This window comes from Carassius carassius, chromosome 26 (genome assembly GCF_963082965.1).
Source record: "Carassius carassius chromosome 26, fCarCar2.1, whole genome shotgun sequence".
Lineage (NCBI taxonomy): Eukaryota > Metazoa > Chordata > Actinopteri > Cypriniformes > Cyprinidae > Carassius > Carassius carassius.
In genome coordinates this window covers 3270453-3403674 of record NC_081780.1, presented here as the reverse complement: position 1 = coordinate 3403674, position 133222 = coordinate 3270453, and the positions used below count along the sequence as shown (strand labels likewise).

Here is a 133222-nt window from a genome sequence, read left to right as displayed (position 1 = left end):
ATTGTAGCAAGGAAGCTGATTGGTTCTATACACTACTTTGGAATTTAGTCTCACAATAAACATCACTTGAATGAAGGACAAAAGGAAATGGCCAGGAAGAGACTGACATTCAAACTCTAAGACAAAAATCAGCAGTTGTTTTCTAAACAGCGCTCGGATCAAAGTGGACCTCTGATTAGTCACAGACATCAAGCTAGTCGATGTGAAACAGCAGAGGTTGATACAGAGGCTAGATGTTTCTCAGCCCAGCGCTGTGTTCCTGCTGTGTGCCCCCAGCCTTCCGCCACATAAAGGGCCCTCTGTGAGCCAGCTACAGCTTTAGATTCTAATTCTCCTGATTGGCTTAGTGCTTTATTGAATTCTACTGCAGAATCCCTGGACTGTGCTGACGGCAGCCACAAACCACTCCAATGCAGCTTCAAGAGAAGATTTCACATCATGACTTATGTGCTGTTTCTGCCAACTGAGGAAGAAGGCAGTGTTACTTTTGAAAGTCTTCACACTGACATGACACGTATACACTCTTTTCAGCTCTTTTGTTCTTTATTTTTTACTTTATTTATATAATTTGTAATTTGTATTTTATTTGTGTTATTTTTTATTAAGTCTATATATGAAATCCAATATATAAAATCAACTAAATAAATAATGTCTCCCTCAAGTCTCCCTCCACCCATCCTCAACACATTCTACAGGGGCACCATAGAGAGTCTGGTACGGGAACTGTAGTGCAGCAGACCGCAAGACCCTCCAGCGGAGAGTGAACACAGCTGCAAAGATCATCTGTGTCCCTCTCCCCTCCATCCTGGACATTTTCCTTACACGATGCTACAGCAAAGTCAACAGTATCGTGAAGGACCCCACCCATCCCTCCCACAGTCTCTTCCAGCTCTTGCGAACAGGAAGACAGTACCGGAGCGTCAGAGCTCAAATCACCCCACCCTCCTCTGAAACCCCACACAAACCCCCTACCTCCTGTAACATGGACCATCTCACCTCTCCAAAAAAAAAAAAACCCAACATTAACACTTTTTTTTTTGTGGGCTACACACAGGTGAGTGGGCCTGTACAAACCACCTATAGTAACACACTCTCCTCTATGCGCACTAGACACTTTTCACACACACTGCTTTGTGTACATAATCCCAAAAAATAAGTAATATGTGTATATTTACATGCTCATGCACTATAAATCACCTTGCACTGTTCCCCAGCCAGCTGCTTGACTTACGATGTTTCTCTTTGCACATGTACAGTATTATGTGAAGCATTCGTATAGTCTGTCCTTTTTTTAGTTTATGTATAGGCAAACCTTTATATATGAAAGATTTTTAGTCAAATCTGTCAGTAGGTTAGTTGTGTATAGGTACAGTATTAATGTGAAGCATTCGTATAGTTTGTACTTTTTTAGCTTAGGCATAGGTAAACATTTATATATTTTCATAATATATTTATAGTCAAAATCTATCAGTAGGTTAGTTGTGTATAGGTTTATACTGTTTTACTTCATTGTTGTATGTCTGTATTTATGTAGCACCGTGGTTCTGTGTGGCACAACATTACTTTCCACTGTATGTCCACACATGTAGCAGAATGACAATAAAGCTCATCTTGAACTTGATACAAAATAAAAATGCCGGTAAAAAAATAACAATAATAAAAGTATTATTTTTATCATTAGTGCTGTCAAATGATTAATCGTGATTAATCGCATACAAAATAAAAAATTTTTTTGCATAATATATGTGTGTGTTTTGTGTATTTATTATGTATATATAAATACACACACATACAGTTCATATTTTGAAAATATATACACATATATATACATAATAAATAAACAAAGTACACATACATATATTATGTAAACAAAAACTTTGGATGTGATTAATCATGATTAATTATTTGACAGCACTTATTGTTATTAAAAATATATACAAACGTAAAAATTTATAAGCAAAAATAAATTAATAATTTAATGTTAAATTATAGTTACAATAATCAGTACGGTATCTATTATTGTTCATAAACAAAAATCTCACATGCAGTTCAGAGTCATCTTCATCCCACATTATCTACTTGTCAATAACTTGCATAAAGGGGTCCATATCTTATTAAATATATTAAATGCATCTACTTAAGTCAGTTTTTCCGAAGCAAGAATCCAATACATTTCTTTGGTCCACTTAGAGGAGGATGTTCTCTAAATGCTTTTCCATGCTAAAGAAATAACATGCTTAGTCTGTCATAAACTGAAATCTATGAGCCTACAAATTCTTGCATTTGCAAATACTTCAGAGTAAATATGCAATAAACACAAATTAGCTAATACTCTCTTCATGACAGCTGTTTAAATGCAGTTTTTTTCCTTCTAAAGCACTAGTAATCACATTTACCAGTTTTTTCCATTACCTGCCCACATTCATTCCAGTTCATATCTCTGTATCGGGCTTTGTCAAAGACTACATAATCTTTTATTCTATTTAAACATTCCAGTCTTATCAGCAGGAAAAGGCATTACATGAACAAGATCAGCAAAGATGAGAAGGTGATGATCATATCCTCAGATCTTTATTTTGTAAACGGTTGTAGAATTCATGTTATGTTGGAAATGAAAAGGACACGTATACACTAGTCTGCACAACTTTTCTTCTCTCTGAGTGTGCCATAAACCAGCAAAAACTTCTTAATAGTCTCACTTCAAAAACTCATAAGACCAGAAAAAACTAGATGTTCTTCGCCAGTCCCACACTCCAAGAATAGATTTCCCATACCAAAATGGGCTGATCTGATTTTCCCATGATTCAGTGAAAATACTGCAGTATTTCTAACCGAGAGCAGTACATATTCTCCACTACATTACAGTCTCGCTCTCTGATTGCTCAAGAAAGTCAGCATTAATGGTGTGTGTTCTGGAGAGCTGATGAGAATGACCGTTTCAGACTCATCGAGCTCAAATAATCCATTCCCACACAGACTGCTTGAGTTTATCTTCACACATAGTCTAATAATAACTGATGCCCCCTGGAAAATCTCTGTCGACCTTCTCCACAAGGTCAAGCCAGAGGAGGTTCTTGACCCTTCCCAGCGGCCACTGATTCAGTGAGGAGCAGCAGAGACGTTCTTCCATTGTTAATAATATCATTACTTGGAAGTCTGTGAAAACAGGCCTGAAATGACCTACTCATACTGTATATGAGAGGGAGAGAGGGAAGGATAGTAAAAATGAGAGATGTCCCTGATCTTGAAACAGATCTTCCCAGGACTGCAATAGTCCAAAGGGAACAACTTCTCCCTCCGGTTCCAGACACAAGTTCCATATCAGGAAATATATCATTGCATCCTTAACAAAAACATAATGTAGGAAATGTTTTTTTTTTTTTACACAGAAACTGCTAGTTAATTTCACAAATAATTCACTTTGGTCAGGTTAGATGCCATTTTGAATTTAACATGGATGAAACATGCTGTGAGGGATAGATGGTCTTTTTCACAGTCTTTTCAAAGACATGCACTGTATAAAGGTTTTAAATAACCTTATTAGAATCTCTAATTAGAATATCTCTATCAATCAAGTGAGAGAAGTGATGAGTCAGGATATATATATATATATATATATATATAAAGCACTGAATGAGGTCAAGATTGAGTTTAATGTATAAACACATGTGCATCATTTAGCTGACAACCCTGTGGCAGATATTTGGGTAAACAACACAATATGCATGTCTGCATTATATTTCTGACACATCAGCATATTCAGTCTCATTCAGAATTTGTCAGTCAGACAACTCTTTGGAGGATAAGGGATAATGGTATGTTCATTTAGATTAGAATCTAATTTTGACTGCATATTCCACAATGACTGCAATCACATCATCAGTTTCACAGCCCTGCAAGGAATTCTGGGACGTGATTAAAGGGCAAGTTAGCTAGAGTCGTCAACGGCAATTTTTAGTAATTAGGAGCAAATTTGCAAAACTTATTCTGATTTTTCCCATGGCACGCTGAATAACATCACAATATCTGCTAAAGAAACCCACAGAGACGCTGATAGAGATGCTGGCAAATGTTGTATAATAAATACAGTGCGGCAGTCAAATCAATGTGAAACATTAGCAGCTCTTTCAGAGTCTTTTTTTTTTTTTGGAGCAAATCATGAAAGCAATAGTTAGAACTTCTTCACAGTGTTGACATACACTAATCTTGATGAAAAAGTACACAGATGCCATTCAGTTATGCAGTGACAACTCTGTAAAGACAAATGATAATCTAAATGTAGTTTAGACTGCAGAGATCCATCCCAGGTAACAAATTATAAAAACATTGTGGAAATATTGTTTTGAAATGTTTCTGAAATGCTGAAATATTCTTGTCTTATTCATATAACGCTATTTGAATGTTTATTTTTAATAGCTTATTCTAAGAATGTTAAAGTTCTAGTTCTACAACCCGAATTCCGGAAAAGTTGGGACGTTTTTTAAATTTTAATAAAATGAAAACTAAAAGACTTTCAAATCACATGAGCCAATATTTTATTCACAATAGAACATAGAAAACATAGCAAATGTTTAAACTGAGAAAGTTTACAATGTTATGCACAAAATGAGCTAATTTCAATTTTGATTTCTGCTACAGGTCTCAAAATAGTTGGGACGGGGCATGTTTACCATGGTGTAGCATCTCCTTTTCTTTTCAAAACAGTTTGAAGACGTCTGGGCATTGAGGCTATGAGTTGCTGGAGTTTTGCTGTTGGAATTTGGTCCCATTCTTGCCTTATATAGATTTCCAGCTGCTGAAGAGTTCGTGGTCGTCTTTGACGTATTTTTCGTTTAATGATGCGCCAAATGTTCTCTATAGGTGAAAGATCTGGACTGCAGGCAGGCCAGGTTAGCACCCGGACTCTTCTACGACGAAGCCATGCTGTTGTTATAGCTGCAGTATGTGGTTTTGTATTGTCCTGCTGAAATAAACAAGGCCTTCCCTGAAATAGACGTTGTTTGGAGGGAAGCATATGTTGCTCTAAAACCTTTATATACCTTTCAGCATTCACAGAGCCTTCCAAAACATGCAAGCTGCCCATACCGTATGCACTTATGCACCCCCATACCATCAGAAATGCTGGCTTTTGAACTGAACGCTGATAACATGCTGGAAGGTCTCCCTCCTCTTTAGCCCGGAGGACACGGCCTCCGTGATTTCCAACAAGAATGTCAAATTTGGACTCGTCTGACCATAAAACACTATTCCACTTTGAAATAGTCCATTTTAAATGAGCCTTGGCCCACAGGACACGACGGCGCTTCTGGACCATGTTCACATATGGCTTCCTTTTTGCATGATAGAGCTTTAGTTGGCATCTGCTGATGGCACGGCGGATTGTGTTTACCGACAGTGGTTTCTGAAAGTATTCCTGGGCCCATTTAGTAATGTCATTGACACAATCATGCCGATGAGTGATGCAGTGTCGTCTGAGAGCCCGAAGACCACGGGCATCCAATAAAGGTCTCCAGCCTTGTCCATTACGCACAGAGATTTCTCCAGTTTCTCTGAATCTTTTGATGATGTTATGCACTGTAGATGATGAGATTTGCAAAGCCTTTGCAATTTGACGTTGAGGAACATTGTTTTTAAAGTTTTCCACAATTTTTTTACGCAGTCTTTCACAGATTGGAGAGCCTCTGCCCATCTTTACTTCTGAGAGACTCTGCTTCTCTAAGACAAAGCTTTTATAGCTAATCATGTTACAGACCTGATATCAATTAACTTAATTAATCACTAGATGTTCTCCCAGCTGAATCTTTTCAAAACTGCTTGCTTTTTTAGCCATTTGTTGCCCCCGTGCCAACTTTTTTGAGACCTGTAGCAGGCATTAAATTTTAAATGAGCTAATTAAGATAAAAAGTGTAAAATTTCTCAGTTTAAACATTTGCTACGTTATCTATGTTCTATTTTGAATAAAATATTGGCTCATGTGATTTGAAATTCCTTTAGTTTTCATTTTATTAAAATTTAAAAAACGTCCCAACTTTTCCGGAATTCGGGTTGTAGTTAAAGTTCTAGTCATGATTAGAACATTATTTAAGGGTTACAAAAACATTTCTTAGAACATTAATCAAATACATACAACACCATAAGGACATTTTCGGAAAACATTCCAAGAAAGTGTTCTCTCAACATTATAAGAACATTATTTAACACATTGGTAGCATGTTTTAACATGTTGCTAGCATGATTTAGCAGGTTGCTAGCATGTTTCTAGCTTGATTTAGCACATTTCTTGCATGTTTTAGCATGCTGACATTAATTAATATGATTTAGTACGGTGCTAACATGTTGCTAGAATCATTAAGGACATTTCTAGCATGTTTTAACATGTTGATAGCATGATTTAAGATAGCATGTTTCTAATATGATTTAGCACATTTCTTGCAAGTTTTAACATGGAGCTGACATGATTTGTTTCTAGCATGTTTGAATATTGCTAGCATGACTGCTTGCATTTCCGACATTATTTACCCTATTGCTAACATTTAATATGTTGCTAAGATAATTTAGCATGCTGCTAGCATGATTTAGTACAGTGCTAACATGTTGCTAACATCATTTAACACATTGCTAGCATGTTTTAACTGGTTGATAACATGATTTAGTAACATGTTTCTAGCCAAATTTAGCACATTGTTTGCATGTTTTAAAGTGTTGCTAGTATGATTTTTTTCCCTAGCATGCTGCTAGCATGATTTAACGTATTGATAGCATGTTTCTAACATGATTTTGCACACTGCTAGCAAGTTTCTAAAATGATTTAGTGTTGTTTTAACATGTTTCTAGCATGATTTAGTATGATGCTAACATGTTGCTAGCATCATTTAGCACATTACTATGTTTTAACATGCTGATAGCATGATTTTGTATGTTGCTAGCATGTTTCTCGTATGATTTAGCACATTGCTTGTATATTTTAACGTGGTGATAGCGTGATTTATTCCTAACATGTTGCTAGCATGATTTAACACATTGCTAGTATATTTTGACATGTTTCTAGCATGATTTCGCACACTGATAGCACATTTCTAGCAAGATATAGCCTACTGTAGTACATTACTAACATGTTTTCGTTTAGCACATTACCGTTGTCTCCTAACACTTTCATAACTTTTAAAAATCGTTAGTGCAAGTTGTTAGAAAGTGCACTGTTAGCTGGGATCATGCAAATCACTCTGCAGAAGATTTCTGGGGAAAAAAAAAACACATTGATTTCATGCCAAAGGTCTTAAGGGTGTGTATGTTAACTCAAAAAGGCCTGTTTTAAAAGCATCAGCTTCTGATTGTGAAATTAGCGCTTGGCTGCCGATCAGTCGGATAATGATGTTGGGAAGCGCAATCTAAACTTCACAATGCACACACACACACACACACACACACAAACAAACCCAAGCAGCTCTTAACATGATACATATGAAGATAATTTGGTAAAGTCATAACATGGGGATGCTGTAATGTCTGTTGTCTTGGCTCTCGGAGGTGGAGTGTGAAGCAGATCAAACGGCGCTGCTCAGGGCCGCTCTGGATCAGATTGCATTTTGGTTGAGGCCCTTCATTCATTTGTGACATTTACAGCGGTTTCAGCCCCTCAGCGTCCCTAAAACAGGGCCCCTCGTCTTTCTGGAAAATCCCTGTGAGCATGTGTCTGGCTCCACTTGTGTGTTCCGCGCCGCTGGAGGAAACGGGCCAATTACGGAGGCAAGAACTATCATCGCGCACACACACACACCCATCCACCCACACACACACACACACACACACACACTCAAAGAAACACACACTCACGCCCTCCTGACTGTGCTGTATAACACTCTACATTTGAGATGCAGATGATGGGCCGTCCTGCTCGAGGCGGGGGGCGTGCATGGGGGCGTATCAGCAACCATCGTCAGATATCAAAGGGAGGTAAGACAGCTGAGACTGCAACTGTCTGCTTCTCGAAAGAAGATCCTCTATGCTTTTTAGTAAAATTCTAAAACCTATTTTGATTTTGGAATCTGGAGAGATATGTTTGTTGTTGTTGTTGTTGTTGTTTTAAACAACTAAGATTCTATGACAATTTTTCATTTAATGCTCGAATAAACTTTTATTTTTATGTTTTACATTTCTAGTTACAATTTTTAGTAATTTTGTATTTTTTATTAGTTTTATGTCTATATGGTCTTTATTAATTTTATTTCGGTTTTAGTTTATTTTAGAATGGCAAATTAAACTAAATGAAAGTGAGAAAAGTTAATAACATTTTTATGTCTTTTTTAAATTATTAATTAGTTTCAGTTTTAGTTATTTTAGTAGCTTACATCAAATTAGTTTAAATGAAAGGATATATGTTTCCTTGGCATCCGGAAAAATAAAATAAGTAAATGTTAATTTAGTTAAGTACCATTTTTTTTAAATAGTTTAAGGTTTTTGTTTAGACACAAAATTAAATAAGATGTGATGATATAACCAGGGGTGCACATACGTGGTCCACAGGTTCGCATGCGTGGCCAAAAAACTCATTTTTATTTTTAAAATATAATAGTATTATCACACTTTATTATTTGTTTATATATATATAAACTAACCAGGCTGAAAAACGTTATGTGCGCCCATGGATATAACAGAACGTGGTATACTTCCGCCCTCATGTGGCGGACTTTGTCAATTACACAGTAGAATTACTATTTTAAATTTTAAAAAAGACAGGATTTACATCTTATATTTAATTGAACGGGGTACACTGATTTTAATTTATTTATTTTTTCGTAATTTTATTTGATTAGTTATACACTGCGTTGTCACGGTAAACGTTTGAATTTTCTCAGCGCCTCGTCAGGATCACTCACACTGATCTTAATGCTGTCAATGAAAGAAGAAAACGTTAGACACGTTAGTTTTAGTGTCAGGGAAATACAAAACAAACCAATTTACATTACTGATTAGAGAGCTACAAGAGCAAGAAACCAGATTCACAGGACAAAGCAACATTTGCAACTCAAATCACTGAATTTTAAATGAATAGCGCCCTCACGTGGCGCTTTGTAAGCATTACAACATGCAGTGGTGCTCTTCACCACCGGGGGGGGGGGGGGGGGGCGACACATACAGACTTCCATTCCCTGAAGTGACGTCATATATCCGCAACACGTTGTTGACTCTTGAACCAGGAAGAGTCGCCGGTCATACAATTCTTCCAGTCCTACAAATCTCTATTATGCTTTCATTTGCACTGACGATTGTTCGGCAGTAAGTGTCCACGTGTGTATTCCGTCTGTTTGCTTTTGTTTTACATGCATAAAAAGGATAATGCTTCGTTTATAGCCGATATGTTTTTTGATGATGCTGTAGAGGACATGCACGTTATTTGCATGTGTGTTTAAGTCTGTTCATAAACACATCACCAAATGGAATTGTTCTACGTTGTATACACTTAACTCTGTGAAATCGTACGTTTTGTCTGTTATTTAACATGGTGACCTATAAATTAATATATAGATGTCATAGCGTGTGAATTGTCCCTTCTTAAGTCATTCATTTATTATATGTTATGATATGCTCTGTTTCATAGTGGGGAAACACAATACAACAGAGATAAACTGCTTCAAGGTCAGTGTATGTGTAAGCTGAGCTCTATTGTGTGCTGTTGACCTTTTCAGTGTGTGGATGAAAGTTTATTTTTCTCTCTCCATTGTGAAGGTCAGGGGATCGACACACCGCTGTCAGACACGGGACACCAGCAGGCAGCGGCAGCCGGACAGTACCTCAGAGATCTGCATTTCACCAATGTCTTCATCAGTAACCTGCAAAGAGCCGTCCAGGTGTGTGTGACTCAACTGAGTTTGTCTGAGTGAAGCACCCCTCAAATAAAATATAACTTCTCTTTCTCAAGACAGCGGAAATCATTTTAGGAAACAACCTTCATTCTTCTGCGTCTGAGATGATATTGGATCCTTTACTCCGAGAGAGGGTGAGCTCTCCAAGCAGTCCGTCTGCAGCTACTTAGACTGAGCATTAAATATAAAAGAATGGATAAAATTGTATGATTAGATGAATATAAGTAATTATGTAATGAATAAATATATTTGGCATTGACTATGAGAATTGCAGTTGTGTTGGTTTATATGCACACGTGTTTGGACAGGGTTTTGGGGTGGCAGAGGGAAGACCAAAGGAGCATCTGAAGAACATGGCGAACGCAGCGGGTCAGGCCTGCCGAGATTACACCCCTCCCGGCGGAGAGACGCTGGAACAGGTACAAATTGAGGATTCTCACAAGAATAAGAATAGATCCAGGTGGAAATTGAAGGAGCTTTCACACTGATATTAGTGCAGCTGAATGTTGTGAAAGGACTTTAATTACAAGTTTGGAATATATTTTATAATAATATTTTAATGTTTTGAGAGAAGTCTCTTTTTCTCACCAAGACTGCAGTTATTTAATTAAACATACAGTAAAAACAGTAATATTGCGAAATATTTTTTCTATTTGAAATAACTGTTTTTTTTATATATATATATATATATGATTTGAGATGTTATTTATTCCTGTGATGCGGAACAGAATTTTCAGCATCATTACTCCAGTCTTCAGTTTCCCATGATCCTTCAGAAATCATTCTAATATACTGATTCGCTGCTTTATTATTATTGGTAGTCAATTGTTAGCAATGATTTCTATTATTCACAATGCTGGTTTGCTGCTTAATATTTTTTAAAGAATTCTTTATTGAACAGAAAGTTCAGAATAACATCATTTATTTAAAATAGAAAACCTGTAACATTTATTAATGTTTTTTAACATTTAAGGTGCATCCTTGATGAATAAAATCATAATTTTAATTTTTTTATTTTATATATTTATTTCCATCATTGATAATAATAACAAACATTTCTTGAGCAGCAAATCAGCATGTTAGAATGATTCCTGAAGGATCGTGGGACACTGAAGATTGGAGTAATGATGCTGAAAATTCAGCTTTGCATCAAAGGAATAAATTAGATATTAAAGTTATTTTAAACTGTAGTATTATTTAAGCAAAAATTAGGTTTTTCAAAAACGAAAAAAATCTCGATCTCTAAAATATGAAGTCATTTTTTAAGTATTTTTTTTAAGACCTCAGTCCCCATTGGCTGATCAGATGAATGCTCACACAGAAGAAACTGTTTCTGTTCATCCAGGTAAAGACGCGCTTTAAGAAGTTCCTCAGATCCTTGTATCAGCGCATGTTAGAGGAGCACTGTTCAGGCGACCAGCGTTCTGCATCCACTTCTGGACCGTCAGAACCAGACCAGCCTGTGATTGCTGGTCTAGCTAACGATGGAGTCCAGAACGTTCCTGTCCACGCTCTGATCGTCAGTCACGGGGCGTTTATCCGTGTGTCTGTGCGCCACCTCGTGGAGGACCTGCAGTGCTGTTTGCCCGCAGGCCTGAAGATGAGCCAGGTGTTCTCCCCGTGCCCAAACACCGGCATCAGCAGGTTCATCATCACCCTCCACAGAGAGGAGAGCGGCCCGCGGGCTTCCCACATCCAGTGTGTCTTCATCAACCGGAAAGACCACCTGGATGAGGTCAAAAACTCTGCTTGACCGTGTTATGAGGTGTATCTGAGATCTGAGTTCATCTGGAATGGCCAGTGTTTGTATTTATGGCTCCTTCCAGTCTCAACGACTGAAGCACATGCAAGATTTTATTGTGTTAATTATTTACTTTCATGCTTTTGAAAGACGTATGACTGCATTATAGGGATAGTTCACTCAACAACAAAAAAAGACAATTCTGTCATTGTTAACTAACCTTCATGTTGTTACAAACTTGTATTTTTCTGTTGAGGATAAAATAAGATATTTTGAAGAAATTAAATGGTAGACATTGACTTCCAAAATATGGGGAAAAAATACTGTGGAAGTCAATGGCTACCAGAAAGAAACTCACACAGGTTTGGAACAACTTGAGGATGAGTAAATGATGTCTGATTTTTCATTTTTGGAAGAATCATCCCTTTAAGTGCAAAAAAACCCATATTTTTAAATATGTTTTTTTTTTCCCCTTTTTAAAAAAAAATCTTAAATCAAGATGCAGTCAGTTAATAAGGAAAATGAACCAAGATATGAAGTCTTGTTTTCTTGTCTTTTGATACTCAAATGGATCAAAATTATATATTATGTGAGTCTGATTAAAGCAAGAAAAAAAGGTGAAAAAATTTCCAGTTTGTTTTTCTCTTCACATATTGATCCATTTGAGAAGCAAAATGATTTAAGATACTAAGTCTGTTTTATTCTGAAAAATTGATTAAATTAAATGAGATTATGATTAAAACCGTTTGTCAGTGGAGTAAGAAAAATAAGATAATTTTTCTCTCTTTCTTTTTCTTGTTTTAATCATAAACTTGGTTAATGTTGAGAAGGACGATGACTTAAGAGAATGAAAATAGCTCAACAGTTTTTATCTGCAGAGATGTCGATCTCTTTTATTCATTCTGTCAGCTGACTGCATCACATCCGTTATATAAGCACTTTATACTCGCACTACCGTGGTTTTGGCCTCTAAAACACTGAAGTATTCAGGCGTACTGTACATCAATGTTCATGTGTATGTAATAAAGACATTCAGAGAAACATTAAGCCAAGAACGGTTTGATATTTATTTACATTTGTAAGCAGATTCTGATGTGTGATGAACGGTGAAATTGCTGTGCACAGAAAATGTGATGCTTCACCTTAAATATGTATTTATCATTTAAGGTTGCATATTTTGGTAATTGTTTTTCTTTGGAACACTTTTGTTTTGGGGTCAAACAGACTCCCCACTGACTCTCATTGACTTCCATGCAATTTGCCAGAAATCAATGCTCTGAAAAACACTAGAGAGTAGATATCAGAAAAACCCTTTTGTAGCTTTTCAAACCCTAAAATATGGGTATCACTTTATTTTAAAGTGTCCTTGTTAAACATTACATGTACTTACAATAAATGATGCATAATTTCAAGCAAGTAACTCTAAACCAAACTCTTATCCTATCCCTAACTGTATAAGTACATGTAGTTAATTAATATTACTCCGTACTTAAATCTATAATTACACTGTAATATGGACAGCATAATATAAAGTGTAACCAAAATATGAAATGCACAAGAGCATAAAGATTTAAGACTAAGGTTTTTTTTTTTGATTGAAATTGGGATTGAAGGAAAATTCACAGTTCCCTCATATATTTGAGTTTTGCAAAAAAAATCTGTCAAAGGTTGTTTTGGTTTAAACATTTTTGGATCTCAATTACTAGACTGATAGCATTGAAAAGAAGTGTGAGGAACCATTTTGGAATTTGAAAAAGACATTAAAAAGACAGAGGAAGTACAAACAGCAATAATGTTAGATTCTATTTCTACTTATAGCTACAGATATTTTCAAAGTTATCCCAAGAGAAGAACAGGTATTGTTTTGGTTTTAGGACAACTTTGAGTAAAGGTTTTGATCCACTTCAAATGTCCATTTTGAGATTGTGTTTGTGTGAGTTTCCATCTACTTCTGTTGTTTTGTCTGAGTGGCCCGTGGTCTCGTCCAGTAGATGGCGTTGTGCTCCTGACCTCTGGAGGAGAGAGAGGGGCCAACCTGCTGATGGAGAGAGGAACAGGACACGTCTCCGCTGCCGCCCACTCCAACAGGAAACAATCACCATCTTTGGTCCCTCATTTTCTCCGTGCCGACCGGCGAAGGAAACTCAGTGATCTTCTAAGGCTTGTCATTTTCCTGCCGGTAAGTGGGCGGCAGTTTGGTTGAGTTGGTCACGCAGGGGACCTGGACGTTCTGCAGTCCAAGCAGACGATAGACTAGTCTGTGGCCACACATTCTTCAACTCCCACAGATGCTCCTAAAATATCTGCTCAGACAAATCACACTTACATTTTCTTGCACACACATACCCATGCCAAAGGTGTTCATGCTGCCAAGAGTCACTCACTGTGGCCCATCAAAGCAGCTCCAGGTGTGTTATTGTTCAGTTTGTTGATACACATGCAGACCCGTGACATTGGTTCAAGACGGCTGTTGTTTCTATAGACAGGAACTCGCCACCGCTAAATAAAACCAGCATTTTATTTAGTTTCCAAGCTGTTTAGACACCCAAACAAAGTCATGTGCTCAATGTTTTGTTCTGCTGCTGTCCTGACTCCTGACCATTGGTTTACCGGTCTGTTTTTCCAATCTGGTGTTCATCTGGTCAGTCTGATTACCTAAAAATACCCATCAAACCAAACCAGTGCCAACCAGCTAAGAGGTCAGATTAGACCTGTTTTCAGATGGGTAACCCTAAAAGGTATTGATATTATTATTATTTATTATTTGTTATTTTAATAGTTTATCCCAGTCAAAAACTTGATTTTGTTATTTGTTATGCTTTTTGTATGGCATCAGTATATATTAAAATATTATTTCATTAGGTACACAAGTATTTTTCAAATTTTCCATTACAAGTATCCAAAAATTCTTGATGAAAGTAAGTAAAATAAAGATACATTTATTTGGGTATCAGCATTACTTGATATGATTTTTGTTTCCTGAAAAAATGTTAAAAAGTGAATTGAGTGAATGATTAAAACAAGAAAAGTATCTGTCAATGGTTTTAAGAAGAAAAAAAAACATTTTCTCTGTTTTTCTTGTTTTAATAATTAAATCAAATCATTTTGATCCATTTGAGAAGAAAAATCATTTAGTAAGTCTTATTTTCTGAAAAAAGTACCAAACTTAAGTTAAATTATGACTAACAAGAAAAACATATCTTTCAGTGGAGTAAGAAAATGAAACCAGATTATGTTCAATATTGTTTCTTGTTTTAATCATAAACTCACATAATTTTGATCAGTTTAAAACAGAAAATAATTAAGATATCATTTTCTGGAAAAAAAAAAGTCAACAATTATGTTTATGTAAATCCTGATTAAAACCAGAGAAAATTTCTATTAATGGAGAAAGAAAAATGAACAAGATTTTTTTTTTTTTTTTACATTTGTTTAAATCATAAACTTATTTTTGTCTTAAAAATACCAAAAATTAAGTTATTTTAGTAAAATGAATCCCGAACTTAATTCTGATTATTTTTCAGAAAACAAGACTTAATGTCTAAGCCAGTTTTCTTCTCCAGTAAATGTCTTAATTTGAGAACGCTTAGGTATTTGTACAGTAAAAATACTCACCTTGTGCTTTAAACACCAAAGTTCTATATTCAGTTCTCACTGGAAGTGTTTCACTCCACATCTGAGGAAACTGATGGTGAGCTTCTACAAATATGGGTTTTTGCCTGAAGAGGAAGTTGTAATTGCATTGTGGGTAAAACTCCCCTATCACCACCTCTGAAAGCAGAGCTTCTAGTTCAGAATGTGTGCTATTAATGCTGTATAGCCCACAGTGATAGTCGAGTCTCAGGGGGCTGTAGTTTGATGACACAGCAGCGCTCTCATGGGCCTTGTGAGATGAGCAGCCAATATGCTTCGCTTCGCACCTTCATTAATCACAGCACAACACTAATGGAGCATTAAGAAACCACATTGTGCTACTGCTAATTATATCAGAATCCAATTTTCGTTTGAATTCATAATGTTGCCAATGGTGAAAAGAAGAGTTTTATTTCCAGCACTGTGTGAGCGGTGTTTGTCTTGAAATATCAAAATAAGGAAGTAAGGTAACATCCTGTAAGTGTTGGAGTATGTGGTGGTGGTGAAGAGGTGTATTTATAGAGTGACTTTCGGAGAGCACATGCTAATGCTGATCTCTTCAACTCAACAGCTCATAATTATAGGTGTTTCATTTGTGGGTACTGATTGTACTTCCTGTGCTCTCTATAAAAGGCCCCGAGGGCTGGACTGGGCTTTTCGGATATCCGCTTTTTGAGGGCTGTGGAACGCTCCAGTGCTCCTGTAACCCAGGAATGGCACGAGGTCAGTGTTCTCCAGAACCAAACCACAGTGTAACCACACTGGATTGTGCTATGGACCTTGGTGGGGGCATTGTGGGTAGAGAAAGCTAGTGGTGCATTGTGTTCCGGAGTTTATTTTCCCTCGATGTCTTTAAACACTTTTGAAGAGCTTTTTATGCGGAACACGCACTGCCAGCAGCCAGTCCGCTAATTGCCCTGATGGGCTGTGGATTTATGCATGTGTGCAGGAGCGAGAGGATGTCAAACATTTTAAACAAGTGGATTTTGAATACAAATTAAAAAAAAAAAAATTCTTCTGTGAATATTCTACAGGTTTCTTAAAAAGTCTAAATTCACCCTTCCACAAAGCCTTAAAAAAGTTTTTTTAAATCAGAGTGGAAAATCGTAAATACTGGCATGGCATTACTTATCAGATGCATTGCCAAAAATGTATATCTGCCTCAGTATTTTTGTTTTGTCTCCTAATACAAGTTTCTTAAATCACAATGTATCTACTTGAGGTGCAATATCAACAAATTAAGTCTTGTTTTCTGAGAAATTGGACAAAAGTAAGCTTTGTAATTTTATGTGTAAAACAAGAAAATTATGTCAACATGGTATATGAAACTTATATTTCCCTATGAATGAAGTTGATTTTCTGAGCCAATAGGCAGATATTTTATTCTTTTTTGATTAATTTCACAGAAAACAAGACATATCTTTTGGTGTTTTTCCTATTAAGTAAATGTAAATGTAAATACATGGAAAGACCTTTTTTAATTAATTCATTCATTTGTTTAGTTATTGCTATCATTTATTTATGATCACGTAATGTTATTTCTATATTGGGATCAGAGCTATTCAAGCCTTCTTTTTTTTATGAATTAAAAAGTACTGAAAGAAGTAAAAGGTAATGGAGATCAGTTGAATTTTGTATTTTCCAACCTTAAATTGTTGCAAATAAACTTTTCTTTACTTGGTCTTATTGAGTCTTTTGTTTGTCGCTTTTCATTTGCTTTAAACTGAGAAGTCCCTCGTTTCATTCAGGAAGCTATTATCGAATCTTAACAGAAATACAAATGAAATGATGATGGTCACTGGATGCTCCCTTTTAGTTCTTAAGGTGGAATTTGATTGGAATTGCCCACAACAAATAATATATTTGAATTGAAAAAATAATAATGAAGATAATATTGTTCTGTATGAACTAAAAGGACAGTATCAGGAGATCTGTAATAGTAATTGCATTGTCGGATTCACACTGTACCCTGCGCTACAGATTGGTGCCAATAATCTCATTTTATTTATGGAATGTGTTTAAGCTTCCATTCTACCTTTATTTAATTAATTTAAGAAAAAAATAAGATGGAAATATACTCTTTTAGTAGACTTAAAAGCTATTTAGAACTAGTTTTTGAAACGTATTAATGGAATATTAATTTTTCAAACAGCTATGAAGTTTTGTATTCAGAGGAACTTTAGTATTTTTCGAATGTTTAATATTTCGAACTACTAGGATAATTTTTTTCTGTTTTTTTCTTCGTGAAGTGATCTGTGCAGACTCAATGCAAAAATGAGTGACAACGGACCGGTGCTGCAATGCAGTAAATTAATAGCGTTTCAACCGGACCGATGCTCTTAACCTTCACACCAGCAGAGGGCGACAGCAGCGATGAAAGGTACCCAAACCATTCCTGCTATCTATCTATCTATCTATCTATCTATCTATCTATCTATCTATCTATCTATCTATCTATCTATCTATCTATCTATCTATCTATCTATCTATCTATCTATCTATCTATCTATCTATCTATCTATCTAACATCTATATACATATATACTTTTAACATCATTTTTTTAATTGTATTTTTTTATGTAAATTTTTCTTTACATTTAATCCATTTTAATAAGACATAGTTGGACTTTATTATTAGTAGTAGTAATTTTAATGTATTTTAAAATAGCATAGTTGGACTTTTGGCCCACTGTCCTCTAGCAAGTCTAATTTTGGGGCATTTATATTAAAATGTTTGGCCACTTCTGCTTTAGAGTGTAACACAATCATCTCAAAATCAGAAACTCCCTTGCTAATGTTTAATGTTTGTGCTTTTGTTTTTCTGCTACAAATAACCTTGTTTCCTGGAGGAGGATGTGATTTATTATTTAATAAAAATTCACTCCTATATTCAAGTAATTGTGATATTATTAAAGAGAAATGGATATATTCATATTTTTTTATAAATATTAATTAAAAAATGTTTTTATAACAGCAGTTATGTGAACATATACCAATAAGTTAGTATACATTTAATGTTATAGGTTTTATGTAACTTTGATTAATTAGACATTAAATGTACTTTCTAATAGCAATGACCCTCTTCACTTTGACTTTGTAAAGAAAATCTTCTCTCAGGACTTATGAATAAGACTGCAGACAAATTCTGTCATTGATTTTTTTAGTAGCCCCAAAAGAAAAAAAAATCTTTGACTTTGAAAATAATTTCAAACACAATATAGACAAAGGAATGACTTTTATAAATATGAACTGATTCAACTGTTGCTTTTATAACACAGTCTGTTTCTCCATCATGGCTATAGCGAATATACTAGTGTACTTCACACTGAAAAATCTTCTAGAGAGAGAGCTGTTTCTTTACAGGAACATCGTGTCCCCTCTCTCTCTATTGGCTTTAAATATGATTAATGAATGCGTTCCAGTTACTGTCTCTGTAATGAGATATTTATTATGTAAATGATTGCTGCTGCAGTGCCTATATTGGCACAGGAACAAAATCAGTGTCATGGAGGAGTCACTGCATGTGTGTGTGTGTGTGTTTGTGTGTGTGTGCGTGCGTGTGTGTGTGTGTGCCCCAATCCACTCATCTGCTAACCAAAGCCCCAAACACTTGTGGTGCAGTTGCTTCCTCCATTGCTGAAATGATAGAATGGAAAGCAGTAGATACACCCACCTTACGGCTGCATTAGAGTTGGTAACACCATTCTTGCCTGTAGGGAGTGAGAATGTGTAAAGTGCTGCAAGGATGTCAAACAGAATGCCATTCATTCCAGGGCTGGGCAGCGGGAGCCAATGCTGGTGCTGGTGTAGAGTTCAAGGGAATGCTGGGAGATCACTTGGGTTGTGTCTTGCTGACTCAGCAGAAATCCTCCGCTGACGTCATTCTGCTTTCCCAAAAGTGCTAACTTTAGTGCAGCCCATCTCGGGGTTAGTTATTCTAGCAGGATCTGTGAACCGAGTGGCAGGAATTCTGGTTAAGATGATGGTAGTTGTGCTTTTTGTAGTAGATTCTTTATAAATGTATAACACAGAAGAGCATCTGACTAGATCAGAGTGCATATGAGGATGATCCATACTCAACGCCTGAGAAACAGTGACTCTTATAAAGAGTGTTAAGAGGTGAGATTTAATTTAATATGACTGTGCACTTTTCAGCACCCAGCATCAGGCTGTTCTCAAACAGAGAAAAAAAAGCACAAAAAGCTTAAACCCCCAGATTCAGAACTCAATCAGAAAAGGTAATTTGACCATTGTTTTAAAGGTGGACAGAAATTTGACCTGAGTCACTGTGCTAATAGTGTGCGCAGAGTTCTGCTCTCTGCAGGGGTCAGATGTTCTCTCTTGAGTTCTTGTCAGCTCATGAACACACTGTGCTTTTAGTGCTGTTCTTGCAGCTCAGCCTGGCACACAAAATCCCTGCCACAACAGGAACTTCACCACTCTGCATCGCTATAATGAAATATTATTACAACTTAAAATAAATATTTCTGTTTAAATATATTTAAAAATATATTTGAAATAAAAAAAAAAGTCATTTATTCCTGTTCTTCAGGAATACAATTTTTTCAGCATCATTAATCCAGTATTCAGTGTCACATGATCCTTCAGAAATCATTGTAATATGCTAATTAGCTACTCAAGGAATTTATATTTATTATTTATTTTGAAAACGTTAGTGCTGATTAATATTTTTTTTGGTGAAAACTGTAATAAATTTTTTAAGGATTAAATAAAACATACGTAAAATATTTAGTTTTATTATGAATTTTATTCTATATTCATTTTAATTACATAATCTTTAAGATTGATTGATTGATTGATTATAGCTGCCAATTTTATATAAGAAGTGAATTGTCAATTAATATTTACAAATATTTCCAGTCAACCATTTGTAATAGAATTCATTGTTTCACAGCCCAGTATTTTTTTTTTTTGTGCTTTTTAAGAAAAATAAAATGTGAACTGAAGGCTGTCGTGCCACTTTTCAGTGTTGAATTATTGATCAGCTGTGTCAGCAAGATCGCAGGGTCTGACTCATATCAATCTCTGCCAATTCCGGACACTTTTACACCTGGACTGCCAGCTTTATTTCCACCAAAGTGCCATCATTTAGATTGTTTTAGTGCTTGAGCAAACAGCTTGTTTTTAATGAACAGCTGGATAAATACATGTTAAAATAGAGCATATGCTGAAGGGTTTTCTTCAGGAGGATGTGGATGGGTGCTCTCCTGTATAGAATGCCATTTGTGTGCTGTGTTAAATGTTAAACGTCAACTGATGCTCCTGATGTCATGTGTGAGTAATTCTCTCCTGGATTTCAGCGGCTCTCCTCAGCTGTCATTTCTGTAGCGCCTAAACCCACGTTAATAAAAACCTAATTGGAAAGAGTCTGGATCCAGTTACGTGGTTTGTGACAACCCTGCCTCACACAAAGCCCAATGGAATGACGATATTTTTCAAAACTATGTTGCTGCTGCTAAATGTTCTGCCTCTAACTTAAAAGATCAGTTCTGAACATGTCATATATTCACAGATGCCATTAGAAGCTGTTTAATTTATTAATCAAAGCTTCTGCTTTTTCTCAGAGAGATGATTGAGTGAGTCACAGGCTGTTGAATCCTATCTCAGGTAAACTGAAGTGATGTGCAGCAGATGTTTGGGTGTGCCGTAATCTGTCTGAACTTGAGATGCAGAGACGGCTGAATGCTGAAATGTCTGCTTTGATCTGAGTTTCACTGCATTATCAGAATGGACGTGTGGAAATCGTGTGAATTAAGCCACGGGGTGGATTCACTGTTCTGTGCATCATCTTTAATGTGTGCAGCCGGATTTATAAAACAACATCATTAAAACGGTCCTACTTTTTTCATACACTATGTGTTAAAACATCCTTGCATGATGTCATAATGCTGCTTGTGTTGGTGCTCATTTGAGATGTGTTTGCTAATTAGACTGTCGCTGTTTAGCAGTATTTTAAAGACAGCTGATGACTACTCAGCTACAAATGTTCCAAGTCATGACTTTTAATTTTATTGCTACATGCTGCAGTTCTTTAGTAAACCTGAATGACAGCTGTCAATTGTTAATGTTAAGTGAAGTGTTCAATAAGGTCTAGTTTTTTATTTATATTGCCCCATTATATGATTGCACTCTAAAACAGTTTTAACGGTATGTTGAATTTTGCACTGCATTGCATTGTGCTTTATAGAGTTAATTATTTTTTTTCTCCATAATGTGATTTTAAAATCATTGCCTTAATGACAAACTGCTTTATATATATATATATATATATATATATATATATATATATATATATATATATATATATATATAGGCTATATATATATATTTGCCTATGATATAATATATCATCCAGTATATAAAGTATATCATATAGTACAGTACAGTATATACAGTATTACTTTTTTTTTCAATTAAAATGTAAAAAAAATATTCTATTTTAATTATAACAAAAGAATTGGGAAAAAAATTGTGAATTAAGTTTATTTATTTTTATTTTATTTTATTTTTATTTAATTGGAAAGTAAGTACAATTATCATAAGTATAAGATGGTATAGTATTTTTTATTGTATTTTTCCTGTTATATGTTAAGCAAGAATGAAATGTTTTGTGGGTGGCATACATCAGTCCTGAAATGAGTTAAAAATTTGATTTTTGCTCCATATTCCAGGGGAGCCAGGCAACTGCTAAAATAACGTGATAGGCGCTTTAACACGCTGCCCGCAACAGCGCCTCCCCAAGCGTCACTACAATCCGGCTTCACTGTACTCTCCGCGCACCTGGAGATCCGCGTAACGACGCGTAGCATCTGCTGACGTCTGGACATTGCGCGCGGTCCGAGCATTCTTGAAGGTGCATTTTGCTCAGCATCGCCGCCGCGAGATCCAGAGAGGCAGGCAGCCTCCCGGAAGAAAAATAGCTCAGTCTGCGCGATGCACGAGACGCAGAACGTAACGACCGGCACGCATCGTGGGAGCGCAGTATTGTGGAATCGGGTCGTTGTGTAAACTTTCCCGCACAAACTGCCTGGGATGTGACAGACAGGGGTGCCATTGCTCTCCGGTGACAAGTGGACTGTATTTACACCATCCTTCTAAATAAGGAAGCAGGGCTGTCAGACATATGACCACCGTCCCGATTTGGGCGCTGCTAGAGTGCCCATCGCATCCCATGATCGCGCGCAAGCTGTCCAATAAGGCTCAGCATGCGACCCCCATTGCGCACGTGGAGTGACAGCAGCGTCCCATCATCATCAGTCCGCCGCTCCAACTTTCTCTCTCTCTCTCTCTCTCTCTTTCTCTATCTCTCTCTATCCTCCCCCATCCCCTGATATATGATGTCATTCATGTAAGGATGAGAGTGGCTTCTGAGGTGAGATAGGGATTTTGGTGAGTGGCATTCTCCACGACCCAAAGCTTCGGAACTGCAAAACATGGTCATCACCACCTTCTCCACCTCAAGTCGTGTCTCCGCGCTCTCTTCCCGTTCTTCCGCCGCTCTCATCTCGGGCCACCGTCGCATGCCCGAAGTTCTGACCTGCCTCGCTAAATTAAGCCTGCAGCACCATGCCGAGGGAAGAAAAACTAGAAGAGTGGTATTTTTAGTGTCATTAATTTTGACCACGTGTCCCGAAGGTAAACCCGATGGCCATTGCGCAAAGGCTCCTCATCAGTATGTCCTGCGAGGCCAACGCGCAACACTGGCCAAGGACTGCCGTTCTGCTCTTGGGATTGCTCCTATTTGGGATTGTGTCCTCCAGTCCGCTTCCGAGTAGGACTAATAGGACAACTTTACTGGAGAAGCGATGGGAGAGCCTCTTCTCCCGCTCCGTGCTGGGGATCTCTGGAGAGAGACCAGAGGCGAACTGGGAGAATGACTATTTGCTGGGCATCAAAAGAGTGCGGAGGCTGTACTGCAATGTAGGCATCGGGTTTCATCTTCAGGTCCTCCCAGACGGCAAGATAAACGGTGTACATAATGAGAACCAGTACAGTGAGTTCACGGAATAATGCAGTACTTAATTGCGCAGAGCTCTTTATTCTTTAGAAGCGACACTCGTCTTTGGAGGCAAAGACAAATCTATTAAAACACACACACACACACACACACACACACACAGAGAGAGAGAGAGAGAGAGACATACACATACACAGTATCCCTTAGTGCTAAATATCTGCGCTGGGCTAAAACACGACATGAATGCTGAGACGGATATAGATGCCAGCTTATTTTTACACCGGCTCCTTGAGCGGCCCAGAAGCGCTTAGAGCATGCACGACTCTCCAAGTGTAAGGGATGTTCGTCTTTCGGCAATAATGTAGTAACCTAGTGGCGCGAGAGAGGCCGTTTGCGCATCCACAACTGGCACCTGCAGAGGTTCCACCCACCGCATGCCTTCTTGTTCTGAGTCCCGCGGAGTCGCTTCACTGTGTGTAACATTCTTGTTCTGTTTGAGCAGGTCTCACAGAGATCTCCACTGTGGCCAGAGGAGTGGTTAGCCTGTACGGTGTGAAAAGCAAGATGTTTGTCGCAATGAATAACAGAGGAAGGCTGTACGGAACGGTAGGTGTGCGCAACCGTGGGCTTTCTTCCTGCCTGCCACATGCAACGAGGCTTTGCATCCCCGAAAATCTACTGTGTGTGTGTTAAACAGGTGATGCTTTCTTTGTGCGTTTTCAATGCATTTGGCACGTGATGGGGTCGCGAGAGTAATATTAGTGTTTACGGCGTGTGCTGCATTCAATTATTCATGCTTTATTAATATAATTTGTTGCCACAGCTGCACGGCTTTTGGAAATTATTATTAAATGGTGCTTTAGATCCAGGCACAGCGCCAAAGCGATTCGCAAGCACGAGTAAAAGGTTTATAATAATTGCCTGCATTAATCTTATACTAACGCCTCATTCTTTTATATTAGCTGGTAGTTAGTTGTAGGTCATTAGGTATAGTCGCACATGCAGTGCATAGTTGCAGTTCTCATCTAGCTTTACACTTTATCTTATATACCGTGTTATATTGGGGGGAATCCTGGTAAATTGGGAAATGGCACAAATTAACCTGAATGTGTAATGTAATCTGTGCATAAATTTAAATATTTTGTAGATCAGCTTGTATTTACACATTGATTTGAACAGGTAATAAAAGTAGCAGTGATTTACATGTAATGTGTTAAATTTAAAGTGTGTCTGCAGGTTTGAAGGGTAAAAGATAAATTTGGCTGAAGTTTAGGTGTGACAAGCACAGTGCAAAACTGGTCCTTAGGGGCCCATGAGCGCATGACAAGTCTGTCCAAAAACTGCAGAGCGTTGCTAGAGCATCCTCTGGATGAGCAGAGATAAAGCAGACACCACAGGCTGGTCTTGCAGTCATCATTAAAGTGGTTGTTAATTAAAAGGCCTGTTTAGCTCAGGGATTATCAGGTTAATGGGTTTCTTGAACCAGGCTCAGCTGAAAGTTTCTTTGCAAATTTGTTCAGTATATTGTCTTTTATGGGAAATCAGGCTGAGAAACTGGTCTGTTCAAGAGGTTAGATCTATTTCACTTAAAGTCATTTGCAAAACAGTGCTGTTGTTTATGAGTTCACAGAAGCCTCATTTATTTGCTCAAATGTTTGAATCATTGAAATAGAAAAGCACTAAAAGTAATGAAAGGCAGTGCATTGTGCATTGCAGGGTTATCTCACTAAAACTAAAACTCTATTACCTAACTAACTCTATTTTCTAACTTAAACTAAAACCACACACACACACACACACACACACACACACACACACACACACACACACACACACACACACACACACACACACACATTTGTTACTTTAAATAAAATAAACGTTTTTATTTCAGCAGTTGCCAAAGCAAATTTTCTAATTTTCAGTTAATTTAACTTAAGTACTAAAATAACTAGAAATAGTAAAACAAAAATAACACATTTTCCAGATGTCATTTAACTGAACTTGATGAACTAAAACGATTAAAACTTATTAAAAAAAAACTTACAATTAAAATAACATGATAAACACAACAAAATCACTTAAACTTTAACCAAATTTAAAACAAAAAACCGAGACTAATAATAAATATACATACACTCACTGGCCAAATCGATTAGGTACACCTTGCTAGTACCAGGTTGGACCCCCTTTTGCCTTCAGAACTGCCTTAATTCTTCATGGCATAGATTCAACAAGGTGTTGGAAACATTCCTTAGAGATTTGGGTCCATATTGACATCATAGCATGATGCGAATTCCATGATGCAAATCTCCTGTTCCACCACATCCCAAAGCTGCTCTATTGGATTAAGATATAGTGACTGTGGAGGTCATTTGAGTAAAGTGAACTCATTGTCATGTTAAAGAAGCCAGTCTAAGATGATTTGAGCTTTGTGACATGGTGCATTATCCTTCTGGAAGTAGCCATCAGAAGATGGGTACACATTAGTCATAAAGGGATGGACATGGTCAGCAACAATACTCAGGTAGTCTGTGGCGTTTTAACGATGCTCAATTGGTACTAAGGTGTCCAAAGTGTGCTAAGAAAATATCCCCCACCATTACATCACCACCAGCAGCTTGAACCATTGAGACAAGACAGGATGAATCCATGCTTTCATGTTCTTTATGCCAAATTCTGACCCTACCATCTGAATGTCACAGCAGAAATCGAGACTCATCAGTCCAGGCAACATTTTTCCAATCTTCTATTGTCCAGTTTTGGTGAGCCTGTGTAAATTGTAGACTCCTGTTCTTTGCTGACAGGAGCAGCACTCAGTGTGGTCTTCTGCTGCTGTAGCCCATCTGCTTAAGGGTTCGACATGGTGTGTGTTCAGAGATGGTATTCTGCATACCTTGGTTGTAATGAGTGGTTATTTGAGTTACTGTTGCCTTTCTATCATCTCTAACCAGTCTGCCCATTCTCCTCTGACCTCTGACATTAACTGGGCATTTTCGTCCACACAACTGCCGCTCACTGTATATTTTCTCTTTTTCGGACCATTCTTTGTAAAGCCTAGAGATGGTTATGCATGAAAATCCCAGTAAATCAGCAGTTGTTGATCAGTCAGACCCTCGTCTGGCACCAACAACCATTCCACATTCAAAGTCACTTAATTCCCCTTTCTTCCCCATTTTGACACTCGGTTTGAACTTCAGCAAATCGTCTTCACCACATCTAGATGCCTAAATTCATTGATTTGCTGCCATGTGATTGGCTGAATAGCAATTTGTGTTACCAAGCAATTGAACAGGTTTACCTTATAAAGTGCCCAGTGAGTGTATATATAAACTAAAATAGTTTCTCAACGATATTAAAACCTCACAAAATGCAAATTTTCATTTAGTTTACCACGACATACCAAAATAACTAAAACTTAAAATGAAAAGAAAAAAACTATACAGACATATAAAAAAAACTAATAAAAATGACAAAAACACTCAACAAAATGACTAAATAAATTAATAAATAGGTAAAATTGTAATGCTTAAAACTATTTTGAAGAATAAGTATCTCAGTGATACTAAAATAACACTGGTGCCTCTGACTGAATGCTGGCATTCACATTCCTTCTCTTCTCCGTCTTTCAGGCTACCTTTAAAGATGAATGCAAGTTCAAGGAGACCCTGCTGCCAAATAACTACAATGCCTATGAGTCCTCTGTTTACAAGGGATTCTATGTCGCTCTCAGCAAACACGGCCGAGTGAAGCGAGGCAACAAGGCCACCACCGCCATGACAGTCACCCACTTCCTCCCACGAATATGAGCAGACTCTTGCAATAATTCTTCATTTGCACTGATCTCCCCGAGAGATCTGAAAACTGACACACAAACATACAAGAAACTGCAAGAATGTCACCAAAATAGTACTACTACATTTTTATATGTATATTTGGATAGGTTAGCTTTTTATTAGGATCTCTGAATATTCTATCCATCGCTGCTTACTTCTTTTCTTTATACATATATATATTATTGGTCATGGATGTGGAGGCTCTCCCTGCCTTCCTTTCTGTAATCAGGTGCTTGCCAAGAATCAAACAGACTCTACGATGGATGATGGAAGTCCTCCTCAGCTTTTTATAGTGAAATTATGTTTTTTATTACCTCAAAGAGCTACCTAGATGGTTTAAAAGAATGCATGTAGTTTTGCTTGTTACTTTTAGTTCTGTCTGAGCCGATACAAGCATAATTTTTTTACAAATATTTGACAATTTTGTTTTCTGTTTTTCTCATTCTTAGGGGTTGTGCAAGCACTTAAAAGAAAGCAGATCTCTCTTGCTGCATGTCGCACTGAGGTGCCTTGGCATTCCCGCACACCGCCCCTTTAACATGCATGCTCTGAACGCCCCAGGGCGTCAGAAATAGGGCTGATATGTTAGCCAGGGCCCCGCGGGGACTGTCCCACAAGGGCCCCAGAGAGGGGCGAGGGGGATGGGTGTGCATCTCTGCTTTATTTTACTTTTCTCTAATTAGAGAACACTGTATGAGACACGAGAGCAGCTTGTAAACATTGATCATCTCTGGCATTCGGCATCATCTGCTGTCAACTAAGAAATGAGGTATAACTTTAGCCCCTTTCACTGGTAATCCCAGTAAATTGGCATAAAACTTACGAGTACGCAGTGGCTTTGTACTGCTAAGAGACCATTCATGCATCAGTACAAAAATACTGGTGAACTCTGTGATGTCAGTCACTCGAAGTGATGCAGTACTTTTTCTTCGTTAGCTCGTATGCATTTTGAGTTTGACAAAAAATGTTGCCTTCTGAGCAACAGGAGTAAGGGGATGATTATGGAAACCTGTTTCCTCCACCAAATATAAAAAAGTTTAATCGATAATTGCTGTTTTTTATTGCACAATTTTGACTTTTGAAAAAGTGAACATTACGCAATTCTGAGAAGTCCAAATTGTGAGGTATAGACTTGCATTTGAGAGATAATTAGTTGCAATTTTCATGGCAAGAAAAAAATGGTGTTTTGATCTTAAAAACACAAAACAGCACACAATAGTATCCAAAACACTGCTAGAACCGATTTACTGGTATTTTATTTTCTCTAAACTGTTATTTACCAGTACAGATAAATGCGTGAAAGGGGCTATTATCTTTTCTAGCTGAACCCCTATTGGAGCTTTTAGGCTGTACATTTTATTTGTATGACTAGACTCTTTTTGCAATCAGAATTAAACTTTATATAAAGAAAACTGGAAAATAAAAACAACTAAAAAGTGAGAAATCTACAGGGGAACTGATGCAAGCGCACACTTAAAATTTTAAACATGGCCGGTTCGATTATACTATTGCTTACCACAGGTTTGCCTGAACAAAAGGAGCACTTGAAAATAAGCTTTAAGCATTGCTGTGAATGAGGACGTCTTCTAAACCAATGAAAATACTGTAAATACTGACTGTGCACTGAATATGCCAGTAGCTCGGAGCTTTGTTGCTTGTTGCTAAAGGCACACTGCCATCCATGATGGTGACTGATTCAAGGGAATATGTGCAGTATATGTTTATTTATTTTTGCTTCTGATGTGAGTATTTTTGTGTGCACCTGTCCATGTGTAGATGCTTGTGCGTGTGCGTGTGTGTGTGTGTGTGTGTGTGTGTGTGTGTGTTTGTGTGTGTGTGTGTGTGTGTGAATTCTGGTCGAGGGGGCAGTCGAGTCTGGCTCTTTCCTGTTGCTGCAGATGCACTGCAGTGGCACTCGCTGCTGCTCTATGCAAATGTAATTACAGGGCAGACACCATGTGGCATCCAAACTGAGGGACGCTCACTGTATTTTAAGATTTTGGTATGTCTGCTTTTGTTTGCATCAGTTTCTGTCACCAAATTTCACCCCACACTGTTTATTGAACCATTGTGTTGTTCTGAAAACTTTTACCTAATTTGGTGTTTTCAGTTAAAATGGCCTTTTGAAAATTGCTTGTAAATCTCTCAATAATGCTATATTGTCACCAAATCTTGGATTTAATATTTTTGTCAACTTGTTTTCTTTCAATTAGCACAGGTTTTTATTTATTCCTGGACTGGTTGGTTGTAGGCCTCACTGATCTGAGTTTATGGACCTTGGGTTTTGCGTGAAAAAACATTATTTGCGGATCACGTCGGCATTGGTCACTCAAAAACTGAGGTGCATTAATTCAGATTATTGACACCCTTGATCAAACAGTTCCAAAGACAAAACTAATGTTAATTCAAAGAAAACAGGTTGATAAAAAGATTGAATCCAGGATTTGTCAAAAAAAAAAAAAATAGCGTAATGAGAAAATTGTTGGCTAATTTTTGGTTGGTTGTTCATATTAGAGGTGGAGCGAGGTGGAAAAACCTCCAAAAAAGTTAAATAAAAAAAAAAAAATAAATTAATAAATTTTGTTCAAATGTTGTGAAGTTGCTATACCATGTGTAAGCAATGTCAGTAAGTTTTAGTCCAGTGCGATAACATTAACTAGCAATTTTGAAAAACAGAAAATCTCTTCGGTTCAGCATGAGGGTTAAAGGGAAAGGAATCGAAAGGAATGAGGTTATTTTAGAAAGACTTATGGTCTGGTTGTTTGTTCAGTCTGTTTGAAGCATGTGGGGGTGGAATACCTGAGCGGAGGGTATGCTGGTGACGTCTCCCTCGCAACATGGGTAATCTTGTAAAAGCCACTGTGCACAGAAGCCTTGAGATTCCAGTAGCGCTAGGGTTCTTTGTGGTTTTCCATCCAACTTTAGTCCAAGGTCATAGCCACGGAGTTGAACTGGTCGAAAACGTCCGTCCAAGGTCTCGTTTCTTTTTCTCAAGTCAATTGTGGTCTCATTATCATGTGTTTGGATCCATGCTGCTGAATTTACAATTGCTGTGTTGCATGGACTCCTGTAATTTCCACATGATATCATGCAGTCCCTTCCCTTCACAGATTTGGTCATGCGAATTTGGCTGAACAACAGAAAGTTGCTTGGTTTTAAAGTGATTTCTGTGTGAGCTGTGCTTCGTACATCTCTACACTAAATGGATCTTTTTTCCCTAAATTTTGCCTACAGTTTAGTCAGCATTAAATCAAACTCATCCCTAGTTAATTTCTTCACGTCGGTTCCTGATATTCTTGAGATTTATTGATCCACGTTATTCCAAAGAATCTCTGTCATATTTTAGCAAAATTGTAAATGGCCACTGTTACAAGATTTTAATCATTTCTGATGGTCTAAATCAAGTCCCAATCCTATGTTTTTTCCCATTAAATATGCATTTTCACTCAGAAGTTCATCGCATTAGAGAAGTAAATTGGTTACTGTTTTATGAAACAATGAATCCAAACAAATTCAACTTGGAAATTCAACTTTTACACCATGGTGATTTATTATTTATGTGATTTGTACAAAAATTTACAATTTTTGGAAAATAGTAAGCATGACGCTTCACTTCTAAACCTAACCCACAGGTCGTACAAAAACGTACCAATACAAATTAGCCACCAGTTCGCCAACCATAAAACAGCTTTGAATTGCAGTGAGATTGTGTTGCTGGCTCATTCACATTTGTTTGCTACTATATGAAAAGGAAAGTTTTTGTGGGACTGGCTTCTTCCTCTAGCGCAGTAAATATATCAGGACAGACCTCTGCAGGACTGACGCAATACTTTAGGGAGACAAAAAAAGCCCATAATTTCTCACCTCTGCCAAGCTGCTTGTTTTGAGGTCTCATCTGTGAAGAGATGTTTCAGTATTCAAAGGCATTCAGTCAGTACTTGTCCATTAACAAGTTTCTTGTCATTAATGTGCCATTGTATTTAACATTGACTGTATTTAGCTGATGTGCCTCAGAATTAATATCACTGTGAGTCCAAGTGAGACTTGCACACTTACGAAAAACAATAAAACACATTTATAGGACAGAAATGTAGCTATTTAACAGCCATCTATGGTCACAACTTTTACCATCATCTAACATTTTTGCTTTGGTTTCACAGAAAAGTTTAACTTCATTCAAACTTATAATTAAAATATCTCAAAGGTAATCGTCAAGCAGACTGATACTGAAACGCCGCAAGTCAACTTATATTAATGAACTATTTTAATACAGTTTGTCTTCTGAATGTGTTATAAAGATGCGTTAGGAATTGAAGAGTTAAATCAGGAAGCCAAATGTTACTGTTTCTTTCATTTGTGTCCTGATTGTGACAATACCATCTTAAGTCTGTGAAGAATGAACGATATGCGTGAACATTTGGTAATCAGAGTCATCTGATATGCTGATGTATGTCGCTTGGATTTATAGCAACAGCTGTAAAAATGTTTATTGGGCATAGAATGTAGACACCAGTTTCCTGGTACACTCTGAACTCATGAGAAAAATGTGTGTGCATGAAGGACGGCAAGCTGTCACTGGCTGAATCCTCCTCACATATGCAGGGAGGGTTTCTGGAATCTTTGGAGCACCAGAGGCATTAGAACGGGATTCCAGTTCGTTGCTTTGCACTGTCTTTGTTTTGAAATGACTTTGTGCAGCTGATCCTGTTACAGTGAAGACCCCATATCTGTGAGGCCTCATTAATCATTTAGTGTGATTTTTTTTTTCCACTAGCATACCACATACTTTCTTTTATCTATTTTCTCTGATGAAAACGGTATCCAAAATGGCATGCATACTTTTACCAATATATATAGTCTTTTAATTTTTAATTAATTGGTTTAATAGTAGGGTGTATTATATTCGTTACACTCAGTTCATATCCAAAATATAATTGTCATTCTGCACATCAGTGAAATCCAGGATTTTGTGTGTCTGTATATTCTCTGTTTAAAAGTGTGTTTCTGTCCGCTACTCTTTATAAAGACATCTCTCACCCCTGAATTAGTTCATATTTCTTTTTTGAAAGTATAGGAAACTAATACTTTACATAGGACATAATCATGTGTTTCTGAGTACAAGCATTGATGCTATGTATAAATACAGATATATTTGAGAAAAATATTTTTTTTCCCTTTACTTTTCTACGTATGTGCTGTGCACAGCAGTTTAGTCATATTCCTGATGTTATAAAACTGTTTCCTTTTTTCTTTTATTCATTTGTGTGTGTTTTTGTTCACATTTTAATTATGCTCAAAGTAGCAAGTACAGTGAGCAGTCATGCACAGTGTGCCCAGAACTGATTCTTTTCTAGAAATAATGCTGCTAGGATGTCACACTCATACAGGATCATTTATACAACATGGCAACAGTTCAATAAACTACTGCAAGTAATTCACAAACTTCTTCCCTGGTTATTTGATGTTTTTCTGATGATATTGATATGCAAACCTGACAGTTAAAAGGCATCCATTGGATCCAGTTTTTCTGTAAATGTTTTCTTTTTCTTCTTCATAATGTTAAACATATACAGTATAATAAACAGATAATCATTATTTCTCCAAAGCCCAAAATTATGGTTAATTCTTTACAAATTGCTTTAAAAAAAATGTACAAATCGTTTCCATTTTTTAATTCTAAAATATAAGTAGAAAAGTAAAAAATAAATAATATGATACAAATATAATATATATATATACAGTCATTAGTTTATATGTATATTGCTATATCATGTTATTATATATTATTAGATATATATTGATAATGAATATGGTTTATTTTTCATGTTTATTTATGTTTTTTTTTTTCAGCGTTATCGCACACAGCTTTGCTCAATTTTTGGTGCGTTACTTGTGCGTGGATGAGGCACAGGTTCCCTCTGCTGGCCTACTTTAAGAAGTTCAGATTGGGGTCATACTATATATATCTGTTCAGGACACTAAGCATGCGTTCAGGCACCTAATACAGGTGCAAAGAAATGGTACAAAACTGTTACTGAATAATATTAACTTTTAAAGTACTAATATGTGACATTTTGGTGTAGATAAAACAAGATACCGCCCTAACAGGTCTGTACATTTTGTATAGGTTAGACAATCCTAAATAGCCTAAATGAACATAGGTGATATTTCACAGTTAATTGATTTAGCATTTTTTAAATATTGGGAGACAACCAACTGATTCGCACATGCACAAAAACTTTTAAAATGTATTCTTGTTTTCAGTTTTGTTTTGACAGCAAGATGTCAAGATACATAGAAAGTCAAAGCTGTGCTAAATTGACAAGCCAATTATGGTTAACCAGTCAATTACCTTCATAACAAACAGAAGGTGGACATGTTGAATCCGCCTCCTCACATCCTCTGGCTCTGCGGGCGAGTGTTGCGTAAAGGAGTGGCACAGGATGCGTTTAAATAGCCGCGCTCACAAACTTTCACGCATCACAAGTCCTTCAGCTCTGCACACTGGTTTTGCGCTTCGTGAAGATGCGTTGCGCAGTTTCCAATCTGCACGTGCTGCTCTCCCCCGTCCTCGCGCTGTGGATCACGGTTCTCCAGGGATTCAGACCTGCGGATGCTGCCCCTAACCCCTCTCCCCTCCTGGGCTCCAGCTGGGGGAACCCGCGGAGGTACATCCACCTTCAGACCACCTCGGACTTAAACAACTTCTACTTGGAGATCAGCCCGAACGGACATGTGCGCAAAACTACAAACCGGGGGTCCTACAGTGAGTAGCCCTTCTTGTTTTTGATCAGCATAATATCCATATTAAGGATATAAGGCCAGTAAAATAAAAATTAAACTCTCATCAGTCTATGAATCATGACTAATTGTTTTATATAACCTATGTATTTATCATTGTTTTATCTATAAAATAATGTCCCTCTTTATGTTCTGCATTCAACAGGTGTTATTTTATTGAAAGCAGAGAGCAGAGACCGTCTGGCAATATTTGGAGTGAAAAGTAACCTATTTTTGTGCATGGACGCAGGAGGAACTCTTTACACATCTGTAAGTATTCAAACAAATAAAAAATAAGATATAACAAGTAGGTATTATCTTTTATTATCTTATTAATATGAATACAGTACTAAGTGCAGTCGGAATGGAATCTAAAAGTTGTAACATTGAATTTGACTGGTTTTATTTAAATGCTAATGTCACAGAATAAACCTAAATACATTAATTTATGCAAAGAATTTACATTTTATGGGTTAAATAAAGTAGAAACAGCTCTAGCAAGTGCGGGTAATTAGATTTACAATATAATAGCCTATCTATAAAGGTTATAGGTTATAGCCAAATGTTCACATATTAACATTAAAAATGCTAAAAACTTCTTGATTGGTTTACTCGTTTTTTTTTGCTGTTGTTTTTTTTTTTTTTTTTTTTTTACTACATAGGGTGAAATACTAATAAATATAATGGGACATTTCAAATAATTTTACAATAAAGTAGCCTAACGTTAAATATACACCTTTTGGGGATGAAAATGTTGTGTTTGAAATTTTTGGTGGCTTTCAGTACCCTATAGCCTTTTATAAAGTTGCAATAGCCTATATCAGATAATAAAATATAGGCCTACATTTTTATATATTTATTTATTTTCCTATAAATACATTTTCAGTCGTAAAACCGTAAAAAAAATTACGGAAGAGTTCTGGCAACGTAAATTTTACAGATTTATTTTTACAGCCGGCGAAAACGCAAGAAAATGTAGAAATGAAGTTTGAAATAAGTTTGATTCGTTATTTAACTATTTGTATGTTTTTATATCTTTAGACTGTTTGCAACAAGGAAGACTGTCTTTTTCACCACAAACTTTTGGAAAACCATCGTGACGTTTATTACTCCACCAATCATGGCATACTGCTTAACCTGGACGGGGCGAAACAGGTGTTCATAGCGGGACAAAACCTCCCTCAGTCCTCTCTCTTTTTATCCGAGAAAAACACTGTTCCACTGGAGCGCCTGCAGCACCGGGAGAGGAGGAACCGGCAGGTGAATCCATCAGACCCGCTGAACGCGCTCCGGTACGGAGAGGCGTCAGACTCCAGAGCTGCCCAAGAGGACGATGGGGACACAGACTCTGAGCCGTCAGAGGGTCGAAACATCTCCAGGGAGACTCTGGTTTCTCCTTCCGATGATGACCCGTGGGATCTTCTTCAAGACACGAGCCCCGGCAGTCCCCGGGTTTCAGCAGTTGTTGGATAAAGTTACAGATCCTCCATGGCGTGACTGTTGAACCGCAAAGTTAGTGTGGCACCATAATATTTTCATCATAAATAAGTGTTTTTAAGGACATATATTTCAAACCAACTTCACTTGTACGCTCTTAAAAATAAAGGTTCCAAAATAAAGTTTTTTATTTTTCTTATAAAAAATTTTCCACTTCAAAGAACCTTTGTGCGATATAAAGGTTCCATGAAAGTCCATGGAACTATCAGTAGGCCTACCAATAAAGAGCCTTTATTTTTAAAAGTAGAAATCTACAGATTATTTAGGCTGTCGTGTATCTCCATCTCACCAAACCTGAAAAACCTACTTTGTTCTTTGTACTAGTTTTTTCTCCTGCCACCACAAATTTGTCTTTGGTGCTGGACACCACCTGTGGACGAAAATGGTCAAACAAAGAAAATATTTATTTATTTAATGAATTAAATATGTTTAATTTATGGTATTTATATGTTTGCTTTAAAGGTTAGATGTGCAGTGAAATGATATACTCATTTTAAATAAAATTTTGTTTCTTGATTAAAGAAAATGTGCTCTTTTATTTGTGCCTTTGTCTTCAGTAAGTAAGCTGATTCAAAATCATCTGTTTGTCACTTGTTGGTTGCTGGACTCCACATTGGAAATTTTAACTGGTTTAACATTGACTTTCCCATCATTAGAGGTGAATAATGAACTCTCTGAATCAGTCTAAAAAGATCAATCTGAGTCTCTAAGAATAAACCTTTCCACATTCTGTTTTGTTTCCAGTGTCAACGGCTTCACTTTGGCTATTTTTGGATGAAGGGCCTTAAAAAGAGACAAGTCACACTATGACCTGCTTATGCTATATAAGATAGAGATTTGCACTTAGATGTTTTGAGGATAATTTTCTGAATTAAGGCAAAACATATTAACTATAGTAAGATGTAACAGTGTTACATAATTTAATTACAAAATAACTGTAATCCATGAAAAAAACGTGTAATTAAATTAAAGTGGGTTTAATCTGAATATTTTCTGTAAAAAGCTATATTGAAGAATACTAATTTGTTGCTTTGCCTGATTTTGATGTGCATGATGCCTTCTGTCACTGAAAATAGAACATTTATCAATAAGTAATCAAATGTAATCAGTTACATTACTTTAATAATGGGGGAAGTCGTGGCCTAATGGTTAGAGAGTCGGACTGGCAATCGAAAGGTTGTGAGTTCGAGTCTTGGGCCGGCAGGAATTGTGGGTGGGGTGAGTGCATGTATAGTTCTTTCTCTCCACCCTCAATACCACGACTTAGCCCTTGAGCAAGGCATCGAACCCCCAACTGCTCCCCGGGCGCTGCAGCATAAATGGCTGCCCACTGCTCCGGGTGTGTGTTCACAGTGTGTGTGTGTGTGTGTGTGTGTGTGTTCACTGCTCTGTGTGTGTGCACTTCGGATGGGTTAAATGCAGAGCACAAATTCTGAGTATGGGTCACCATACTTGGCTGAATGTCACGTCACGTTTTCACTTAATAAAATGAAATTGTTACATTACTTAAGTTTTAAATAGGGTAACTTGTGATCTTTTATTTCCAAAGCAACCTTCCCAACACCGTATGCAATTTAATGCAAATAATTAATTGTCTTATTAAATATGCACACATTTCCAGAATAAAAAATAAAAGGGGGGTATAAAAGTATTTTTATCTTTTTAGAGTTTACATAGTTTTAAGGATATCTCTTATTATCACATCATAAATCAAAATCGAAAAATGTTAAATAAATCAGGTGAAATATGAGCAAACTCAGAATAAAACAGAATAAAAACACTCAGAATAAAGGTGAGAAGAGGATTTTTGGCTTAGTTGTGAGAAAATGGCATTTAGCCTAAAGAAAAAATATACATAATATCATATTTCAAAAGACTATATTTTTCATAACCTCCTACATTTTATTTATTTAGGCCAAAGTATTCTTCTAAGTATTTCTTAATGATATTTTGTTAGAAAAACAAGATTAGCAAAATTGACAGAAAATGTTCACAGAAATATATTTTATTATTATTATTATTATTATTATGCAATAGAAGAACAACAAATACAATTACAAAGACAAAGTAAGAACAAAAGACAATGAGGGTTACAAACAATAGCCTACTCCAAAAGCAAACTATGTTAGCTTATAAGACTTAAGAGTCTTAAATGCAATAGAATTGTTAGAGTTTCTTAAAGAGTTTACATACATATCAAAATCTTTTCTAAAAATAAAAAAGTAGGAAGTTTTCTTTTAAAATTTACACTTATAAATGTAATATTTGCACGATAAAGAAATAAATGAATAATAAATGTACAGTGAGAAGGGTCTAAATTGAAAGAATAACAAAAAAACACAATTTTTGTGGTTATACAAAAGTTTGGATAACATTCTAACATAAAACAAAATATTTTAATTTATAAATGTATAGTGTGACGTATTCCCGCGTCCACGCTTAGCCATACAAAACCAAATCCGCAGATTCGAGATTTCTACAAAACGCACAAAAAGCTTGTACCAGATAGAGTAAGTTTCGTCGAACTTTAACATATTTTTATTATATTATACATATTTTATTTTATTATACACTTTATTACTTAGTGTAAAACTGGAGTCACAGCGAAAGAAAAGATTGTATTGAATTACAAATTAGTGTATTCAGATAGATTTCCGTCGTTTGTTTTCAGGCGGGTTGCGGTAACGTTAGTGTGAATCACCTCATCACCAAAACAACGTGGAAATAAATCTTATGACACAACGACAGACTTTCTAATTGACCATTATGTTTTTAAACTTATAATTATTTTGATAGCTGGTTGATTTGCAGCATAAGGTTCAGTAGCTACAAAACGTTGTTAAAACAGCGGTGGTGTCAGTGTTTGAATATATTCACGGGGCATAAGTTAACGTGATATTTTAGTTTCACTTTTTGATTTAAAGAATGGACCGACCATCCAGGTTCGTATAAAGTTACCTTAGTTTATGGCTGTCATGTCACTTTATATATGTGCTTGTTGTAGTATCTCACAGTTGATTGTCTTTGGCGTTTAATGTCCTGATATTTTCATAAACAATCACCGTGAGTTTAGAAATTTAGATTATCAGTGTCTTGTTTGATGTAATCTGTTTTCTGTCATCAGAAATAAAAAAGCTGTAAACTACACAGACTTCCAAAACGATGATGGTGAGACATTATTACTTCAAAACGCAGAACTAAAGCTAGTTAGACCTATAAACATGTTTACACGATTTATCTGACAGATGAGGATTTTGCCTGTGTAAAACCTCCTCCCAAAAAAGCTCGAATGGCCATAAAAGACCCTGATTCTGAGAGAAACCTCAAAACTTCGAGTGCCTCTCCAAATGAAGTGGTTGATCTCACCAGCTCAGGAAGCAGGAAGAGGTTACAGAAAACTTTATTTACTTATTTGTTTTAATCAAAACACATTTGATTTCTAATTATAGTATCTCCACATGGACCACTGTGTCTACAAATGTTTAATGGCACCATTGTGTTATTTCAGGATGCCTCTGGAGGACAAATTTTATGAAAGAGATTTGGAGACAGCTCTATCATTATCATTGCTGGACTCTTCAAGAACACAAGATGGAGAGCCTACAACCAAAACAGGTGAATGTACTACTACTGTAATAAAGCATCATGGAGTTCATTAAAGTGAAAAGCTATATTTTACTGTTATTTACAGCAGATGAACAGGACAGATCTCAGCCTCCTCAGTGTTCACCACCTGTTCTAATACAGTGCAGCGCTGAGGGCAGCCGTTTAGGTAATAATGCATAATTATTTAGTTTTTTACAGGGTCACATACTGATTATTTTTTTATCTGATTATTTTTACAGATTCTAATACATATGTATCAAGCTTTATTTCGACATATTTGCATGCAAAAACTAAACAAAACTCCCTTGATTTTGTAGTCAGTGAATGTCAGCCTCGTCCAGATTCTCCTCCAGTGCTGTCCAATTGTAGCATTGATGGTAAAAGTTTAGGTAACTACAAAATTCTCACTCTGACATTTGAAAATGTAAAAATCAGTGTGTTTAAAAAGTATCTCTCTGAGAACCCTATGAAGCTGATATGAAAATAAACAAGAGTTTTGTGACTGTTATGTTATGTTACAATATGTGATTTCAGTGTTTATTACTGTTCTGTTTTCAGGACTGAATCTGATCAGTGTAGATGCCTCCCCTACCAGTGTTTCTAAACAGAAGGAAACCTCGGAGGAGCAGAGAAAACCACTGAAGGATAAGAAGAAGAACAACAGAGACGATGAGGACTACCAGCTTCAGGACACACCAGGTAATCCGAGGACCTTCACGCTCATAATTATTATCGGCTGGACTGTTTTCAGTGTTTACATGATGAAGCTTAATACTTCAGTACTTTAGATACAAAATGTAGCCGTTTGTTTAAGCTTGTTCCTGTTGCAGATTCAGAAAGTGACGCAGACTTCACTGAAGAAGATGAGAGTGAAGACGAGACATTCACTGTGAAAACAAAAAATAAGGTTGTGAAACAAAAAACAGAAAAGAAGGCATCAGCAGATGCAAAGAATAAGACCAAAAAGAAAGACGAAAAGCCAACAAAAGCCTCAAAAGCCAAAGGCTCAGGTACATTTTTTTCTGTTTTTAAATTTTACAGTGTGGCTAAAGACCATATCAACTACACTATCATTTCTCTTTGTCTGACAGCTCCCAGCTCAGCGATCTGTCTGAGTCCTGCTGCTCCTGTGTCTGGACTGAAGAAGGTGCCTACTGCTCCGCTTCTCTCTAAACCTGCAGTCTGCTCCAGTCCTGCAGGGGCCAGACTGGCTAAGTGGAATCCCCCTGGTGAGACTAAAGGCTCAAACCATCACTGCAGCTGTGAATTTTCACCAGAACAGCCCACAACAGAAAAGTGTCCTTTGTAAACTCTTTTTAACTCCATCTCCAGGTCTGCTTGGCCGGAGTCCCGGTGCGTCTCAGAATGCACATGTGAAGTCTCCAGGACAGGGGCTGCGTTTAGGACTTTCCCGTATGGCTCGAGTCAAATCCCTTCACCCTAATGCTGCTTCGAACTAAACAAACTTGTTTTAAATTCGAAAGCTTTACAATGGCTTTTGGGAACTCATGGTGCATGGGGCAGGGAAAAATGGTAAGAAGGAATGGATATTTTTTACTGAAATTTGTCCAGAAAATGTAAGACCTTTCGTCCATCGCTTACAATAATATGTAGCAATATGTGACAACTTTTTTTTTGTGCCTTAAATATTTTTAATGTCTTTTTGTGGCGTTTTTTAGCTTTGTAAATATGCACTTTTTGATAAATAAAGATATGCTAAATATAAAAAAAAATTCTAGGAAAACAGTTGTGAAGTAGTTACATCCCGGGTGAGGAAAGTCATTAAGTTTGTCCAATACAATAAACATTAACTAGCATTTTTGGAAAAAGTAAATCCTAAACACTAGTTATCAGAACACAACATAAGGGTTAAGCAAAGATGTTTTGTAAACTAATGAAATATGTACCACTTTGCATTTAGGTCCTGAAAACATCTCTTATTTGGTACAAGTTAATGTGTTGTATCAAAGTCCCTTTCAAGGATAGGATGTGTTCCCTCAGCTAATGCTCAAGCGATGCCTCCCTCTAGTGATTAAAAAGAAGTATGTGTGGAGGAGAGGAGAAGAGAACAAGAGCAGCTTTTCTGGCCGCTGTTTTCTCGGGTGGAGCTTAGTATTTGTAAAACTTCTTTTGAACAATATGTGTTGTGAAAACACTATGCAAATAAAACTGAAAAAAACAGTTCACCAGCACTTAGTTTTTAGAGTAACTGCAAACAAGAATCTTATGTTAAATGGCCTGTATAACTTATCAAATAAAAATATTTTTTTTTATTACATACAGTAATTATTGCTGTAACGTGTCACCTGTAATTCAGAAATTAACATGACATGATAAACTTCAATGCTAACATTTTAAAACCAATTTCAATGTTTTAATATTTACATTTTAACATGTTTATATCACTTGGATATTTTAAGTTTATTTCTAATTGATCATTTTTATATCTATTTAGCCTGAGCCTGCAGTCAAATATCTACAGACCTGTTTTGGTTTATATCGATTGTTATGTTATGTTGATGGACTGATAAGTCGTACCCAGTGTTTAACTCTACCTCCTCTACCAGGATTCAGTGTCCTGGTTTTCTCCCTCCCAATATTATGATTAACGTGACCATATCAGTATCACAAATACTCAGCAAGTGTTAGTTTCATAAATGCTTGAAGCGTACAGTTTGAACCAGTACCAGCCTTACAGAGTAACACCTAAAGACGGAAAACATCTAGAAAACATCTCATTCTGTGACCTTTCCTGGTCTGATCATCATGAGAATAAGCTGTGTGAAGACTTTGTTTCCAGTCTTGTCTGTTGCTGTGGTTTTTCTCTATATGAGCTCTGTCAAGTGGGAAATCCAAACTCAAGAGAAGCAGCTCCACCAAGTCCAACAGAAATTATCACTACACAGTGCACTTCTTCTTACCAAGCTAGACAAACTGGAGGCTCATTTAATAGCAGTGGGTGAGTTAATGTCAAATCTTTTTATCAAGTGAATTGGATTTAAAAAACAACAACAGTTGTTTTACTCTTTAAGCAAACTTTAAAGTTGCCATGAAATCATAACTGACCCTGTTATTTTTCTTACAGTTCATCATTTGCTCAGCCTAACTTTTTTTCTGTGAACCACAATTTTGAAAAAATCTTGACAATTTTTGGGTACAACGGAAGTAAATGGTAACCAAAACTGTTAGGTTGGCAACAATCTTAAAATGATAGGTTCTTGGTATTGGTATCAGGGTTGCAAGAACATCATTTATCCATGGAACCTTTCGATTCTTTATAGTGGTAAAACATTCTTTAGATTATTAAAATGCATTCAAATTATTTATATATATATATATATATATATTATTATAATAATTTTTTTTTGCATTAGGAAAAATAAAATAACCTTAAAATTACTGTAACTTTAAATTAACCTAAAATAGATCTTCTATGGCATAAGTTGAACAGTCTTCAAAATATTCTCTGTTTTGTATGCAAAAGTCTTCAGTGACCAATGCAAATGTTTAACGTTTCAACGAGTCAGCCGTTATTAATGCATGGAAACAGCAAAAAGCAGAACGACTATGAAGATAAAGCGAGTAGTTTTTATGTGGTCATGTGATCTCAACCTGTTTGCCAACAAACAGCTGTTGCTAGACTATTGATATCACTTTTTTGAAGTTTTATTTTTTTAAATATCTTTTTTAAAACATGAAAAACATTTTTCAAGAGTACTGATCAAAATTTTGGAAAAATAAGTGCACCTATAGTTTTATATGTACATTTAAATGACTATTTTGGTGGGTTTGTATTCATTTGAAGCAATTCTTGTCCACAGTGATGTTTAAAATAAAAAAAATTTTGCAGGAGAGAAAAGCCTTAAAATTAAAAATGAGACGAAGCCAGCAAAGAAGCTGTTCCCAAACTCAAATCTCTTCAAGGTATGGACTGTTGAACTGAGGATGACCAGAGGAAGGCTGAGGATCTCTTTCAGAAATACGGCTATAATGCCTTCCTCAGTGACCAGTTGCCTCTGGACCGGGAGCTGCCGGACACTCGAGACCACAGGTGAGTTTCAGCGGTTGATGGACACACTCTGAAATTCAACATCTGTCTTGATGCATTCATCCATTTCTGTAGATGCATTGGCCGTGAATACCCTCAAAATCTGCCCACCCTCAGCGTGGTGCTGATTTATCTGGATGAGGCTCTGTCTGTCATTCAAAGAGCCATTTGCAGCATTATCAACAGAACTCCAGCCCACCTGCTCAAAGAGATCATACTGGTGGACGACCACAGCACAAATGGTTTATTTCTCTCAAAACCCCATCCAACCCTCGTTTTAGATGCATATTGTGCTCAAAATGAGCTATTAATTCTGTTTGTATCTCTTCTGCAGAGGATCTGAAAACACAGCTACATGTTTATATCAGCTCCATCAATGAGAAGCACCCAGGCCTGGTGAAGATGGTGACCCATTCAGAGCAGAAAGGACTTTCCCAGGCCAGAATCTCAGGGTGGGAGGCTGCCACTGGGGATGTGGTTGCCATTTTAGATGTCCACATTGAGGTCCATGTCAAATGGTGTGAAATTGCTCAGCTGACTTCAGTATTTGCCAATAAATTAAATATTTGTTTAGCTAGATGACATTCTCTGTCTTAGAATGATACTGTACAACTGGTGCGAAGTAGTTTTAGTACTTCAGCTTTCATTGTCTGCCAGTAACTTAAACATTTGCTCAGTTAGCTGATAATAATACTCCTTTATTTTATTTTTTTAAAACTACATTCAAAACAGTTTGGTTTTAAGGTGTATGAAATGTTTCTCAAGAACTTTCTCTCTTTTAGGGCGGAGCCTCTGCTTGCACGTATCCAGGCTGACCGTACACTGGTCCTGAGCCCTGTGTTTGATAAAGTCAATTACTACGACTTGCAGGTGACAGAATATTTCGCCTCTGCTCATGGTTTTGACTGGGCTCTCTGGTGTATGTACGTGGGATTCCCTCAGAAGTGGTATGAAAAAAACGATCCGTCACAGCCAGGAAAGTGAGTGTGTGTTGCTGGTTTAATATTTTATAATGTAATCCATCTCAGATGTGAGTGTAACAGATTCGTCCTCTTCCTGTTCTCCAGGAGTCCCTCTGTAATGGGAATACTTGTGGTGGATCGCCTGTTCTTTGGTGAGATTGGGACTCTGGATGGAGGGATGAAGGTGTATGGAGGAGAGAATGTTGAATTAGGAATACGGGTAATTCCCAAACATGTTGATCATTCTCCTTAAATGATACTATATTAAACTCTAATTATACCACTGGGCTGTTGAATGCTTGGTATTGATTGATGAGTGTTCTATTATTATTATTATTATTATTTCAATAAACGCACCACTTATGAAGTAGTTCCAGGTCTGTCGACCAAATTACAATTTTCTTCGCAAAGTTATTTTTTTTCAGGTAATTCACAGCATACAACAGTAAATGATCCAAAACCCCAAAATACATTGACCAAACAAATAAATATGATGAAAAAAATACATAAAAACCATTTATGTGTTTTTTGAACTAAATTACTTCAGGTTTGGTCTCTCTCTCTCTCTCTCTCTCTCAAATAAAAGTGCATATCTCAAGCCTTCATTATTCGCTTTAAAATTGTTTTGAAGTTAGCAAAGGAGGCTCGGGATGAGATGAAAAAAGAAAATTCTTAGTTGTACACACAAAAGGGTTTGAAGGACAAAAAATACTCTGAAATATGTGTGACTGTGACTGTGGTATAGACTAAGCTGAAAACTACACATCTCGTGTAATGGCTGCTTTGCGTCTTGGCTCCATTACAATCTCAGTTGTTAATTTTTTTTAAAGGAGTTAAACAACATCCATCAATTATCACCAACATAATATAGTATATTTGATAGCCATTGCACAGTGTTGAGTTTTTCTTCCATGTGTTTTGGCTCAGGTGTGGCTGTGTGGAGGAAGTATAGAGGTTTACCCTGTTCTAAAATTGCTCACATTGAGAGGGCACACAAACCCTACATGCCTGATCTTAGCAATGTCATGAAGAGAAATGCACTCAGAGTGGCAGAAGTTTGGATGGATGAATACAAAATAAATGTGAACATCGCCTGGGGTATTCCTATACAGGTAGATCTAATTTAAAGTTTCAGCCAATTAAATTCTGGATTTTCAAGGCCAGTTGATTCTGTCAGATTCAGTTTTAAACCTCTGAAGTGAACCAAGAGGTTTGAAATGTTAAATTGTTCTGGTTCTTACGATTCGCAAACAGTCCTGTGTATCTGTTCTCTCCTTTTCCCACAGAGCCATGGGATAGACATTGGTGATGTATCAGGGAGAAAGAAATTGAGAGAAAGGCTAAAATGCAAACCATTTAAATGGTATCTGGAAAATGTCTATCCCGAGTTAAATCCCATTAATTTATTAGGTTATGGGGTGGTGAGTGACATACAGTTCAGTATGAAGCAAGATCAAGTCTGAGAGATCAGCTCTACAGGAAAAATTCTGAAGTGTTTGAAAATTTAATACGATGTCTTTATCTCTATCAAAACAGCTGATTAATGATCTGCAAACAAGTTTATGTTTGGATAAGGGGCCACTTGAAGAGAACACACCCATTTTATATCCATGTCATTTTATGGGATCACAGGTAATCTCTTCTCTTCTCTTCTCTTCTCTTCTCTTCTCTTCTCTTCTCTTCTCTTCTCTTCTCTTCTCTTCTCTTCTCTTCTCTTCTCTTCTCTTCTCTTCTCTTCTCTTCTCTTCTCTTCTCTTCTCTTCTCTTCTCTTGTCTTGTCTTGTCTTGTCTTGTCTTGTCTTGTCTTGTCTTCTCTTGTCTTCTCTTCTCTTGTCTTGTCTTGTCTTGTCTTGTCTTGTCTTGTCTTGTCTTGTCTTCTTCTGCTCTTCTTATTTCCAAACTGTATTTTTGGGGATTATTTGACAAAACTCCAGTTTCTCATCACACAGATATTTTACTATACAGCAAATGGTGAGATATTTGCACATCCCCTTCAGTCCCTTAAAAACAGTAGGAACCGCTGTCTAATTGATCCTGGCTCAGGCGGGTTTCCAGAGCTGTCCTGGTGTTCAGACACTGAAAAAACAAAGCATATGTACTGGGACTTCAAACAGGTGAACAAATAATTACACCCCAAACATTGATGCTATGATATTACAATATATACCTTGCTCGGAAAAACGATATTATTGTTTATTTTCAGGGACAGGCCATACAGAACAGAGAAACCAAACGCTGTCTGGAGATCAGTGCTGACCAGACAGGAAAGTATGAAAAGAACGTTTTTCTTCAGGACTGCAGAAACCAACACTGGAAGATACAGAATGTGATTCAGAACTTATGAAATGCAAGATATAATCCTGGAGAATGCTGGAGAAACTTCACAGAAAGAGTTAATGGTAAAACTGTGAATGCAGCTATGAATTGAAAAGTATTAGGTGTTTAAAAATTATATGGCTGATGAAAGTAAAAATAAAATTTTGAGTCAAAGAGGATTAAGAGAATAATTATGTCTTATTGCAATTTAAATAAAATCAAATATAAAACATTTAACTCGCATGTCATGTTATCACTAACCAGCATCAGAGAATGATGAAAATATCAGTGGATACTTCAAGTTAATATGTTACATATAAGGGGTTTGGCTGACCCCTGATAAATAGCAAGAGAATATATAGCCTACACATTTGTAGTCTACATAATGTACAGAAATTAAAAAAATAAATAAATAAACAACTTTTGAACATACTACACAGGGAAATAAGTGTCAGTTTTTTAGCAGTACAGTTTTATGTAAACATATGCTATTACTCTCCTTTAAACAAAACTTGAGTAATTAAAAGCCACAGTGAATGAGGATGGGGGCATGTTGTCACAGAATGCCAATATATAGTTAAACCAAAAATTATTCTTTCATCATTTACTCATCCTCACACAAAAGGAGATATTTAGTGGAATGTCCAGACTGTTGTTTTCTGGGTCTTCTATATGATGGCTAAGTGTGATGAAGCTCAGAGTTTAAGTTATTCTGTAAAACCTTGATTGTTAAGTGCAAGAGAAGCAGCTCCACCAAGTCCAGCAGATCTTCTCATTACTCATTGCTCTTCTGCTCACGCTGGACAAACTGGAGGCGCATTTAATAGCAGTGGGGGAAATTACTAATATAAGTTTGTTTTAGGCTTTGAATACTTGGTGAACACAAATTCGTGCAGAAGAGAGAAGCCTCAAAGTGAGAAATGAGAGGAAGCCAGCAAAGAAGCTGTTCCCAAACTCAAATCTCTTCAAGCAATGGAGGAAGGCTGAGGATCTCTTCCAGAAATACGGCTATAATGCCTTCCTGCATTGAGCGCAGTTGTGCTATATGTCAATGCACTAACAACAAGGCTATTGGCGCTGACTTATTTGGGTCCTGTTTAATAAAAAAAAAGACAGGTGTAGATTGCAGGAAGCACGATTTATTTGTATAACCAGGGTGTTACTTTATAAATAAACAATTTTACAATACTGTCAATAATGTTATCTCTTTCTAACAAATGTTTTCAGTGCTGCAAGTTATTGTGAATACTCAAAACCAAAGTCTTTGTGATCATTCTCACATTGGTCTCACTGATGAATACAGTTTGCACTGTAGTTTTGCACTGTAAAATGTATTTGGCTTTTCATAGTTTGTTCAACTTTATTTGGGTCCTTTTCAATTTATTATTACATACAGTAATTATTGGTGTGTAACTTGTAATAATTAAATTAATGTCAAATAAAATGTAAGTTAATAAATAACACAAAACTTTTTAAAACATATAAACCAAACTGTAAATTTTTTTTTGCATTTTATATAAATTGCATGTTTTAGCAAGTTTATAATCTAATTGATAATTTTTATAGTTCTAGACAAAATCTACAGACTTGTTTTTGTTTATATTTATTAAGTGTTGATGTACTGTGGTGTCTGCCTGTTTCTTTTAACTGAATGATATCCTGAATGATATGACTGATATTCTTAAAAAGAGAATAGTTGTGTTTAATGTTTACCTCCACCACCTCTACCAGGATTCAGTGTTCTGTTTCCTCCCTTTCAGTCTACCATGACTAATTAAGATCAACTTAAGATCAAATAGCAAACTTTACAGTCACAGACCTGTAACCATAAAGCAAGGACCAGTGACAGCCTCACAGAATAAATGATATCTGAAGAAAGAAAACATCTTGAAAATATTTACAACTATTTCAGAACCGTAATATTTGCTGATAATCATGAGAATAAGCTATGTGAAGACTTTGTTTCCAGTCTTGTCTGTCACTGTGGTGTTTCTCTATGTGAGTCTGATGAGGAATGATATTCATACTCAAGAGAAGCAGCTCCACCAAGTCCAGCAGAACTTCTCGTTCCACAGTGCATTTCTGATCAACAAGCTGGACAAACTGGAGGCTCATTTAATAGCAGTAGGTGAGTTACTATGCGTTTAATTATTTCTGTTTAGCTGTTGTTTTATGTAACTTTCTAAGCACTCTTTAAAGTTAGCATGAAATCTATATATATATATATATATATAATCCACTTTTTAAAAAATATTTTAAAGTGCAATTTGTTTTACATGTACATGCAAATATTGTTTATAATAATATATTATTTAGCACTAATTGAAGGAACATTATGGTTTTATATCAATGTAATATAACTACCAATTTTTAAATGGATATACCAACAGAAATCTGTTAATGTCTTTGCTGGTACAGCAGAATTAAAGATTCTAAGCAATTTTACTGAACTAACATGTATAAAAAATAAATAAAAAAAAACCTGCAGAAGAGAGAAGCCTCAAAGAGAAAAATCAGAAGAAGCCAGCAAAGAAGCTGTTTCCAAACTCAAATCTCTTCAAGGTATGGACTGTTGAACTCTCTGAGGATGACCAGAGGAAGGCTGAGGATCTCTTTCAGAAATACGGCTATAATGCCTTTCTTAGTGACCAGTTGCCTCTGGACCGGGAGCTGCCGGACACTCGAGACCACAGGTGAGTTTCAGCGGTTGATGGACACACTCTGAAATTCAACATCTGTCTTGATGCATTCATCCATTTCTGTAGATGCATTGGCCGTGAATACCCTCAAAATCTGCCCACCCTCAGCGTGGTGCTGATTTATCTGGATGAGGCTCTGTCTGTCATTCAAAGAGCCATTTGCAGCATTATCAACAGAACTCCAGCCCACCTGCTCAAAGAGATCATACTGGTGGACGACCACAGCACAAATGGTTTATTTCTCTCAAAACCCCATCCAACCCTCGTTTTAGATGCATATTGTGCTCAAAATAAGCTATTAATTCTGTTTGTATCTCTTCTGAAGAGGATCTGAAAACACAGCTACATGTTTATATCAGCTCCATCAATGAGAAGCACCCAGGCCTGGTGAAGATGGTGACCCATTCAGAGCAGAAAGGACTTTCCCAGGCCAGAATCTCAGGGTGGGAGGCTGCCACTGGGGATGTGGTTGCCATTTTAGATGTCCACATTGAGGTCCATGTCAAATGGTGTGAAATTGCTCAGTTAACTTTACATTTATGCACTTAGCAAATGCTATTACCCAAAGAGACTTGCAGTGCATTGAGGCTATACACTTTTTTTTACCATATGTGTTTTCCCTTAATTTAACCCACAACCTTTTGCTCTGCCAACCCAATTTTTCACCACTGAGCCACTAGTATTTGGCAATACTATTTGCTCAACTAGATGGAATTCTCTGTCTTAAAACAATATTACATAGCTTGTGTGAAGTAGTGTTGTTTTAGTATTAATTAGATTAATTATTAGTTAGAGAACACCATTCATTATTAACTAGTTTGTTATTACTACTAGCCAGTGTTGGGAAAGTTCACTTTCTACATGAACTAGTTCAAAGTTCAGTTCACAAATTTTAAAATGAACTAGTTCAGTTGATAGTTCAAACTACAAAATTTTGAACTAAGTTCACAGTTCCAAAAATGAACTAGTTCATAGTTCTTTTTTTCCATATGTTGCTGCAAGCTATTATTTTTCAAAATTATTGCAACAGCCCATATAGAATCACAGACAGCAATTATTTTATCAGTTTAAACAATGAAGCTATGCGTCAGATTTCATCTTCATATCCAATTTTGAATCCTTATCCAACCAGGGTTTACATTAGCATTGAAGGGACAGCATTTCCCCATTGTTGCTTTAATGCTTTGTCTCCCATTCTCACCGACCTTTTTTTTGATGACGCGTCACGCGTGTGGCGGACGCATTGCGACACTGGTGGCTGGTGTTGCCAGATTGGGTGTTTTTCCGCTACATATTAAGACCCGTTTACGGTGTGTTTTAGCCGGGTTTTCGCCTGGAAGGCTCTATAGACATCTGGCACCCTATTGAACGAAGTTAACCTGAGAGAGCGTGCCGTTCATAGACACCAGAATGAACGAGTTCACAGTAACGTTCATCAGGCATTAATACAGCACATTCAGTTCATGTTCGCCCAAAATATGAACGAGTTCATGAACTATCGTTCAATGAACGCGTTCAGGCACAACACTGCTACTAGCATATTTCCTTATGAAGCCCATATTAAAAGTGCAATAGGAGATCTTGGAAAATGCTAACATTAGCCTGATAGCACTGAAAGCAAACATCCCACCCTCTTTGCAATCGCTGTCCAAAGCCACGCCCCCTGAATGCATTTATGCTTACAGACCAGAATATCAGAGGCAACATTACTACAATAGGTTACATCAGCAGTTCCCAATTCCAGCCCTTGTTCTGAAGTGAAGTAAACCCCTGCTCAGTGCGTAGGAAGCAATGAACACAGTGAAGGGATCATATTGATCGAAACACAGTTCATTCAAGTAGCTAACTTCTAATGAGTAGGTAGTCTGAATCGGGTTTGTTAACTAAACGAGACATGCAAAATATGTGCGCAAGGACTGAAATTGGGAAGCGCTGGGCTACATCATGTGTCATTCACCATTGAGGAAACTTTAAAAGTACCAGGAAGGAAGACCGGGTTGTTGATGTTTGTCTGCCATTCTCGCTCTGTCTTCACAGCGTGCGTGAACGATCTAATGACGTATTCTGTCTGCGCGAGCAGGGTGCGTAGAGGTATGAAGATACATTGACAGGCAGGTAGGAATACCATTTAGAATGCTCGGACCAAGCATTTTGATTGGACATACATTTCTTGGTCCTACTTCTGCCACAGAATATATAAATAAATATGAATATATTTAGACATCTTAACTTAATGATTACAATAGTGATGTAAAGAGACTTTAAACCAGCATAACAACAAAAAAATTCTGAAGACTGTCACCTATTGCACCTTTAATGCCTTATTCTGAATGACCATTTTCTAGATCCCTTAACCCTACCCCATACCTAAACATAGCTACTACAACAACTACCTTACTTACTATCAATACACAGCAAATTAGAAGTTGATTTAGGGGGCGGTGGGACATTCTCCATATTTTTTTAATTAGGGTGTAGTGATTTTTTTATTTTTTTAAATTGGTGTGTAATGTATAAGTGCAATGTGTGGGAAAAATAGAGTGTATGAATGTGTATGAAATGTTTCTCAAGTACTTTCTCTCTTTTAGGGCGGAGCCTCTGCTTGCACGTATCCAGGCTGACCGTACACTGGTCCTGAGCCCTGTGTTTGATAAAGTCAATTACTACGACTTGCAGGTGACAGAATATTTCGCCTCTGCTCATGGTTTTGACTGGGCTCTCTGGTGTATGTACGTGGGATTCCCTCAGAAGTGGTATGAAAAAAACGATCCTTCACAGCCAGGAAAGTGAGTGTGTGTTGCTGGTTTAATATTTTATAATGTAATCCATCTCAGATGTGAGTGTAACAGATTCGTCCTCTTCCTGTTCTCCAGGAGTCCCTCTGTAATGGGAATACTTGTGGTGGATCGACTGTTCTTTGGTGAGATTGGGACTCTGGATGGAGGGATGAAGGTGTATGGAGGAGAGAATGTTGAATTAGGAATACGGGTAATTCCCAAACAAGTTGATCATTCTCCTTAAATGCTATTTGCTCTAAAATGTAATTAGCAATGGTGACTTGGGAAAAGATTAGTAAGAAATTAGTTACACAAGAGCATTTTATGGACAAAAACCTGACAAATCTTTAATAATTAAACATTTGAACAATGCATTGAGGTGTTTGTAAATATGATTTGAGTGGTATTGTTGAATTATTGTTCAATAATGCATTTTTTGTGTTATGGCTGCATTACCAGCTCAGTTGTTCATTGTTTTTCAATAATTAATCAGCCTGTTGTCAATTATTCCTTACATCCTATAGTTACATGGTACTCGTAGTCCACAGTGTTGAATTTTTCTTCCATGTGTTTTGGCTCAGGTGTGGCTGTGTGGAGGAAGTATAGAGGTTGTACCCTGCTCTAAAATTGCTCACATTGAGAGGGCACACAAACCCTACGTGCCTGATATTATCAGTGTGATGAAGAGAAATGCACTCAGAGTGGCAGAAGTTTGGATGGATGAATACAAAATAAATGTGAACATTGCCTGGGGTCTTCCTGTACAGGTAGATCTAATTAAAAGTTACAGCCAATTAAATTCTGCATTTTCAAGGCCAGTTCTAGGAGTATTAAAGTGTTGCTTCTGTCTGGTTTAGTTTGAGATACATAACGTTGTGACTAGAGGTTTTGAGATTTTAAATGTTAATTTGTTTTGGCACTTTATTAGATTTATGATCTGCAAAGTATTCTGTGTTTCTGTTCTTTCATGTTTTCACAGAAACATGTAATAGACATTGGTGATGTATCAGAAAGAAAAAAGCTGAGAGAGAGGCTAAAATGCAAACCATTTAAATGGTATCTGGAAAATGTCTTTCCTGAGTTAAATCCCATGAATGATTTACTTGGTTATGGAGTGGTGAGTGACATATGGTTCACTATGAAACAAGATGGTTAGTTTGACCATTTAATATAATTTCCTTACTTTCTCTATCAAAACAGCTGATTAATGATCTGCAAACAAGTTTATGTTTGGATAAGGGGCCACTTGAAGAGAACACCCATTTTATATCCATGTCATTTTATGGGATCACAGGTAATCTCTTCTCTTGTCTCGTTATGTCTCGTCTTCTCTTCTCTTCTCTTCTCTTCTCTTCTCTTCTCTTCTCTTCTCTTCTCTTCTCTTCTCATTTTCAAACTGTATTTTGGGGAATATTTGACAAAACTCCAGTTTCTCATCACACAGATATTTTACTATACAGCAAATGGTGAGATATTTGCACATCCCCTTCAGTCCCTTAAAAACAGTAGGAACCGCTGTCTAATTGATCCTGGCTCAGGCGGGTTTCCAGAGCTGTCCTGGTGTTCAGACACTGAAAAAACAAAGCATATGTACTGGGACTTCAAACAGGTGAACAAATAATTACACCCCAAACATAGGATAGGATACTGTAAACTGATAGGATACTGTAAACATTGCTTGGAAAAATTCATATTCTTATTTGTTTTCAGGGACAGGCTATACAGAACAGAGAAACCAAACGCTGTCTGGAGATCAGCGCTGACCAGACAGGAAAGTTTGAAAAGAAAGTTTTTCTTCAGGACTGCAGAAACCAACACTGGAAGATACAGAATGTAATTCAGGACTTATGAAATGCAAGATATAATCAATCTACATAAATGCAGCTGAGATGGTTTTGGTTGATGGGATCACAAGAAGATGAGAGCGATACATTCCTGTTTATCTGTTTTTTTAATTTGTCACTTTTGTCCTCTTTTGACCACTTTCCTGGTTTCTTTGAGGGCAGATCTATGGGTAGGGCTTTTTCTGATCTTTCAATCAAATATTGCCAAATAAGCTCCTGCAATTTATATATGAATGCATAAAGAAACTATGGAAGATGATACGAAAAGCAGTAGCTTTCGTTTCTGCTCAGATAGCTGCATAACTATGATGAACGCTCTGAGATTGTGTTAGAATCAGGACTGGTAAGAAATCATTGTGCTTTTTAAAAAAATTTTCCTTCAAAGTAAACTTACGATTTCAGACAGCAAGGTTAAATCCTGTCTGGCTTGCACGCTTCAACAACACATCCCATAATGTTAAAGAATTCGGTCAGTAGGCGGAAAGGAGGTGATATTTAGTGAATGCATTCGAACACATGAGAGTCTACACTGTGAAAGCAAGCCGCTCAAATGCATTTTCAACTGGAAGTGGTCGAAAGTGGATGTTTAAAATGTTTCAGACCCTGTTTACACCTGTATTTAGTGTCGTCCACTTATGATCAGGTTTTTTAAAATGCAACCTAATACCAGGTGTAAATAAGGCCACTGTGATGGTTCTTGATATCACTGTCCGCCACTACTGCATCAGGAATTTGAGGACCCAGTTACAGGTGCTTGTGTCGACCTCCAACAGCTTCAGCTTTTCCACCGCTGTTGTGGAATGATTATATTAAAAGCCGAGCTGAAGTCAATGAAGAGGATCCACGCATAGGTGTTCTTCCACTCAAGGTGTAACAGCATAAGGTGGAGTTTGGCGGAGATAGCATCCTTTGTGAATCAGTTGGTATTTTAAGGAAACCGTAATGGGTCCAGGTTAGCATGCTGCATTACCAGCTGCTCAAAGCACTCAAAGCATTCTATTACAATCGGTGTGAGGGCCACAGGGGCAGAAGTCAATAAGGCAGACTGGGTTTGGCATTTTTAAAGCATGTAGGCAATTCTTGTGTTTCATCCAGTAAATGTAACATCTAAGAGGTTCGGCTGAAAGAAATGTTTGAGAACGGGGGTGGTGTTGGGGCAGTGGATAAGACACATGCCTTTGGTGTGAGAGACCTGGGTTCGAATCCACTGTGAGACACCAATGTGTCCCTGAGCAAGACACTTAACCCATAGTTGCTCCAGAGGCGTGCGACCGCTGACATATATAGCAATTGTAAGTCGCTTTGGATAAAAGCCTCAGCTATATGAATAAATGTAAAACACCTGATAAAGAGCAGGGAAAGACTCAAGCATCCCCCAAGTTCCCATAGGACACAGAGTTTGGAAAATATATCAATGATTGGAAGTTTATGTTTTGTTATGAAATCAATGTATCTTTCTTGAATAAACAATCAAACAACAAAAAAAAAATAGTTTGCCCTGTCACTAATTGCCCACTTTAGCGGCATGTTGTCACAGAATGTCAACGTATATTAAAGCAGTAGTTTAACCAAAAATGATTCTTTCATTATTTACTTTGCCTCACACATAATTAGATATTTAGCTGTTGTTTTCCATACAACAAATGGAAATGGAAAGCTCCAAAAAGGACAGAATTAGTTCATATGACTTAATTCTACCGTCTTGTATTTCTGGGACTTCCAAAGGCATATGATGGCTAAGTCTGATGAAGAGGTCAAAGTTTAAGTTTTTATTCTGTGAAAATCTTGATATCCATTATAGCACTCCTTTGAAATCTATGTGAAATCTTGAATCTGTGGTGTTTTTCCATGTAAACGTAGATTCATATATGAGCTTGATGATTAATGATATTCACACTCAAGAGAAGCAGCTCCACCAAGTCCAGCAGAATGTTTTGTTACACAGTGCACTTATCCTCAACAAGCTGGACAAATTGAAGGCTCATTTAAATGCAGTGGGTGAGATATATGTTTTGCTTCAGTGTTGTTTTAGACTTTGAATACTTGGTGAACACAAATTATTGCTGAAGAGAAAACCCTCAAAGAGAAAAATGAGAAGAAGCCAGCAAAGAAGCTGTTCCCAAACTCATACCTCTTCAAGGAATGGACTGTTGAACTCTCTGAGGATGACCAGAGGAAGGCTGAGGATCTCTTTCAGAAATACGGCTATAATGCCTTTTTAGTGACCAGTTGCCTCTGGACCGGGAGCTGCCGGACACTCGAGACCACAGGTGAGTTTCAGCGGTTGATGGACATGCTCTGTTGTGAGCGAGTTCAAAACACTGCAGTTTGTGATATCCGGTTCGCGAACGAATCACTCGATGTAAACAGATATTCTTGAACCAGTTCACCAAATCGAACTGAATCATTTGAAATTGCTCGCGTCTCCAATACACATTAATCCACAAATGACTTAAGCTGTTAACTTTTTTTAATGTGGCTGACACTCCCTCTGAGTTCAAACAAACCAATATCCCGGAGTAATTCATTTACTCAAACAGTACACTGACTGAACTGCTATGAAGAGAGAACTGAAGATGAACACCGAGCCGAGCCAGATGACGAACGAAAGATTGACTCGTTGGTGAACTAACCCTTTAATTCTGTTTGTATCTCTTCTGCAGAAGAGATGAAAACACAGCTACATGTTTATGTCAGCTCCATCAATGAGAAGCACCCAGGCCTGGTGAAGATGGTGACCCATTCAGAGCAGAAAGGACTTTCCCAGGCCAGAATCTAAGGGTGGGAGGCTGCCACTGGGGATGTGGTTGCCATTTTAGATGTCCACATTGAGGTCCATGTCAAATGGTGTGAAATTGCTCCGTTACATTTAGCAGGTGCTTTTATCCAGAGAGACTTGCAGTGCATTCAGGCTATACATTTTATAAAAAAATTTTTTACCAGTTTGTGTGTGTTTCCTTGGAATTGAACCCAAGACCTTATGCGCTGCTAATACAATGCTCTACCACTGAGCCACTGGTATTTAGCGATAATATTTGGTCAACTAGATGTCTTTCAACAATATTGCGTAGCTTGTGTGAAGAAGTGTTGTTTTAGTATTATTTAGATAAAATTGTAACACTTAAGATTACAGACCACCATTCATTATTAACTAGTTTGTTATTACTACTATCATATTTGATTATGCAGAACATATTAATGCCTTATTCTGCATGACCATTTTTTTTTAGATCCCTTAAACCTACCCCATACCTAAACATAGCTACTACAACAACTACCTTACTTACTATCAATGCACAGCAAATTAGAAGTTTATTTAGAGGGGTGGTGGAACATTTTAGGGTGTAGCGAATTTTTAAAAAAAATTTATTGGAGTGTAATGTATGGGTGCAATGTACGGGGAAAATAGAGCTTATGAATGTGTATGAAATGTTTCTCAAGTACTTTCTCTTTTAGGGCAGAGCCTCTGCTTGCACGTATCCAGGCTGACCGTACACTGGTCCTGAGCCCTGTGTTTGATAAAGTCAATTACTACGACTTGCAGGTGACAGAATATTTCGCCTCTGCTCATGGTTTTGACTAGGGCTCTCTGGTGCATGTACGTGGGATTCCCTCAGAAGTGGTATGAAAAAACGATCCTTCACAGCCAGGAAAGTGAGTGTGTGTTGCTGGTTTAATATTTTATAATGTAATCCATCTCAGATGTGAGTGTAACAGATTCGTCCTCTTCCTGTTCTCCAGGAGTCCCTCTGTAATGGGAATACTTGTGGTGGATCGCCTGTTCTTTGGTGAGATTGGGACTCTGGACGGAGGGATGAAGGTGTATGGAGGAGAGAATGTTGAATTAGGAATGTTGAATTGGTGTTCAGACACTGAAAAACCAAAACACATGTACTGGGACTTCACACAGGTGAACAAATAATTACACCCCAAACATTGATAGGATACTGTGATATATTACAATCTAAACATTGCTTGGAAAAAAATTATATTCTTGTTTGTTTTCAGGGACAGGCCCTACAGAACAGAGAAACCAAACACTGTCTGGAGATCAGCGCGACCAGACAGGAAAGTATGAAAATAGTTTTTCTTCAGGGCTGCAGAAACCAACACTGGAAGATACAGAATGTAATTCAGAACGTTTGAAAAGCTAGATATAATAAATCTATATAAATACAGCTAACATGCTGGAGTGTTAGTGGTAAAAATGTGAATGCAGCTATGAACTCAAAGAGACTGTGTAAAAAATGTCATGTTTCATACACTGTAAAAAATATTCAGAGATGAGGTCGTTGTCAGGAGAAAGGTCATCATGTGGGTCATTTTATTTACGGCTAAATTATTATTAATACATTTTACTAATATTTAGATTTGGGCATGGGCATGTTACGTTTATGAACTTTCTGTTCCCTTATTTGGTCACCTTCCTTTTCTTGTTTTGTTAATTGATTATTCCCCACCTGTCTCCAGTTCCCTCATCACCTTCTGTGTGCTTAAATACCCTGTCTGTTTAGTTCCTCCTGGTCCGTGATTGAATGTTTATTGTATTAACACTTCTGTCTATGTATACTGTGTTAATGCTGTTATTTGTATGGTTACCAGATATTGTTTTGTTAGTGTAGTCTATCGTCAGTAAAATCTTCATTTGATCCCGATCCTCCTCTAGGCACTTTGTCTTTCGTTTAGCACAAACCTAAATTTGTAACAGGGCAGGCATTCACAAAAGGGCATGTTATTACAAAACAATTAGAGGAAATTTTGCTTTGACAAAAGGGCACTTTGGGCACCAAGGGGCAAAGGGGCAGGTGCTCAAGCAGGTGCTTAAGCCGCAATTTCACTGTTTAAACTATGTGTTAATCACATAAATTCATCCCTGATGAGCATAAGATACTTATTATTTTTATTTAATGTTATTAAGTCAAGAAAATATTTCTGAAAACATTACCAGGTATAGACTCTGAAGATCAGAAAATAATGGTTTAATTTGTCCTACTAACATTAACTAATATGAAGAAGTGTAGAAACCAGCACTGAAGTATACCGTATGTAATTTAGGACTTATGCAGGAAACTCAGTGTTATAAATGCTTTGGACAAACCTCATAGAGACAATCAACCTATAATAAAATTTTCAATCCCCTTAGTTTCAAAAGATAAGTAATAATAAAAAAAAATACAATCCTCTCCTCTTCTGTTTGTCATGGTTCTGAATTTTCTGCCACAAATTTGTTCCACTTTTCCTTCCATATCGTAATAGCTTTATCCTGTAGTTGTGGCGACAAAGAACTGTACCTGTTAATTAAGGGGAAAATTGCAACCTTAAATAATTCTTCTGCATAACAAAAAAAAAAATTCAAATAAAAGTATGTGAATAAATAAATCTTAAGCACCTGATTGAATTCATCGCAAGTTCCTTTAGAGTCCCCAGGTTTGCGCTCAACCCACCAATACCCACAAAGACCTGGTAGAAATCATAAGAGAGTCCTGTGGTCCCGAATAAGGTGGGATCATCAGAGCTCACCACTATGGGATGACCATCTGACATTAGTACAGCAGCGGGATGGTTTCGCAAATCTGAGACCAGTTTTAGCACCTGGAAAAGATGAAACACTGTTGATTCAACCAATCACAATGAGATTACTGACACAGTTCTTTTCAAGATACTTCTGTCAAATTATTGATTTTATTCACACTGGTGGAGCGAACCAAAAAGAACATTTAGGACTTTATTTGGGAGACAGACTGTCCCCTGTGTGCTTTGAGGGGTGAACATACGTTCTCTTTTTCTTTGGCATGTCTGCGGCATGATTTCTAAATAAATGTCTGGGTTTGGGCTCTGTTTTCTTATTGACATTCTCTTTACAGTCCTCATACATTATATGTACACTTATTCTGAATTGCTTTGACTGTTCTCTGTACATCCCTCCTTCTTGCATGACACAATTGGACCATTGTGTAAACTGGCTGCATGCTTTTGTTTTTGTTTTTTCTTAATTAAAAATTAATAAGCAAGGCCAACCCAGGTGAAAAAAATACAAAATTCAAAATAATGTAATGCTTTACTTTCCATAAAAAGTAACACAATATTGTAATGTATTACTTTTTAAAGTAACTTTCCCCAACACTGCTTTTAGCAAGTATGAAACAAACTAACAGAGGTGTCAAGTAACGAAGTACAAATACTTCGTTACATAAGTAGAAATTTGGGGTATCTATACTTTACTTGAGTAATTATTTTTTAGCCGACTTTTTACTTCTTACATTTTCACGCAAGTATCTGTACTTTCTACTCCTTACATTTTAAAAATAGCTTCGTTACTGCTATTTCATTTCGGCTTGTTTTCATTCCGGCTTGTCATCAGTCAAAAAACAAACAAAAAAAACTATCCAGACAAATCGCGCCATCCGGATGGAGTGAATTTGATTGTGGTTGGATGAGAAGTATAAACAGATACCATTCCGACACTCTATTGGTTTGTACGCGATCCATCGCACCTGCACATGACACAAATCACGTCACACTCCAGCCAGGACATAGCCAGTTTTGGGTTCGTTTATCAAAAAATATATTTCTTAAAAGTAAGGTTGGGTATGGAACCGGTATGCACCTAACTGAATAAGAGGAAGCAGATTTCGGTGCCTTTTAAATGCCTGAGCGATCGATTGAAATATTTGTCCTAGTTCTCCGAAATGTACACAAGAAGCACGGGCATCGCTAGGCTTTTTTAGCGGGGCTGTAGCATTTAGCTCCATAAACCGTACACAAATTTGTGATCGCCTCAGAGTCATTCCCCTTAAGTTTCATATGAAACCGGCGTCAGACCGGTCTCCTCTCCGTCTTTCAGCGCGCTCTTCAATCCGCAGACCGCGGCGGAGCAATGCGAGCGGAAACAAACACAGAGGACACAAGGTGTGTGTTTATCGAAAGATTGTTAGAATATCCGTATCTGTGCAGTTCTTTGTCATAAATGCAGTTTACAAAAGGTCACGAGGGAGCAGTCGGTTTCTCATCTTCTGTAAAGTTTTCGCTGCGTTCACCGCTCATCACTAAACAGCTGTTTCCTCCAGCAAAAATCTAGCCCTTAACACATATGAACGAACACTTACACTTATTTAAATATACTTAATTTAATCGTACGAACTTCATACATACACTAGCTACTGTGCAAAAGTCTTGGGCACGTTAGTATTTTCACTAAAGAATGGTGTTCGGCCAGTTATTTATATACTTTGCTGTTTCAGTATAAAATATCAGTTTACATTTCCAAACATTCATTTCGCCGTTGTCATACTGCTTGTGCATTCAAAATCTCACTAGATTATTAATAAAATTAATGGCAAACTGATATGTCCTACTGACACACTACAGCAAAAGATATAAATAACTGGCTTAAAACCCTTTTTTGGGGTGAAAATACTAATGTGCCTTAGACTTTTGCACAGTAGGCCTACCCTACTTTACAAACGACTGTTGCTACTTTATAAAGAATGAGCATACAGTCATTCACAGAATGGATTAAAGACAGTGACAGACAGCACTCTTCTTAACTAAATATCAGAGTGAGTGACAGAGATACAGTCGAAACATTATGTGTGGTTTTTGTATTAAGTAATGACCCAGATTATGAAATACATTTATTAGCCTTAGGCCTTAGATTGAGCACAACTTGGGAAATTAGAGCATCCAAGGTGAAAGCTATGTATTTATTTTAAATATTTGTAATGTTCTTTAATGTTATCCATAGTTTTTTTGTGGGTCTTTTTTTAAAAGTATCGGTTCAGGCACCGTTTAGGCGCCGGTACCGTTTTAAAAGTATCGAAATGGCACTGGATTATTTCTCACTGGCTCATTTACCAAATGGGTGCTTTCTCTTCGTCCTCCACAAATTAAGCTACTGTAGGTAGTTCGGTAGCGAGACGTTTTAATAAATTATCGTTTGCGATTGGCGACGCGATTGACAATGTTGTGATAAGTAGGCTATACCAACTCTGTAACTCGTTACCCCCCCCCCCCCCCACACACACACACACTGGACATAGCAAATACAGGAAGCTATCAATCAAGAAGGTATCAGGATTATGAGTTATTTTTCATTTTTAGTTTTTGATTAATCACTTGGATTAATCATTAATTATGACAGCACTATAATCTTTATTGTATATAGACAACCATACAAGGCTAATTGTTTTTTAGCCTCCACCAATGTTCTTGTCCATTGCCCTTGCAGATTCCTGCAGCTAAACTTGGATGTACATTTACATTCCATTAAAGGTTATTGATGACATGCCTCTAAAGTTTGACTTTTTGCACCATAACAATACTTATAGGCAACTATAGGGTGACCATATGAGCCATTTTCCCAGGACACGTCCTTACCAGGATTTTTATATTGCCTAAAATATCCAGATTTTGGCTGTTTGTGCTTTGCAGATCGATCATTGTATGGCATTCATAAGAGCTATAGAGAGCAGAGCAGACGGCTCCTTATGCATTAGAACCACTCTCTTGGTACTTTGGTGTCATACAATGATTGGTGCGCAGCGATGCTTCAAGTTGAATGAACGAACAAACACCTAACATGTACGTGTATTTGCGTTACTCTGATCGTTCTCTGTAGATCTCACCTTATCACACGCCACGATTGGTTGATTATGTAACATACCTGCATGTTATTGGTCAAACTACTTTGGATGTTTTAGGCAATATAGAAATTCTGGCAAGGACGCGTCCTGGGAAAATGGCTCATATGGTCACCCTAGGCAACTAGTCATCATTTCTCTAGTTCTTTAATGTATTTGCACTGTACTAAAGTACATTAATTTTCAATGGGCATATATGCGGCTGAAACAGGTAGCCTAGTGCATCCCAAATTTTTCAACATGAACATTTTAATATAACATTATAGTCATTATGGCCTATGGCTTTTAGAATAATGTTTTTTTGAGGAGGTGGGGTAGTGCACAATTGGCCCCTGTGGCGCGGCCTAAGCTTTTGTTCTTAATGGCATTTTTTTCCCTTACATTACTTTTACTTTTATACTTTAAGTAGTTTTTTAAACCAGAACTTTTACACTTTTACTTGAGTAAAAAGCTTGAGTTGATACTTCAACTTCTACAAAAGTCTTTTTAAACCCTAGTATCTATACTTCTACTCAAGTAATGAATGTCAATACTTTTGACACCACTGCAAACTAAAAGATGAGCAAAGCCAAAAGCCAGACATTTTAGGCAATTTAGAAATCCCAACTAGGAGGACGTATGGTCACCCTAGTTTTGCACAACAAACCTTACCTGATTGGAAATGGGACACAACTCCACCGCCACTCCTCTCGTCCTGGACAGCTGCTTGGCCAGGGGATGATGAACCAGCGCAAAACCATGTCCAATGCGGCTGGTGTTAAACAGCAGAGCATCTAACACATTCCTGTCCACATCTGTACCATCCAAATCTAAAAATAAACACCCACAGCAAGCCAATTTCAATCTATCCAATTCAGCTGTTACTGTAACTGTAACTGAGTGTAGTGACGGGGCTTTCATGAAGATTTTGTTTCATTTCTCCAAAAACGAGTGACCTACATATACTGACCTGTCTCTCCAGCATGGAAAAAGAAAGGAAGTTGCGTCTTTATTTCTGAAGGTAGTGATAAGGCGTCTCGTAAGTACCAGATAGATCTTCCAGTGTCTTCACGACCTACCTACAGCAATAAATTGATCAAATTAGAGAAAAATTATATTAAATGTTGTAATATATATATATATATATATATTTTTTTTTTTTTTTGCATTATAGGTGCCACGTCAACTTCTAGAATCGACACATCTGACTCCTCGTTCAGTTATTTTGGCTTTGTTATTGCTGTGGATTGCTTGCACAATGCAGATGTTTAGTATTTAGTATTGCATTCTGGCAACATGGCTGTGAACTGTAACTTAAGTCAAGGATGAGATTACCAGGTCGAAACCAGCAACGATATCTGGATATTTTCTCTGCATTTCAATGGCCTCTTGTACTGCCTGCTTCACTTGAGACACACTAAGAGACCTGTGTAAAAATCCATTCATATCAGACCAATGTGAATATAATGCTGCATCTTGAAATGAACAATCTTAGTATATTAAATCCTGTTAAAAAATCATAGACAGTATAATTCATCTTTCTAATTCAAATGACAAACTGGTTTTTATTCTGGAGTAATTAATGGCATGTGTCTTTGCTTTTTTCATCTCGAGTTTATGTTTCAAGGAAGCATTATTATCCATTATTATCCAATGTTTCACCTGTTAGTCTAGGATTCATTGAAAAAAGAAAAATCTTATTTGGATAGTGGAAATGTAATTTCCTATTTTAGAAACAGTAACCATTGAAGTGACTTTATGAAATAAGACAACATGGCTTATACTCTTTAAAAGGTTAAAAAATAATTGTATGGAATGTCATTTATCACACTTCAGCTGTAAAAAAAAAAAAAAAAACAACTTTTAATCATAAAGCTGACTGTTATGACCCAGAAATTAAAGTTATTTACCCAAGATTGTTTTTATTATTATTATTATTATTATTATTATTATTATTACTGTATTGCAGTGGTAAATTAAATGTGTATTCAGCTTATACAGTTTATTCACATGAGAAAAGAGACAATTTATTGATTGATATAGATAATTTAATGTAGTTTTACCTGTGGACAGAGAAGATTAAACGAGATCCTATGAAATCTGGATGATTTGCTCTGAACTGCTCAGTAATGTTTCTGTAGACCTCCAGAGACCACGCTCTGTCATGGGTGGTGCCATCAAGTTCATATACCTAAAAATAATTATATAGTACACATTTTCTAAGAGCATGTATATGCTTAATTATGGTGATGTGGTCTATCAGTCACAAACCTTGGACTGTCCAACCCTCAGCTCCAGGTACATGATGTTGTCTTCATAAAGCTCCTTCAGGGCCTGGTAGATATAGTCCTTAAAGACAGGTGCATATGTGATCAGCCCAGATAGAGCCAAAAAAGTCTTCTCAAACCTGTCCCATACTGCATCTTGTGTTGGATAAGACATCTCCGGGTCTTCCGTGAAGAGTGTAAGATTCCGCATTAAACTGTGAAATGTAATTTGTTACATTAGTTAGAGTTAGTTCTGGAACTAACAACAAACAACAATAGCACTCATTATGTCTATTATTAAGGGAAAAGTGGTTATTTTTTCATTTCATTGTTCTAGTACAGTTATCAAATGTAAAAAAGAAAAAAAAAAAGACAAACATGATATGTTTAAACTTCAATCAGCAAAGTAATGGAAAATGTGTTCACAATTTAATGCGAAGAACTTTTTAAAAAAATAAGCTTTTTACCCACAAAATCTAATTTTATTTCCCTGCTTGGATGAAAATCCACAGATGTAAGAGAGACAGTTAAACAGTTGACTTTTACCATTTTCAAATTCATTCATCTGATATCTGGGTCTGGCGGTAGCACTTTTAGCTTAGCTTAGCATAGATAATTGAATCTTATTAGACCGTTAGCATCTCACTCCAAAATGACCAAAGAGTTTCTATATTTTTCCTATTTAAAACTTGACTCTTCTGTAGTTATAACCTGCACTAAGACCGACGTAAAATGAAAAGTTGCAATTTTCTACGCCGATATGTCTAGTTATTATACTCTCATTGTGGTGTAATAATCAAGGAACTTTGCTGCTGTACCACAGGTGAAGCAGGCGCAATGAAATTATGCATCGCCGGAAAATATTTGGCTGAATAGATTCAAAAACAGTAAAACTCAACTGTTTAACTCTAGGGGAGTTGGAAAATGAGCCTATTTTCAAAAACAAGTGGAGTGTTCCTTTAACATCACAAGGCCAATAAAGCCACACTTAAAAATTTATGAATTTCATCCCTCAACCAAGTGGTAACGGCAAGCAATTAATACTTTTCATTGCACTATAATGGCCACTTTCATTGTTTGTACCAGTGAACACTGGTGGCTATTTTATATCAGATGTTGAAATACGTTTAATCACCTCTTATCAAAGGCAGTGACATCACTCAGACTTGCTCTTAGCACATCTAGGCGTTTCCAAAAAGAGCATCCCCATCGCAGAAAGGGCGTATTGGTGGAGAAAAGGAACTGCACTGAGCCGTCCCACATGAAGCAGATGTAACAATAAGGCCTGTACGTTGCATTCATCACCAGCCAATCCACACTCACCATAGCAGTGCTGTGGATGTGAAGAGCAGCACCTGTAAGGGACAGCCATTTTATCATCTGAAGGACAGGTGTTTCCCAATTTTACAAGTTACCAGTTTTTACCCTTTGGCATTTTCTGTAGCAGTTTGAAGACAAGGCTTTTTTGCACAATGTGCCGGACTTTGAAGAAGTGCTTGGATGGTGGGAAAGGTGAAGCAGCCATTTCTTTCAGCTTCAGATTGTGCAGGAGTGAATCCAGTTGCTGTTCAGCAGCAGTGAGCTCCACTCTGCCCCCTACCTGCTGGGACATGTCCTGCTTCAGCATCAGATCCCTCTGATGGGGATCAGGCATTGGATTACACTCTCTGATACACAGTGACATCAGGACAGTCAGCGCTGCCATGCTGGACATACAGAGATCCTGAGATGGAGAGAGAGTGATATTCCCATTCTTGTTAGTATTTTTTTTTAAATAGGATTTTTGTAAACTTTTACACAGCTTTTTTAGTGTAGTTTGCACCTACACTGAGCCTGCACATTAAAGAGTTAAACTCTAAACTTATAGCTTTAAGTCTGAACCTTATTATGGAATATGTACTAGTATTTTATAGCCAGAAGCAATGGTTTAAAATGCCTTGATGAATCTGTTTCTTAAAAACATACTTTTTTTTTGTTTTGCTTTATAAGAGATTAATTGATGGACTGGAGTGGTGTGGATTACTTGTGGATTATTGTGATTTTTTTAATCAGCTGTTTGGACTCTCATTCTGACGGCACCCATTCACTACATAGGATCCATTGGTGAGCAAGTGATGTAATGCTACATTTCTCCAAATCTGATGAAGAAACAAACTCATTTACATCTTGGATGGCCTCAGGGTGAATACATTTTATGCAAATATTCATTTTTGGTAATCTATTCCTTTAAACCAAAATAAGTTTCACTTCTGCTTCTAGCCTACTACTAATAATAGTTGAGCTGTTTTCTCGCACAGTAATATGATTATTAAAAAGCATTTGAAAGGATCTATTGTAAGTTAATTTGGCATAGTTTTAATTTCATAAGTCTATTTAAGCTCTTATTGGAACATTAATTTTATTAATATTTCATTTACGTGATTATATTAATTAGTATTATATTCAGCACACGTTGTTAGATCTATTTCCTTAAAATTTTAATATGGTGGTAGTTTGAATCCCAGCTTTTGCAGTAATCAAATAATTAACTTTCCTAGCAATCTAATCTGGAAAACCTCAACATTAAGAAAAAGAATAAACCTTAAACAATTGCAAATAATAAACAATTCCAACCTCAGGCTGCAAGTTACTTTACCTTCGAATGCATTCTGCTCATCAATCCTTTTGTTTCTTCTATTCGTTTCAAATCCAGAGAGCATGTATTTCAGCAGCTGTCTGTCTGTATTCTGCAATACAGTTCCTCATTCTGCAAGACCAGCACATGCTGAGAATGTGATGACAATAGAGCATGTGACATACAGAGAAATCTCAAGTGACTCAGGAACAGGGGCCTTTTGCAAATGCTTCTCATTATGACATTCCTCTAATGACTACATTTACCCGTTCACAACACAAGACTCTGTAAGAACACAATGGAAAAAGATTGGTTTACAGTATTGTTTTTTTTCATTATATATCATTTCCACATCAATATAATCTTTGCAGCATTAACAGATGCGATTGCTTGTGATATACAGGTCATGCTCTGCACCACAAGAAGGACACCAAATAAAAATTCAACACACTGTACTTTTCAAGTCTGTGCCACCGTTTTGTCTTTCTGAGCGATGTTCAAGTTGGGTCTGTCTTCTGCTCCACAGCCACAAAATGAGTAAATCGCAAACAATCGTGGAATTTCTACATCAGTTTAAGACTGTGCTCAGTCATAACAGTGTTATATTACAGCTGCACTCAGAATCACAACCATGAGATGTTATGGACCGGAGTTCTAGCAGCCAATCGAAACACTATTTTGATCCTTTTTACAGCATTAATTAATCACGACATACAGAACACAAACATTCACATGATATTTTTTAAATACAGACAGACATAGGAATGGAGTCTTTAACATCAGAATAAAAATAAAAGTACAACATCAAACAGTTGCGTTCTGCCGTGGTTTTGTGTGAGTGAGGATTAGTCCATGAACTTGCGGTTCTGGTTTGGGCCAAATAGGGCGACTCGTATTTCAGGCATCATCTAAAACAGAAATCAAAAGAAATTGAAAAATCTGCTATACATTTCACACCGTTTCTCATAAATTGTAACCCTCAACTCAATTTCTGTACCTGCTGTGCGATAAGGCCCAGCCTGCTCTCCAGAGTGTTGGACACTTTGATCTTCCCATCAGCATTATACAGCTCAATACCACCAGAGCTACACAAAAAAACACAAGAGACTTTCATTTCATACATTTAAAAACCACAATTTCAATAATAATAATAATAATAATAAATATATATTCAGACTAACTGTGACCCTGGATGTGAAAACCCAGCTAAAGTAATTTTTTTGTGATTTACTGTTTTCTACATAAAATCTTTATACGCTGAAGAACATTCTGTGAAAATGTAACCTTGATATCTTTAATATTGACTGTGTAAGACTTGTTATCTCATAATTAGATTTTGAGACTTTTGCCTGGATTTCACAGAGAAGGTCACACTTTTGTAAACTAGAAACTGAAACGGCAGATGCTCACACTTCTGGAGAGAGGAAGTTCTCCTGGTCAATGCGCACTTCAAGATTGTCCTTCACTGCTGCCTTGTAGATGGGAATGTTTTTCTGCACAGCAGCCTAAAAAACATGTTTGTGCTTGATTTATATCATGAAGTAATCGGTTATTAATCATTTTTAGTATCATTGATATACCACTGTATAAAAAAATTTGAAATGCCTCGGCAACTAGCTGACTTTGTATATATATTTTATTTCAGTTAACATTTATTATTTGAAGTAACAATATATATATATTTTTTTAAGGTTTTAGGCTTAGTGGACTACAGACCTGCACTATGCCCACATCCTGTTTGCGGCAACGGATGGTTACTTTGGGTTCCAGGAGCTGGTAAAAACCCTGGAACATGAGAATATCAGAGTGTGTCCCAATAAGACTCACATACAGTCTTTGATAGACCTATACTGTTTAATTATATATCGCTCACCTGCAGGACAAGTCCATCCATCAGAGCCGCATATCTGGATGGATCTCTAGCTACATTCGCTAGTCGCTGACGTGCATCATTTAGCAAATCCTAAAAATGTTAATAAAAAAATTAAAACTGCAGCACAAACAGACAACAGAAGCCCAATATCTATTTTAAGGCTAGATGTGCCACAAAAGAGAACAGGATCTAACCGAAATCATGTCATCACGGGCCTTCAGGACCTTCAGTCTGGCCTGGTTCATTAGGTTGGACATTTGACTGTGGACAGGAAGCCAACAATTATAACAAAGTGAATCACAGTCAGAACATTCATAAATAATGAAACAATGTGAAACTGTTTTACTGCATGAAATACTTGTTTGAGTAACAGATTAAGAGGAAACTGGGAGTTTCCAAAGTAATGATTTGGGCGTCAGAGGAAGTCACACTCACATTTTCTTCTGCTGTTCAATCTGTTTCTCCTTCTTCTCATAATACTCCATAATCTTCAGACGCTGAGTCTGAACCAGTCGGCCTTTCTCAATGTTGAACTCCTCCTCCGCCTGCAGGGGTCAGGAATCACTTATCATCATATCAGCTCTTATCAACAGCCCGTCTCCAAATGTCACATTATCAGAGTTAGTCTTTAGATGTTTTAGTGGAATAATTTAAAGCTATATGTAAGTAAAAAGTACCTTTGCATCAATCTCCTCTGCTTTTTCATTGGCCTCCTGCTCAATGAAGGCCATCATGTGCTTGATCTGGAAAGATATGGGAATCAAGAGAGGAACCATTCAATATCTATGTATTGCAAATACATGCATAATGTCTTTCTTTCATTTTTTCCTTCTTCAAATTAAATAAAATACATTGTTAGACTGCTGTTTGTTGTTTCCTATGAGATAAAATCATCTTAAATCTGTTTAAAGTTCCAGCAACAATGAGTTGCCCTGTTGTGGCTCCTTCAATAGGATGTTGAATGTGTCTGTCTAGTGTTTGTGAGTGCTTACTATGTTATTACAATGCAGAACGTCCTACACCTTAATAGTTTGCATAATCTACATTCTAAAATGAGTCATTTTGTGGAGAATATTTGATATTACTCATCACCCTACCTTGCTGCATTTGTTTTGGAAAGAGCTGCTCATTTTAATTTGTCTTTATTCATTCTTTATGCACATGTTAACGTATTAAAATGCGTTACTATAAAATCACTATTATGATACATCTCGTGATTCAGGCGCATGTCTAATTAATAAATAACGAACAACCTTGAAGGCCACATCATCGGATTATATCACGATGCTCGTGCAAGGGCTCATCAAAAACACTGAATTCATCTAATCACAAAGTGGTTAATCTCGCTATAGTGTTGCGCTGTTATATATAATAAATGATGCATTTGAACGCCTTTTCACCTGCTTCTGGACGTCGGCATCGCTGAGCGCCATGACTGCTGCTGGGGCTGCTGTAAGAGGATTTTAAACTCCACCGACTGAAAAACGCTCGTGTCACGAAGACGGAAAGACGTCTAAATGTTAACTTGATTTTAGAAATGTTTTCGAAAAGCCTACAGGTTTAAAAACGCACAAAACATGGCATGAAGTGTCGTGACAGAATCGTGAAAATAGACTGGAAGGATCAGCTGATTCTCAGTCAATGATGACACACGCGTCACATGATGCGTGTTTCCTCTCTAGGAGCCAATCAGATCTCAGTGCGCGTCTAGGCTTTTTGTTAAGGTTTATATATATATATATATATACACATATAGGCCTACATATATATATTATTATTATATAATATATGAAAACGAGGCTATTTGAGGCACTGAAGTACAGTGCGCTTAATGGATTGGACTGTCGTTTGGAAACATGCTGATTGTTCAGTTGATGAAATCTCGTTCCAAAAATAATAATAATAATAATAATTTAAGTAAACCAAAACAGCAAGTGCCATTGTTAAAACTGTGAGTCCGTCTCACAGCCTCGTTTTCATCAGCGTTTGATTCAATACAGCATCAGAATGTTCATTAAGATGAAACCTGAAAATGAACACAAACAGTATTTGTACACATAGGATCATTGTAAACTTTTAAGTGATTAAGAAATAAGAAAATAACTATGACCTCAATCACAACGTGGACATTAACTTTGTCAAACAAACACATGTCAAGCAAACAGGACAGTGCTAGAAAGTAGGGCAGATCGATGTGTCATGACCCTCAATATAGAACAGAACAAAGGTAAGTGGACCGATGGGAGTTTTTACTGCTTTGTCATGTCACCATGAGTTAGGCAGATGTAATGGGATAGGGGAGGGATTTTAGGGGACAGGGAAGGGCTGGACGGCACACTGTTGCTCCAGTGACCCTCCACTGTATTTATTCAAGCCTCCAGTCTGTCTAAGTTCAACCTTGCACTCAGAGAAGGTAAGATCTGTTTTCAATGGCTGCTTTTGCAGTATATCACTCATTGAGTCTGGCATGTGGAGTTTAAGACTTCTTTTTTTAATCTTTAACAGATGTCTATATAATGTTTTCCAGTTCCAAAATATGATAACATGTGTCATTTAAATGTATTGTATGGATAATATGAGAATGTAAGCTTGCACAAATTATACTCCCTTTCATAGAATTAAATGATACTCCCTTTCATAGTGCTGTAAGGCGCCATAAGCGTGTTTTTATAACAATAGTGAAATCATATAGAGGAATCTGTTACTTAGCAAGCTGAAAAGATAATTAGATTAGATCATCTCATTATATTAACTGTCTGGTTAGTGAATGACCTATTCAGTATCTCTTAACAAAATACTCCTCTGCTGCTGGTTAAAATATGCTTCTCTCTACAGAATAAATGACCTTTGTTGTTGTTCTTGCCTGTTTCTCATTCTTTCCAGTCTGCCTCTGTCAGAGGTCAAAGTTAAAAAGCCACAGCATGTATTTCTTGCACATTTGATCCCTTTAAGCACTTTGACCTTCGATCTTGGCTGTGGGCTTTAGTTTTCTCTTCACAATATGACTGTTAATGCTGCACGTTTTCACTGTGATGTGACTGAAGCCGTGCTGGTGCCTACAGTAATTGTTCCCCTTATGTTATGTACTTCAGTAACATGTCTGGACACTAAAAAGTTTATTACAATAGATTTAATTTGTTTATTTATGTAATTATAGACATTGATGAATCTTTAGAATCAAAGTTGGAAGGAAATTTATGAGTTTAGGATTTGTTTTTCTCTGACAAATTTAATTAAATCATAAAAGAGTAAGTATACAGTGTGTCAATTTTGTGTAAGTGCTACATGAACTGAACCACGATCCTGTCATGCCATGTGAAATGTCTGACATTCTCTGTTCACGGGAACAGATGGAGATATATATATATATACTGGCTTGCATAGCCAGTCAAATATGAGCTTACTGGCCTATACAAATCACAATATAATATGATATGATAAATTAAGATGTTTGAACACTAATGAAATGTTGCAGATGTCAGATTTAATTCTCTCAAAATCCTGTCCCCGATTTTTTTTTTTTTTACTAATTTCTTATTAATTCAATTTAGTTTGGTTCTTTAATACAATTATTTATTAACAAAGAGATGTAAGATATTAGAAGTTTAACATTTTACATAAATGTTTTATAAGTATTATGTGATTGACTGAATTAGTTTTTGTATGTGTGTGTGTGAATTGTATTGTCCTTTTTATATTATAATACTGTATACTACAATTCTCATCTTATGTCTTTGATGGGCACAGTGTTTAACCTCATGTAAAACTTTTTTTCTGTGATGATGATGATGATGATGATGATATAACAATTTATTTATTGTTGCTGTTGTTTCATTATTAATATAATTTTTATGTAAGTTGATTTTGTCATTTAAATATATTTAAAATCACTGAAGTAAAATGGGTTGTCAGTGACTTTTTATATTTTTGAATTTGTTCTTATATTAAATGTCAGCTTATTTTAGCTAAAAGTATGCAGTAAAATACATTCCTACATCCCCAAAATGCTCATATTAATGTAATTACTCAGTGGCACAATGAACTTATATGACTGAATGAATTCTGTGTCTCATTTTTAGGACTCACTGAACCTGTAAATATTAGTCAGATTTTCGTAAAGATTTTCGTAAAAGGTCTTCCATCCTGCCTGAGGACAGGCAGTTTGCAGGACCCGACCCTCCCCAGGATCGAACCTCAAGCCTGGAGGAGAGCAGCAGTGAGTCCGGCCCCTGGCAGACTGCTAGTCTAGCTGAGTCCTGGGCATCTTTTAGCGAAATGGAGCCAGAACTTGGTAGTCTAGAGACCAGTGAGATGGTCCTAGTTCAAGAGGACCACAGCGAGAACCAATCCTCTACCTCTGACATCATCCACCTAGAGGCGGAGCTCCATCAGAGGGCGGAGTCAGATGAGGAGGAGGAGCTTCAGAGCAGCATGCTGAGCATGACTGGCAGTGAGCTGGAAGACATTGGAGCACTTTCTGCAGATTCAGATCTCAAGCCTCCACAGACTGTGGAGCTCCTGGTGTGTGTGGAGGAGCCAGTTGTGGAGGAAACTGATGCAGAGGTGGCTTCTGAGCCGATTTTCACTCACACACCACTTCTGTCTGAGCCTTTAGATTTTATGCTGGCTTCTGTTCCCATACCTGAAATCATTTCACAAGTTTTAGATCATCTCCCACCCTCCACAGTCACACTCTCAGAGGAACCTCATCCCTCTGAATCAGAGTCTATTAATGCACCTCGTGTGTCACTGTCATCTTCAGAAGAGGTTGTTCCAAAGGCAGACCCGCTTTCACCCTTTGAACTCCCTGTGCTGCTGGTTGGTGGTGCCGCCCTGGTGGCGGTACTGGGTATACTTGCATATACCCTTATTAGAAAATAGGAGGAGTGTGTACCTCTTGAATAGTTTCAAAACCGTACAACAATTTAACAGATTGTATTATTGATTATTTGATATAAAAATACAGTGTTATTAAATATTGTTATTTGTCTTATTTTACATATACACATAGGCTACTGTACAGAGACTAAACACAGTCTGGAATCTGGATCATTGTTCACCTCAAAAATCAAAAGAAAAAAATACCTTGTAGTATGTATTATACAGTCTTTATTCTGATCTGGAAAATCAAGTGACAGGATTATTTTCAGTATTACAGTACAAATATAGATAATATATCTATTTAAATATATATATTTATTCATTAATGTATTCAGATGTTGGGTGTATGTTTAATAAATAAAAATTAATCAGTACAAATGCTGTCAATTTACAGCATTACAGTGTAAATAAAGGTATAAAAAAATCAATAGTAATACAAATTTAGTCAATTTTCAGTATTACAGTACAAATATAAGCTTGATAAATACCAAAGTATTTTTTATAGTAATAATAATACAAATGGTGTAGTGATAGTAATATAAATGCTGCCATTACCTAATAAACAAATTAACGTTGGAATATTTTTTCATAAAAACTATTCAGCGAATGTGTGACTAAATGACGCTGTGTCTAATATGAAACGTCACCTCTCCGCCAGCAGGAGGCAGTCGAACTCACCATAGACTGAGCGCGACGAGCAACAGAGAGTGAAGCATTCGTGACGTGTACGGAAGTGTCTGCTATTCCTCTTTTACGGTCTATGGCTATTCCCATGATCTCTCCTCAAGTAAAAGCCTCAGACCCTACAAAATGAGCAAATCAAGAACCTCGAAGAAAGAGAAAATAAGTGTGGCAAGCGAGGTAAGTGGCATTTTAATATATATTAAATTGTATGCCATATTATGTGTATGAAACATTTAAAAGATAACGTTACCTTTTAGTGTAACGTTACTGAAAAATATAATCACACACACACACACACACACACACACACACACACACACACACACACACACATATATATATATATATATAAGTAAAACAGATCATTATGTCGTTGTGCTATTCTGAAAAATAGTTCGTGAAATTGTCTGCTTTAATATCGGTGTATATACTGAAATCTGATCTTCAAGACTTGTTCTCTTTTATTTTATTTATTTTTTTATTAGATTGACCGCACTGAAGAGCGCAAATTGCACTGTAAAAACAGCCTGGAGAGAGTAGAATTCAGACATAGAAAAGAGCAGCTCTCAGACAATGACAGGTGATTATAACATTTTGCCCCATAACCTAATACAGAAACACAGCAAACGAGTCTTTTTATGTACTTACAGGCTGGCCCTAGAAGATGAGATGATCATATTGAATGAAAGAATTCAGAAATATGGTGAGTCAATTTAATGTAATGGTTGGGGGGGAAAAATACTTGAAAATTAAGTGCATTGGTCATCAAATTTAACAATCACTTAGTGTATGAATTTGTGGATTTATTTATTTTTTTTACTTAAAATACTCTTTATTTTCCTAAAGTTGTTATGAAGCATGCAAAATGATGACCAAATTTCTAATTTCTTGATGCATTGCATTATTTGATAAAGAAAAATGCTGGGAGAGTAGTTTTATCTGATAGTATCTTTTATATTCTTCAGAAAAGGAACTGCAGGTGCTGAGAGGAGAAAACAGGAAGAACATGATCCTGTCTGTCGCTCTGTTAGCCATCAGTGCTCTTTTCTACTACGCGTTTATATAACACTATCAGAGAATGAGATTTGGGGAGTCTGATATCCATTCATACCCATCAGTGTTCATCGTTTGGCAACACTGGTTTGTTCAGAGGTAGTGAATTTGTCTTCATTTTGGCCACAACATGTTGGATTACCTCTATGCATAGTTAGTTTGCCATGTTTGCCAAAGACACGTTAGATGCTTGTTTATCAGAGAGAGACACGGAATTGTGATTATGTATGTTTATATGATCCTCATTGTGAAACACTTTAACCAATAATGACTAAATGATGTTTCTCTCCAGTTCACTGTTTATTGCATTTCAACAGGACTAACATGCACAAAGGTGGGAGGGGCAGAGGGTGTTATTCCATCCAAAAATAAAATTTATCAACAAAATGTTCAGTTAAAATAAAAAACAGACATCAATAAAATGCAATACTGTTCCACGAAACTGCCATTCGTCCCTTTTATATCCGTGGTAATTGTAGCAAATAGAATTGGTAACACACTCAATTGCAATACAACAAAACACAAGGCAGCCAGGTATATTTAGTCCTATTTTAAAGAAATAGTTAATTGAAAAATATACAAAAATTTGAGGCCATCAAATATGTAGATGAGTTTGTTTCTTCATTTGAACAGATTTGGAGAAATGTAGCATTACTTTACTTGCTCACCAAGGGATCCTCTGCAGTGAATAGGTTCCATCAGATCGAGTCCAAACATCTGATAAAAACATCACAATAATCCACACCACTCCAGTACATTAATACATTAATAATTTTACTTGTGAAATTAAAAGATGCATGTTCGTAAGAAAAAAAATCCATGATCCAGGAGTTTTAACATTAAACCATCGCTTAAAGCCAAAATAGTCCATAATCCAAAATAAGGCGTCCTCCAATGAAAAGGTCCATCTCCTGTTGTCCTCTAACATTAAAACACACTGAAACATTTGTTTAGAACTGTTTCATATGTGCATATTTCTCTCCTGATTCAGATGAGACGACTTTCACTAGAGAAAGCAATTTTATAAATGGAAGACTAATATTTTAACATTTTGAAGTTAAATCCATCTTAATGATGGATTTGGTCCTTGGTTTTTTCTTCACATTAACTGATGGCCTGAAGTGGTGTGGATTATTGTGGTGTTTTTTTTTTTATAATTAGCATTTTATTAAGTTTTTAAACATCTCTATTACAATAAAATCAACATTGTAGTCAACTTCACAATTGATATTTTAACATGTATCCCATAGTGATGATACATTTTAAATGTACACAAATAAATAAAAATAAACAAAAGGAAATAATAAAAATCATTAAAAAAAAAACGAACAAATCAAATATACATTTTTCAACAGGCACCAAATTCTCATCTAGTAGCAATATATTGCACATATTTTCCCCATTTCGCCACATATTTTTCTGTCCTGTCATTAATATTGAAAGAAATTTTTTCGTATGATGCCACTTTTGCCAATTCCGTACTCCACTCCTGGAAAGAGGGCTCCCCTGGGTTCTTCCAGTTTCTCATTACTATTTGTATTCCTACCATTATACTAGTCTGAATAAAGTCCGCTGCTCCACAGTTCGATGTCATCTGTGGATCATTTAAAACATACAACCTCGGACAGAACTCCAGACTAGTCCGGGTAATATTTTCAATGCGGTCATGAATCTTTAGCCAAAAATTCTGAATCATGGGACATTCCCAGAGCAAATGAAAAAGAGACCCTTCTGAACTACAGCACTTCCAGCAGTTTGCATTATCTCTCAGCTTCAGCCTAAACAGCCGAGTCGGAGTCCAGTAAAATCGATTAAGAATCTTAAACTGGATTAGTCTAATTTTAATGTCTCTTGAAACCCTCTTAATGTTTTCACAGATACAATCCCATTCTTTATGTGTAACATCAATGTTCAAATCTGCCGACCAAGTTAACATTGTTGCATAAGATATGGTAACTGTCTGTTGAAATAACATTGCATAAAAGATAGCAGCTTCATGCCCCAAACCCATTATTTTTCGTAGTTTGAGAAAGAAGGTTTGACTGCTGAGGCTATTCATTTCCCTATGACAGCAATTAGCAGGTGACGCATTTGAAGATACTTCCAGAAATTATTTCTGGGCAAATTGTATTCACCTGCTAACCTTTCAAATGATTTTATATTATCCCTCTCATACAAGTTTGCAAGTGTAATAATTCCTTTTTCTACCCAATCTTTCCATAGAAGAGAATATTGTGGTGTTTTTATCAGCTACTTGGACTCTCATTCTGATGGCACCCATTCACTGCAGAGCATCCATTGTTGATCAAGTGATGAAATCACTTTACACAACAGAGGATTTACTTGCTGTGATATTATACTGTACATACTAGCAGGACTCAATCAGCTCAGTGCCTTGTGCCTTGTGCCAAATGGGATAAATGGGATTACTAACTAGCCATGTAGTATGCAAAGTAAACTTCTGACATAACTAAAATATATTCAGCATTTTTATCTCAAAATAAAGACTAAGGATATTCAAAACAATCTGTCTTTTAAAATATTTTAAAATGCATATGTATTTTCATCAAATAGCCACATGTTGCATGTAACTCACAATTCATTGATACGAAAAAAGAATCAAACCAGGGCATTGATAAAAATCAAACAGTGCGTGAGACACTATAATAACTCTTAATACGTTGATGTTGTTCCCACAGAAGTTCTTCCATGGTCAAAAGATGACTGATACTCAACTGATGATGACAAAGACCGGCCCAGTGATATTAACCACAGCAAAAAAAACATTTTCCACAGAAAACGTCACACTTTTGATTTGATTACCCACGGAAAGCGAGCCGGGAAAAATGAATGCACATCTATCAAGAGACCTGCAGATGACATTCAAGAATGCATCTGCCATTCTCATGTTTAATAGTGTTTTTTTTAAAGTGTTATATATATATATATATATATATATATATATATAGATCTGAAGTAACTGAGAACATTGAAATACAAACACACATACACACGCATACTTATTCACGTTCACGGTTTGTGCTACAAAAACAGACAGGGAAGGGAAAGAGATAAAAGGAGGGACTGGAGTCCCTGAATGTGATGAACGGAAGAGAGAATACACACGTGTGATTCATCAGGGCTGCACAATAAGTGCGACAACTGCAATAGAGAAAGAAGAAAGAGATTTAGCATTATACACTGCCCAGCTTATTAGAAAAAAATGGCAAGTAACATTGAAATGTTTAAGTAAAAAGACTGAAATAGGATTTTATTTACAGTACATATATATATATATATATATATATATATATACATACACGTGTGTGTGGTGTGTATGAGAAGTCCCAAATCTTGACTGACTGTACAGACATATAGTTTTATAGCTATAACAGATATATAGCTTTGAGATACTGAATATTGATTAAATACAAATTGGACTGTCTTCCCCTGGTGGTTACAGCCTTGTGTAAATGATTTGTTTAAAAATAGATGCATCAGATGAAAATTTATTTTAGCTTGTGTCTCATTGTGTGTCCTGTCGTCAAATTGCACATCTGCTGTAGCTGTAGTGAAACTTACACCCGCTGCTCATCTACATGAAGTCTTTGATATTGAGGTCAGCGAGAGGGTCTTTAGGAGGGGGAGGCTTCCTGGGACTCTGGGCCATTCCTGGAGACATCTGAAGAGCAATAATCAAGAATGTGTAAGTGTTTTTACAGACGAAGCATTCTTGTCTAAATGACTATATCAGTAAATTCAAATGCATATATGTCTAAAATACCGGTTGTCCAGGGGCTCCTGGTGCGGGAAACTGTGGTCTCATCATCGGTGAGCCAGGCATCATGGGAGTAGCTCCTGCACCAGGCTGTGAGTAACACAGAGACACAGTAAGAGACACATGTGCCTGCACACATGCACATACACATAAACACACAATCTTACCATGCCAAATGTTGACGGGGATCCCATGACAGGACAGACCCCTAGAGGGAAATTCTAAGTGGGTCGGAGGGATGGGGGTGGGGAGGTTAGCACCAAACCACACAGAACAGGACAACACCTGAACAAAATGACTCTATGGCATACAGACACACAGGAGGGAACCTGCACACACACTTGGGATGGTGGTTAACGGTCTGATGTAACTGTGAGTTTGAATGTTTTATGAGGCATGTGCATGCTTACATGTTTAGCAGTATAAAAAGAAAAGAAATAGAGAAGGAACCGGCTGTCAAGCCAAACAGGTCTGAAGCTTTAATGGCTGCCCACTGCTCCGGATGTGTGTTTATGGTGTGATTACTAATTACTGCTGTGTGTGTGCACTTTGGATGGGATAAATGCAGAGCACCAATTCAGAGTATGGAGCACCATACTTGGCTGTATGTCATGTCATGTATAGCAAACAAAACAATGTGCAGACAAAAATATATTTACTGTGGCCACAAATTAAGAATTTGTTCTCTCCTTTTAGTAAACCATAGCCACGTTGCACTAATTAATTCTCTCATTTGATTTAATTAAAATTAGTGAATTAATAAATCCAACGTAGCCACAATTTAATAAGTTATGGGAACTAATTCTACATTTGTGGACACAGTGTTTTTATTCCCCCACATGTAATGTGTGGGGATCTATAGTTTTGATGCAATATGCTTTTTGATAAGTGATATTCAAGTAAATTTGACTTGACTTGAGACTACTCTTTTGGCTTTGTTCACAATGCACACAAATGCAAGTAAAAGTAAGATTATAGATTTTTATGAATGCAAAGTTTTAAACATCTTTTTAAAGTTTTAATTATCAGATTTTTCAATATTTCAACTCTAAGTTTCATATATTAAAAAGTTCTGCCTCTTTAGTCCTGTTCATTCAACTGATAGGAGCCCAGAGAGAGGCAGGGAGAAAAGGAAGCTTGTGTTTGGCTCTACGCCATGCTGCTCAAAGCCATGCGACTCCACCCCACATCTACAGAACAACACAACATTTACCATGGCAACGCCCCAGCTAGGGGTGGGTACCTGCGCTTGCCAGTTCGCCCCTCCAGTTGCTTCACCCCTGAGAGGGAGAGAGATAGAAATAGAAAAGAAACAGGTACAAAAATATTTATTTGAAGAGGGCAAGAAAATATGGTGAAATAGAGAGAAGGAAGTTACTGTAGCTTACGGTTTCTGGTTCCCCACTGCCAAATCTGCAAGCACAGACACAGAAATATATAATTTTACATTTTGCTATGATGTCATGAAGAACAACCCCCTCCCCCCGAAATAATCTTTTAGTCAACAGTTCTAAAAAGAACCATTTTTTCTTAATAATCTAAAGAACCTTTTCCACTATAAAGAACATTTTGTGGAATTGAAAGATTCCATGGATGTTAAAAGTTCAAGATTCCAGTAAAGAACCCTAAAATTTCAAAGTATTGTAACTTCATTCTATTTGGCTATACTCTTTAAAATAAAGGTTCTTAAACGTGTTTTAGAACCATTTTAGAACCATTTTGGGTATCTCAAAAAACCTTTCCATTAACAGTTTTTAAAAGAACAATTATTATTCTTATTGTGAAGAACGTAAATAATTTAAAGAGTCTTTTTCCACTTTAAAAAACCTTTTAAAGGATCTCATGGAACCATTGATGCCAATAAGGAAACTTGGTAACACTTTCTATGAAGCCCGTATTTATAGTATTTTATAAGGGTATTCTTAAGGCATTATAATGAATGCATAATGCATTATAAAAAACCTTATATGTTATATCTACTCATGTATAATCATAACAACAATTATAATACATCATAATACTTGCATATATGTGGTTATAAGTTTAAGAGTATGATTATTTATAACACACAATGAACACCATATTACATCTACTTCATTTACAGTATAATGGACTGTATCATATCTTGACATTGTTTAAGATCTGCATAGTATCCTACCACAGCTTGTGAGTGGTCAGTTGTTGAGTGTTATTTGAGTGTTTCCTGTGGAGCTAATATTCATTTATTGATGTGAACTTAAAACCCCAACTGAAAAAAATGCAATGTTTTATAAGGTTACATTTTATTTTGATGGTTCCCTTAATCAGTCGACTATAAGCGACTTTGCAACTACATGCCAACTAACTCTCATTAGAGTTATTTATATATATATATATATATATATATATATATATATATATATATATATATATATATATAAAACATATTTACAGTAGCAGACATACTAATACTCTGATGACCACTAGTTTATATGTAGTTGCAGAGTTACTTATCAACAGCTGTCTAAAGTGTATCATCAAAATAATCAAACTGATATTACAATAAAAATAGGTAAAAGCAAATGTATCATATTACACATTCATCTGATCTGATATCTGACCTTATTATTATTATTATTATTACTACTTATAAGTGGTCTTTGGCTGCTTTAAGTAGCATCAGAAAAGTGGCAAGATATGAGACTTATAATACATTATAACTATGAGAAGTATAATCCATTGTAAAAGTTGATGCAACGTGTTCATTGTGTTATAAATCATCACATTCTTAAAAGCTATAACCAAGAATAAGTAAATATTATAATATATTAACTGTTCTTATGAATATTCATGATATGATACAACATATTATAAGATTTTTTATAATGCCTTATGAATTCATAATAATACCTTAATGTATTATAAATACAGGCTTCATAGAAAGTGTTACCGGAAACTTTAATGTTGAGACTGTATGATTTTGGAGTACACCAGGTGAAAAGTAGATGGGAACGTACTGCTGGCCATGTTGGCCATAGCTGAGTCTAGATCTCCTCCCATGGGTTTGACCGGTGAGGTGGCCCCTGCTGCCTGTGGAGCCATAGCTGGCATGAGCACATCACCCAATCCATCAAAAGCTTTAAGAGGGAATGAAGAGTAAGAGGAACATAGTGAGCTTGATTTTGAGTAACAGTGTAAAAAAAGGGAGCTTAACTGAACACTAACAACCGTTATACATAGCATATCTCTATGGCAAGAAAAATATAAAAAATTAGAGCAGTAAGAAAGAGAGCTGAGTACTATCATCAACTACTGTCACACAAAGCCATGAAACATTAAACATTAATTTCAACATAATACTATCATCATTTAAAGTATAAAACGTGTTTCACACAGTCCGGATAAGCAGAACATACTTCTACTAAAAGACTTGCTTTGTGCTTTTATATTGACACCACTAACTGCAACTAAATAAATACTGAAAATAAACATGATTTCTGGGTTACTACACTGGTTTATAAGATTAACTATTGAAATGTTTTTGTTAACTGTAATAATGCTAAAATAAAATATAAATATTATATGAAAAAGTTCAACTAAACTTGCCTTGGCAAATAGCTGCAAATTAAAACTATAGAAATAGAATAAAACCTAAATAGTAACATTTAATATAACAATATTAATTAATTAATTTTACACCCAAACTAATTCACATCTATTAATTATTTGAAACACACAACTTTGGAGCCCCTAAAGTTAAGGTCATAATTACAGTGGGTTAAACCATCCGGATTAAGTCAGACTCACTGAATAGAAATGCTGTTTGCGTGTTGCTGCATGAATAACAGAGCCTGACAGGCGTCTTTTTTCATGAAACAAAAGGTGAGTAATTTACTACATTAGTGCATTTTCAACATATTTTCTGCTAAATTTAGGACACTAAGTTCAGCAAAAACCTTTTAATATAGGCACTGAAATGAATACGCGCTACTGCTTACGCATGAAACAAGTCTAAAGGCAAAAATATTCGCATAATGTACTTTTCTACTATTAGTTTCTACATGTTGTTGCACAGAATGTCACTCTAGAGATCTTTGTAAAGCATTCAAACATCCATTCATCCATCTACCCGTCTTGTAATCTTCATAGCTTGGCTAGCAGTCTTTCAGTTGAATTCACTAAAGCCCTATTCTGCAATGCAGAAATGCACTGTGGGATTGCAGCTGGTGTAGGAGCATCAGAACTCACCAGTAGCACAGGAGGAAGCAAGCAATGACCCAAGAGCCAGATAAAGGGAAAGAGAGGGAAAATGAAGGTAAAAAAATGATAGAGAGGAATTTGAAACATTGGAAGGAGAAATGGAAGAAGAACATGATCAGCATGAAGAAGCGGAAGAAACAGACCAGATGAGCACAAAAGAGTGAGAGTGAATGAGAGAAAAGAGAACAGAATTAAGCAGCAAGGTATTGGGAGACTTTCTCAGTCCATGTAGAGCAGAGATGAATGAGAGAAACAGATGGAAACAAAACTCATCTCATCTCAACACATCAATACCACCACAGAACCATACCATAGATTGTATAAAAACATGGACGTAGTGTCCGTGAAACACCCATAGGTTTCCAAAGAGCGTTTTTGAAGCCAAAAGTGGGCGGAGGTGGCCGTCGCAATCTTGGCAGCATGTCAACGCACAACACTGCTGTATGATAGAAAATGGGCAAAAAGGCGGGAGCTGGTTGCTGAAACCATGCCCACCTTGCTCATTGGTGGTGACAGCAGCGGTAATCCACCTGTCACTCAAGTGGCCACGCCCTTAATTATGCAGAACTTTCAGGGTTAATATAATTTAAACGGATGAGCTATAAAAAAAAATTACCCCCCCCCCCTCACAGTTGTCATGAAGGGCAAAATTAGCTATACAGACCAAAACATTTTTTTGAACCAGGCTGTTAACATGTTTTTTTTTCTGATGGACTATAGACTATCATGGACTATGATGATTTTAACCATGACTGTTTTGAACACCAGACAAAAATTTGGCTCTTTGTACACTCTCAAAAAAAAGGTACCAAAGCTTTCAAAAGGTACTAACATGTTCCTTTGATGTAAACCAATTAGGGGTAGGTATGGTAAAAAGGATGTACTTTTTGTTCTGAGAGTGCAATGAAAATGACATGACGAAAAAAGTAAAGAAGTCACGAATGCTGCAGGGGATGTACCTGACATCAGATCTCCTCCAGCAGCTGCTGCGGCTGGTTTGGCCTCTCCAGCGCCTGCAGATTCTGATCCATCCATGCAGCATGAGGGTAAAAAAGTTTAGTGAGCCAAAGCCATTACTCTGAGAAATAACCCCAGAGAGAGAGAGTGTTATCAAACATACATAAAAGTCAGAAATGGAAACCAACTCACACAAGAGCACACACAAACACCTAATTAATGCCTTTTGACTAGTCAGTTCAGGAAATCTCCTGGTCCATCAACCATCAGCTTTTAACAGAATCCACAGCAAGCATCTGGTCAAAACATGCAAATCAAACCCCCAGCATGCACACTGGGAAGTTACCAACCCCCAAACAGGTCCAGATTTGCTCCGCTGTCTGGCCAGGTCATGGGGGCCGATAGAGCAGCGGCAGGAGGACGAAACACATCTGGAGCACAGGAACGGATTTAGATGACACCTAAAGTCCTACTTGTTTAACATCCATTATTTGAAGAGTAACTATGCAACTATGTAAACCAACACCCATAAATGCATTAGTTTTATGTCAAAACCAGAGTCTGTTTACTTCTAGATGAAGACAGGTTTGTGAGAAAAAGCGAAAATAGAAGGGTTTATAAGTGGGGATAATATAACTAATGGGTCTTGGAGATGTTTCAAAAGAAACATAGAGGGAAAGATTTGGAATAATAAAGAGGTCAGTGAAGGCCTAAGAGACTAAGAGGAACCAGTTTGTCGGTTGGACAATTCCTTTAGGCTTCCCAGGGAGAGAAGCATATTTGGCTCACCTTGAGCAGTCAAGGACAAAATAGAGAAAAAAACAAAAACAAAGCCCAAGCGAGGCAGGGAATGAGTGGATGGAGGGTGTACCTGCTGAAAACAGGTCTAGACTGGGGTTTGGGTCTGTTTTGTAAACAGATGAGTCTGTCATGGGATCAAAAAAGCCTAAAAACAAGACAACATTTATAGACATAAACATAAATAATATTAATACACAACACAAACCAAACAAATGAAAATATAGAATACCAAAAGACCAAATAAACCAAACTTAAAGATACCTTATAAAAGTTCCAGTACCATGGCTAACCACATGCAAATGTGAATTTATGCTTACACTGGAACAAATATCTTCTTTTATTCAAAAAGTTTTAACTGTTCCCTTTTAATTAAGGTACCCAAAAAGGAAAACTCGTCATCATTAACAGCCTCATGTTGTTCCTGCATGCATTTCTGTCTCCTGCAGAACATAAAAAGTAAGATATTCTGGAAAATGCTGATAAGCAAACAGCTTCGGATCCCACTGACATTTTTCTGCATATCATGGAAGTCAGTGGGTACCGAAACTTTGGTTGCCAACACTTTTCAGAGCAGCATCTTTTACATTTCACAGAGTCATACAAGGAAAGTCCTACAAGTTTGATGCAACATGAGGATGGGTAGTAAACCATGACGTAATTGTCAATGGGTGGACCTTCCCATAAAAGCACTTGCTGAAAAACAACAGAAAAGGAAAAGATCCAGATTTTAATAAAGGGTCTTGCCAAATCTCTGGCCTAAGGAGGTTTACCAGCAAACAGGTCTATCGTCGGGGCTGGGGAAGCAGCGGGGGCTACAGTGCTGGTGGTTGTGGAGACAGATGCCTGGACAGTGTTGGGTGCCACTGAGCTAAAGAGAGAGTTACTGTCATCTACTGGCTGCATGGAGAACAGGTCCAACTGATGGGAGTTATCAGCAGAACCAGCCGCTGGAGTGAAGGGATCTACCGGGAGAAGAGGATGAGCATTTAAAAACATCTTTCAGGCCCTGAAAGGCTTATATAAAGTTGTCCTAAGGATGAAATTTCAGAGAAGGAAGAATGAAAAAGAAAGTGGAAGTTGGAGAGGGTTTTGTTGCACATTTAAAAAGTCGACATCTGCTTGTGGCTCCTGAAGAACAGAACTTCAGTGTTCAAAGACTATCGCCCTAGCAACACGGATAGCAATCTCCATGGCAACACCGATGCCAATCCAGAAAACTCAACACTGACCAGAGGAGGCTTCATTAGGAGCAGAGCCGGCATAAGAGGCTCTGTGAGGTTCTTCAGACCGGTAAAGGAAACATTCAGAAGCAAGCACATGCACTCTCTCACCCGTTATGTGCTGACATTCTCACATACACATATATGCACGTGAACCGTTGTCACCCACCAGTTGGTGCATTGCTGTCGGCAGCAGGAGTGGGCGTGGTTGCTGCGGCCCCACCTTCTGCAGCAGCAGCGGTTTCAGCCGCAGGGGCCGCAAACACATCTGAAGTAGCGTGCATCATAGCCAAAGGGTTGGTGTATAATATCCAAAGAAAAGGAGGAAAGGGAGAAGTAGAAATAGTAGATAGTGTAGAGAAAGAGAGAGAAACAATAGATTCATTTCATGCAGAGTTCGAATAAAAATATTTTTTGCATTTAAACTATTTAAAACTAAAGCTGTATCCCAATTCATGGGCTACATCCTTCAAAGGCTGCATGCCAAGACTAAATGTGCCATAGCAGTGTGGCGAAGACTGTCTCACTTCGTAGGCTTCTATAAATGTGGTCTTGGAAAACCGCCCTTCTTTTTTCTCAGGCCATGATGGATCCACAGACTATTCCAAGATTTTTTTGTGCTGTGGATGACAGGATTCTTTTTTAAAAGAGAGCTACACTTAAATAAGCATTGAGTTTCAACTTGCTCGATTATCTAATGTCACAAATGTGACACTTTAAAGTGGTTCAAATGTGGACCTTACCAAGATGCAATTTTAAAGGCAGTTTACACTTTTATTATGTACATAAATGGACCAAGCTAAACATATTGGTGGTCCCTCTTAGGATGCAGCCCCTGAATTAGTACACAGCTTATGTCTTGCACATTTTTAATAATAATAGTTATAATGATATATGAAAAACAAACCCATTTTGCCCTAGGAACATAAAATAAAATGGGTCAAGTTTCAATTTGACTTTAAACATATTTGTAGTTGATCAATTTAAAACTAAGAAAAATCCAATGATACAAATTCATTCAGTGTATGTTAAATGTACAATGAATGTCAAATGTAAACTGCAGAAGTGTAGCATGGAAAATAAAAAGTAGAAAGGGAGATGAGAAGCTCTAGATTTCTACTATGGACACAAATGAGGGAGCAATGGTGACCACAGACTTAACAAATGAAGCACAAATTGTTATTCCGATTTAATCTTTGATTTTCTTCCTCTGTTTCTGAATGTGGCACAGCCTTTTCCCCAAGAAAATTCTTCGTAAGGAAGAAACCTCACTACTGACCTCCGAGGAGATCAGCTGAGCCAGAGGAAGCCCCGGCAGCAGAAGGAGGAGGAGCCAAAGAAACGGCTGCCTCAGCGGCTGTGGTGGTGGGCGTGGCTGAGGAGCTGGAGTCTACTGCAGGGGTTGGGTCAGGAAGGAGAGTCTCTGTTGTAAGGGAGCCTATTTCTGCATAGCCACGCCCCCAGTGGACCAATATAAACACAACGTAAATCAACAGATAACCAGGAAAGGAACCAAAAAGAGGGTAAATGCAAAGGAGAGAGAGAAAGAGATTCTACTGAGCAAAAAGACTGAGGGATTGACACATAGATGTTAAATGGGCTTTAGGAGACTAGGTTTGTCATACTCCAATATCAATTCTCCAGATGAACTATAAAAAACGTTTAAAATGTTTAATTTAGTGAATGAGACATTTAACACATCAAATTAGATGAAAACGCTTATTTAACATAAAATGAAGGGTCAAGAGCACTTACCTGAGCCCAGCAGATCTGATGTGATAGCAGCCCATGACAGAGAAAGAAAAATATATTTCAAATCAGGTCATTAAGAGTTTGTTATAAGGAATATAAAACGGATGCTTTAATCAATGAAGTTTGTGAGTTAAAGGTCTGCTACCGAGGTCAGTTTTTCACATTTATTTGGGTTTGATTTTGTAATGGATCAATTTGAACTTAAAATAGATCGAATATACTTTTATAAAACTCAATAATTTACTGGTGCATATTATTGCAAATGTTATCATAATTTTTACCTAATTGTAATGCAGTTTTCTTTATGGCTGATGTCATTGAGACTACTCTAATTATTTAATCAGTCTGACAGATAAATCTAGTACGTTTTTTTCCTGCTGGATGACCCATTTCACTTTAAAATATGTCACATTATCTAAGTGAAATAGGTTGTGAATGCTGTTTCATTTTCATAAGATAAATTATTTTTATAAATATTTTATGGTTTCATATTAAAGTAACCCACTTTGAGCATGCTGGCACATATACTCCAACATCTTTGAGTCAGACCGCAGCAAAACCATTTTTTTAATTAGAGTTTTTGGTTTGTGTTGGGTTTGGCCTTGAAATTCACAGATTTGAGCCACTGCTATTTTAGTATTATTTATATATTACTCTAGTTTTTAGTAATATTTTAAATGTGTTTTTTATTTACATTTGTTTTTACTTAATTACAGTTGTATTTATATATATATATATATATATATATATATATATATATATATGTATATATATGTATATATATATATACAGTATATATATATATACAGTATATATATATATATATATATATATATATATATATATATATATATATATATATATATATATATATATATATATATATATATATATATATATATATATATATATATATATTTGTCATTTTTATTCTTTTTTGTTTGTTAAAAATATTTCTAAATTTATTTTTGGTTATTAGTTATTTTATTAGTTTGGTTTTGATTTCAGTTTTGGTTGTCAGTTAGTAATTTTAATATGTCAATGTTTTTTTTTTTTTACATTTAGTTTACATTTTCTGAATTTTTATTTTTTAAGCTTAATTAACTAAAATGTTTATTAGTTCTATCTTTAGATAACAATAACAATGCTGGTTCGAGCAGCAAAGTGTGTAAGTGATTGGATTGTACCTCCCCAAGACGTGGGGGCAGCTGATGCTCCTGTAGAAGGTCCAGAGGAAGACAACGGGTCCAGATCCAGCAGAGAACTATGGTGAGACAGACAAACAATTATGAAAGCTGAACATTCAGATATTATCTGTTGTTCTAATTAGTATTTAATGAGACAGGAAGTGAAGTCACTCACTCAGTAGCAGTTTCGGCGGCAGCTGGTGCGGCCTCAGCACGCGGCGGCTCCAAAGTGGGGACGGCAGCGGCTGATTTGGCAGGAGTGGAGGTTGGAGACACGTTATTGGTGGGTGAGCCCTAAAACATAACATAGAGCAACATATTGAGCACATGTGTGTGATATCTATAAAAAATAAAACCACAAAAAATTCCCACTTACTTTTGTGGGTGACCTGAAGGACACAAGCAGAGACAATGAGATAGAAGTGAACAGATGATTTTATTTAAAATCAATATGACTGATGAAAATGTTTGAGATCACTTAAAACATACTCACCCTTCCCTGAACAAACCATTGTGGCAGGAGGAAAAGAACATAAATTAGGATTTATATTTATAGGCTTTATATTTATTATTCAAAGAGACTTACAGTATAATAACTGCAGATACAAGCCATGGTAATGTGCCTTTCTCAAGTTTCACTATCAAATTTATCATGCAACATTTGATTTACAAGTGCAGAGTAACTTCCCCTCTGACATTTACAGTGATTTAGAATGAGTTTAGGGATCTCATACCCTTTCTTGCCCTCTAGACTGTTCATATGTGCCTCGAGAGACTCCAGAATACTGGTGGGAGCCTGAGGACAGTAGAATAAAACACACACACACACACACACGCATATGATGAGAAAAGAAAAGCAGTGTAAAGACAGTACAAAAATCATGGCATCAGGGCATTTTTGATTATGATATCTCCACAGCAAATTCAAACAATAAAACACCACATCAAAACCTGGTGAAAATCTTTACCCAAACCACACAGCACCGCAAAATCAGCTCAAAGCACAAACTGTGGGACAGAACTGGACTTCAGTGCATTGCTTTTCTCAGCTTCTGAACAAAAGGCTAATTATGATGTGACCTCTCAGTCTTAGAGAGAAATTCAAGTAAAAAAAGTCACTTGCATGGCGGCACTTTATACAATACAGTTTGCTTAAAAAGCAGCTTAAAGCAGGGAAATAGCAGTGTTAATGTTGCTAAATTCTTTGATTTCAACTATAAAGCAGCTCCACAGAAGAGTTCTTATCATTGCTTTAAAACTTCCAGTAACAGCATATGTTAAAAACTAGTGTTTAGTGACTAGCCCAGTCAGGAGGGGCTTCTATACAAGCAGGTAAAAGCAATACACTGAGATGCATATTGCATCCCATATCAGTCGCCATGGTTACCGGCTCTTCATTGCGGCAGTCTCTAAAGGGACAGTCTTCATTGTCTGAATCTGCCAGGTCTGCAACTACGCGGGGGTGCAAGCACTGGGGATCCCCACGGGAAGGCGTTGGGATAATGACTCTTGGTTAGGCTGGATTTACTTAATTATTTTAAAAGGTTGTTAGACTCTTCCCATGCTATAATGTTTTAGAAGCCATTGACATCAAGAAATAAATACTTGATCTGATTCTGATATTAATTAAGAGCTAATGACATACCAACATGAATGAACAAATGTTTGTTTCAAGTGGCTGACTTACATAAGAGATGTCAGGGATGTCATTCTTATCCACTCCTACTTGCTGCAACAGAAACACAATAAAAATACAGTGAACTGACATTCTATCCAAATATTTGACTTGAAAACATCTCTGCTTCTGGCCTTACCTCAGCAATTTTCATGAACTCTGCAATTTTGGTCACCCGAGTGAGAAATTTCTTATAAATGTCCAGAGAATCCTTGCACTCAGACTTCTTCATTTTGAAATATTTCTCTGTAATTAAAAATAGACCCAATTTCAAGGACAAAATGGATGTTTAAAATATTAAAATATATTAAAATATATTGATGTGATGTAGTTGAGATCAAAAATAAGTTATCACATACCTAATAAATTGATGATGCCGTCATTGTAGGAGGCGAAGAGTTTTATCAGATCCTTAAAGAGAAGCAGGAATGCTGCATTTATGATACCATTATTCAAGTCTTTAGGATGAACCTGAGAAAAAAGATGGGGTAAGGACAGAGTACAAGACAAGAAGGAGTATTTATAACAGTAACTTGAACAATAAAATAGAGTTGGATCTTCTGTTCCTGACCAAATAATCATAAAGCACATTGAAATAAATACAACCAGAGAAAGAACAAAATCAGTGGTGAAACCACAATCATTAATCCTAAACCTAGACTGCTCAATCTCAGACGTTCAACTTCTATCTCAGACGTTGTGGGAGATGTTACTCACGTCAAACTCCAGCAGTGTGTCCACTTGAGTCTGAAGGGCAGGCATAGCCTTCAAAAGCTTGTCAGGAGCCATAGTCCTCATCACTCCTTCAGCTCTATACACACACACACACACACACACACACACACACACACACACTACTTAAGACTGATTGCTTAGTTAGTTCGTTTGTGAATACTGAGAAACCATCCTTTCATTCTCTCTAACTTCGAGATGACATTTCCTTTGTGTTCTGAAAGTGTAACAGCTCTGGGAGTAAATTCTGAAGCGTTTCTAACCTTCAGGCAAAAAACAAACAAACACCATGCTATTTAAAATGCACTCTGACATAATATTTAATTACTTGGAGTAACTAGTGTATAAATGTTGCCAATGTGTCTTTCTATTCTGAGAATCCATTGACCTACCCTTTCTTAACTCGAGTGAAGTCGAAGGCCATCGCACGGTAAGCATACGCCTTCTCATTTAAGTACCGTGCATATCGTCTGATGAATGTAGACATGTCATAGCCTTGTAGACAGAAAAGGAAAAACAGCACTAAGCAGCCTTCGAATTAAAACTATTTACTTGTATAGACATGCTAAACATCTTAATAATTAAAGGAACAGTTCACCCAATTTTTTTTTAACTCACCCTCAGGATATCCAAGATGTAGATGAGTTTGTTTCTTCATCTGGACAGATTTGTAGAAATTTATCATTACTTCACTTGCTCACCAATAAATCTCTAGTGAACGGGTGCCATTAGAATGAGAGTACAAACAGCTAATAAAATCATCAAAATAATCCACAAGTAATCCACACCACTCCAGTTTGTAGTTAAAAATATCTTGATAGATTTGTTTCTTACAAACACATTGCTTTGAGTTTAATGTGGGCTTGAGTTCGGATTTCCAGTGGATTATTATTATTTTTTTTTAGCTGTTTGGACTTTCATTCTGATAACACCCATTCACTGCAGAGGATCAATTGGTGATCCAGTGATGCAATGTTAAGATTCATATCTGTTCCCATGAAGAAACAAACTCAAATAAATTTTGGACGGCCTGAAGATGAGTGAATATATTTTCATAAAATTTACATTTTTGGCTGAACTATTTTACATCAAATGTAATTGAATTTTTTTGTCTTCATCCATTAAACTCACACACAAATGTACAGAAACTCACCATGGGAGCCTGTTTTGTCAATAAAGTTGCTGAGATTGAACAGGGAAGTCCTTGAGGCCAAATACTGGATGAATCTCTACAGGGATTTAAAAAAGGCACAGCATTTTAGTATTCAGTATCTGTGAGATCTAATATTAACAGTTTGACTTAAAGGAGAAGTTTAATCATCAAGTGGCACCTCACCTCATTGCCGTAGATGCAGATGTGGTGGGTCGTGGTTAGAGCTTTGAACACAACCACCCAGCTGGCATTAGTGGCTCTTTCGAATAGTGTGTCAGCCATCTGGGGGATGTTCACGTTTGTCTCATTGGTGGTTGAGATCAGATCTGCACACACACACACACAAAAACACATTTACCACTACAGCACTATGCACCGAAATGTAGATGAAGGGCTTTGAGAGCTTTATGATTATTGAACCAGCAGAAAGATTCTCAAAGGGAAAATTCATATCCGCAATTGCATTATGGAAGCAAGAAACAGCCAGAAAAGATAAACAACAATATTTTTCTTGCACATAACAACATACTGCATGCAGTGGAATGCATGAGGGAAAAAAGGAAATACATTTTTTATAAATATTTACTTTTTAAACACAATATAAGGAAATCAAATGTGTGTTATGAAAATCTAGTTTTCCAGATTCAGTAGAAATGTAACATTTAGAAACATACTGTATATGAAGTCTGAAGGTAATCACACTTGACAGGTCTAAATAAAGCTCATTCCAGAAATCAACTACACACAAGATACAACTGTAAAATTTACTTGTTTCTGACACAATATCACTTTCCAATCAAATGGGACCAAAGAAACAGAACCGAAAAATGAATAAAACATGAAAACATCTCCAGGCTGCATTTTACAAATTTTACATTTTAATACTTTTTTTAAGCATAAAGCAAAGAAGTCATTATTCTCAATTGTGATTATCATCAGATTTCTCAATACTGTAATTAAATGGTTTTTAAAACTGAAATCAGCATTGGGAAATTTGGTGGAAAATGTGTTTAATTGTCATGAAAACAATGCAAAAAAATCTCAGTCTAAAAACAGGATTCATTTTCTGTATTCAAAATATTATAATTTTTTTCTTCATTTTAATTTAGAGTGCAGCATGAAATGCAAATATGGCTACTACAGAACACACTGCAGTGGAGTTAAGAAGCCAAGAATAGTTCAGATTAAATCACACACCGAAAGGTGTGTCAACACTAGTGCAATACGTTGCAATATAATCTCATAATATATTGAAGTATGGCACAGCAGTACCTGTACATATATCAGTCATGAAAATGTGAGCAGGTGCAGTTCACTGGGATTATGGAATGCTCAAGACGCCGTGCTTCATGTGACCGGATTACAGGCAGTGTAAATACAGACACATTGCAAACACACACACACACAGACATCTGCTAGGCCACATTAATGTGAGCACATGACTAAACGGCTACTGCCCATCAATTAACATTTTGTGAATTGAAAATCTGCATATTTGTAAGAAACAAATCCATCATTAAGGCATTTTAACTACAAACCGTCACTTCTGGACAAATTATGAAAACAACAATTCCTCCAGTGAAAAAGTCCATCCCCTTTTTTCCTCTCACATCAAAACAGTTTTTTGACAGTTTTCATTTGTAAACTTTATCTGCTTACTTCTCTCCTGATTCATACAATTCAACCTGTTAACTGAAGAAAGCAATGTTATGGATAGAGGACTTTTATTTTAGCCAAAAGCAATGGTATGTGGTCAAAATGCCTTAATGGTGGATTCATTTCTTACAAACATGCAGATTTTTACTTCATAAGGATGTTAATTGGTATACTGGAGTGGTGTGGATTATTATGAAGTTTTTATCAGCTGTTTGGACATTCACTGCAGAGGATCCCTTGGTGAGCAAGTGATATAATGCTAAATTTCTCCAAATTTGTTCTGATAAACTGTTCTACATCTTGGGTGTTGCCTCGTGAATCAACATCCAATGAAGACCCTCTTGTGCAAACTAATAGCATGTCATCATGATGTCACTCACTCCTCCCCCTTCCCCAATAATCTACTTAATTTTCCATGACAACCTCACTAACACACCTTCCAATTAAAAAAAATAAATAAAATTGACTGAAGTAGTAAGACAAAAACTCATCAAACACATTTCCTTGTCATTTCCAACACCTGACACTCCTGAAGTAAAATTAGTTTGTTTCTGTGCAATGAACAATGCATCTTTCCACAGGTGCTAAACTGTGCCAAGACTGAATAGATTTCAGAAGAGCCTAAAGTGGGCTGTGATATCAGGAAACATCTTAAGCATCTTGTATGATTCCCTGATGAACGGATTGCTAAAATTCACACACACAAGGCTTTTGATTCCTCTGCTTGCATACAAGTGTCCTCACCTTTGGCTTCGTAAATAATACATGCATGCTTTGGCTGATCGATTTATAATTCAGAAGCCCTTCTCCTGCAGGACACAGATCTCGAGGCAGACATGAAGATGCTTTGTAGCCTCTCTGTCGTGTCTAAATGCAGTTGATTTCCTTCTGTCTTCTCAGTTTGAGACAAACCACCCACATAAAGACACTTCGTGGTGTGTTCTGTGCTGTCAATTTGCCTTCAATCAGCTTCTTACACAAAGCTAATTATATAAAATGCCCCCTAAAAAGGCAGGTTTTCCATTTACAGAATGTCAACTGGTAGCAAACAACATCACTGAGTGCAAACCATGCATAATGCAGAGAGCTGTTTTAATTGCACGGTAAACACAGTTTCATTATTGCACACATTTGAGCTGTGGTGCTGAACTGGACAGCGCCAGGTCTTATGAACTAGGGTGCATGCAAAATGTATCACTTACAATCCAGGTGCTTCTTCTTGGGCGCCATCACCTCGTGCGTGGTGGCTTTGCAAACGGCACGAGCCACTTCGGATCCTGTGAGCTGATACTGCGCCGCGGCGATGCGATCCGTCAGAGTCTGTCCCGACATTTTCTCCCGGTAGCGTCGACAACCACCTCAAGAATCAACTTAAAGGTGAAGGACAGCCGAAATGCATATGATATTCGCCGACAAAAAAAGAGACGGAATCCAAGGTGGCTCTCTATAAACCGACAATGTCAATTCCTCGTTTCTGTTTCCAACCGGAGCGGATGAATTTGCGTATTTAAAAGCACAAAATATATATTCTCAATTGAATCCTTTAAAAACGCCTCGTAGGCGTCAAGCAAGGGTTGGTTTCAGCACCCTGGATAATGCCTATATTACGTAACGCCCTACGACGAGCTGTATCCTGGCTCTCGCGGGAAATAATAAATCAAATTAATACGTTAAACCGTCACATTTGATTATCATATGTATTAAAAAAACATCTAACCGAAACTAACAGAGCGTTTTGCGATTAACTGGTTCTTTTTGAGACGTAATTAATTAAATAAACACCTAAAAACGAGTTCTAGAAACGCTCCGTTGATAAATCCTCTAACGTTACAATAAAGCTATTCAGGATTCCGGAGCCTCGGTATTCGGTAACTTTCGGTCGAAGCCTTCGCGTCCGGTCGGATGATGATGGTGATGATGACGTGTCTCTTTCCAGCCGTCACAAGGGCGGGAGTTTGAAGACAAGTATGTTTTCACGTTTCAGTGCTATAACGTGTAGATCTTGGCTATTTTAGCTGCTTATTTTTCTTTTAATGCACGTTACAGTCCTTCCTCGTCGGTGGACCTGGTCAGGTGACGCATACCGGGCTTTCAAAGGGAAGCGGCGTCACGCTGTCACGCTCAAGGTTCTGTGCGCGTTCACGCTTCATCTGTCTGCAGAGGTAGATTTTCTGTCACGAGCTTTCAGTGATATTGGGTGAATATACGATAGTCAGATGATCATGTAATGTGTAGATGATCTTTAAGTTCGTCTCAGAATTACATTTAGCTACATTACATTTTTGTTAGAAGGTCCAGAGGAAAGGCATCATGCGTTGAGGAAAACTGGAGTTAATGCAGGTGACCGAGGCAGTCCCTGTGATTATAAACAGAGTGTGCAGCCACAGGTGAGACATCACACACTGTCTGTCAAATGCAGAACTTTGTGACTTTTGTAATACATGCTTTTATGTGAGATAATGTCAGTTAAGTAAAGCCTTACATCAAATGACAAATTGAATTGATACAACACAAGATTTACAGCCTTTCATATAAATGTTATGGTCTTCTTCTAGATTTATGATATAAAATATTTTTTGCTGTCATCAGCACTTATGACAGTGTCTGCTTGCCGTTCTAGAGAATTCCAGATCAGAAATGAGAATTGTGTGATACCAGATGTATAAAAATATTTAGAATGATAATATACTCGTATTTGTTTACATTTTATTTTGCATTCTTTTTCTGTCAGAGAGAAAAATGCACATCTTGTTACACTTTAAATGGTGAAGTTATAGTCATGACCCAACTTGACAAATACATTTTCTATTTTTGCTATTTCAATACTGAAAAGTGGCTTTCACTTTTCATCTGATCAAACTGTTTCCTCACTTTCTGCTGACGCAGTTGCTTCAGAGGATCGGGTGGGGTCGTGTGTCTCTTTAGTTCTGTCCTTCGGTTCCTGAAATATTCTACTACAGTGCTTGATTGTTTGCTTTAGCTCCTGCAAGTCTCTTTGCACTCCCTCCAGGATGTCAAGCTTTGACAGTTTCCTGTCAATTGAGGCCAGATGTCCCTGATCGTTCTCAGTGATGCCTGAACCTTCAGAGTTGATTGGAGTCATGCTGCTGCATTTAGGCTCATTCATTGCCTCCTGCCACACCATCTCAAAATAAGAATCTATGAATGCCTCCAGCTCCTCAATGTTACTGTCACCCCATTGGTCAATTAGGTTCTGCAGATCCGCTGATTGGATAAAATCCATAAAGGCTTTTTCTTTTGCAGTTTGAGATGTGTAAGGTGTATTCCCGTGGTAATATGGAAGAGATGGCCCCCAAAACCTTTCGCCCTGTGATTCGTTCCTGAATAATCGTTGCACATTCATTGGCTGTTCCGTTGTAGAAACACTGAATGCAGCAAGAGAACCTGTTTCAGGCCCATCTGTCCTACTCACACCTCTCCAAGGTTCATTTGCGTGAAACCATTCAGAGGTGTTGAGCACCACTACTAGTCTTTGATGAACGTTTCTGGGTAATGAGGTCCTATTTGATAATCGGAAACTCCTGCAGGACACTGCTTGATTTTCACTTGGTGAAAGGCTGGAGTCTGTTGTGGTAATTTCTGGATAACTGGATGTAGATGGGAGCAAATGTTCAGAGATCTCAATCATTTGATGCTCTCCTTGAATGTCAATATCACCTATTAAGAAAAGAGTAATAGACACTTTAAACATCCAGTATCAATGCCAACACCCAGTACCAAAATCAAGCAAAAATATAAACCTTTGCACCTAATCAAGCAGTGTTAATGGTAACGCATTACAAGTAAGGCAAGTTACTTAACTAGATTACTTTCTTCCAAATAAATATTAATATAATGCATTACTTTTTAATTTACAAGAAAATCTTCTGAAAGCTGCACCTCTACTGTACTCTCTCTACTATACAGACATTTATTAAACAATTTATTATACTATTATAAATGTATTAAATTTACATTTCCTTCAGAGGCATGATTTGTACATTGAGTGTAACTCAAATTTGCTAAATATAAACTTGGATATGTGAGGGGAAAAAAGTCAGAATTGTGAGATATAGAATCGCAATTGCGAGTCATAAAGTCAAAATTGTGAGATATAAAAAAAATTGCAATTGTGAGTTAAAATGGTGTGAACTGAGAGAAAGGCTCACAATTCTGAGAAAAAGATAAAGTACAAATTTTGAGATATGAACTGCATGGTGGAAACAAGCTTCTATAGTAAAATAACTAATGGTGAAAATATAACAACTCACCATGATGAATGTTTGTAGAGCTTCTAAGAGGTGTCTTTTGCATTTCCCCAATCTGTACCTTCCCACCAAACTTGAATTTGTCATTTACCAAAGGTTGTTGGATATTCCCTAGATTTTTTGCATTATTTAATATTTGTTCCAACATCATCTCCTCTATCTTCTGCATCAGTTCTGTGACCTGAGTGCCATTGTCTTTAATCTTATTGTTGAAAACCAGATATCTATTTCCACATTTCTCCACCAGTGTCTGAAGTGCATCTCCTTCACTTTCAATATACTGCTCCACACTGACATCACCGAGCCAATCTCCATGTGTGAACAACACAACAGTGCTGCTCCATGCTTTCCCTCCCAGAGTACACAGATGGTCCTCAGCTGCTTTCAGGTTCTTTAGTGTAAATGATGAACTGGCATTCACAACCAACAGGAAGATGCTAATCCCTCTGGCTGAACCAGAAACCCAGTCATGGAGAAGTTGCCCTCTGAACTCTGCAATATATGGGCACTCAGTTGTCCAGCCTGGTGTGTCCATGACCTCAACTTTTGTCTCATTGAGTATAACAGTACCTCTCGTGAGGTTTTGGTTGTCAGCCTCCTGTCCATCATTACCCAAAATGCAATTTGCAGAAGATGTCTTACCAGAGTGTCTACTGCCCAGAAGAAATACTCTTATAACTGATGGCAACTGTACTTTATCTGTAAAGAGAAAGAAAAAACTCTTAAAGAGATTGTTCATGGAAATTTTGTCATCATTTAGTCACCCACATGTCATTCCAAACTAGCAATGTTTTGGTTTATCTTCAAAATATACTTTTTGTGAAACTGGAGTTATTTCTGTCCCTCTGGAGATGTACCTACCTGCAGAGTTCAGTTTCAACCCTGCTTCAACAGACCTGCATGTAATTATCAAGTGCTCCTGAAGATCTTATTTAGCTGATTAAGCTGTGTTTGATCAGGATTGGAGCTGAACTTTGCAGGAAAGTAGATCTCCAGGAACATGGTTGGGCACTGGCCTAGTCCGTATGAATTGAGCAATTTATTCCTATTAATATAAGTCCAAGATATGAACATTATAGTGAACAAATTTGATTTAGACTTTATTTAATCACATGAATTCGTTTTACAAAGCCTTTATGATCTTTTTTTGGATCTTTAAAACTTTGGTTGCATAGACTTTCAGTGAAAGGACATAAACTACCCAGGTTTCTTTAAAATTTATATTATTTTGTTTCAAAGATGAATGAAAGTCTTAAGGTTTAAAATGAGATGAGGGTCAATTCAAAATAAAATTTTGTATCACAGTATAATTTATTGGATGATGCTGGAAGGTTCTTGACTTACTCTTAAAAGCTCTCAAGCTTTGTTTTCGTCTCAGCACATTATCTCGGCGGATCTTCGCACGGTCTTCGTCTACTTGCTGTTTTCTCTTCATCTCTTTAAAAAGACTCTCATCTGTTTCAAAGTGGCTATCTGTTGTCATCTCCTCTATCTTCTCCAGTAGCTCTGTGATCTGGAACTTATTCTCAAGACTCTTGTTATTTAGCACATGGTAGCGGTTTCTGCATCTCTCCACGAGCCACTGGAGGGCCTTACCTTCGCTTTCAATGTACTGCTCTATGGTTGTGTCGCTAAGCCAGTCCCCAAAGGTGAACAGCACTATAGAGTGATTCCAAATGTCCTTACTAATGAGCTCTATGTGCTCCTCAATGGCTCTCCTGTAAGTCTCTGTGAATGACCTGTCCAACCGTACCACCAAAAGGAAAGCGTGAGGACCAGGTGTACACAAGTACACACTCTTGACTATTTCCTCTTTGTCAAAAGCTGAAGAATCCTGGGTAAAGTAGTTCATCCACCAGCCAGGTGTGTCTACAACTGTTACCTGTCTTCCTGCCACTGTGAATGTTTCCTTCATGCATTGTGTGGTCCGCTTGTTTACTGTAAAGCTTAGGTCACTTCCTGCGGCTAGAACGCTGTTTCCGGTTGAGCTCTTCCCTGAGCCCTTAGCTCCAAGCAAGATGAGTCTTATATTTTCTTGGTGAGATGAGTGCACTGAGGGGAGGAAAACATAGAATAATTGAGATTTACAATAAAATGCATAAAATATGACACTTTTGAAAACAAAGGTTCCAAAAGAGAGTGTTTACAGTTTTTTGGTCCCCAAAAAAACCTTTAGCTGAACACTTCTTAAAAAGAACCATTTTTTTATCCTTAAGAATCTTTTTTTCACTAACAGTAACCTATTGTGGAGTGGAAAGGTTTTTCCATAATTGCCAGTAACGAACATCTTGTTTTTAAGAGTGTAATACCTTATTTTAAAACTCACCCTTCAGAGATCTCTGTTTCTGTATATCCATCAGTCTTTGATGAGCCTTAAGCTCCACTTCCATCTTCCTGTCCTCTGTCTCCTGTAAAGTCTTTACATCCATTTCAAAATGGCATCTTTCATTTTCTGCCAACATTTTATCAATTTTCCCCATCAGTTCCATTACTTGGGTGGCATTGCATGTTTCCAGGGTATCAAAAACATGAAACCTGCCACTACACTTTTCCAGGAGCCACTGGAGGGGCTTACCTGATGCCTGAACATGATCCTCAAATGGTTTATTTCCTGCATTTTTGCCCTTTGTGAACAGCACCATAGTGTGATTCCAAACTGCCCCAACAAGGAGTTCAAGATGCTCTTCTACAGCTCTCCTTCTCTTTTCTATGAACACAGAGTCTGTTTTCACCACAAGGAGAAAGATGTGAGGCCCTGGGTGACACATGGAAACGCTGTGTCTGATTTCCCTCCTGACCAGCTTTGGTGTGTCTTGTGCTGAGAAGTCACACCACCAACCTGGTGTATCCACCACTATCACACTTCTCCCTTGTACCTCCGCCTTTCTTTTCAGGCATGTGGTCCTTTCATGAAGGAAGAACTCCTCTTGGTTTAAGATAGCATTTCCTACTAGGTTCTTTCCAGAATTTCGACCTCCAAGAAGGATGATCCGCAACTCGAACAGATGCTTCACATTCCCTTGATTAAAATACAAGTTTGATACATTTGTAATATTTCAGACCAGAAGACTAGTAATGGCATCTTCCAAAATACATATGCTCTTTTCCTCAAACAGTAGCAGATTAATAATCCAATAAAAGGACAAGACTGTGAGACAGAGTTAAATAAACTAAAATTACACATGCAAATATGGCCTACAGCTAACTCACACTTCTGAATCACTTCTAAAAAAGTTACACAAGGCACTTTAGTGTGAGAAAATGTAGCCTAAGGGATAAGAGAAAAGTCAGTAAAGTTTAATTCTCCCTCCTGGAACCATTAATTATATGAACATTAGGTTAATTCGGGATAATCGATTTTTCCCTCCAGTCATCTCAATGACAAAATGTGTCCCAATTTACTTGAATTCATCCATCAAAATAAATAAAAGGAAATTTTATAATATACCTTTTGCCAAACCCTCAGCAACAACAACCATTTATTATAGTTAACATGATAGCTTTTATCTTTAAGGATAGGCGTCAGAATAAATATAATGAAATAAAATAACTTACTTTGATTCTGAGAAGTTCCTTTTAAGGCCATGATGGGTCATGCAGGTTTATTTTATGCATAGGAGTATTATTTTTGTTATGTTTCCAGTGGACATAGACAAAACTGAGTGAATCATTGTTAGGTGTGTTTTGGAATGTGTAATGTCAACCTGTTTCATGGGTCCAAAGTTTATACTGTAATAAACCTGTGAATCACCAAAATGCCACTCCCTCATACACAACAGAGCCATATACTTCTGAAGTTTTGCTTAGTATTGTTTATTCAGAACCCATTTTTCTATTCCTCTTTAATATTTAAAAAGGGCATTGAAAAGGAAATATGAAATATATTGTAACGTCACCATTAAATTTGTTATTGTTAATGTCAGGATATCAACACGAATTTACTAATAGAACTGAGTTTTTACCTTTATGGTCATTGTTACATTTTTGTCATTGTTTGTGATTATTTCAAACAGAAATTGATCACAGAGAGAAGGGCAATGTTCATCAGTCGGTATAACAACAGTTAAAGCTTAAACCCGAATACCACAAATCAGCAAATCCTCCTCAAATGAGTGAGGAAATACAATACAAACAGAAAAACACAGATAACCTCACAGATAAGCAGCTTGATCATATACCCCATGAGGCAAAAGATCTATATGCTGAGGGAAAACAACAAAACTCAGAAGTAATGAAGAGATTCATGTGAAGAGGTCAGGAAAGGCAGCAAAGGAAGTGACCAGAACTTTTTATTTGCCTATGAAAGACACACTTTGACAAAGTGGACAGAATGGACACTGAAGGTGAGACAACATGCATGCAATGGACTGATGGTTTTGTTCTTAAAAAAAAAAAAAATTGACTGTAGTTATACATCACTTGAAACGTGATTGGCTAACTAGTCAGCGCCAAGGAAGGTCTCATTTGCATTTGATTAGACAATGGCTATGTAGTATATTTAAATTTCATGGGATCTTTTTTTTTTATTATTCCTTTCTGGGCATACAATTGCTGGAGTTGTTGGTTATACTTTTTTATGTAACTTTAAACCATATTTCATATCATACTAGGCACAAGTGTAGTCTTTTAAACTGTAATTGAGTACATATACATACCTATCTTTTTGTTTGTTATGTAACGACAAACTACAAATAAAATAGGAATGATTATCACAATGTTCTTGTTATAATTCCGAATGTAATTTAAAATATAGGCTCTTCTTCGCGCCTGCAGCACACCGGAAATTGTCATTGCCTCATTGCTCCCTGGTGACTGTCACTTCCGTATGATCGCATTAAGCAACACGCTGCTGTGCGACACATTCACGTAGACACACTAAAGTCCAAACCTTGCTTAAAAAACTGATTTATCACACCGAAATGCATATCAAAACAGGTAAGAGGCAGCTTTAAGTTTATTTCGCTGGCTTATAGTGAGAGTAATTTGTAATATGAAGTTGTTTGCGCTCTAGTGGGGCGGAATGACACTTATTTTGTTTCTCGATCTTTCTGATGTCATTATCATCTTTCTTTGTTATCATTTAGATTTTTAATGGTCTGAAATTATAAGCAGGGGCTCTTATTTAATCCGACGTGTCAGTTTTATTGTGTTGAGCGGTGTATCCCGGTGTAAAGGCGGTTGTTATGGGCGCTAAACATCCAAACACAAGCGGCCTGCTGTTAGCATTAGCATTCTTAACGACAAAATCTCTTTTAAGGCTCGTTAATGCTATTTTGACTCTTTTGTTTGTATAACAACGGCCTAGATTTACAAACACGTTTATTTTGTTCATCTAGACAATAATAAATGCGTGCCAGTATCTACGTTTTGTGTCGTTTCCAGGCTGGTGTATATGACTGCGTGAATATAAGAAGGAACTGAAATCACCGAACTTTAATGAGATGTGTTATCAATAAATGTTTAGGAGTAGGAAATGTTTTACAGATTCGTCTTATTTTTTGCCGTTGGGCCTCCGATTCTACAGATGCGAATGAGGTGCCGACCAGAAATTTGCAGTTACATCATCTTGCTATGGCTCATTTACTCGACTCGTTGCTTTGCTTGGGCCATTTCTCTGTGTGTAAATAAATAAATAGATAGATAGATAAATATATCAGCCCAAATATATGTGCAGCCCAAAAATAAAAATTAATTATCATTGTAAATCTTTGACAATATCCTTAAAACCACTAGGTTTTAAATAATTTTTTTCTTTTTTTTCTTTCTCAAAACCAATGCAATTTAGTATTGATAAATATGCCTTTTGCGCTGAAAGCCGATGGAAGATTTATTTTTCCAATTAAGTTTTACATTTTAAGTTACTTGAAACTTGCAAAGTTTTTATTCAGAAGGTCATATAATGGATTGTTTTTAAAAATGTTCAACCAGGAATAATAATAATTTTTAATCGGATACTAAATGAAAAATCGTATTAAAATTTATTATGCGGGTTATCATTTGTTTTTCATTACTATTGTGTGTAATAACTGTTGGTTTCTTTTAAAATACACCGGTCTGGCCATGAAAATAGCCATACATGCTGATAAGGCAATACAATTAAATAAATATAAAGTCCATTTTGTCAGTTAATTTGATGCAAACCCTAAAATGTGAATAAAGCAGGTGGGGGAAATCGTTAGAGTTCACATGATTGAGATTGCGTAGAAACTCAAGGTTTGGGACAATCCAACGTGTTTCATAAGTTTGCTTGTCTATCATTGAATAATTGAATCAGATTTTTTTTTATTAGGTACTTGGGAGTCAAGCAATGCAGCGTGCGAGTCCGACCCCTTGTGTGATCCTGCTGTCCTAGTGTCACCCTCGAAACCTGAACCACAGATCCGAAACCGTCGCCTCTCCCCCGGCTCTGGCAGCTGCGGTGGGGGAGGAGGGGGCTGTTCCTCTGGGATGGATAAACGTCAAGCCTCACCAGGTAGCCTTGAAGGTTCTCTGAATGGGGTGGGTCACACCCAGACCTTTACGCACAGAGAGCGTCGTGTCCCGAATAAATCAAGAAGCTTTCGGCGTGACGGCCCAAGACCAGGGCCACGTTCGGACGAGAGGCACTCCAGAATTGGTCAGAAAGAACGTTGGGTAGACAACAGCCTGTCTTTGCTCAAACCTCCACCTGCTTTCCCAGTGAAGGACAGTCCCGCCAAACTACAGCCAGCCATCAGCTACGCCTCCAAGGTGAAGGCAGGGGGAGGTTCTGTTGGAGCGGCCGAAGAGCCCCATGGTATCGGGGTTTTGCTGCAGAACCAGTGGGGACTCAGCTTTATCAACGATGGGCCGGAGGTGGATGTTCCCCAGGAGAAAGCTCCGGTTCTCCACCCACTTGCTGCTGGAGAGGTAACTGTAAAACCAACCCATGTCTCTTCAGAGTCTCTGCCTGGTCAGGTCACGAGAGGCTCCGAGAGTTCAGAGGAGCTGCTGCTTAGCTGTCGCCACCTGGAGGAAGCATTGGAGTATCACACACAAGGTAAGATGATACATTTAAGGTTTCAAAAGGCTTTCTCGTTTGTATTTCTTAACTCACTTTTAATTGTTTTTGATCTGCAGAATGGAAAGCAATATTATGGAGACAAAAACAAGGTTGGTGTTTGACTGTTTTTCTTAATCTCCATTAGGGCCACATGATATGTCAAAATTAAATCATTATCTTGATATGGCAATTGTTAAATCACACAGTTTTTCTGAGTTTCATTCTGAAACCTGGTAGAATATGGATCAATTTTCTGGCAGTCTGTCAAAAAGGAAGGAATTAATACATGTTGCTATTGTAAATTTACAGTTATTAAATTCTTCATTAAATACTGTATTTTTATTAAGGTTACAATGTTTTAGTGCATTTCTTATTTTATTTAATTATGATCACAAAATCAAAGTAAATCTTTTTTTTTTATTTAATCAAAATCAAAATTTTTATCTTATTTTTTTCTTATTTCTTATCTCAATAAGATCACTAAGTCATTTTATAGAATTTGTCAAAAACAGTCGAAATATTTTCTATGAAAACTGAAGGAAAGATATAACTTGTTACAGTTTACTCATTTACAAGTAAATGTTTGTTTATATATAAGATGTCCTGTGTGTGTGTGTGTGTGTGTGTGTGTGTGTATGTATATTAAATATATATATAAAATCTGTTAAACTTTTTTGTATGAACTAAATCATTTTAGACTAAATTTGGCTAATTAGCACAATGTCAAGTCACTTTTATTTATATAGTGCTTTTAACAACACAAATTGTCAAAGCAGCTTTACAGTTTCACATAGCAATGTCAGTTTTCTTCCAATATTATGTAGCCCTATTATCCATAAAACAAGCAGAATTACCTTTTTGTTTTTTGTTTTAAGATAATTTTCACAATTTTTACAGGTTTCCTTTGTTTTTCAGACCCTGCAAAGGTTGTTTGGTACAAGAATGCCCTGGAGTCGCCTGCCTAGCACACACTAACACATCTCCACAATCACACACACTCGAAACACCCTGTACTCAGGTTCTCATCCCCTCAATGTTTCTGCTGAGACACTTTAGGACTTGTTCCCCTATGAAAATAATGTCTTGGACTTCTCGGTTGCCTTACAACAGAGTCTGCCTCAGGCGCAGAGTCCCTCTGCATACCTCTGTCATTTTAATGGTGGAGAATCGTTTCTTTTAAGAAAAAAAAACTGCAGTTTTACAGTTAATAAATCCCTTTTATTCCTCCCTTGTTCCTACTTTTGTGCAAGTGGTTAAATCAAGCACTTTCTGACCTGTAGTTGAACACGTCATCCCTTTCTCTAAAGACTGACCTTGTTTTTAGAACCAAATCCTGAATGTCTTCATCAGTCTTCCCTCCGGTGATAATCCCCTTCTTGATACATAAATTGTTCTCATGAAGTTTACAGAGGTGCCATTGGCACGTTACAGCAGCACCTTCAAATGTCTATTGGTCTTAATGCTGTTTTTTAATATATATATTTCACCCAGATTGAATGTCGGTCATAAATCCTAATAGGAATCCGTTGCTGTGTATGACCTGATTTTTTTTTTTTTTTTTTTTTTTTATAGAAACATACAAATAATTTACACTGGAAGATGTTCAGAGATTTAATCAAACAGTGTTGCCTAACAAAAATGAATAAACTTGTTAAAATATTTCATGGGCTTTTGGTTTTTGTATAAATTTATAGAAAATAAAAATGTGGATAAGATATTTAGTATTTTAGTAATCAATCTATTATCAATTTTCCAAATCACTTTTTTCTATGTAGAGTCACAGGGTGTTTCCATAACACACCTGAAATTCTGCTGTATTGAATAATCTTGCAGTCTAATTTTGAAAGAAAAAATTCACCCAAAAATAAAAAAAATGTGCTAAGTTTTTCTTCATCAGAACAGATTTGGAGAAATTTTGAATTACTTCACTTGGTCACCAATGGATCCTCTGCAATGAATGGGTGCCGTCAGAATAAGAGTCCAAACAGCTGATTAAAACATCACAATCCACACCACTCCAGTCTATAAATTTACGTCAAGTGTTTAAAAAAAAAAAAAAATTATAATAAATCAGCTGTTTGGACTCTCATTCTGAAGACACCCATTCATTGCATCGGATCAAATGGTGAACAAGTGATTTAATGCTATAGATCGGTTCTCATGAAGAAACAAGCTCATCTACATCATTGATGGCCTGAGGATTTTTTTGGGGTCAATAGGTGATTTTTATTCAGTGTTTTTACAAAAATATTTGACAGTTCTCCTTTAACTGAGCTATAAAACTACATCTGTCCCTGATGCAAATATTAATATTGCATGAGGATGAATAATGGGATCAATGAGTACAACATGACTTTAGTGCCACTGAAATTTCAGATCCAAACATCAATCCCTCCATGTGACCTCCACTTCATCTGTTCTGTACCTAAAAACACAATAGACAATAAATGATCACAGCTAAACAAGAAAAAAAAACTCTTATCTCAGATCTATATTTAATCTTAGCATAATTATGAAAATAGCATGACTATCTGTGACACAAAGTGTCACGTGCACAAAGCAATTTTTTTTTAAGGAATAGTTTACCCAAAAATGAAATGCAAAACAGTTTAAAACAAATATTTATGAGGGTTTGGATGTGAGAGACAATAGGGAATAGACTGGATGAAGCGTTATTATGAATTATGGACATTTTAAGTTGTAGTGTCTATATAATGGATATGCTTATTTTCAGTGTTGGGGAGTAACTAGTTACATGTAACGGCGTTACGTAATTTAATTACAAAATTATTGTAACTGTAATTAGTTACAGTTACTAAGAAAAAATGAGTAATTAAATTACAGTTACTTATGAAATTTTTTACGATTACAAAGGGGATTACATTTGAATATTTACACACATCCACATACAGATTTAACTGATTTCTTTCCCAAATTGCACTGACTATTCTGAGACATACGCCCTAATAATTTCCGGGATGCGGAAACACAGTCTGGTTCGTAGAATACAGTCATTAAAACGAAATGCCTAACGCGGACGGAATATGCCACATTTTGGATGACTAAATCAAAAGTAGGTCAGTACACTTGAATCAAAACATGACATCGACTAGTGTCTGTTAATATAAAGCCCCAAAAATGCAATATATGACTTGCACGTTCTGCGTGTCTGTGGAAATCAGGCGCGGACTGGACACCGGGAGAACCGGGACAATTCCCGGTGGCTTGGCAGCCGATTTTGCCCCACTATTTAATATCATTATTGTATAATTGCCTGCCGAATGTACTAAATTGCGAATCCGCCATTTGATAATTGAATCTCTAATAAGTCATGAATTGTTAGTCATGACTCGCGCGCTCTCCGCGCCTCCGCCAAACGGTTTGGATCAGACTCAGAGTAATCAATGCGAGAGAGAGAGAGAGAGAGAGAGAGAGATAGAGAGAGAGAGAGAGAGAGAGAGAGAGAGAGAGAGAGAGAGAGAGAGAGAGAGAGAGAGAGAGAGAGAGAGAGAGAGAGAGAGAGAGAGAGAGAGAGAGAGAGAGAGAGAGAGAGAGAGAGAGAGAGAGAGAGAGAGAGAGAGAGAGAGAGAGAGAGATAGAGAGACTGACTAGAGTGGACTGCTGGAGCAGAGAAGCAGAACTCCTGTTCTGGGTTTCATCTGTAAAGATGCTTTTTTTGTCTTTGTTTTTTTATTTATTTAATCAAGCAGCAGCACGTTGCTCATCAGTCATCACTCAAAATACTATATAAAGGACATCATTATTATCTGTTGTAATGTTACAGTAGGAATTTAGCTGAAAAAAAAATTCAGATTTTTTTATAGGTTTAGGGGGAGCTACGACAGACAACAACACAACCCTTACGAAAATTAACATTTTAATATTTAACTATAAATCCAGAGAAAATGGTTACTATTGTTTAACTGTGATAACCAAAAATGTAAAATTATTTTACAAATGTATTTATTTAAAAATAAATACAAATCCATTTGCAAAAAAACAAGGTTATTTTACTTTTATATAGGCTAATAAAAGCATGGTAATTTTTTGTAAGGGAAAACATGACTCGTGTACAGTATTAGGATTTTTCTATAAAGATATTGTAGTATTGTATTGTAAAGTATAGTTTTTTTCAATCTTGAGTATTAAAGTCATGAGAGAGATGGATAACAGGGCAAAATAAAGAGACTGAAGAGAAAAATGGAAGTGAAGGTGCAGTTCGGGAGAGAACTTTTAATTATTTTGCATGTCCCCAAATTAAAGATTTAAACCTTTTTTATGTCAGGTCCATACAAAAATATTTTTTTTAAATTAATGGCAAAGACATGGTTTCATTTACTACACATAGGCCTGCCTCAGTATAGGAGTACACAAGCACATAAACATAATTTCTAGAACTGCTCTGTGTCACTTCATGTGCATTTTACTTATTTTGAGAAAACTATCATCATATACAGAAACAGCAGTTTAAAAAAAACACCAATGTTTCAGGAGTTTATTACACAGAATACGTCACATGCTTATTAGATAACTGTATTTAAGTTGATGTATATGCTTTTATTTATTATTCTTTAACTTTTACAAATTTAGAAAGTAATCAAAAAGTACTCAAAAGTAATTAGTTACATTACTTTAATAAAGTAATTGAAAAAGTTACACTACTATTACATTTTAAACAGGGTAACTTGTAATCTGTAACCTATTACATTTCCAAAGTAACCTTCCCAACACTGCTTATTTTCAAACACAGCTTTTCACATCATAAAACATCAATTGATGGACTGGAGTCATGTGCAATGATACCTGATTGGCTGACGTCATAGTGATGGTTGGCTCTCGGAATATTTGTGCTTACATATTATTACATTTATAGAAATATATTTTAAATATAAGTTTAACCAATCATTTTAAATACAAATAATAAATGCATAATATATGTATATAAAATGAAACGTTTTAGTCTTTAGTTTTAGTCAGGCAATAACTCAGACACGTCTTGATAGGAAAACATGCGCCTCATGCACATTGCAGAAAGCTTCGTCTTCTCCTTCCTCTCTGCAGAGCGGTTCATAGTTCTGCACAGATTGAGGTTTCATTATAAACCCAGCTAACGATTAAAGTGTTAGGTAAGGAAGAGCCATTTGTATACAACGAAATGCAAATTTACATTTAAAGAGTTCTCAACGCGGTCAATATAAATGGGTCTATTATAAACGCAGAGCGCGCGAGACATTTGTTCTTAATGTTTCATTCATTAAGGCCGCACTTTTGGCCATCTTACAAACGTGTCTAATGTATATAAATTCTTTATTGCAGCATACTGCAAGCCCATTCATTTTGGGTTATGCAGTTCACGCATTTTATGTAAGTGATTTAATCACTCGTGTGCGAGCTATATATGTTTAACAGTCTTCGTTATTAGAGGTTTGCAGCGACCGATGCATAACGCATTCCATTGCGCATGTCCTTTCTTGTAGGTGTTCGTGTGTGTGCTGTCAGTTTCTTACGTGTGTGTGGTCTTAAAACAACTTTAAGCATGCCTAAAAGAGCCAAGAAGAATGAGGAAGCTGTCGAGGGGGAGACTGGCAATGGAGCTGGTAAAGAGTTTTAATACTATATACAAGAAAAAGGTTTGCATCCTCAAAGAGTGCATCAGATAACATGGAGTTTTCTATTACAGAACCTGCAAAGAAAGAGAAAAAGGGGAAGGAGCCAGAGGCCCCAATTCTGTATGAAGATCCTCCAGATAAGACGTCCAGTAAAGATGGCCGAGCGTCTAACATGAAGATCACCTCCTGGAATGTGGACGGTCTGCGTGCGTGGGTCAAAAAGAAAGGCCTTGATGTGAGAATTCAGCAAATGTGACATTGACTGTTTTACATGTAATGCTTGATCCTCCTTGTGTAGTCTAGTCAGTCTCTGTCTTTATTTCATATTTGTGTGTGGTATGGACTCTTCAATTTCTTTTTTTTTTTTTTTTTTTGTCTGTTTGCAGTGGGTGCTTAAGGAGGATCCAGATGTGCTGTGTCTGCAGGAGACTAAGTGTGCTGAGAAAGCCCTGCCATCTGAGATCACTGACATGCCTGAGTATCCACACAAGTACTGGGCTGGATCAGAGGAGAAGGAGGGCTACAGCGGAGTCGCCATGCTCTGCAAGACTGAACCGCTCAGTGTCACCTTTGGTATTGGTAAGTGTCTTTTTTCCCCATATTTGTACAGATTTCAATATTGTATGAGCCATGTGAATTGCATAGTTTCATCTAAAATATGCATTTAAAAACACAATGCAAACAACCATGTTCCCAAATTTGTAATCAGAATTTTTTTTTAATCTTTTGTCAGCAAAGTTGATTTGAAGTCTTCCTGCAATTTGCAAACAAAATAAAAGCACTATGTTTGAACACAAAGAAATTAAGATGCCTATATTAATTTGAGGTTTGTCCTTACTATACTAAAATGACTATTATTAATAATAATAGTAGTAGTAGTAATAATGTTTTATTTTACAGGTCATGCAAGGTCATATTTCTTTATTGATTTAAGTTTTATAATTTAATTATAATATTAATGTTGTTGTTAGTAGTATTAAATATTTTCATTTTACACTTCAATAGTATTATTGCAAGAGTCATGTATTTCGTTATGGATTTCATTATGATTTTAATAATAATGTTATTTTTATTAGAAGTAGCAGCAGTAGTAATATGCAATATTCTAAAAAAATATATTGCAGTATTATAGTATTGCAATAATATATTTTTTTAAGATTTAATTCTTATTTAAATAGTACTACTTTTGCTACTAATATTGCAATATAGTCATATTGAATGGGGAGAATTTCTTTTGTATTGTTTCAGTTGTTATTATTATTATTGTTGTTAATTTTAGTTTTATTTTACAGTACAATAGTTGATGTCCTGCGTATAATTGTTTCCAAAATCCAAATCTTGAATTTTTTGTTCGCTTTTAAATCTCATTCTCCCTCAATATAGGTAAAGAGGAACATGATAAAGAAGGTCGGGTGATCACTGCTGAGTTTCCGTCTTTCTTCCTGGTCACGGCGTATGTGCCTAATGCCAGTCGTGGTTTGGTGCGACTCGACTACCGTAAGACCTGGGATGTGGATTTCCGGGCCTACCTGAGTGGCTTGGACCAGCGCAAGCCCCTGGTGCTGTGTGGAGATCTGAATGTGGCCCACCAAGAAATTGATCTCAAAAACCCCAAGGGTAACCGCAAGAATGCAGGCTTCACCCCTGAGGAGCGTGAGGGCTTCACCAAACTTCTGGAGGCTGGTTTTACTGACAGTTTTCGGGAGCTGTATCCAGAACAAGCCAATGCCTACACCTTCTGGACCTACATGATGAATGCTCGAGCCAAAAACGTCGGGTGGCGTTTGGACTACTTTTTGCTGTCATCCGCCTTGCTTCCAGGTCTCTGTGACAGTAAGATCCGAAACACAGCCATGGGAAGTGACCACTGTCCTATTACCTTGTATTTGGCAGTGTAGATCAGGTTTCTCACGGCCCCAAGCTTTTCCGTTTCATCAGTTTCAAGGATCTAGTCCTGTTAGACCTAGAATACTATTTCCTTTCTAAAAACAAAATACAGGCCCACATACAGGAATATGTGTGGTGCAGACACACATTGAAAGGAGACGTGAATAAATTGTTTTGCAATTTTGGTTTATTCTGCTTTTATTGGTCGCCTGAAATCAGATTTTAACACTAAATTATCACTAAAAAATCATAATTTCAAGCTCTTATTTCACTTTATATTTGCAATGTTTTAAAAAAAACAACAACATACTTTTATCTAAATGACAAACCCTGCCAAACTCATCAGTGTTGATCATAGCAAAACGTTTTGAAGCTTGTAAAATATCTCGACCTGCAAGGATATATGATGTGTCTGATTTGAATGAAGTTAAAGAGATTTTGTCTTTGGTGCTATTTTAACATCTGGATTTTAAATTACACTCGATTTAGTGAAGTTAGTGGTGGTTAAATATTACATATGCCACTTTGTTTCAAAAGACCAATGATTTTGCTTATGTGCTGTTTTTTTCTTCCCGAGTATGTCTGTCTGTAGCCATTTTTCAGATTTTGAAATAAAGTAGTTTATAAAAAAATAATTTGTCTCTGGTCTTATTTTAATTTTAAAGTTAAACCATACAACTCTTAAGTAACACATTTTTTAAGGATTATACTTTTCTGTACTCTACAAATTAAAAAGAAGCTGATTAGAATGTATTTGTACATTAAACCATCATGTGTCTATATATTAAAAGGTGGAAATAGTTTCGTTTGTAACAACAACACGTAAGCCTACAAAGTACATCAAATCTGATACTGAAGTCCAAACTGCTCATAAGAAGTGTAAAATTATAGTCAAGGCTTTAAATACAAGACAGCGAAATTCTAGAATGACATGGCGAAGACTCCTGAATATTAATAAAGGCACGTGATCGAAACTCCCGGAAGGTTACCAAAGCTTGGCTTGACTAAATTAAATATTCATTAGCTAAATCCACGGTCGCATCCTTTATAATAAAAGTCTCCTCAATTTGACAAATTTTTAAAACATGAACATAAATCCATTTTGTTTCTGGCCCCATGCCCCAGACCAGTCTAGATTAAACCACATTAACAGTAAGACGCATACAAAACAACAGTTAAAGGAAAGAATGGTTTGAGAGCTGGGTTTGTGAGATGGTCTCACAAAACTAATATAATGTGGTTTTGCACCACCAGAGGGAGAACTCGAATTACACTGTAGACCAGACTAAAGCGGATTAGACCGGAATCTGTGTCATTCAGTCCAGTGTTTTGAAACGAACAAAATGGTCATGTGGAAAGCGCACCGAGATTAAAAAGTGTCCCGTCTGATAGGGGCTTTCATCTGAATTGTGATGCACAATTCTTGAAAATATTAATTTCGAGATTGTTTAAACTCTATTTAAGTTGTAAACAATGGAAGAACTTTGGAACAAGAAAATAGAAGGTGAGTATTTTTTTTCCTGTTTGTATTTCCATTTTCGTAAAAATACAACACAACAAATGAACATGTTAAAGTGAAGGCAATGTAATGAAATCAGTCATTTTCATGATTATCACGCAACTTCCTTTTCGAAGGCATTAAATGCATTTTGATTCATTTAATTTCTAAGGATTTTCAAAACATAATGTAGTTACAATTTAAATTCCCTTATATAAAGACAAAGCTGATTAACATGCATGCATATGCTTCCTCTCATTGGATTTTGTTTTTTAAAACAGAGCCTCTTTCATTGAGGCGTTTCATCATTCCACCTTCAAGGCTACTGTCTGCAGCCATGTGGCAGGTGACTGAACAGAGACAGGTCCAGCACTATGGGATGCTGGAGGAGTTTGTAACCATGGTGACAGAGAGTGTGCCAGAACTTCTGAATTACAATCAAAGAACCCAGCTTATATTTGGATTAAGAGCAAGGGTAACAAACCAGCATGGAAAAAGCTTGGTCTTTCAAAGAGAGCATTGACTACAGTACTGTATCTCTTATTTTTCACAGCGTCTTCTGGAGTTTTGTCGTGGTAAACATCAGGTCAACCTGGAAGATATTCAGCCATACCTGGATCGAATCTGTGCTCCTCGTATCACTGAGGTCAAATCATGCTTAGAACCCCATTTGGAGGTTGTTAAAACATCACATTTGCACTTGAACTAAAACTTATTGATGTTTTTAATGGACTTTATACATTATAGGTGGTTCATGAAGACATGGGGGGGGGGCATCTGAGGCCTGTTTTTTAGACCTCCTTCGGACCCTTATTAGCAGCCCTAAAGAGAGAGAGCATTTCTTTCAGGTTACAAACACATAAACATGCTCACAACACTTGGCTTTTTGTTTCTTTGCCTTGAAATGAATTATTTCCCCTCCCCGAACCTGTGTAATTAACAGAACACTTTCCCAGAGGAATATGGCCCCAAGTTTGACAAAAACCTAAAGTCACTTATGGAAGCCTTCCTCTTGCAGTTTGATCAGATGATTTCAGTCCCAGACCTTTCACAGGTACATTAATAAACATAAAATGTAAATATAACTGAACACGGTTACTGTATTATTTCTGCTGCAGTTGGTCTGGTTTTGTTCCTCAGACGGTCTCCTGGCTCAGGACCTGCCCGTCTCTTCTGGAAGAATGTCTTTCAGTTTTTGTCCCAAAGCAGATAAAGACCCTGCTTGAAAATCACAGAGCTATAGGAAATCTTCAAGACAATGGTAGCCGTTTTGACATTAAATTATTCCATACGTGTAAAAGGATATGCTTCTAAGTTTTGACACTCTTATTTAGTTGCATCTGTATTTGTCTAAATTACTTTCTCCACAAGCACCCTACAAGTGTTTGTAAGGAGTCTTTTTGTCTTTCTCTGTTGTAGAGTCTCTTCACTCTGCTTATAACAGCTGTACATTTTCATCTCAGTCTCTTCCTCCGCTGGTTTGAGTCGTCATTTCCAGCGATCACACTGAATCAGGCAACCCATCTGAATCAAGGGCCAATGTAGATGGTCAAGACCAAGAGGATTGCCACACTTCTAAAACATTGTCTGATCCTGATACATCCTGCTCGACGGCTAGAAAGAGAAAATTCAAAATAGAGACAGAGGAGAGAGAGGATGAAGAGGAGGATGATGATCAGAATTGGCCGATCACAGGTGCCGAATATAGAGAAAAGAAGAACAGTTATATTGACAGCTTTCTTGGTGAAGAGCTGAATCAGACACACACCAAAAAACCTCTAAAAAGTCCCCAAAAAAGAAAAGAGACGACAGTGCAGACGTATCCAAAGAATTCACATTTATCAATCATTTGGGTGCCTACACAGGTCAGTTCTTCAAAATGATTCGAAATATTAATTTTGATGAATCACTTTAATATAAGCAACCAAGCAGATTTTAATTATTTTCTGCTTTATTTACTCAGAAGAGTATTCCTACCAGACCTCCGATGCTTCAAAAGTCCCTTGGTCAGAGGAAGAAACATTCAGCCTCATTGACATATGGGGGAAAGACAGTGTCCAGTGCAGTCTGAAAGACTGCGCTCGCAATCGACACATATTCAACCTCATCTCGAAGAAGATGTTCGAGAGAGGCTTCACCAGAACTGCAGAGCAATGTCACACCAGGATAAAACGCTTGAAAATTAGCTTTCGACAGTGCCATGAAAACACGTGAGTTCATTCACAAATGCATTTGCATTCAAAATTAAATAGACTTTCATAATGAATATTTTTGGTTTTATTGAAAGTTTACAATGAAAGTCATTTAAGGTTGACTTTTAACACATTTTTTTATGGACAAATATAGTTCTGTATAGTTAAAAAATGGATCCATCTTTTTACACAAGACATTACCATAACAAGTTTAAAAGGTAAATTAGTAAGATTTTTGTTGTTGTTGAAAGAAAAAAATTTTTTTCAACAACTAAGCCTTAAATGATCAAAAATGACAGTTAGGACTAAAAAAATAATGTTACATTTTAAAAATAAAATGCTGTTCTTTTGAACTTTCTGTTCTTTAAAATATTTTCTAAAAATGTATCAGTTACCACTAAAAATATTAAGCAGCACAACTGTTTTCAACACTTGATAATAAGTATGTTTTTGGAGGAGCAAATAGTTAGTAAGAAGTGAAGGCACCAGGAATATCCCATGGACAGACCAGGAAACACAAACCCTCATCAGGATCTGGGGAGAGGACAAAACCCAGCGAGAGCTGAGAGGGGTTCTCCAGAATGGGCACATCTTTGCCATGATCTCAAAAAAGATGGCTGCTCATGGCTACATCCGAACAGCAGAGCAGTGTCAGAGTCGAGTCAAAAGACTGAAGCTGTGCTTCAAACAGTCTTACGAGAGTAAACAGTGAGAACTGTTCGACATCACTGTCAAAGAAATTCTTGCTACAATACAAGCAAACCCATCTGACATGAGAAACTAGTTTTTTTAAGTGTTTTCAATTGCTGTTCTTGATTCTTTTTGCAGCATTGAAGGCAAAGACCCAGTTGAATTTAAATTCTATAAACAGATGGAGAGAATTATGGCTAATGAAGAACAATGCTCATCACAGATCAAAGAGGAGGAGTCAAGGGACATTGAATATCAGGTGTACAAGTACCAGGAAATAGGTTTGTTCCTGTCATCCTTGTAAATACTGTATTGTGTAAGTCTACTGTAAAAAATTTGGGGTCAGTATGATTTTTTTTGAAAGAAGTTATTTTAATACATAAGGATGCATTAAATCAAAAGTGACAGTAAATACATTTACAATCTCACCAAAGTTCTTTTGGACTTTCTATTAAATCACAAATTTCTACTACACAAATAGTAAGCAGCACAACTGTTTTCAGCACTAATAATAATAAAAGTTTCTTGAGCAGCAAATCAGCATATAAGAAAGATTTGTGAAGGATCATGTGACACTGATGCTGAAAATTCTGCTTTGCATCACAGGAATAAATTACTTTAATTATCTTAAAAAATATAAATTATCTTAAATAAATATTACAATAGAAAACAATTATTTTAAATTGTAATAATATTTCACAGTTTTTCTGTATATTTGACCAGAAATGCTTCTTTCAAAAACAAAACAGTTACCGACCCCAAACCATTTTAAATGAAACAAAAAGAGCACACGCAGCATAAATTGATATTTTAACTTTTTAATTTATCAAGAATGGGGATTTATAAATTTTAAGTGTCTAATACTTTTTGGGGTCACTGTTTCATGTCCTCCTGTCATCACCCAACATAGAAACAGCAATGAACTGTATGGACGATAGAAAGAAGGTCGCCTGGTCCGATGCCGAGACACTGATTCTCCTCCAGTTATGGGGCAATGAACAAATCCAGCAGAACCTTCAACGTTGCCCTCACAATGGCCACATCTACTCAGAGATCTCAGAGAAACTGAATGCCCACGGATACCTGCGCTCTGCTGAGAAATGCCATACCAGAATCAAACGACTCAAAATCAGCTACAGGCACTGCAAGGACAGCATGAGGTCAGTGAAGAGATTCCAAAGGGCTTTATGTTATACAGCTTAAAATAAGAGTGCCATCACATTAGCACATTATTTATTAAAGGGGTCATATGATGGGATTTCAAGTGTTCCTTTCTCTTTGGAGTGTTACAAGCTGTTCATGAACAGATAAGATCCCTAAAGTTGCAAAGATTATAGTTTTAAACCCAAAGAGATATTCTTTATAATGCCTTGTTTAAATATGCCCCCACATATCTCTGTTACTGTGTGGGAAGATTTGCATGACACCACCCAAATGTTTACTTGAAGAAAGAAGGCGTAACTTTGATTCTCGCTGTAGTAGTACTGTTGTTGCTGAAGCCATGTCGTGAAGACGCTGTGGTTTTATTAGTTTTGTCTCATCGCACCGGGACATGGCATCACAGTATGGCAAGGGGAATAACATTTCTGTCACACGCTTGAGGTATTCAGCCAATCACAATGCCCTGGATAGCTGGCCATATAGCCTAAGCAGTAAATATAATTTCAGTGTGTGCTTTTATCTTTGCAGTTCACCTGAAGCTGAACGTGTAGAATTCAAGTTCTATGATGTGATGGAAGATATTTTTCAAAGGAATGCTTCTTCTAAAGGGTCAGGAGATAGCGAATCCAACAAAGGCATCAAATCAGGTACTTTTATTAAACATCTAGTTATATTGTGTGCAAGATCTGAAATGTTCTTTAATTTACTCACCTGCGGGCCATCCAAGATGTTGATGAGTATGTTATTCAAACAGATTCCATCACCAATGGATCCTCTGTAGTGAATGGGTGCCGTCAGAACGAGTGGCCAAACAGCTGATATAAACATCATAATAATCCACAAGTAATCCACACCACTTCAGTCCATCAGTTAATGCCATGTGAAGTGGGAAGCTGTGTGTTTGTAAGAAACAACTCCATGGAGTGGTGTGGATAACTTGTAGATTATTGTGATGTTTTTATCAGATGTCTGGACTCTTTTTGATGCCATCCATTTACTACAGATTATCCATTGGTGAGCAAGTGATGTAATGCTAAATTTCTCCAAATCTGTTTTCATTGTATATCATACTATGTAAAATAAGGGTTATATATTACATTATATTTGTTTTTTCATCCCAAAATTATTTTATAAATTGTAGTAATGCCTGATTTTGATACAGCAGTAAAAATGAAGTCTTTCCTTCTGTCAGAATCTCAGGACACCAGCAACAGTGTAGACCAGACAACATCCTGGTCAGATTCTGAAACTGTAGCTCTAATTGATGTTTGGGCAGAAAATGAGGTGCAGGAAGCCCTGAGAGGTTCCCTCCATAACATCCACGTTTTTACTGATATGGCAGAGAAACTTAACAATCAGGCATTCTTTAAAACACCAGAGCAATGCAGATGGAAAATCAAGAACCTGAAAAAGAATTTCCGCCAGTGTTATGAAAGAAAAAAGTGAGTTTATTTTTGCTTGTTGACAGTGGCTTTAACTTTTCATTCACTTTGCTTTATCATTTCTTCTATATTGTTCTCATCTAGATGTGGCATAGAGAAAATAGATTGCAAGTACTATGATAAACTGGAGCAGGTTCTGGGTGATGAGACCTTTTCCATGGATGTCTATGATGAAGATGATCAAGATGCAGGTTTGTGACTTTGAAATTCAGGCTCTGCTGGACATCTGGGGTGATGACCGTGTGCAGCACAGCCTCATGGCCTTCCCGAAAAACAGGCACATATACAGATATATTTCAAAGAGAATGATGGCACTGGGTTTTAACCGAACAAGCGTGCAGTGCCATTCTCGTGTGAAGAGACTCAAGTCCCAGTTTTACTATGATGGGTGAGTGAGAGCCAAACTCAGCAGGCTTTAGTCCTGGTTACATGTTAAAGATGTTAAAATCTGTTATTGCATTGATGAATAGTTCTTAAGGTTATGTTCAGAATGCAATAATTGTGTACTGCACAGCATACACTACAGTTCAAAATTTTGGAATAATTAAGATTTTAGACATAAGAGACTTCTTTAAATAAATCAAAAGATAGCTGCTGAAAAAGCTGCATTTATTTGAATAAAAATATAGTGAAAACAGTACTGGAATATTATTGCAATTTAAAATATTTTTTTCCTATATATATTTTAAAATCAAATGTATTCTTGTGATGGCAAAACTGAATTTTCAGCATCATTACTCCTGTCTTCAGTGTCACATGATCCTTCAAAATCATTCTAATATGCTGCTTAAGGAACCCGTCGTCTTATAAGTGTTGCTTAATATTTTTTTTATGGAAATCATGACACTTTTTTTTTTTAATCTTATAATGAATGTAAATTTTAAAACAACAGCATTAGTCAGAAAAATATATTTTTTGTAACATAAGTCTTTACTGTCACTTTTGACCAGTTTAATTGGTTCATGCTGGATATAAGTATTTCTTCTTTCTTTTTTAATCTCTTACCCCAATCCTCTGACTAATCTTATAAATTGTAATATTTCACAATATTAGTTTTTTAAACTGTATTAAATGCAGCCACAGTGAGCACTTTCAACGTTTCAAAAACATTGAAATGTGATGTATATGTATAATAATATGTAATAAAGCATGGTATCATGCTATTCTGAGCATAAATGTATTCTATGTTGAATACTGTGTCCTCTTTTTAATGTGTTTTTCAGCAGGGAGGAGTGTAAATTCTATGATCATCTGGAACGGATTATTCTAAAGGACAGAACATCCGAAGGCCAGGACATCAGTGAGCTGGAATCCATAACGGATTCTGATTCTGGTATCAATCTCAATTTCAATTTCTTAGTTTTCTTTTTTTGAGATGTAGTCTTCCTTTATAACTGAGATCAGTTCTTCATTATATGAAAATGCTTGAATATAATTAAACTTTTACAGTTGATGCATTTGTACTTGTGAAATGTGTTTGTGAAATGTGTTTGAATGCTCAGACTCCCTTGCTCTCTCCAAACCTGTCACTGCGGACGGACCGAAGCTGGCATGGGGTGAAAGTGAGACACACAATCTTATATCCGTCTGGGGCAGTGATACCATACAGGAGAGGCTGAAAGGCTGCGTCAAACGCAAACCTGTATTCCAGCAGATCGCACTGGTTATGGCCGAGAAAGGCTACAGCAGAACAGACGAACAGTGTCGCTCCAGGATCAAGAGACTGAAGGCCAGTTACCGCCAGTGCCTTGACAATTACAGGTAGATACAGTACAACAACGTTGACCTCAAAAGTGGAGTATTTAAATCTGAAAATTAAATATATTTTGTTATCACAACCTATAGAAATGAAGGGGAGCAAGTGGAATGGAAGTTCTTAAAACAGCTAAATAAAATATTTGAGAAATACCCTCTAGATGATGCTGAAGCCACCATCGCTCAGGAGACAGAGGCATTTGGGAGAAAATAGGTCTACAAAAGCACAGAGGTCAGGTGAATCTGAACTGTGAAAATGTTTCTTATTTTCAATTGTAAAAGTGGAATTAAATTCCACAAAAAAAGTGCAGAAAAAAATTTGCACACATGAAGGGGGCATCAAAATACAAATTAAGATTAAGATTTTATTAGAACAGAAAATGTACGTACTTCACCTTTTAATGTCAAACGTTAATGCAAATGTACTAGTACATATGTGTTTGAAGAAAAAAAAAAACTTGTTGGTAATCAGCCATATTTTGCTACTGCACTTTTTCAATATGACTACACAACACTAGTCTGGAGGGGCTAGAACCTTATTCTCCTGGATGTCTGGGCTGAGGAATATAAAGCAGATCTGACTGAGGTACTTTCTGTCATGCGGACCGTTGACGATGGTGACACATAGACCTTTAATCGGCGGAATTCCAAGCATGAACGTCGCTGAAAAAATAAAACACTTCCACTATCAAGCAACAGAAATACAGAACCTTATTTGTGCAGGTTCTCTATGCTGTGCACAAAATACAGCGCACAGGCACTGTATTATGCTCGTCTGTACATCTGAAACACATTTGCCTTATGGTGTTTTTCTCATGTATTCTCATATGATCATGTTTTTACAGGGTAAATTTTAACACTGAACTTAAATTTGTCTCAGCTGTTTGGCAGCTTGTGAGTGGGATTGATTCGCGTAGTAAGATGAGAGCTGAAGCCAGTGGTCTACTGAACAATACGAGGATCCTTAAAACCTCAAACTGACTCAAGTAACAGGAAATAGAAGAACCAAGTCTCAACTTGTAGCAAAGCTTTTTCATTTTAACAAAAAAATATTTCAGAACATAATGGAAAAACTGGAGGGAATTTAGTAAAATCTTTTTCTTCCTAGTGCAGAAAAAAAAGAAACATTCAGAAAATTGATTTATATTGTATATTTGTATCATAAAAGGAAACAAATTTGTGCTACATGGGGAAAAACACTGAAAAGAATTTACATTTTGTACTTAAGCATCAACTTTTAAAGTATATTTGCTAGGTTTTATTAAATTTAATATATACATTAAACAAAAGTAAGTTACTGTTACACAGGATGATGCCAAAGCTCACTGCTCAAATCTCAATCTCTTTTTAAGAGTATCCAATTTGTATTGGCATGAGCCAAATAACTAATTAATTTTACATCCAGTCAGAATTGGTACATGAACTTTGTGTACAAAAACATACAGCATTATATTCAGTGATTGTGGAAAAGTGGACAGTATTGATGTTACAGTGAGTTTATCCAATATGCTTTTTAAATAATGTTTTGAAGTGGACAACCAATAAATGTTTTTTTTTTCTTTTGAGTTTTAAATCTCACATTGCTTTTGTCCTTAGGCATTTTACTATGCAATAAACTGATTATTTATTGGTTTGTTTGTTGAAATGACTTGTCCAGCATGATTGAGATATCACAATGACTATGACTACAAGCCTTCCGGATTGAAGAACTCAGTTATTGTCAACTTTAAGGAGTAGTTCATCCAAAAATTAAACTAGTACTCACCCTCAGAACATCCAAGATGTAGATGTAGTGTTTTTTTCATTGGAACCAGTTTGGAGAAATTTAGCATGACATCACTTGATCACCAATGGAGCCTCTGCAATGAATGGGTCCCGTCAGAATGAGAATCCAAACAACTGATAAAAAAAATCACAATAATCCACACCACTTCAGCCCTTCAATTAATGTCTTGTGAAGCAAAAAGATGTGAATAACAAATAATTTAATCAAGAACTTTACAACTTCAAACTGGAGTGGTGTGGATTACTTGCATATTATTATTATTATTATTATATTAGCTGTTTGGACTCTCATTCTGATACCACCCATTCACTGCAGAGGATCCTTTGGAGAGCAAATTTCTCCAAAACCCATCTACATCATGGGTGGCCTGAGGTTAAATTTTCAGCAAACTATTCCTTTAAAATACCAAAAAATATGAATTTATAAAGTATTTCTGTGTGCAATTTTCAATTATAAGTTGCATAAAGCATGGTTTGGAATACAAAATTGTATTACCTATTAAAGTAATGACAAGTTAATCCAGTCAGCTGATCATTGTTAAATCCCTACTTTCAATTAAGGGTTTTTGTGTTCTTGTTTCATGCGGCTACGTGTTTGGTCGTAGCTTCTTCTATGATTTCCTCGTTCAACCAAGTGAGTTCTCTCATGTTTCTTAAGAGGCCCAGCAAACTTAAAGCTCTTCCCGCAATGAGAGCACTGCCACGGCCGCTCACCCGTGTGGCTGAGCATGTGGTTCTTCAGGTGAGACGAGTGCTTGTATGTCTTCCCACATCTTTCACAGGTGAACGGCCTCTCACCCGTGTGCACGCGCTCATGTCTCTTCATGTTCCCAATCTGAGAGAATGCTTTTCCACAGATCTTACAGCGGAATGGACGTTCTCCGGTGTGTATGCGCAGGTGGCACCTCAGCATCTCGGGTCCTGCAAACGTCTTGTTACAAAGGGTGCACGGGATCTTGACTCTTGGTCTCTCATGGTTGCGCTGGTGCTTTTTCAGGTCGAACATGTAGACGAAGGACTTGCCGCAGATGGAGCACAGATGCTGCCTCTCACCTGCATGATAACCTTTGTGTCTTCGAAGGAGGCTGGCATAGATGAAGCTCTTCCCGCATTGATTACACTGATACGAGCGCTCCATGGAATGGTAGCGGATGTGAATGGACAGCTTAAATGCTGTTGGGAAACTCTTGTTGCAGTGAGGACACTGGTGCACGTTCTCTGAGGTGTGGCATTCACGGTGAATCTTCAAGTATGAGCCTTGAGAAAAGCTTTTGCCACAGATGGTGCACTTGTACGGTTTCTCGCCAGTGTGCACACGGATGTGTTTGATGAGGTCTGCTTTCTTGCGAAAAGTCTTGACACACTGTATGCATTTGAAAGGTCTGGCGAGCGAGTGCGTTTTGATGTGATTGGTCAAGAAGCTGAGGCACCTGAAGCTTTTGCCGCAGTCTGAACACTGGAACGGCCGCTCACCCGTGTGAGTACGCATGTGATTCCTCAGCAGGCATTCGAAGCGGAACTCTTTGTGACACTCGGGACAGCTGTGTCTTTTCTCCTCCTGCGTTGTCTGGGACTCAGAAGGAGTGGCCGCTGCCTTTTTGGAAACTGCGGCTCGAGGCGGACTGCTCTTTCTGTGGATGATAGACTTCACAGACGGTGGTCTTTCTATTACAGGAACGTAGATGGTCTCCTCCCTCACAATCTCAACAGGAGTTGGAGGCAAAACTGGTAGAGAGATGCCCTTTCCTGTTAATTCTGAAATCCACTGCTCTAAACTGACTTGCCTCACACCAGATGTTTCCACTATCTCTGATTGATCTAGAAACTGCAGTTGAGTCGTCTCCTCTCCCTCGTTCTCAAACTCTGACACCACCACGGTAGAGCCGTCTGTGGTTAGGTAGATCTGCTGGACTTCACAGACGCCTGAGTCTTTCTCTTCACAAAGTACCTCTTCTTGTTGTAAGCCTTCCTCTGCTTCTTCAGTGGCAGCTATTGCTGTGAACTCCTCGTTGCCCGCTAAAGGCTCAGCCTCTTCTGTGTAACTCTGAGAAGGGCTCATTATGGCGATGGCCGCATGATCAGATTCTGATTGGTTCTCTGTGCCTTCTGATTCAATGATAATTGTCTCTTGTGCAATGGAGGTGGGAGGCAAAGTTTCCTCATGTTCAATGGTAATGATAGGCGAGACTGGATGAGGCAAACAAACTCCTTCAGCTGTAGATGGAATGGACACTGTACAGGCCAAAAGAGAAAAAATCCTTAGAAAAATTGTTAGATGTCTTAACATCTTATTATAGTTGACTAAACCCATATCATAAGGTCACATTTCACCTCAAAATAATAAATATTAGAAATTACAATCAGCCTAACTGTCTTAAAATAATCTCAATGCCAAATTTTTTATTTTATTTTATTGAAAGTACTTAAAATAAATGCATAAAAAAACAATAATCAAATTAAGCTTGAAGAATGATAAGGTGTTTTTTTTTTAATTATCATTTCATTTTTTTTTTATGGTGAAATATGACCCAGATATGTTTTTAAAGTCTCATATGAATCAAATATAAATTAAATGTCTCACTGTGTTTTAGTTATTCAACAGATGCAAACATGAAAAAATGTTTCGGTAGCAACAGTAAAGCTCACTTTCACTGATAACTCTTTGAGATTGCTCATTGTTTCTTGTGTGCAGTCTTTTGGTTTTGAAATGCTGCAGAACATCCTTGATCTCAGCTGGATCTGAGAGTGGCTGCACAATCTCCTCCATCATCAAGAGACCGCCGCAAAGCCAGGATGCTGTCTGAGAAAGTCGACATTAGATTTACCTTTCATTTGAAAATGTTTGGTTTATTATTGTAGTTGGACCATTTTCTTCAATCTGTCAGAGGACACACCTCTTTGAGGTTGGGCACTGGCAGCAGATCTTCTACTCGAGACAGGAACTCCCATGCAAGGCTCTGTAAAACTGCATCATATCCAGATCCATATTCTACAGGGAAGACATGCTGAACACAAAGAGGCAGGGTCAAACATAAAAAAAACATATTTTCATGCTTGCTTTATTCATTCACCTCATAGAAATGTGAAGAGGAAAGATGCACTAAAAGATAAAAAAAGAGGTGAACAGATCTAACCTGGATGAAATTCTCTTTCTTTTCTGCATCCTCTAAAATGCTGTGCACCATTCTGATAAATTTGTTATTGATGATCTCACTTTCCATATCTTTACACTGGAACAAATTGAAAGCAAAAAAACAAGACAGTGATAACTTGCTAAAACAGAATTTCTGTATATGGTTAGTGCAAATACAAAAGCAACATTAATTACTTTATGTGTGAGATTTCGAAGAGAATCCAGATGTGCTTGCATGACCCAAAGATCTGGCATTTTATCTTTTAGACAAAGCTCCAATATCACCTAAAATAAAAAATCCCAAGTTACTTATTTCAGACTGTACAATATATATATATATATATATATATATATATACATATATACATACAGTACAGACCAAAAGTGTGGACACACCTTCTCATTCAAAGAGTTTTCTTTATTTTCATGACTATGAAAATTGTAGTCACACTGAAGGCATCAAGGGCTATTTGACCAAGAAGGAGAGTGATGGGGTGCTGCGCCAGATGACCTGGCCTCCACAGTCACCGGACCTGAACCCAATCCAGATGGTTTAGGGGTGAGCTGGACCACAGACAGAAGGCAAAAGGGCCAACAAGTGCTAAGCATCTCTTGGGGAACTCCTTCAAGACTGTTGGAAGATCATTTCAGGTGACTACCTCTTGAAGCTCATCAAGAGAATGCCAAGAGTGTGCAAAGCAGTAATCAAAGCAAAAGGTGGCTACTTTGAAGAACCTATAATATGACATATTTTCAGTTGTTTCACACTTTTTTGTTATGTATATAATTCCATATATAATTCCACATGTGTTAATTCATAGTTTTAATGCCTTCAGTGTGAATCTACAATTTTCATAGTCATGAAAATAAAGAAAACTCTTTGAATGAGAAGGTGTCTCCAAACTTTTGGTCTGTACTGTATATATATATAAAAATGTATATTAAATATTTAGCTTAATTATGACTACCTTTTTCCGCAGGTGAAAGATCAGTTTATTAACCAGACTTCGACTCATGATGTCTGGCACGGTCTCGGTCACCAGCACCACAAATTGCTCCAGCTTCCCGTACTGTATTACATTACGACGCTGAACCATCTGCCATAGAAACGCTGACATCAGCCGAAGAGGAGGCACAACCAGACGCAGTGCAGAGAGAGGGAGAGCTTGGGGGAAATAAAGACAGTGCAGATAAATATCAGAGTATAATATCAAAAGATCTTATTAATTCTGATAGTAATGATGAGTCTGATAATTCTAATTCTTGTTTTAAAGAATTTAATGCATTTACAACAATTTGTGTAATATTTTTCTTAATAACATTTAACACATCAAATTGTGTTAATTCTAAGCAAGCAAATCTGTAACAGGTGGAGTGCAACATCTACATGGCTAAATAATATTAATAAAGTTCCGAAACGACAATTTTATAGTACAATAAAGAGTCTTTATAGTAGACTAAAGAGAATTTTAACTACTCAACTACTAATTTAAATCACAAAGGAAATTAAATCTGGTTTTAATGAATAATGTGAATAGAGCTCGATTATAAATGTATTCTGTCATTATTCATCATGGACAATTTTTGAAATATTCTTAATACAGTTCGAATAATATTAAATTAAAGAACATTTTTATTAAAAAAAATTTTTTACCGGGCCGCTCTTTAAAAATAATACAACTAAATGTGTTTTGAGTTGTGTGGTGTGTATGAGTAACTTTAAAAGGATTGGTTGTGCTAGCTTCACTCTCTTAGCATTTAGCTCACAAGCTAAATAAAACTCACCCGCCTCGCAACTCTCTACGTTAAAGATTTCCATTATTTAAGGTTTGAATAAATCGATTTTGTGTTTTAATCAAACTCTGTACGCCTCGTGAAACAGAATAAACCCATAATAGTAGTTAACGCACTGGCGAACGACTGTCGAGAAGTTGATCGAAGCAACGAACAACAACGATCAACAGGGATACCGGAAGTAGTTTTATTCCGCGCTTTTTTGAGATGTTTGAACCGTACGTGCACGACGACACCGCATCAGGTCTGGCGGAGAACGGGGGCGCTTTAACTTCTTGTAAAACAAAGTGTGCGAATTTATATCTTTGCAGGTGATTAAAGAGTTCATGGCATTCAGTGAAGTACAACCTTTTCCACAAGGAGTTGGCTCAAGTGTGAGTACAATCACACAGTGTAACAGCAAATACAAGCAGAAGACATTTGGGTACATATTTCTGATTTACTGGATAACTGACATAATTTTAAAGGGGTCATAATTAACTCAAGATACAGTACATGCAGTTACTATGAAACTAATCAGTCACAATATTGCATCTCTTCTCTCACATTTTCTGTTGTTTTCTTTCACTTTTCCCATAGCCCATCACTGCCTTTTACTGACAGATGTTATTTCTGAGAAGCGCCTCCATTCATGAACACATTAAGTAGAGGGGGAGATAATTAAGGGTTCCATGGAAGGAGGGATTGATGCGATGAAGGAGATGAATAGTGTTCATGGAAAGGGGAGTCACATTTCTCAAGCTCTTTCAAATATCTGCTAAGGGAGATACTGCTCTCTTTTAGTTTTATAAACATGTATCTTCTTCACTATTAAGGGGATGTACTGATTGTTACTTCTGTGAGTGTGTGTGTTTGCAAAAGGTAAAGTCTGGCTGGAGTGTGACCGCCCTGGGGGGTGCAGCCTGTGCAGTTACACTGCACGGGGCCCTGCGGTGAAGGGGGACATCCCCCAACCGTGCCCCACATCATCTGGACTTCCCTGCACATGATTATTATGGAACATTTATTACATTTACTATGGGGGAATTTTTTTTTGTAATTTGTGCTATAAGTTGTCAAGACAGGAGGTTAGAGAATTTATACTGTGTCTTGATGATGTGTATTGACACCTGACTTTGTTTCTGTTTTACATGGTTTGGATGAACTGGAGTACGTGGACCACAGCAAGAGAAAAAGTGAAGGTATGTCAAACATAAATTCATTTGTATGTGCTTAAATGCATCAACTATACATTATGCCTGCATATGACTATTTCTTATAAATATTTTTTGAATTGAAAAGAAATGGATTGTTATGTATTAAAATAGTTTTGGACCTGATAATGAGGGAAAAGCAGCCAACAAGTCAGCATACAACTCTTAAACAGCATTTAAAGTGTTTACATGTTTTAATACCAGTGAATGTGCCAGTGAAGTCAAAGCAAATTGAACATACACATGTCATTCAATCCTGTTTAAAGACCCATAAAGTGTGTCTTTGAATATGCACCAACACACATAACATGAATGAGTTATTCTTAAAATCTATAATGTTAAATCTAAAATAAAACGAATCAATATCAATGTTGTAAAGAAATTAGATTATTAAAGGCCTATAAAGGCCACATATAGATCAAAAATAGACAAATTTATGATCCTGAACCGGTGGCTCCTGCACCAGTATAGGGAGATCAGGACAGTGTGGGTTAACAGCATCATAGCCATATAATCACCAACCCCCCTTCATATCGTCAGAGACGCAGTGTAGTCCGACACCCACTGCCGCAGCATCAAGAGAGTGTAAGAAATGTTGCAAATAAACATCGTAGAGAGGGCGAGAATCTGCAGGCGATGATAAGCGTGCAACGCGTTCAATACAAAGACGATTTATGGTGAAACAAGGGTGTGAATAGGCCCTGGTGGATTAATGACCAGCCGTAAAACACAGATGAGAGAGGATCAAACAAAGGAAGAAGTCAAATAGAGAGAGTGAAATGGTGGTAGATAAAGAGCAAGACGGGGCCATGAGCTTTGCACCGCCCTACGACTCGCTACCAGCTCGGCCGAGTCCCTGTCGTTCAAAAGAGTGGGAAAGAGAGCTGCATGGTGATCAAAGACTGTCGTCCCCACTTCGAGCAGCTCTGCCTTCCGTTTCCCGACGGCCTTCAGCGCTCCCTGGATATCTGCTCTCACCCTCCCGAGAGTATGCTGATCAACAGCAACGTCTTTCATTATCGCTGTGCTCAGAGACCTCACTGGCACCCCCTGTGCCTGCTGTGGGTGCTGCTCCACCTTGCTGCCGGATGGTGGGAGTGATGCCCTTGCTGCGCCTTGCGCTCCTGATTTTCAGCTTCCTTTTTTGGGCAGCAGGTCTTGCGATCCTCACCTTAGGAGTCTGGGCACAAGCTTCGGTGTTTGACTACATGCTACTCTCTACGAACCGCTACCCAAATGCACCCATCATCTTGTTAGGCACAGGTGCTGTTGTGACCACTTGGGGCTTTTTGGGATGTTTTGGAGTGGCTGCGAACCTTCCCTACCTTCTGCGGGCATATGGCTTTTTCCAGTTGGCCACACTCATGGGTGGACTAGCGGCGGGTCTCTCGGGGCTGTTTTACAGGGAGGATATTGCCGAAGGTTTCCGTAGTGGGCTTAAGAATGCTGTGTTGGACTATGGAGAAGATGAGGGCCGCGCAGATGCACTGGACAGTCTGCAGAGGGCACTTGATTGCTGTGGCGCTGAGGGTTGGCGCGATTGGCTCATGTCCGTTTGGGCTATTCAGGATACTGTTTACTCAACAGGAGGTTTGGGGAATGATTCTTCTGCTGTGTCGTTGCCAGACAGTTGCTGTATGAAACGCAAAGGCTGTCTTAATAGACCATTGCCAGAGAGTGTATTCAGCGACACTGAACTCGCAGGGATTCATGCTCACGGTTGTTTTCGCAAAGTCTTCAGCTTGGTAAATGACAACATCTTTCATATTGCAGCAACAGTCCTGTGTCTTGCTTTCACCCAGGTGGCAGGTATAGCCCTCACTTGTCTGCTTGCCAATCGTCTTTCACCCAGACTGCGAAGACAAGCCCCTTGAAATTAAAAAAGCATCATGAATTTGCCTCATGTAGACTTTCATTATACTTGCTGCAGTTTCTTGAGTTTTTATGGATGAGACCAGCAAAACGTTTTTGGACAAATACAAAAATTAACACTGCAAGTGTGTCATAAATGTTAGATTGAATGTTTAAAATGTTAATTATCTTATATATAATTAAAGTTTGCATGACTCTGAATGACTTGTGTTTTTGTCCAATAGTCCATTTAGCTTCCAATACTGCCTGAAATATAATGGATAAATATGTGTGTCTCATATGTATTCAGTAACTTTTTTTCTGTTCATGGCCAATTAGAGATGTTACACTGATTGTGGAGTGCAATTGCTCTTGAATGTTTTACAGCCAATTAATTATAATTGTACATTGATTATATAAGTATTGTTGTGCTGTCAAATGATTAATCGCGATTAATCACATCCAAAATAAAATATTTTGTTTACATAATGTGCTGTATTTGTGTGTACAGTGTATATTTATTATGTATATATATGTACACACACAAACAGTATATATTTTGAAAATATTTGCATGAATATATATTTAGATTTATATAATTTTTATTATATATATAAACATTTTTTATATATAAATGTAGCATATTTTTCTTAAACGTATACATGCATTTGTGTGTTTATATATACATAATAAATATACACAGTACACACACATATGTTATGTAAACAAAAACTTTATTTTGGACAGCACTAAAATATTGTAAATTAAAATAAATAAATAAAAATATGTATTATGTTATTTATAAAATATTAACAATATTAAATTAATCTCTAATACAGAATGCATGAACAAGTGCACAATGTAGTTGCATTAAACCTTGCTGTTTTAGTTACAAGAATGTGATTATTCATAACTGTGAATTGTCACTTGCAACCTGTTTCATTTAATATTCTAAAACAGAATATTAAACAAGAAAAATGCATGGCAGAACTTGGTTTTCTTTGTTTTTTGGGATTTGATACTTAATTGTTTATTTATTAGGATCTAATCTAATTTTGCTTTTTAAAATGTATACACTTGATTTATGTTTTGACTCCCGAAAGATAGCTGACCAAACCTCAATCTGTGATCTCATTCAAGCTTATTATGATAGTCTGTATTTTTTTATCACAACTTCTGCTGCAGTTAGAAGCGAGGGATAAAAGATTGGGTCTGGGACAGTC

At 36.9% G+C, this 133222-nt stretch overlaps 13 protein-coding genes, 1 long non-coding RNA gene and 4 pseudogenes across 17 annotated transcripts; 12 read left to right on the top strand and 6 right to left on the bottom strand.

Annotated features, from left to right (window-relative positions):
• The first annotated feature begins 9161 nt into the window (after positions 1 to 9161).
• Positions 9162 to 12651, top strand: tigarb (TP53 induced glycolysis regulatory phosphatase b). Its single transcript, XM_059510702.1, has 6 exons — positions 9162 to 9276; positions 9599 to 9636; positions 9727 to 9848; positions 9920 to 9997; positions 10172 to 10282; positions 11209 to 12651. Exons 1-6 carry the CDS (start codon positions 9245 to 9247, stop codon positions 11614 to 11616), a joined length of 789 nt encoding a protein of 262 aa, XP_059366685.1. The 5' UTR covers positions 9162 to 9244; the 3' UTR covers positions 11617 to 12651.
• Positions 12652 to 21857: 9206 nt separating this feature from the next.
• LOC132105530 (fibroblast growth factor 6-like) lies at positions 21858 to 28307 on the top strand. The gene is made up of 3 exons (XM_059510701.1): positions 21858 to 23251; positions 23718 to 23821; positions 26848 to 28307. The coding sequence occupies exons 1-3, from the start codon at positions 22903 to 22905 to the stop codon at positions 27022 to 27024; spliced, it is 630 nt and encodes a 209-aa protein (XP_059366684.1). The 5' UTR covers positions 21858 to 22902; the 3' UTR covers positions 27025 to 28307.
• A 5142-nt stretch (positions 28308 to 33449) lies between these two features.
• Positions 33450 to 35802, top strand: LOC132106235 (fibroblast growth factor 23-like). The gene is made up of 3 exons (XM_059511873.1): positions 33450 to 33817; positions 33998 to 34101; positions 34873 to 35802. The coding sequence occupies exons 1-3, from the start codon at positions 33577 to 33579 to the stop codon at positions 35302 to 35304; spliced, it is 777 nt and encodes a 258-aa protein (XP_059367856.1). The 5' UTR covers positions 33450 to 33576; the 3' UTR covers positions 35305 to 35802.
• Positions 35803 to 37791: 1989 nt separating this feature from the next.
• On the top strand, positions 37792 to 46586 carry LOC132105529 (probable polypeptide N-acetylgalactosaminyltransferase 8; annotated as a pseudogene).
• Positions 46587 to 48195: 1609 nt separating this feature from the next.
• On the top strand, positions 48196 to 53648 carry LOC132105526 (probable polypeptide N-acetylgalactosaminyltransferase 8; annotated as a pseudogene).
• Positions 53649 to 55457: 1809 nt separating this feature from the next.
• On the top strand, positions 55458 to 57785 carry LOC132105370 (probable polypeptide N-acetylgalactosaminyltransferase 8; annotated as a pseudogene).
• A 692-nt stretch (positions 57786 to 58477) lies between these two features.
• On the bottom strand, positions 58478 to 67258 carry ada2b (adenosine deaminase 2b). Its single transcript, XM_059510699.1, has 10 exons — positions 67101 to 67258; positions 65891 to 66188; positions 65601 to 65820; positions 64470 to 64680; positions 64262 to 64389; positions 63534 to 63624; positions 63169 to 63277; positions 62871 to 63028; positions 58970 to 59172; positions 58478 to 58871 (listed from the first exon to the last, which is right to left on the bottom strand). Exons 1-10 carry the CDS (start codon positions 67119 to 67121, stop codon positions 58778 to 58780), a joined length of 1533 nt encoding a protein of 510 aa, XP_059366682.1. The 5' UTR covers positions 67122 to 67258; the 3' UTR covers positions 58478 to 58777.
• A 378-nt stretch (positions 67259 to 67636) lies between these two features.
• On the bottom strand, positions 67637 to 70608 carry atp6v1e1b (ATPase H+ transporting V1 subunit E1b). Its single transcript, XM_059510700.1, has 9 exons — positions 70353 to 70608; positions 69630 to 69695; positions 69388 to 69497; positions 69147 to 69213; positions 68953 to 69042; positions 68796 to 68864; positions 68490 to 68584; positions 68077 to 68164; positions 67637 to 67987 (listed from the first exon to the last, which is right to left on the bottom strand). Exons 1-9 carry the CDS (start codon positions 70383 to 70385, stop codon positions 67925 to 67927), a joined length of 681 nt encoding a protein of 226 aa, XP_059366683.1. The 5' UTR covers positions 70386 to 70608; the 3' UTR covers positions 67637 to 67924.
• A 614-nt stretch (positions 70609 to 71222) lies between these two features.
• Positions 71223 to 73928, top strand: si:ch211-214j24.14 (uncharacterized protein LOC559160 homolog). The gene is made up of 2 exons (XM_059510697.1): positions 71223 to 71365; positions 73032 to 73928. The coding sequence occupies exon 2, from the start codon at positions 73228 to 73230 to the stop codon at positions 73831 to 73833; it is 606 nt and encodes a 201-aa protein (XP_059366680.1). The 5' UTR covers positions 71223 to 71365; positions 73032 to 73227; the 3' UTR covers positions 73834 to 73928.
• A 672-nt stretch (positions 73929 to 74600) lies between these two features.
• On the top strand, positions 74601 to 76012 carry ccdc167 (coiled-coil domain containing 167). The gene is made up of 4 exons (XM_059511872.1): positions 74601 to 74694; positions 75003 to 75097; positions 75168 to 75220; positions 75483 to 76012. Exons 1-4 carry the CDS (start codon positions 74644 to 74646, stop codon positions 75581 to 75583), a joined length of 300 nt encoding a protein of 99 aa, XP_059367855.1. The 5' UTR covers positions 74601 to 74643; the 3' UTR covers positions 75584 to 76012.
• Positions 76013 to 78520: 2508 nt separating this feature from the next.
• Positions 78521 to 96769, bottom strand: LOC132105524 (clathrin coat assembly protein AP180-like). Its single transcript, XM_059510696.1, has 24 exons — positions 95923 to 96769; positions 93248 to 93390; positions 93065 to 93140; positions 92304 to 92406; positions 91897 to 91990; positions 91539 to 91650; positions 91319 to 91425; positions 91192 to 91233; positions 90239 to 90300; positions 89998 to 90003; positions 89881 to 89893; positions 89680 to 89798; positions 89505 to 89581; positions 88321 to 88335; positions 86735 to 86833; positions 86116 to 86307; positions 85416 to 85490; positions 84547 to 84609; positions 82345 to 82464; positions 80737 to 80761; positions 80562 to 80628; positions 79355 to 79438; positions 79153 to 79252; positions 78521 to 78732 (listed from the first exon to the last, which is right to left on the bottom strand). Exons 1-23 carry the CDS (start codon positions 96050 to 96052, stop codon positions 79166 to 79168), a joined length of 1911 nt encoding a protein of 636 aa, XP_059366679.1. The 5' UTR covers positions 96053 to 96769; the 3' UTR covers positions 78521 to 78732; positions 79153 to 79165.
• A 593-nt stretch (positions 96770 to 97362) lies between these two features.
• On the bottom strand, positions 97363 to 102661 carry si:ch211-214j24.15 (GTPase IMAP family member 8). Its single transcript, XM_059511871.1, has 5 exons — positions 102544 to 102661; positions 101315 to 102007; positions 100333 to 101040; positions 98992 to 99687; positions 97363 to 98398 (listed from the first exon to the last, which is right to left on the bottom strand). Exons 1-5 carry the CDS (start codon positions 102572 to 102574, stop codon positions 97575 to 97577), a joined length of 2952 nt encoding a protein of 983 aa, XP_059367854.1. The 5' UTR covers positions 102575 to 102661; the 3' UTR covers positions 97363 to 97574.
• A 622-nt stretch (positions 102662 to 103283) lies between these two features.
• si:ch211-214j24.10 (uncharacterized protein LOC558894 homolog) lies at positions 103284 to 107670 on the top strand. 2 transcript variants are annotated; one of them, XM_059510695.1, is made up of 4 exons: positions 103284 to 103331; positions 105278 to 106006; positions 106087 to 106119; positions 106925 to 107670. In XM_059510695.1, the coding sequence occupies exons 1-4, from the start codon at positions 103319 to 103321 to the stop codon at positions 106972 to 106974; spliced, it is 825 nt and encodes a 274-aa protein (XP_059366678.1). In that variant the 5' UTR covers positions 103284 to 103318; the 3' UTR covers positions 106975 to 107670. The 2 variants fall into 2 exon arrangements, with proteins under 2 accessions (XP_059366678.1, XP_059366677.1); XM_059510694.1 differs by lacking the exon at positions 103284 to 103331 and adding an exon at positions 103767 to 103923.
• A 3305-nt stretch (positions 107671 to 110975) lies between these two features.
• Positions 110976 to 114140, top strand: apex1 (APEX nuclease (multifunctional DNA repair enzyme) 1). Of its 2 annotated transcripts, XM_059510693.1 has the most exons (6): positions 111038 to 111135; positions 111326 to 111373; positions 111487 to 111606; positions 111690 to 111853; positions 112005 to 112197; positions 113002 to 114140. In XM_059510693.1, exons 3-6 carry the CDS (start codon positions 111546 to 111548, stop codon positions 113514 to 113516), a joined length of 933 nt encoding a protein of 310 aa, XP_059366676.1. In that variant the 5' UTR covers positions 111038 to 111135; positions 111326 to 111373; positions 111487 to 111545; the 3' UTR covers positions 113517 to 114140. The 2 variants fall into 2 exon arrangements, with proteins under 2 accessions (XP_059366675.1, XP_059366676.1); XM_059510692.1 differs by lacking the exon at positions 111326 to 111373 and having other exon boundaries at positions 110976 to 111135.
• A 1200-nt stretch (positions 114141 to 115340) lies between these two features.
• Positions 115341 to 122474, top strand: LOC132105369 (uncharacterized; annotated as a pseudogene).
• Positions 122475 to 122597: 123 nt separating this feature from the next.
• LOC132105521 (uncharacterized) lies at positions 122598 to 123745 on the bottom strand. Its single transcript, XR_009423956.1, has 2 exons — positions 123005 to 123745; positions 122598 to 122971 (listed from the first exon to the last, which is right to left on the bottom strand). It is a non-coding gene; the product is annotated as an uncharacterized LOC132105521 (long non-coding RNA).
• Positions 123746 to 123793: 48 nt separating this feature from the next.
• Positions 123794 to 129117, bottom strand: LOC132105520 (zinc finger protein 502-like). 2 transcript variants are annotated; one of them, XM_059510689.1, is made up of 7 exons: positions 128947 to 129117; positions 128130 to 128326; positions 127357 to 127446; positions 127163 to 127258; positions 126923 to 127033; positions 126675 to 126828; positions 123794 to 126260 (listed from the first exon to the last, which is right to left on the bottom strand). In XM_059510689.1, the coding sequence occupies exons 1-7, from the start codon at positions 128978 to 128980 to the stop codon at positions 124585 to 124587; spliced, it is 2358 nt and encodes a 785-aa protein (XP_059366672.1). In that variant the 5' UTR covers positions 128981 to 129117; the 3' UTR covers positions 123794 to 124584. The 2 variants fall into 2 exon arrangements, with proteins under 2 accessions (XP_059366672.1, XP_059366673.1); XM_059510690.1 differs by having other exon boundaries at positions 123794 to 126242.
• A 1039-nt stretch (positions 129118 to 130156) lies between these two features.
• LOC132106232 (tetraspanin-7-like) lies at positions 130157 to 132254 on the top strand. The gene has a single exon (XM_059511869.1). It carries the CDS (start codon positions 130928 to 130930, stop codon positions 132020 to 132022), a length of 1095 nt encoding a protein of 364 aa, XP_059367852.1. The 5' UTR covers positions 130157 to 130927; the 3' UTR covers positions 132023 to 132254.
• The last annotated feature ends 968 nt before the right edge of the window (positions 132255 to 133222 follow it).

Coding starts and splice junctions, on each gene's coding strand:
- tigarb (XM_059510702.1), top strand. CDS start 9,245: ATGCTTTCATTTGCACTGACGATTGTTCGGCA. Junction 9,637..9,726: donor CAGAGATAAACTGCTTCAAG/GTCAGTGTATGT, acceptor TCCATTGTGAAG/GTCAGGGGATCGACACACCG. Junction 9,998..10,171: donor ATCCTTTACTCCGAGAGAGG/GTGAGCTCTCCA, acceptor GTGTTTGGACAG/GGTTTTGGGGTGGCAGAGGG.
- LOC132105530 (XM_059510701.1), top strand. CDS start 22,903: ATGGCCATTGCGCAAAGGCTCCTCATCAGTATGTCCTGCGAGGCCAAC. Junction 23,252..23,717: donor ACATAATGAGAACCAGTACA/GTGAGTTCACGG, acceptor CTGTTTGAGCAG/GTCTCACAGAGATCTCCACT. Junction 23,822..26,847: donor GAGGAAGGCTGTACGGAACG/GTAGGTGTGCGC, acceptor TCCGTCTTTCAG/GCTACCTTTAAAGATGAATG.
- LOC132106235 (XM_059511873.1), top strand. CDS start 33,577: ATGCGTTGCGCAGTTTCCAATCTGCACGTGCTGCTCTCCCCCGTCCTC. Junction 33,818..33,997: donor TACAAACCGGGGGTCCTACA/GTGAGTAGCCCT, acceptor TGCATTCAACAG/GTGTTATTTTATTGAAAGCA. Junction 34,102..34,872: donor GAGGAACTCTTTACACATCT/GTAAGTATTCAA, acceptor TTATATCTTTAG/ACTGTTTGCAACAAGGAAGA.
- ada2b (XM_059510699.1), bottom strand. CDS start 67,121: ATGAGCAGAATGCATTCGAAG. Junction 64,681..65,600: donor GTCACTGCCTTTGATAAGAG/GTGATTAAACGT, acceptor TACATTTCACAG/TTTAATGCGGAATCTTACAC. Junction 63,029..63,168: donor TTTCCATGCTGGAGAGACAG/GTCAGTATATGT, acceptor GTTTATTTTTAG/ATTTGGATGGTACAGATGTG.
- atp6v1e1b (XM_059510700.1), bottom strand. CDS start 70,385: ATGGCGCTCAGCGATGCCGACGTCCAGAAGCAG. Junction 69,696..70,352: donor ATGCCGACGTCCAGAAGCAG/GTGAAAAGGCGT, acceptor ATATCTTTCCAG/ATCAAGCACATGATGGCCTT. Junction 69,214..69,387: donor ATTGAACAGCAGAAGAAAAT/GTGAGTGTGACT, acceptor TCCTGTCCACAG/TCAAATGTCCAACCTAATGA.
- si:ch211-214j24.14 (XM_059510697.1), top strand. CDS start 73,228: ATGGAGCCAGAACTTGGTAGTCTAGAGACCAGTGAGATGGTCCTAGTT.
- ccdc167 (XM_059511872.1), top strand. CDS start 74,644: ATGAGCAAATCAAGAACCTCGAAGAAAGAGAAAATAAGTGTGGCAAGC. Junction 75,098..75,167: donor CAGCTCTCAGACAATGACAG/GTGATTATAACA, acceptor ATGTACTTACAG/GCTGGCCCTAGAAGATGAGA. Junction 75,221..75,482: donor TGAAAGAATTCAGAAATATG/GTGAGTCAATTT, acceptor TATATTCTTCAG/AAAAGGAACTGCAGGTGCTG.
- LOC132105524 (XM_059510696.1), bottom strand. CDS start 96,052: ATGTCGGGACAGACTCTGACGGATCGCATCGCCGCGGCGCAGTATCAG. Junction 90,301..91,191: donor ACATCCCTGACATCTCTTAT/GTAAGTCAGCCA, acceptor TACTGTCCTCAG/GCTCCCACCAGTATTCTGGA. Junction 85,491..86,115: donor GACGATAGACCTGTTTGCTG/GTAAACCTCCTT, acceptor TCTTGTTTTTAG/GCTTTTTTGATCCCATGACA.
- si:ch211-214j24.15 (XM_059511871.1), bottom strand. CDS start 102,574: ATGGCCTTAAAAGGAACTTCTCAGAATCAAA. Junction 99,688..100,332: donor AAGCTTGAGAGCTTTTAAGA/GTAAGTCAAGAA, acceptor TTCTCTTTACAG/ATAAAGTACAGTTGCCATCA. Junction 98,399..98,991: donor CTCTACAAACATTCATCATG/GTGAGTTGTTAT, acceptor TTTTCTTAATAG/GTGATATTGACATTCAAGGA.
- si:ch211-214j24.10 (XM_059510694.1), top strand. Junction 106,007..106,086: donor ATTGGAGTATCACACACAAG/GTAAGATGATAC, acceptor TTTGATCTGCAG/AATGGAAAGCAATATTATGG. Junction 106,120..106,924: donor ATTATGGAGACAAAAACAAG/GTTGGTGTTTGA, acceptor TTTGTTTTTCAG/ACCCTGCAAAGGTTGTTTGG.
- apex1 (XM_059510692.1), top strand. CDS start 111,546: ATGCCTAAAAGAGCCAAGAAGAATGAGGAAGCTGTCGAGGGGGAGACT. Junction 111,607..111,689: donor GGAGACTGGCAATGGAGCTG/GTAAAGAGTTTT, acceptor TTTCTATTACAG/AACCTGCAAAGAAAGAGAAA. Junction 112,198..113,001: donor CAGTGTCACCTTTGGTATTG/GTAAGTGTCTTT, acceptor CCCTCAATATAG/GTAAAGAGGAACATGATAAA.
- LOC132105520 (XM_059510689.1), bottom strand. CDS start 128,980: ATGGAAATCTTTAACGTAGAGAGTTGCGAGGCGG. Junction 127,447..128,129: donor TCTTTCACCTGCGGAAAAAG/GTAGTCATAATT, acceptor TTTTTATTTTAG/GTGATATTGGAGCTTTGTCT. Junction 127,259..127,356: donor TTCGAAATCTCACACATAAA/GTAATTAATGTT, acceptor AATTTGTTCCAG/TGTAAAGATATGGAAAGTGA.
- LOC132106232 (XM_059511869.1), top strand. CDS start 130,928: ATGGTGGTAGATAAAGAGCAAGACGGGGCCATGAGCTTTGCACCGCCC.